Source organism: Trachurus trachurus (genome assembly GCF_905171665.1).
Source record: "Trachurus trachurus genome assembly, chromosome: 9".
In the NCBI taxonomy this organism is placed as follows: domain Eukaryota; kingdom Metazoa; phylum Chordata; class Actinopteri; order Carangiformes; family Carangidae; genus Trachurus; species Trachurus trachurus.
The window spans coordinates 13,927,724-14,042,303 of NC_139895.1; the positions used below are offsets into that span (position 1 = coordinate 13,927,724).

At 40.0% G+C, this 114,580-nt stretch overlaps 3 protein-coding genes across 3 annotated transcripts; all 3 read right to left on the reverse strand.

Moving 5' to 3' along the window:
* Positions 1 to 35,741: 35,741 nt before the first annotated feature.
* Positions 35,742 to 69,663, reverse strand: tmem8b (transmembrane protein 8B; the record flags this gene model as incomplete). Its single annotated transcript, XM_083979879.1, has 10 exons — positions 35,742 to 36,077; positions 40,553 to 40,669; positions 47,301 to 47,447; positions 48,868 to 49,046; positions 50,431 to 50,573; positions 56,055 to 56,178; positions 56,616 to 56,712; positions 66,296 to 66,681; positions 69,213 to 69,453; positions 69,646 to 69,663. The coding sequence occupies 10 exons, from the start codon at positions 69,661 to 69,663 to the stop codon at positions 35,742 to 35,744; spliced, it is 1,788 nt and encodes a 595-aa protein (XP_083836005.1).
* Positions 69,664 to 70,662: 999 nt separating this feature from the next.
* Positions 70,663 to 80,902, reverse strand: LOC310991949 (post-GPI attachment to proteins factor 6-like; the record flags this gene model as incomplete). The annotated part of the gene is made up of 4 exons (XM_083979880.1): positions 70,663 to 70,800; positions 75,139 to 75,346; positions 75,899 to 76,088; positions 80,818 to 80,902. 4 exons carry the CDS (start codon positions 80,900 to 80,902, stop codon positions 70,663 to 70,665), a joined length of 621 nt encoding a protein of 206 aa, XP_083836006.1.
* A 3,872-nt stretch (positions 80,903 to 84,774) lies between these two features.
* mccc2 (methylcrotonyl-CoA carboxylase subunit 2) lies at positions 84,775 to 102,095 on the reverse strand. The gene is made up of 17 exons (XM_083979327.1): positions 101,874 to 102,095; positions 99,783 to 99,849; positions 99,280 to 99,364; positions 98,871 to 98,972; positions 98,353 to 98,480; positions 96,830 to 96,942; positions 95,742 to 95,855; positions 95,517 to 95,581; positions 94,987 to 95,086; positions 94,789 to 94,884; positions 93,161 to 93,233; positions 92,982 to 93,058; positions 91,116 to 91,182; positions 90,573 to 90,729; positions 89,000 to 89,114; positions 87,223 to 87,308; positions 84,775 to 85,530 (listed from the first exon to the last, which is right to left on the reverse strand). Exons 1-17 carry the CDS (start codon positions 102,003 to 102,005, stop codon positions 85,413 to 85,415), a joined length of 1,695 nt encoding a protein of 564 aa, XP_083835453.1. The 5' UTR covers positions 102,006 to 102,095; the 3' UTR covers positions 84,775 to 85,412.
* Between the last annotated feature and the right edge of the window lie 12,485 nt (positions 102,096 to 114,580).

Genomic DNA, 114,580 nt, shown 5'->3' on the forward strand with positions numbered 1-114,580 from the left:
GGGTTATGCTTTAATTTGAGCCATGTGTGCTCACCGCTCAAGCTGGGTATTTTATTTTACTGTTTAACACACTTTCAACCAGAGATGTGGTTTAAATTAGTGAAATCGCCTGCTGCTGCTGCGAACCAAACCTGCATACACTCAGTGCTCAGTGGCACGTTTTAGGAGAGTTTGATTAGTTTCTGAAGAAGAATAAAATGGGCACTGTGATTTCCTTTTCATCTTAATTCTGTTTAAAAAGTACAAAACAACAAAGAACAAAACTAAAAGTCATCTAATGTGAGTCAAAACAGTATTGTATTTATTGAAAACGAAATGACCGAGTTGCTCGATCTTCTCATTTAGGCTATTTAGGCTGTCTGATGTGTGTTTTTCCATACGCCACCGCCCACCCATCTTCCCTTGAGGCCAACAGCTACAGTGTTGTCAGTCAAGTCTTTTTTTTGTGGCAATTGTGGCAGAGCTACTTTTGAATACAGGGTTTGTTTGTGATTTGTGGAAGAAGTGGCTCGCAATGAGTCTAAAAATACTGCGAGTAAACGGAGGAGGTCTCGATGCCCACTGTTCTGCCACCAGCAGTTTTCAGTCGAACATTCTGTTGCTAGTGGCAACCACTATTGGCAAAGTTCCATGGCAGTTACAGACAACAGTTTTAAATGGACCAATGGCGGTGGTGGCAGTGTTCCAGAGTTAACTCTGCCTAATTAGTATGCAAAAGAATCACTGTGATTCATTGTAGCTAATCAAATCTACTAATCATTTGTGATTAGTAGATTTGTTTTTTGATGCGATTAGTTGAATGCTAACAAGGCCCATGAACTAGGTGTTTAAAGAGGAACTGTGCAGTATTTTTAGCTTACAGTATCTATGCTACATTTTTACCTTAAAGCAGAAGTAAGTGATATATTTGTGTTAATATAAGTCTTAAATAGTTATATCTTCCGACAGCAATCACGTACATAGAGTGTTTGGTCTGAAACACGGGTCTGTCAGTCACTCTGCTCTGCTCTGAGCCGAGGAGAAAACATTTCTCGTATCCTACAGTTTTTATCCAATGAGGAGAGAGAACGGCATGCAGGGCTGTGTGTGCAGCCAAGGGACGCCGTGAATGTGGTGACGTAGGGACGAGGACTGTTATGGTGCGTTCAAGGCAGCCCGTAACTCGTGTTTTTCCGACCTGTGAAGTCATACCAGTTCGATCTGGTACGAGTTCACGGGTCGGAAGTTACGAGTGGCCGTTATAGTGACTTTCACAGGTAAAACAGGTCGGAAAAACACGAGTGGGTTGCCTGGAACGCTACAAAGTCGTAAGTTGTGACTTGAAGCTGTAATTTACGGTTTCAAAAGCCTGCCTGGAACGCAGCATTAGCCAAAACGACCGGATCACTTACTTCTGCTTTAATTAAACAACTTGTTACAGGTATAATGGAGGCTCTCTCCCTTCCATGTAACGTCTCTTGGTCGAAAACCAACCTTGCAAGATAAGCGCCGCGGCCCTGGTGTCCCAGCACTCGTCTCTGTGCACTGCAACACAAACGTGCCCCCATAACCTGTCATCTCTTGTTTATGACACATAAGACTACACAAATAGGCTATACACCTCGTAACATATACAGTAACGTCATGTAGGCTACTGCTCTTTTGATTGCCTTATTGCCAGCTTCGTTGTAAACAAATGCACATGGCCAGGAGGAGGGTTAGCAAAACAGTGGAAAAAGCAACCAGACTTGCATACAGTAGTTCCTCCTTAAGTTTCAGGTGTTGCGATATGAACTGTAATTATGAGCAATTATATTTATTTATTTTTAGATATTGTGGATATAAGCTAATATCTATGATAATATCTCACTCTTGTCTACAGTTTAGTCGATTAACTGCTATAAATAAGCAATAAAAGCAGACATGTTAGCAACAAAGCCAACCACTTTGGAATAGGCCTAATGTGTGACCCCTCTCAACAGTGTTTTTGTACCTTGCTGTGTAACATCAATTTGTTGAAATCATTTTCCTGTAGGCCATCTAGTTTTGACAAATAGGTTTTGGAAATGATCATGAAGGCATGATAAAAGAGGACTTTATACACAAATCTAAAACTTGTGTGGGGGCGATCGGGTTATGTCACCAGTTTTTTTTTTTTTATTGCTCACATTTTCTTTTGTTATGCAAGTCTCACAAGAGTTTCACCTCCTTGTTGCTTTTAATTGATTTTTAAAGCCTCATTATGAACAACATATTCATCATGAAGTGCTGGTATGTTCAGAATCAGATGAGCAACTAATCTACACACATAATTTACACACACAATGAATGCATAATCAAAATAACAAAGAACAGTTTAGGCTTGCCGCTGATTAGGATCGCATTGCTGATTGCTCCTCTTACCGAGGGGGCACCTGAGGTTAGCCTTGTGGTATGTCTGAGGTTATGTTTGTTATTTTCCCTGTGTGTGTTGGTTGAAGGCGCCAGACCTCAGACAACGTGTGCATTTCAATTATACTTCAACAGCGGCTTTAAACTTCTGACACTCTCCAAGGGAATAAAGAAGAAGCTGCAGCTCACCAGGCTATCCTGCTGTTTCTAGGCCTGCTGTGAAGAGAAGGAAGTCTTGAATAATTAACCTCCAAGCAATTGAAAAGTGAGGCACTATGTTCTACTTCCTGGCTCTGCATCGGACCTTCAACAAACACTTTCAGGTTTGATAATAAGCATATATATCTTGCATGAGAATCAATAATAATCACATTTTTTGAATGGAATTTTCCATTTAATTTCACATATATTCAGATTCATAGGGTTGTAATACAGCTCCTGCTAACAATTCATTATGAGATCATGTGATTGGTAAAATACAACTGCTGCCTTCTCCCATGAATAAAGCAGCACATAAAAGCAGACACAGGTGTGGGAGAAAAAGTGAAAAGGGTATGCTTATTATTTATAGTGAGAAACTGAGAAAAGAACATGAGGCAAAGACGCTGTTAAAGTGGATTTATGCAGGGAGTCCCCAACAGTAGTAGGGATAAGATTTATGTGCCATGTCGACAGTCATTTTCTAATTATTTGGAGATATTTTGAATATTTTATATCACTTAGCCATTAGGTGTCAGTAGAGAAACCCTCCAAAAGACAGCGCTACATGCCTGAATCCAATAGCAGCTCAAACACTCTGTTTTCTGCCAGCAGTCTGCACTCCCCCACAGTTCAGCAGCTGACACTGTCACCTCCCGCACTGAAGTTTTGATATAGCCAGCATTTGTCTACAGGCATCTCTGGAGAGAGCAGCACAGAGCTCCAGCCTCTTTCACTCTGCTCCACATTCAAAGGAAATAGCAGAGGCGAATACACAGGATGGGATTGACTCCAAATGCATCATAAATATTTTATTCCTCCATGGTAAATTCTTTTTTGTCAATACAGTCTATGTGAGACCATCATTAGCTGTCATATATGACATATTTCCCAATTTCCTAGGGAATACCGCTTGATAAAAGGATTTATAAATAGAATGGCTTAGGGAAGGCCAATTAAAACAATCTCACTAATTCTCACCTAAATCCAACAATGCTGTGAATCTGTGATGCAACACAGAGGTAAAAACTTGGACTTGTATAGGATGAATGGAGACAGAGGTGATACGTCTGGCCATATAGGAGCCGGAAGATGCATTTCAAGTTCAGAGCTGATAATGCCTCCTAAGAGCACCTCTTGAGGGTCGTAAGCACCTCACACACCAATCCCCCATTTAATAATATGGGTCTGTAAGTGAAAGCATTCTTACAAGGCATGGTCCAAATACGCCCACTGTGTTCCTGCTCCAAGGGCAAGCTCCGGTATGAAAAATCACCAGCCTTCAGCCGCCCTCCACACTGGAGAAGGATGACACCAGGTCAGAGACAAGGGCAGGGAGGATCACCATTCACCCCGACCAGGCAGACAACCATCTGCTGCAAAATCCTTTATGAAATGGTCCAATCCTCCCCAGGCTCTTCCTGAAAGCTGTCACACTACTCCCACCACCAGCAGCCCTAACACACACACGCCCAGTTTGCGCACACACACAGAGGCACACACACACACAAACAAATAATTTCTTGGGCGCTTTGTAACTCACTATGTCTGAGTGTGAAGCCTGCTACTATTTCTATTTATTGCCAATCTGTTTATTATTGCCCAAAGCGTTTTCTCACAATATTATCATAAAATTTAAACCTTTCCAATTATGATTTCTTTGGCTGCACATTATGTCGAATTTATTTATAATTCATTTATTTTGTCTCATTCAGCTTTTGTACTAATTGGATTGCGTGTAGTATGTCCCTCATTAAGGGCTTTAGAGTGTGTTATGCTGTATGTCACAGCAGAAGCACCATCTAGGGAGACTATTGTGTGATTATTCCCTCTTGAGAGCCAACAAATATGTAAATATGGTGTTTAACAAGGATTTTAAAAAAGCCAGTAAAGAGAGAAAGTGAGAAAAATGTGCATTGCTAACCAGACAAAACACATATTCTTTATATTATTGGTAATGTTTTACAGGTCATAAAGTTGCTTTTTTGAGGGCAGTTCTACCATGATTGCTATATGATAGATACAGTATACGTAGAATTTGCCTTAATGTTATGGTAATCCATTTCCAAATCAAATGTTGTGGTAATACAGTCGAAGGTCTGTTGTTGTTCTCAGCTCAGAAATATGAGATATGAGAGTTGGCAGCAAAATAGCAACCACACGCGCCATTGTCCTAAAATACACAACATTAGCAAACATGGATTTGCTGTGAAAAGCACAATGTGAATTGTATGAAAACGGATGGTGATCGGTGGCCAACTGTGAACGTACTGTTGTTATTCAACAGTATTTCAAAGCATTATTTGTATTTCAGTTTTAATAGAGAGTTATTGAACACTTATTCACATATCAATTACCAAACAATGGAGCATGATTTGGAACAAATGACTAAAAATCAAAATGTGATTTCTCTGACTAACCTCCTTTGCCTATAAATAATCCTTTATTCAAAGCTCTTCACACTGAAAGACTACCAATAACACACTTGGCGACGGCTCCTCTGATCTACATCAGCCCATTGTTACCTGCTGCTCTCCTCCATATCCAGTAACGCACACACACGTGCACACATGTTGAAACACACATAGAGCTCTGTTTTCTTGGTTGTTTTATACCTTCCTGTGCCGAGCTTCTGGTTCAGACAGAAATTCAAATACTTGTGCACATGAAAACATCTGTGACAGCAGTCAAATGAAGCACAATAAACAGGGAGGAGGGGAAAAAAGAGAAAACTTTCAAAGGAAAAACAGAAAAATATGCTTTCAAAAGTGGTTTAGCACTGAGCTTGACTTGTTATTACTCAAGGTAAATCATGCACATTAAATGCTCCGCCAACTTAACAGTAAAGTGGCATGAAGTTATGAGGTATACTGCCATGTTAAATTGAAGCTAATCCTTATGTCGTATCACAGAACTCAGAATCACAGAAATAATGTGTCCAAGAAGACTGCATAGATCTCACAGGCAAATAATCCACTATACCATTAAAATTGTAGTCACATTTCTGTGTGCTCTGTCCCTTCAAAACATGAGCATGGGTCACATTTCAGGCAGATGGTAGGGGGTCCAGATTATTCTGCTTTGACTGCCGTCCCTGCATTGCCATATAATGTCAAGGGAAGGCTTTAGTAAGGATGCCTTTTTCAAACCCTCTGTACTGCCAGGAGAGATGGAAAAGCAGAGGAAGGATGGAGAAAAAAAAAAATCAAGGCACCAGGCTTTTGTTTCTGCCTGCTTGCATCTTAGTAAGAAACAAGAATTAGTTGATGTGGAAGACAATAAAACGTGCATCACATCACATCACATCCGGAGGAACATTTACTGGCTTCTTCTCACAGCCGGAGGTGATGGCAGATCAACTGGTTGTGGTTAGTTTGAGGCAACGAGAGCGAAAGAGACAGAGAGGGAGGGAGATAGAAGGATTAAGGCTCAATCCTGGTCCCTTATCATTTGGTTCAGTCTGCTGGCTCAGCAGCAGTAAGCAAATTGAAACTAACAGGATCTTGCTGTATAGCTACTACCTCTTTGCAGTAATACGTGAGCCAAGGCGGGCCGGGCTGTCATTAAAAGGATTGCACTACAGTATATGTCCTCTGCAACGGCCAAAAGAATCCTGATGTACTTAAAGGAGCGACTATCCCTGAAACAAAAAAAAAAATCACATTAAACATTTGTTAATACGAGGATATCTCCCCTCGGAAAACTGGAAGCCAAGAAGCGTCTAGATTGTGATTTTATTCCAGGGGTCTCTGCAAGGACAATGGTTTGTTTTTAACTTTAGTAATAATTTATTATGGCGCTGCAGTTTGGAAACTGAAAGCCCAGTCAGTGCCCAGAGTATTTTTCCCTGAGTACTACTTATTCTGACATACGCTGCCTTCCTTGCATCATGGCCACAGAGTTATGAGTTTGGATTCATTTAGCAGCCATCATGTGCAATGCGTTAGCCGATGTGGAGCCAGTTAATACGAACACGGTCTGACACCACTGAGGAAGCATGACTGTATAATTTCAGACCAAGAATAGATCCCGCTACATCACACGAGAGTGAAGGGAAGTTAAACTCTTTTTGAACTGCAAATATAGATTTTTTTAACACTCCATCTTTACAAGATAAGTCCCATGAGATAAAAACAACCCATTAGAGGCGTAAAAAAAACAAGAAAAAACTTAATTGACCGAAGCTTCAGGTCATTCCCACATCTTGCTAGTACTAGTATATGGAAGAGCTCCAGTGATCCACACAGGTAATACATTAATCTCACAGGCTCTCGTTTCATTTTGCAAACTGAAAAGCAGCCAAGAAGCTCCAGAAGGCTCATGCGTCTTTATAGGGAGTGTGAAACTGCATATTTTTCTATATATTTTCCACCATACAAGAGAAGCATAATAAAACTAAATGTTGCATTACTTCCCTTTATGAATAGAAAGGTCAGCTCTGCTTGAGAGGATGTAATATGTTTCTATACTATAGGCCTCTATAATCATTCATTTTACAATCAGATGGCTATGGGTTGCTTTGAATGAACCTATAGAGCAGTTTTCAAACCATTCTCTTCGACTTTGCTTTGAGCGTCGGTGCATTGTTCAGACGCCTGGCCCCCGACTTCACTGAGTGTACATACGGTTCACTCTCACCACATTCATAGCATCATTGTTGGCCGCAGCAGGCAGCTGTTGTCAGTGAAAAAGCTCTAAAAGCTTATTGTTTACTTCCTGCACAGTGCCAAATGGAAGACGGCTAAAGATAGCAACTAGCTGGCAGCTCAGGAGGAGTTTGGGACATTTCCTTTACCCATCGACAGAGACCAAACAAGTGAAAACAGCTTGAATATTGAACTTATGTTCATAGGGTTAGTAAATATGTGTTTCATCCATGACTCTTCCACATCCTTAACTGATTGGTTGTTATAATATTACCATGACGACAGAAGTCCAGTACATCTGGATATAGATAATTGGGCAGGCAAGTGGCAGCCTGACACAGCTGCACCGTCTCGCACTCAGAAGTTTATTTTTTTTTTACTTTTTTCTTTTTGTTCTTAGTACTGTTTAATCTAAATTGGCACCATTCTATTTTGCATTATTGTAACTCGACAAATTCTTTTTATATTTTATATTTACATACAGAAGAAATGCCAGCTTACCTTACCTTACCTTACCTTACCTTTCCTTTCCTTTCCTTACCTTACCTTACCTTACCTTACCTTACCTTACCTTACCTTACCTTACCTTACCTTACCTCAACTTACATGTGCTGTATGGGTTGGACCCAGCTGCATAGCCTAAGTGTTGGAGTAAATTAACACATGTTTGTAAACAACACCTTGGTTTTGCTGCCTCATGGCAAAAACCAGTTAACACAGATCTTCCTGTAGCCTATTTGTTTTGATTAATCTTTTACTGCTGTCACAAAATAATCTTGCATGTTAAACTGATTAAAGCGAATGATGTTGATGATGTTAGGAAAAGAGGTTTGTTTAATCAGCAGGCTCCTCTAGTGGATTTATCCAAGGGCGTAACATTTACAATTATCATACCAAAAAGGTTAATCCCTCCACCTGACTGGATTGTTTGAAGGGATATTTTGGTTGTCTGTACATTTCATTAACAAGCTTCAGAACTCAAACCCAAAAAATGTTAACGACATCAGTTTTAGTTTAAGGTATGGACTCAGTATGACAGAGCTTCCATCATTTTAGAGGATCATATAGTTCAAAGTCGTACAGTAGTTACACCCAGTCAGTTTATTTTTGCAGCAGATTGAGGTTAAAAGTTCAGTTTTAATCCTATTAGCTCTGGTTGAACCATTTGACAACACCCAGGATTTTAATGGGTCTTAAATTTGTTGGTCGACATCAGAGACAAAGCACTAAACTGCTGCAGCTCAGAGCAGTACAACATCCCACAACATCCCCACTCTAAATGAAAATCATTTTCTAGCAGATATCACCTTGTGGAGTTCCTCAAGGTTTAATCTTAGGCTCTGTCCTGTTTTTTTTTTTTCTCTTTCTTTCTTTTTTCTTTTTTTGTTTCTTGCTCCCACTTGCTCCTACAACATGAAAGACCTGGAGTAAATTCTCCCTTTGTGGAGCTTATGATTTGAGTTTGCTTGTTGGGTCTGAGTCACAGAGATATGAAATCAACTTGAAGGTAAATTTAGAAACCAGTTTGTGAGGACTGTGCCAGAAAGCTTCCTCTGAGTGTCTGTTTGTGCAGCCTCCTGCAGCACAGTCCATCACTGTCCATCTGCAGATAGTCAATCACAAATGTGACAAAATGTACAGTCTCTGGAAAGCTAAAGTGGAACTGGGAGTTTCTTGGGTCTGTCCAAAGTGTAAGCCTGTTGAGATTTTACTGTGCCAGGTACTAAAAGTTTAGTTTTGGAACAGAGAATTTGTAACAAGGACAGCAGTGTTTATAAGAAGTAATCTAATACCATTGTTTATTCAAAATCCATGTTTTTAGCTGAATTTAACAGATATTGCGCCATATGTCCCACATGTTCTAAGGATATGGATTAAACAATATAATGATGAACTTTAAGCAACAACATGTGAAGCCTAGTTGTCTGCTATATGGGAGAAAGACAAGTCTAATACACTCTGTCTCTCTATAATGGTTTGTCATATTTGACAGTATTACAGTATTTTGTTTATAATCAGTTGTTCCATTAGTATTATCAAGTATATTTGTGTATCAGCACCTGTCGTATTAATAAAGCCACATCGCTGTCCATGGTGCTGAAGTAACAGACAGATTTACACAGACTACTCATTTTATATTTAACTGCCCTCCAAAGCAAATATCAAGTGGTCTTGGGGACAATTTTCATAGACATATTGTAGCAATGTTCAGAGCGACCTTGGTTAAGAAGTAAAGATGTTGCCTTGTTCCTCCACTCAACACATTTTAATGTATGTGGGAGCTTCAAATATCATTGCTTAAGGTCTACTGTATTGTAGTTTTATTTGAGCCATTTTTTTTCCTTCATTCAAAAAGTAACTGTATAAATCATGAAGGTTTCAAAGTCTCATAACAATTGCTGAAGTAGAGATAGATTTGTCTCTGCCCATGGGACAGCTCCCAGCGTGTGGCATACAGTATAACAATTAGTATTGCATCTCACTTTGTTTGATTTTTTATGTGAGCATTTTCAGTTTTCAATAATCTGACTATTACACGCTTTCTGCAGCTAAATGAAAACAAGCACAAAATGGTTTTACTGTAGAAAAAACTTTTTTTTTTTTACTGTGTAACAGTAAACAAGGACCACTGTTCAGCACACAGAAAGCGAAGTGCTGCCTTTCCTCGGAGACCAATTTCTGAAGTTATTATAATTAGTCATTTGGAAAACATAATTGCTGCTTTTCTAATTTCCTACAACCTGGCCTACACTACTGTAACTCTCTGTTTTGGCATCAAGTCACACATCTCTCACATTTAGACTGTGTTTAAATGCAGCACCTCCGATCCTAATTGGTAAAAGTAGACAAAATCATATCATTCCCATTCAGGCATCTCCTCGCAGTTTAACCATTCAGGATTGATTTAAAATCTTACTTTTATAGCACGGCCCAGTGTGTAAACATTTTAACTCTGTTAGCTGCTTTCTGAAACCTCTGTGTATCCTCAGCGGCTGTCTGAGTCTTTGTCTGTTTGTTATGATGATGATGACATTACAATAATGATGAATTCATAATTGAAACATTTCAAACCCATTAAGAGTCAGTGGTATAAAGTAATCAAGTACATTTATTTAAGTATAATATTGCGTGTACTTAAAGCAGATATCAGTGGAATGTTTTTGTTAATATAAGTCCTAAATAGTCCTATTTTCCGTCAGCAATCACTTACATGAAGTATTTCAGCCTAAACACGAGTCTCTCCGTCACTCTGCTCTGCTGTAACCCGAGGAGAAAATTTTCCTTGTGGGATACAAGTGTTATCCAATGAGGAGAGAGAACGGCATGAAGGGCTGTGTGTGCAGCCAAGGGATGCGCGTGAATGTGGTGACGTAGCACGAGGACCAATTGATGCCTGACAAGGGCGGGGGCTGCTAACTCATGGTGCGTTCAAAGAAACTCGTACTTTGTGTTTTTCCTTCCTGTGAAGTCATACCAGTTCGATCTGGTACGAGTTCACGGGTCGGAAGTTACGAGTGGCCGTTATAGGGAACTTTCACAGACAACAGGATGGTAAAAACACGAGCTACGGGTTACCTGGAACGCTACCAAGTCGTAGTTGTGACTTGAAGCTGTAACTTACGGTTTCAAAAGCCTGCCTTGAACGCAGCATTAGCCGAAACGGCCGTGAAGCTGATATCTGCTTTAATGTTTACCTTATTTTATAGCAGTTGCCACAACATATCAGTGGCAGACCTTGTGCTCTTTACATCACTATATTTATATTATAAGTTTATTATTTACTTAAGTTGCAGATAGAAAACATAACCAACAAATAAATTATGTTGCCTTATTGAAGGTTACCGATAAGACATTGTTCTTGCTGGGGTATAAATTCATTAGTGGTGCGAGGTAATTGAATTGAGCCAAACCTTTGCCGTCTGCAGCAATGAAGTTGGTAATCAATCAATAGTTAATAGAATTATATAATAAATAATTATTCTGTAATAAATCCATCTGCACAATTAGACTTTTTCAATTGGTACATGGTATTTTGACTCTTGTACTTCCATCATTTTAGTAAAATGTTTGACGCAAAACTTTTTGCTCATTTCTACACTTCAGTTTTGCTATTTTTAAATAAAAGATTAGTTCTTCTTCCACCAGTAACATTCACTAAAAAGAAAACTTTAAATCAACTAATAAAATGTATAATATTAAAAGGGACACTAGGGCTTATATTAATAAAAACAAGCCCCAGATAGTCAGGTAATTTTACCCTTTATGATGCCCCCTTACCTTTATGTTTTTATTGAATAGCAGTTTATTAAGTTGCAGTGGTGTGGAAACACTTGTAGCCGTGTTGTATCGTTATTGAAAGGATTTCATGAACTGTCACACACACAATAGACTCAATGGTTGATTTTATTCTTCTTATCTGAAGAGGTAGATTTTGTGAAAAGATGGCTGGTGATAATCTTTCCAGGCACAATCATGCACACACAAAAGAGCAGCGAGAGGAAAGTATTGTGGAACATATAATGAGACATGCACAATTCACCAGCACCTGCTGTAGAATTCAAGTAATGGAGAGGGAACACGAAGCAAAACCCAGTGAACCAGATAGCACATGAATAAAGCAGGAGGGAGATGGATGGAGCAGGGGCGCAAGTCCCCCCACCCTCCCCTCTCATTTCCTTCAGAGCAGGTCGGGAGGCATCCTTGACTTTAATCAGGCTCACCTAAGCATACCTCAGCGGTGCCGTGCCACGATGATGGATGGCCTGGAGAAATACCTGTAATGGCAACCTCTCCACTATGCTTTGTGTTTGGCAAGCAGGTGCTTGCTCTCAAAAAGTATGGTAGTGAACCAAACAACTGATGAACACAGCTGAGGCACCTACTTTTACACTTTTTTTTTTTTTTTTTAATCTTTGTCCCCCAGTAATTATTGCATTATTGCATCAACTTTAAAGGGAATGTTCAACATTTTGGCTAATTCGCCTATTGCCATCATCCCTATGGTCATAGGAGTAGGTGCATTACCTTTGATTATTGGTGCATGTTGTATTGAGAGATGCTGGACAGAGACATGAGCTGCTCAGCGAACACAATGGAGGTGAACAGTACAGTTCCCCTGTCCCTCATCAAATACACAATCCAACAACACTAAAACGCTCTCGTGGAGAAGTTATGACCTGCACATTCATAACATTACGAGACAAGAGTTGTTTAAGAGGCAAATGTATAGCTAGAGCTACTTTCCAGACATGGCTGCTGGCCGGAGTGATTTCAAAAGTGCAAGTAGCTCCAAATACTTCCTTAATGTGTCGTCATGTTACATAATTAGGCTATACATGATTATTTCATGGTGAGGTGAATGTGCAGGTCACAACTTGTCCATGAGAGCATTTTAGTGTTGTTGGATTGTATATTTGATGAGTTTTGAGGGACAGGGCACCATGTACCATGTTCGCTGAGCAGCTCGTGTCTCAGTCCCGTGGATCTCAAAACAACACGCACCGACATTTAAAGGTAATGAACCTACTCCTATGACTATAGGTATGATGGCAATAGGCGAATTTGCCAAAATGTTCAACTATCCCTTTAATGCCTTAACCAGATGCCTTGAAGTACGGACACAGCTGAGAAGAGCTCTGAGGGCATTTCTGACATTTTGAGATCCACCACAGAGCGGTAACGTGTGTCATTCCTTTTCGCCTCTGGACTGACATCATGTAGGCCTGATAGAAAGATGTCTTTTCACTCCGTCCTGAACGATACATTTTGTTCTTTGAGAAGTGCCAAAGGCTCAGTTTAATCTATTCACACACTCTTTCTCGTGCTGTTGCCTTCGAGGGCCGAGGCTACTGCTGCACACAGTGTAGCTCTTGTAATTGTAATAAATAATGTATGATTAATATGGCTGATTAAACAGTCTGGGAATCCTCTCCCTGTGGGCATCACTACTTCTAGCAGAATAACAAAGATTACCTCAGAGCGTTCCGCTCATGTCACACCATTGTTTGATGAGAAGTTAGACAGCCGCTACAGATCAAAGAACACCTTTATGCAGCATCGCTTCACAAGATCAGTTTTTAGTTGGGAAGTCCTGCCGTTTATGGCTGGGTTGTATTATCAGGCATTTATCTCTGTGATTCTTGACAAGTTTTCTGTTCCACTGTGTGCTGTAAAATGGAAATCAAGTATACATGGCCTTTATTTTGTCCAAACTTATTCCACACATACCGGTCCTGCTGGACTCTGGGTTAAGGCCACTGAAAATGAGTATTAACATTAACACCACACATGAATCTAGTGAATGCCGTATTGAAACTGTGAATTTAGAAATTATCACATTAAATCAAGTGTAACTTTTCTGTCAACACCGACGATTTCAGACCCCTCTGTGAATTACTCTGAAAGCTTTCAAATCTTTTGCAACCAAAATTTGTATAATACTGTGAAAGTGAAGGCCACGTTGATTTGGGCTTTTACACATATACACTGCTCACAAAAAGTTAGGGATATTTGGCTTTTTACGGTGGCCTGGAGGTGCAAATCAACATTACAAAACATAAAACACTTTTACAAATTCTGAAACAAATTTACATTTCAGAAAACAAAACTACAAGTCTTAAAACAAAGTTACATTTCAGAAAACAAATTTACATTTCAGAAAACAAAATTACATTTTAGAAAACACATTTACAAGTTGCAAAACAAAATTACAATTCAGAAAACAAATTTACAAGATGCAAAACAAAATTACATTTCAGAAAAAAAATGACAAGTTGTAAAACAAAATTACATTTCAGAAAAAAAATGACAAGTTGTAAAACAAAATTACATTTCAGAAAACAAATTTACAAATTGCAAAACAAATTTACATTTCAGAAAACAAAATGACAAATAACATAACACTTTTACAAAGACCAAAACACTTTTACAATATCTGAAACAAATTTACATTTCAGAAAACAAATTTACAAGACACCAAACACTTTTACAAACACCAAGACACATTTACAAGTGGCAAAACACTTTGACAAACTGCAGAAACAAATTTACAAAAAGGCCAACATCAACCGGAAAGGGAATGTACCAACCCCGGGGTTGACCCGGAAGTGAACGAGGAGCGGTCATGACGAGTTCTCGTCGTCAATGGAGAAGCTAACGGAGACCTGAGATGAGCGAAAGAGTAATGTTTTGCCCCTATTGTGGCAAGCACATGAGCCATTGACGACGAGAACTCGTCATGACCGCTCCTCGTTCACTTCCGGGTCAACCCCGGGGTTGGTACATTCCCTTTCCGGTTGATGTTGGCCTTTTTGTAAATTTGTTTCTGCAGTTTGTCAAAGTGTTTTGCCACTTGTAAATGTGTCTTGGTGTTTGTAAAAGTGTTTGGTGTCTTGTAAATTTGTTTTCTGAAATGTAAATTTGTTTCAGATATTGTAAAAGTGTTTTGGTCTTTGTAAAAGTGTTATGTTATTTGTCATTTTGTTTTCTGAAATGTAAATTTGTTTTCTGAAATGTAATTTTGTTTTACAACTTGTCATTTTTTTTCTGAAATGTAATTTTGTTTTACAACTTGTCATTTTTTTTTCTGAAATGTAATTTTGTTTTGCATCTTGTAAATTTGTTTTCTGAATTGTAATTTTGTTTTGCAACTTGTAAATGTGTTTTCTGAGATGTAATTTTGTTTTCTAAAATGTAATTTTGTTTTCTGAAATGTAAATTTGTTTTCTGAAATGTAACTTTGTTTTAAGACTTGTAGTTTTGTTTTCTGAAATGTAAATTTGTTTCAGAATTTGTAAAAGTGTTTTATGTTTTGTAATGTTGATTTGCACCTCCAGGCCACCGTAGGCTTTTGGATGAAATTTCAGAATGCACCTAAAATGCACTATTAACTAACTACAATAACCTTTACAGGTGAACTTGATTTGACCTTCTCCAAACTTTTGAATGTGTATAACATAACATGTTAAAGTGTTACTGTACCTCAACCACAGCACATGTAATGATTGTTAACCATTTGTAATATATTGTTTATTTTAATTCATCTTGACGTACGCTGCTGACCCCTTGGCCAGGTCGCCCTTGCAAATGAGATCTCAATCTCAGTGGGTCTTAACTGGTTAAATAAAGGTTTAAAAAAAAAAAAAAAACATTGCATCATTATATTTGTAAATGTTTTTGGGGGAAATGCAAGAAATGATGGTTATTATTGTAAGAGATCAGGGCAGGGTTAGGGCAATAAGTAACTGTATCATCTGCATAAGTATCACAGTGATACAGTATGTCTATGTATTTATGTATATACGGTGTATAAAACATGAAAACAGTGACCCTACTCCCCAGCTGAATCATTTGATACATGGAGGAATCTAATGTCCAATGCATCTCACATGATCTAAAATACAGGGAATGGATTTTGGAACCTAATGTTGAAACAAAATGTCCAGGGTCCTCAATGTTTGATGCTTTTCATCCACTCACCAAGTACTCAGTGCCATTTGTGCTTCAGTAACAGTACTAGAAATCCTTTTTATTCACTCAATGTAAAAATCACCTGTTGGAAAATTGCATTAAGCCACTGCACACTACAGGCCCGTACCTTCAGTCCACCCTCAAGTCTCACCTTCTCTTCTGCCCTCTACTTCAGCCTCCTCCTGCAGCCTGTAACGCATCATCATTACTTTCCCAGATAGTGAATTCTGGCCTCCATTTCTCATTTTGAGGTTGTTTTTTTTCTTTGCGGGACTTGTAGTGAAGTGCCCTGCTCTCTGGACTCTTCAATATCAGACACAAAGTATGACAAATTACACTTCCTGTCTCTTCTTCCTGATGGAGACAACACTAAAAGTTTCTAGCAATAAATTCTCTTTAAATGTCAAGTTTCCACAGACTCTAGACAAGGTCAGAGTCTCTGTCCATGAATACGCCTTTGATGTATGAAGAAAAAATACATTACAAACGCAACTGCTTTTGAGGAACAAGCTCTGTCCCTGCACTTTTAGCTAATATACCTGATGGGACCACTACCACAAGCGGTCAAGCGAGAGAGAGGGAATGGCGTATTTCTAATTTAACTGCCAGACACTTTGACAGACACTGACCTTTGGAGGACAGAGGTCCTTAAGCATTATTACAGGGTTTGGGTGGGAAATAGAAGTCATTTAGCCTAATGTCTGGCACCGACACTCACAGCATCCAATAAAGCAGAAGGTTACAGGCTGTCCATTTAAGTCTAAAACAGAGCCCTTGACGGACACCCTAAGTGCAGTGTGTTACCTTGTTGGGACTCCAGAAAACTCCTGATGTGACAGCCCGAAGTGCCAAGGAATTTAATGTAGGAGCTCAGGAAAAAAAAAAAGCCAACTTCTTGTACATTTTTTGAAGTAATCAGGTAAATAAAGTACATATTGAGCAAATGCACTTCTGATCTACAGTGAACAGTAACTAACCAAACAAGGTTACATAGCAGCCAGTTGGCTAAACAAGCTATATCTCCTAAAAGGCTCTGACTCAGACTGTACTTTTGCTTCTTGAAATATCATTGTGCTTTGTGAAATGTTGTGTTTTGTCCTCCAGGTCCATCATACTTGTTAACACATATTATACGTACTATCTATTGTATGTTGCTGAGATCTGCAATTACAAAAACATGCTTTGATGTAATTGCAATATCTTGTCCTTGACTAATTTACCAGGCGTTAGCTGGTCTCAAAAGAAAAATCACTTTAGTGGAATATCTGCATGCTGTCTAACCCACAAAAGAGGGTGTAGGAGGCATTATGGGATTCATCAGAATTTTTAAGAGTAAGGGAGAGAGTGAATAAATAAATGCAAAAAAATCCTGCAGACATTTTGGCATTTCGTAACAATGGAAAACGACAAGTGAATCAGACAGTTAAAATGAAGAATGGCTGTGATGGTATTTAGCTAATAGCGCGACCGTGGTAAACGTTTTTTCAGACGATAAATTATTCATTGTCTTGTTGGTTTACAGGGGCCAAAAGTATATTCCAACACGACTCCAGTTAATAACACACTGACAGTCACTCACACTCTCATTTATAGACACACAAAAATGTCCCCAGTCCAAATGACCTGCATGTGTTTGGGCATCATCCAATAGATACCCGCGCAAATGTGGTGAAAATATGCAAATGCACCAACAACTGAGCCACCATGTCACCCAGTTCCATACGCAGCCGGTTGAAATTTTGATGAAACTGTGACTTTTCCAACCACACACACACATCCAGCAGTCAAAATTATATGAAAATCCCCCCCAAAAAACTGAACTGTGAGCTGTTTCCAAAGAAGGACAGCAACAAGGTTAATGGTCTGCCTTGCTTTATGACTTTGGATGATTACTTTTCGTGGTAATTTGCTGTTTATAGGAACAGAAAAGCCTATAAATACTGCAGCCTTGCAGAGTGACAATGTGATTATGGCTTTGGCAAGTCAAGATAATAAAATCGTGTTGCTCTAAGTAAAAGCTTTCCCGGGATTCACTTTCCTTGACCTAGAAAGTCCCGTCACTCCCACTCATCCACACACACCCCCGCCCCAACGATATGGTTTAAAGTCAGTTACGCTCTGATGCAGCAGGTCCTATACCGTCCACAATTAACCTGACACTTTCCCTCACAGAACAAGACTTGCAGAAATGTATCACTGGGACAGCTCATTCAAACTGTGAGGTGATTAGTTGTGTGTTTAAGGCTGAATTCACAGTCTAAAAGAGGAGAAAGTGTGCGCACACTCGCACAGTCATGCCTTGCTCAGGATAAATTGTAATAACTTTGGTGATCCTCTCATTAGAAGTCTTCACGGAGTTATGCTTCACATTATTGCCACGGGACTCTGATGACTCTGCATGAATATGTCCAATATCCAAGTGCGTCACAATCACCACAGAAGATTGTGTGTTTTTCGAGGCAAGAGGGGGAATAATGAGATCTGTGAGGTTCATCAGAGCCCATCAGACCCGTGAAGACCTCTGCCCCTCATTTTCACGCAGCACTAAGCTACAGCGGCCCTGGGAGCTCAGCACAGTGCAACTTAAAAAAAAAAAAAAACACATGAAAGACACAAATGTGCTACGGATTCGGAAAACAACTTCATGAATTTGACAACACATGCACTGCAAAAAATCACACAACACAACAGAAGTGTTTCCAGAGACACAATATTATTGCATATTATGCACCGTAGTTTAGCCTCAGTCTTCAGCCAGGTCTGTCACTATTTTCTGTCCCCAGAAACACTTCTGTTATGTTTTGGCCTTTCTTTTGTAAATGTTGCAGTGTGTTGAGCTCTCTGGGCCACCATACCACACTGTCTAAACTTCCTCCAGTCCATCACCCCATTTGTTGTTTGTTCTTCGTGGTAACAAGCAAGTGCTAGCATGCTATCATGCTAAAATAAGATATCTTAGCATTTAGGCATGTTTTTTTCAATACTGCATCTAATGACCGACAGAACAGTTGTGCTAACCCTATTTTAACTAATCCAGCTGTCTGCACCGACCACATCACAGCTTGCGTTGCAGCACTCTGTTTTCCTGCATCTTACACCTGTAACTACATGTGTGTTTGAGCAATTGCAAAACCTAGGTTGACCTAGGAACTCAATTTTGTGTCGGACGCACCAGAGTCGCCACCTCTGCTGACACGCTGCTCACGCCACGCCGTCTGGACACGGCGCCAAACTTTTTCAGCCAAGAGAAGCTTGTCCACTGACAAGTCATTTACCATCACAGTTACTTTGAAGCTCTTTAATTAAGGTGAAAATCTTGCATAGTTCCTCTTTAAAGCCACTATTATATCATAGTCTGACATAAATATAAATATTTGCAGCTAATATTTCTCTTCAGACACTACTTGACCTGCCAAATGTCCAGCAAAAAAAGCTGATTTAATTTTATGCTTCAAAATGGTCAGTGAATTTTTAAGGGGTTGGATAATCTGTCATATTGATCGGCCAATATGAAAAAAGCCACATGTTTTCTTTTCCCTGGCTGCCTTTTAAGTTGTCAAGCTTAGAGTTAAATGCATGTGAAAAATGTGATGAGTTTTGGAGTTTCCATTTAAAAAGGCTGGTTCCTGTGAAGAAGATGATTAGCTTTTGCCAATTTGTTTATGACAGGCTGTGGAGCCACAATAGGCTGATTTGACTCAGTCACCCTTATGTAATGCCGTTCCCCATGCAGTGCAGCTTGTATTGTCTCTCTTTTCATAACAGCAGCAGAGTATATGCATGCCTTTAAAGTGAAAATCCGCTGTGACTCAGAAAGAAATTTGGGTCTGATGTGGTTATCTAACAAGAGAGAGATAAAAAAGAAAAAGACTGCAGCAGAAATTTCACGGTGAAACTGATATTCTGTGAGTGGTAGCATTAATGATCAGTGTAATGCCTGGCACAAGCACAGGCTTTGACATTATTGATCATCTTATCTAATTGTAGATATCTAGTGCTGAGAACTGGTTCTCATTTTGGGATTTGTCCATTATCTGCCTCTGCTCGCTATGTGCCGGGTTGCAGGGGCAGTGGAGTCTATCTGAGCTCGGTATAAGAGCTGACAACACTGAGTATTACATGAAAGAGGCTGACCATGGCCGAGGTTTTACAATCAACTCGGTGCCTTAGGCGAGAAACACATTAAAAATCTGCTCCAACAGCGAAGTGGATCCATTCACTCAGCAAAAGTGATCCCTAATGAGTCGAACGATGACTTCCACCCCCTTTTTTTATGGAAATTGAGTTGAATGTTTTCTTTTATTTTGCCAAGCTAATCTGGTCATCAAATTAATTACGAACAAATTTGCATTGCATTACGCATGATATGTGTTCTATCATTTCACTGACAAGTTATAAGTACATATTAAAAAGAAAAGAAAAATTGACCTATGTGCCTTTAGAGAACTTAACTGCTGAATAATCAGCCTATAATAAGAACATAATATAACCCAAGTGGTATCCTCCTGTACACGTGCAATACCACCATAAACTTGTGCAGTATTATCTGTGTAATGTCTCCCAGAACATGCACTTATTCTGCTTTTATGCCTCAGTTGTCATATTTCTTTGTTTTATGTCTATAAAATGTCAACTTGTCTGTAGTTTTGTTCACTCTGTAACACTGGAGACACTTAATTTCATTGTACACTGACTGTGCAATGACAAAAAGGCACTGAACTGAATGAATGAATGTGTCCTATTGTATATTATTGGACAATGCATCAGTTGATATATCTGTTTTAGTGACATGCTATTACTACTCGAAATATAGATACAATGTATCTGTGTGCATGATATATTTATACATCATGGAAATTAGGTTATTTTCCATTTGGATAAAAGCCTAGTATCGATTACCGATGAATATCTGAGTGTCCAACATCATGTCTTCAAATGTCTTGTTTTGTTTGCTTCAGTTACATGAAAACAAGGAAATAAGACAAGAGACGAACAACGTGAGGGGAAAAGAAACACGAAACACATAACAGGATTAAAAATGTTTGATAAAGCACAAGTACGAAAACAGCTTAAACTGGCGACAAAGTTCAACAGCTCGTTTTTTAAGTGAAGTGGTACAACAAACTCGAGAGCGAGGCAGCGCGAGAGCAGAAGTTGCTTTTGAAAAGGGTCGCCCCAAAAATACAATGTTTCTGTCAGAGTGGCACTTGCAGCGATTCCAGCTTCAGCCTGATGAGAGCGGAGTGATTGGTCTGTCGCCCTGTTGGTTTTGCATCTGTGACTATCTCCCCACCACTGCACCTAAATGACGCCCACAGATGGCAACTGTGCTCCAGAGCTGTTTAATGTGCTGTTTTTATGACCTTGTCTATAAGCCTCCAGTCCTCATCAGTACAGTTTTCTTATGAGACTATAATATGGAAATCTCGCCTGTTACACCCGCTGCAGCTGTGACTGGGCCTTTTTTTTCCGCCAGTGGCTGTACAGTGAAGACACAGTGGATATTTGAAGTCCTAATAATGTGTGGGGGAAATACTTTCTTCACACCAGCACCATTGACAATCACAGGAGAGAGTGCTTTCTGCTGTTTGCCTTTAAGTCAGGAATTATTTCCTTCATCTCGGTGGCATTTAAATCAACTTTATTTTCACTCCACCACTCTGTGAGTCACACAAACTCCTCTCTGTGAAAGGGACTCATCATTATTCTGAATTCCCTCTATCAGTTTTGCTGCTCGCAAATTTAATGATGCGGCCCCTATCATATTTTGCAATGCAGTCATGAGTGAAATGTGAATATAGAAGTGAACTAAGGATGCACCTCTGGGGTGCACCTGTGTTCATTACCACTGCAGATGAAGTGAAATTATCTATTCTCCCTGCAAGCTCTCTCCCAGTAACAAAAGGCTGAAATCCAGGTTAACTAAATGTCTGCATGCTGCTATGGCACTGGTTGCTTTTCTAGATACACACACCGGCTGGTGATGGTGGTTAATTAGAAGGGTGTCGTGTTGTTTTGTTTTGTGTATGCCATTTTATATATGCTCACTCTGTGATCCTCTGCTGTGTGAATCTGCATAAAGTAAATCAAACAGTGAGTGAACTATTCTTTACCTGCCCGTGTCTCTCTGTCTGTTCATCTCAGACAAGTAGTATATATCTTTGGTCTAAGCACTCCACACTGGAAAACACATTTTTCTAACACATCCACATTCGAAACAGATCTTGTTTTTCAACCCTGGAGTAAAATGTATTTATCAGCGTAGCATCTCTTTCATAGCTGAGGCAGTGGCTGAGCAAAGTGCAGAGCTGCATTAAAAAAAAAATAATAATAAAAAAATTGGATCAGACATAACTTTCATCAGCTTGACAACATAGATAAGATTGGTCTACATGTTTAATAACACTGACAGAATGACTTTTAAATCATACCAACCCTGTGACTTGGATGCACCATTTTTCTGTCTTACACTGTGGAGATTGCTTCGGCTGCCAAGTCATCAAAAAATACATTTTTAATGTCCATTCCTATTCTACATATTCATTTAAACTGACTCTATATCCTCACCCGCCGTAGGAAGGAAAATCTATAATGTGATCTCCCCGTGGGCCGAAATATGGCTAAAAATACTCACTTGTTGGCGGTATTTCATCTTGGATGATCTGTTAAGATTTCAGAGCAGTCTGTTGGAAACGTCATGGAGTGTCTTTTTGAAAGGCAACAGTAATGCTGCAGCTACATTTGTTAGTTTCTAAAGCAAGAATTGGGACAGAGACTCTCCTTTAGTGGTATTTCTTATTGTTTTTGAGCTGTATCCTATGTTTTCTGAACCTATTCTATGTTAATACAATAGAACTGATTCAGGACCTGTTTAGAATTAAATAAAAGTCTTATTTTGAAGTCTTGGGCATATTCATGTATAGCACATACACTGTGTATTGATCCAAAATGCATCAGTCAAATCACTACTTGTTATTATTTCTATCGATGATTTTCATTATTGCTTGTATTGGTTGTTATTCTCTCGTTCTCTTTGTTATATATTTTAAATGTTAATACTGTCTTGGTAGGGCCATTGGCGATCCAAATAAATAGATTAAGTTTTCTTACACACTGACAGCCAAATTTTCTTTCAACTATGCTGATAGGTCAGAGAAATGCACATAAATGTTTAATGTGGACAACTTGTATATGTCAGAGCTCTTCATTCAAATGAGTCACTTTGGCAATGAGATCACCCCTGAACTGCTTATGATTCACATGTATGTCCATATCCCTGTGTCTGTTTTTAAGGGGGTGCAAGCCAAAAAGTTTTGTAAACCACTGGTTTGTAGTGAGAGTCCTCCAAAATAAAATACAGGAGGACACTGTTCACTTTGACAAAATGATGGGTTTATAACAATAAAGAGTGTCCAGGCTGCCAAATCAAAAAAAAAAAAAAAATCCACACAGCTTGTGTCAGTTTATCTCCGCCGTCATGGGAGAGAAGGCGTCACCATCTCAGTGAGCTGTTAATGAACATGTGTGGTCTTCATTTTTTATCTTCGCCATCCACTTAACTTTATTTCCATCTTATTTTTTGTTTGTGCCTGGCAGCTTTCCAACTTCATTTCCACCTGCTCATCCAAACCAGATGTCACATCCTCTGCAAATGTCTTTGACACAAAACATCCAGAATATCACTGAGAGCCAATTTCAGGTGAACAAGGAGATCAAGGCCTGCTATGGGCTGATAATGTGGACCAGACCCAATTTTTTCTTTTTCAAATATTGCTGTTTTAATGCCAAAAGCTTCATATTGCAGCTTAAGCAAATGTTGCTACTGGCTCAGCATTGGCATGTTTCCACTTCTAAAAAACTGATTTCCTCAACAACTGGCAGTCTCGGCTCCCTGATTTCCAGGATAGCAGCAGCAGAATAACTGAGTAACAAAATAATAAGGAATTTGCTTCACAAAACACTGCACATTTCCAGTGTCCAGCGTACAAACAGCACAACATCCTCTTCTCCATCGAAGAACCCTGCAAGAAACAGCAACAAGCTGCTCAGACCTGACCAGACTGGAGCCGGTGATTGACCCAACTTTTCCGATCTCCCCATCCCTCACCTCCTGAAGCAATATGCCGAGGCCCTAATTGGAAAGACTGTGGGCTTATAGCAAAGAATGAGCCAATCAGGATGCCTTCCTCTCCACAGGAGTGGAACTGCACGCTGGCTGTGGAGCTTGTTAAGGCATGGTTACTTGTAGCATCATGGGATCAGCAGCACACAAACGTACACACACACACACACACACACACACACACACACACACACACACACACATGCACACATACACACATACATTATTTACAGTTACTCAAAGCAGTGAGGAAGATGTCTGGCAAAGAGTGTCTGGAGAGAAGGAGAGAAAGAGAAAGCACCAAATATAAATTATATGTGGTACATTTGAGGAAAGTACATAACATCATAGTCGAACAGTTTCTGGTTAATCACCTACAAATCTGCCACAATAACGACATTATAGGCCAAGTCAAACCAACGTATACCAGGCTGAACGGAAGGACAAAGAGAAAGAATAAGGCAAAGAAAGTGAAATAGCTGAATAGCATCTAATGGCTGCTATTAATCAAAACTGTGCCATTGGAGGCTGTCGTTATTGTTTCACTATGACTATCAGTTCATAGTGAGGGATAGGACTTATAGTGCATTCAAAAGACCTACAGTACTGCAAAAGAACAACACTATCAGACTGTGGCCATAAGAATACCATTCTCCTGGTTGTTGGTGATAAAGCAAAGAGAAATGAAAGTTTTGAGGTAACGATGATGATGATGGTGGAAGATTTAAGTCTTCATCCTGAAGGAGGTATTTAGATTTGTGGATGTCAATAGAAAATGCTGAACCACTACTTCCTGTTGTGGATTTTTTTACTTGTTGGTTGTTGGCGCAGGAGAAAACAAGGTCAGATAATCAAAGTACAAAGGATTCATCTTCTGGGAAAGAGGAATCATCCAAGAGTTATTGGGATATTTCAGGTTGGATGAAAGTGTGGGAACAACCAGTGGACCAAGCAAGACTGAAGATTTCATCCAAAATTTGAAAAAAAAAAAAAAAAAAAATCCTATCTCCCCCCAAATTCATCCAAAGAAAAAAAAAAAACACAATAAAAATTGGATGTGGAGCAGTTTGAATGCCTGCGGTGTGACAGCAGCCTCAACAGCAGCAGCAAACATGAGATACGAGCCTGACACGAGTGACGGACGCCCAGTGAAAAGATCACACCACAGGTCACATCAAATCTCTGTGTCCAAAAGTGGGCGGTGAATGATGAGTGCCAGAAAAAAACCTGTCGGTCGTATGAGCTCTCATCTCCAGGGGGTGCTTGTATTTATGACGTCTGTTACGAGCTCTGCATCCACATCCAGGGAAAAAAAGAATAAAAACAAGGATGGCTACACAATAATTTCACAGGCTCTGGACACATGGTGCATTTAGAGGAAGCGACAGGCAGATAGGGAAAACAAAATGTCCCAAAAGATGAATAAAATAATAATAACACGATACGATCACAGATTTTCCACATTGATAGTAAGTGAAGGGGTTAATTACACCTGCAAAACTTTATATGAGAAAGGCAGTGATGGCTAATGACAACCTCAGCAGGTACAAAGTTTGTTAAAAGTAAATGCAGTTTATTTAATCATATCATTTACAGTGATTTACATAATTTCATAACACTCAGCAGCTGGCGCAGGCCCTACATGTGGTGGTGCTGATAGGTTTGTGTATTTAGCATAATGCATCACGCCCCTGGAGCCAAAAGGGAGGCCAGATGTGTCTCATGATATGAAATTACTACCACAAACTAAAGGGAGATGGTTTTTTGGCTTTTCTGCAGTTATAAAGTAGAAGAAGTTTTGGAGTAAAGCTAAAATCTGGACAAACAACAACAACACGCTTTTAGATCAGTGAAATGAAAGCAAGATGGATATTTAATCACATTGATTAGCTACATGAAACCAGTGAGAGCTGGCTGAAGTTTTTCTTTCTTGCAACCAATGGGCCAATATAAAGTTTTAGTGATTTTATCTCTTTTGGTTTAGAATATATTTCAAAAAGTTTACATTTAACCAATCAAAAAAAAAAAAGAAGAAAAAAACTGAGCTGATGATGATTCATGATGATTTTCATGAGTTCCCGCCCTCTTGCCCAGAGGTGAACCCGCAATCCTTCACATAATGGAAGATTTAATGAAGTCGCATGGGAAGAATTTATAAAGATTGGGAGATTTGAAAACTTATTTAATCACCACATGAAGAGCAAAGAAAGTAAGAACAGAGAATTCGGAACATTTTCACTGGTGTGTTCACTCTGTTTGTTACCAGTTATATGCGAGTTTGAGATATCTAATTACATGAGCTTTTTGCAATATTTCGTCTGACAGCTCTAGTTACAAGTTACATTTCACATCAAAATGTTTCACACATCATAGTGATGGATCAGTCGTTATGATCCATGAAAACAGTACAACACGCTGACATGGATCATTCTGCTGCCTTCAGTAGCTTGGGAACTTCAAATACATGTTGTTGCTAACATATCTGTGGCATATTTAGAATTACAAAAACAGGACTATTTACATTATGTTTTTTTTTACAAATGAGCTAAGGAAGCATCAGTTTTATTTTAGACGTTTAATGTACTGTAATTAGAGCTGCACTGTAAAACATCATAACAAGAATTGATTTCAAAATCCTGCTCCTGGTTTACAAAGCTCTACATGGCCTTGCACCTCACATCACAGATATGCTCATCAACTTAACAGCGTTCAGTTTAGCTGTGTGTGTGGGTGCATGTGCGTGTTTAAGTGTGTTTGTTGAAATATATGTGATTGACCTTGTTTACTTGTGCGTGTGCTATCCTCTACACTTGCACTTTACGACTCATTATTTATTCTAACTGTATTGTAATTATCTGTTGTGAAGCACATTGAGTCTGCCTTGTGCATGAAATGTGCTTCATAAATAAAGTTTGAATTGAATTGAACTGGATAATATGATTATATGCACAGATAGAGCATCTGCAGTGCCACTGTGATGAGGTGGAATGGTCATTTTTGCTTTTCGTTTATTTATTTGTATACATGTAGGCCTATGTACCAAACAAATATGTCCCTTTATGTCTCTTATGATTAGTTGGTCATGGTGTTGCTATAGAAACAATGCATAACAAAAAAAAGGCTGCAGTTTGGCTATTGCACCTGTCCCTATTGTGATTTAGATTACATTGCAATAATGTAATATAATGAAATTCTGTAGTTTTCAATGTGATGCATTGCATTTTCTGCTAAAAAACAAACACATATCCATATCTGGTAAAAAATCTGCATTTTAGTTGTTGACTTGCATGAGACGGTTGCAAACTTTAAAACCCACAGAGAGATTTGGCATCTTAACACTCACAATGGAGTGTTGACATTGAGGCGTGATAATTAAAGCCCCCGTCCTTCTGACCAGCAGCAGCAAGGACAAGGGATCTTAATTGTGAAGTTGCAACATTATTGCGTCTTGAACTGCGAACATCATTAGCACTCGCATGAACCCGGGGGCTTTTCACGGTTTCAGAAGCCAGACATGAGTTGGTCCTGTATGACAGATGTCTGTGTGAGGGCTACACAGTGTATATACAGACCCACGACAGACTTTATTAAATCTCCCAGCTCCAACGCTCAGCCGATCCCCCTCTACACAACATCTGAAATGTAGCATGACCTTTCTCGTCCCATCAGACAGCCGGGCTGTCTGCTTGATGTGTTTAGGTCCAGTATGTGCTGACAGGAATCCGGAGGAGGAGCAGGACGCAGCCAAATCAAAGATGTGAAGCTACTTATTTAGATCTGCCTCGTTCTGACAGCCCCCCACCCCCACCCCCACCCCACCTCCTCCTACACCTCTGTATTTATGATTCACTTTAAAATCATCCTGGGCATAAATTTCTTGTGACATCAAATGATTAGTATGTAAAATATTCAGACTACTCAGAGTGTTTTATAAAGAACTCATGTTACCAATTCAAATGTGGTGATCTTTAAGTAGCCAGCAATCTAATTCTGAAATAACATTTTTATTTTTATCTCAGGACTAAAGAGCCCATGGGACACAGAAGTTGGATGTTTAATATTCAGTATGTTAAAGGCTATGTAATTAGACCACTGCTTTATTTTTTTGTGTGTGTGATGAAGCAGTGGCTGAACACACACACTCTGATGGTTGTTTGATTTATCTAATTTCACTTTTTGGTATTTGAGGATGATATTTTGCAGCCTATTTTCCAAATCCCATGTGCCAACCTAATCATGGATTATGTGGAGAGAAAAAAAGAACCTCTGCAAATGAAGGTCTTAGAAATAATTTCTGTTTGCTGCTAAACTATCTGAAAATATCTGAATTATTAATATCAGCTGAATAAGAGTGGCAATACATAAAAATATTGTTCCTCCAATTTAATTAAAAAAATACCTGTTCTATATGCTTGAGAGGTCTTTGATCTTTTCTCAAGACTCACATGTTTTGTTTTTCTTTGAATATTAGATATGTTTTTGCTCATAATTACTAATGGTCTGGGGCCATGCTAGCAGCTGTGTGCTCAATGGTGCTTTTGCTAAATGCTGATAGTGTCATGACCCACATTGTCCCATTGTCATAATATTATCATGCTACTCTTGTGATGCTAACATTTTAGCATGAATTATGTCCTACCACACTAACATGATGCTGTAAGCAAGGGCTTAACCTTGGGTTAAACATTGGGGGGGTTAAGATCTCACTTTGCCATTCCCATATTCGTCATAGTAGTAAAAGGTGTTTCAGTCATTTACTACCATATAATGCATTTTATTTTGTTGTTAATCTACTGTATGTGGTGATTATCACGTTTATTCTGACAGGAATAATGGTTATTAAATTATATCAACACCACATTACAAAACCAAATATTGTTTGTTGGCCTTGTGGCTCTTTTTATTAGGCTATTCTGTGCAGACTATGGGCTTGACCAGTTGGATGGACTAGTTTGTTATAACCCCCTTAATTAACCCTCCCATACATACAACAATACATAAAATATCTGCTAATTAATTAGCAGCACTAAATACAATAGGCTACATAGCTGAGGCTGATGGGACTGTAGGAACATAATAGGCTACTAGTAGTCTTGGTATAGTCTGTGAATTAGAATATTGACCTGACGTTAAAAACTTTGTATATCATCAGAGTGAGTTTACCTCATTTTGAGGGGTTGTGACTGTTTGTACTAAATTTCATGGTGATCCATCTAATCATTTTCCTGAAAAATCACAAATGTCAATCTCACAGTGCTTTGCCAAAAGTCAGGGATTTACCAAAATCAATAGGATTTATTCTCTGGACACAATGTAGCTGCAGCGTGTCTGTATGACATTTCACAACAAACCATCCAGCAGCTGTCGGACCAAAGCTGTGTCCAATTGGCCGTGCTTCGAGTGTGACTACAAGCTCGTCAGCCTAAATGAGAAAAGGCAACGACGCAATGTTCATACAAGTCAGGAAAAAAACAAAACAGAAGGTCATTGTTGCAGAACGAACAAGGAGTCCAGGGAGACCACAAGAACAACAGGCCTGGAAATCTGTATACATGATATTGATTGGCAACACAAGCGTGTGATCAAAACCGGTGAACCGACTGCTATCAGGGATAACTAGACACAATGGTTTGAACATAGCGTTCTGTTGAGACGCAGTGTGTGCAATGCATTGACATTACACCCCCATCCACTCCTCAAACCACAAGCACAGCACTGTAATAATGTACATCAGCCCACAGACAAAATTATATTTGAGCTTTGAAACTCTCTAGACTTCTGCCGTCTCCTTCTGCCATTAGCTGTTATGTTCAGTGCTGGGCTCGTTCCCCAGAACAGTATTTAACCTGCAGCCCTGAGTTCAGTCGCTGAGATAAAACTCGCGAGTCTCTCCTCTCTCCCTTCAGTCTCTCCATATTATTTGCTGCTGCTGCAGTTAGAGAAGAGCTTCTTTGCCGACGCCTCCTCCTCCTCTTCCTCCTCCTCGGTGACAGAGCCACAGCAGCAGGCAGCTGTAACAACTTCATCACTGCTTTTTTGCTCTCTTTCCTAACTTTTAATCTCCCTCATGGACCACTCACTAATCTCTCATTTATATTTAAATCACAACTTTATGCAGAATGTCTGGCTAATGAGGCAAATGAGGCTTGTTACTGCTTCAAGCTCAATTTAAGTGAGAGATAACATGACGAAGAAGCAGGAAAAGCTAATGTTTTGCACCCTGTTGGAGCACAGTTGGACACACTTTGACCTCTCCCTGCAAAATCCAATGACAAATTAGAAACTAAATGAGTCTTTGTTTATTTCCTGTAATAACTGGCCCATCCAAGATGTAACTGATTCTTTATTAACTTAATCCAAACTAACCTAGGATCATTATGGGACATTGTTTGCACCCTAGAGTGTATCTGGTCCCATAAAATGGCCCTAATATTATCTGGTTGCCATGCAATCGTGCAGAACAAACATTAGACTCTCACCAGATGGATGCCCAAACCATTACAGATCGGCCAACACCGTTTAATGGCGGGCAACAGACATTGCAGGTTAAATTGCACTCTCTGCCGTTCTTTAAATTTAAACCCTTCTGGTTGAAAAGAGGCTGAAAGAATGACTCATCACTGAGCATCAATCAAGGCTTCAGGGTTTCTAGCCTCTTAGATCAGAACATGCATCTTGGTGAGCTGACCTTGGACGCAAATGCTGCTCAAATTGCATTTCTGCCATAATTCCCAGCTTTGGGAAGCTTACAGTATGATGTGCAGCCTTTTTGTTGCTGGTGAGGTGGAAGCTAAAGTCTAACGCAGTAGAGTAGATTTGAAGGTTTAGTTGGCGAAGGCAGTTTGTCTGTGTGTTTGGAATAAGTTGTCACATATTCAAGTGTGTTCCCTCTGCAGCGTTCAGTCGTTTTCTGTTTTTCTGACAGATGTTCCTGCAACTTGAGGTGCATCTATTGTTCCCCTTTGAGAGGCTGCTCGCTGTCTCGTGCTGATTTTTTTTTTTTTAAACTCGCATTCTCTGAACTCTTGCGATGCAACACATCCCACTAATTAGCATTCAAATGAATATGACTTGTCTGTGTGGCGGCTTTGTAATTCTGCTTTGGTTCATTTATATTCAGACTCCTTTTTTTCACATGGCATTTGCAGCATTTTGTCTATACCTGCTGTAGTTTAGAGCACTACAAGGATTTATTGTGGGGAGGTTTGTGTGTCTGTTTCTGATTTGATGTTTTTAAATTCTTATTAAACTTTTGAGATAAAAGTGGAACAGCATACATGTATGATTCATTTTAGATTGCACACAAATAATGGTTATCTGTTTAAGATAGCTCGTATATTGAACACTAAAAGCCAACATACCTGCAAGGGGAGAATTTATATTCATGAATATGCGACATGTTGTAGCTGTTGCACAGGTGTGACATCTAGTTAATGTGTTAAAGATCACACTTTGTGCCAAGTGTTCAGTGTCTGATGTAGATCACTGCAGATGTACTGCTCCGATACAGGAAAAATAATCTTTGCAAAGGGAATATTCAACATTTCTGTATTTAATGCACATGCTGTTGCTTTTAGAGGTGGCAACTTGGCTCTGACAGTTTTTTTTTTTTAACAGAGGCTGGAGCTAATCCTTGCTGACAGTGGGCGAGGGCGGGTCACACCCTGGACAGGTCACAGGTCTATCACATGCAGGGCTGACACATGAAGACAAACAACCACTAATTTTCACACCTATGGTCAATTCAGAATCACCAATTCTTCTAAATTAGCTAGGAGTGAAGTCAGGCCACACATAGTTAACACAATCTCAAGGAACTGATTTGATCAGTTCACTTCATGTGGGAGCACCAAATGGAGCACCAACAGCAGGCGCACATCTGGATTCATGACTGAAATATCTTAATAACTATGGGACAGATTGCCATCACATTTGGCACTCATGCCTTCATCTTTGGATGATATCTCTCTGGTCCTCTCCCTACCATACAGGCCGGTGCCCAGTCTTATTGAAGCTTCTCAATGGTTTCTGAGGTACAACTTGCATTTACTCTGTTAGAGTCTCTAGAATTCAAATAATCATTTATATTGTGTTAATAATTAACAAATTCGAGCAGCATGGCATCATTGGTGTCAAAACCTGCAGGTCCAGAACTCAAAAACCACAAGATTTTCATGAAAGTAGAGTTACGAGTTGTGAGTTGAAGCACATTTCTAATAAAGAGGTTGATGAAGTATTATAAAAGCATAAACTATAAGGTCTAGAAGGAGTTTTTGACAACATGTGAAAGTATTTTGGAGATTTTTTCTGCCTATTGATCATCAAATGTGATATTTTTACAGGCGGCAATTACAAAAAGAAAAACAACAAAAATGATCTGAAAGTAGGAGATTTTACTATTCATACTACTTCTCATGAATGCATTTTGGCCTTGCTAAGCTCATTACATATTTACATATGGAAATGTGTGTAAATTGGTCTTGAAACAGGCTGGCTTTAAGAGGTTTTAAATTGTTCATTTCAAGATCAAATACCTGCAGGTTGGAGGTCTCGTTTACATTTGGCGCTGATTAGCCAGTGTTAGCACATGAACATGCTAACATTTGCTTTGACATGGTGTGTTACTTTCACCATGGTGACATGAGCATCTGATAAGGCTGCTGGCTCCAAACTCCTCTAAAGTCTCATCTAAACAAGAACAAAGAAAACCTGCAACAAGTGGGCGGCAAGAGTCAAATAAAATAACAAGTCGCAAAAGCACAGAGCAGCTCATAATTGTTCAGCAGCTCTATGCTCAGCCTGCAGGATTTACCCAAGGAAAAAGAAAAACAGCCATGCAAAATAGGCAGAGCTGAAATTGCTCTAGTGCTGTAGGGTTATGGTGTGTCAGAGTAATAATTTTGTTAGATATGTTAGCCAAGAATCCATGAATACAAAGGAGGTACTTGCTTTTGATTTCATGTGTGGTGGAAGTACAGGGATATCCACTGTTTGAAATTTCAATATCTAAGACCTTGTCATTTTGGTCTAATTTGTCTCATTAACAACAGTCGCAGGCCTTTTATTCCCACCAAGGGCTGCACTGTGCACGAGGAATACTGAGTCTCTTATTACATGAATTTCCATTACTTGGCTTTTCATTGAAGTGGCAGGGGGGGAGTGACCGAGAAATGGCCTGAGATACGTAAAGTTTTGTGTTGGTTTTACCGAGCGCTTCTGTGCTACTTTATTTGACCCTTTCAAAAATAATGGGATCCTTTTAGAGCAGTGTTTCTTGGAATTAGCTGCTCGGAATAGGGAAACCAATTTCTATTTCCTTCTGAGGAGATTGTGTTTAATATAGGTTGTGCGCTCTGTTTATTGTCCCTCACTGTAATAAAGTTGAGTGAAACATCTCCGCTGGGTATTAGTCATATTGTTCCTGCATCTCTCTTATTCAATCAGACTATATACGTTTTTTTTCTTGTCCTTTCTTTCCCCTTTTTTGGACGGAGCGCTCAGACTATAAAGGTTAGTGTAGGGACTTTAATACCTCCAATGGCCTCATTCCATCACATTTTCACAACTCAAGAGAAACTCTCCAAGAAAAGAATTGATGCATAATTAATTGCACCAGTGGCAGCGCTGATAAAAAAATTAGGAATTAGGTGTTTTGGGTTTTTTTTTTTTACTCCTCTATCACACTCTGTAAATACACACATTGCTTGTAAAGCCTGGAAGGAAAAAAAAGATAGGGTGTTTGAGTGTTTGAATCACTGATAATGATCTGGTCTCTGGTGGTTTTATTACAAGATTTTGAGCTTAATCCATCATTAAATTTTCATGAACATCAATATCCTGATGCTGTAATGACAGATTTATTTTTTTAATTCACTGATACACCGTTGTTATCATATTTTAAATTGATAGGGTGAACACATCCAGCTGTGACAGAGATCATTATCATGTATGTTGAGGTTGTTTCTGGCCTCCAGGCAAATGTACAAGTCTAATTTAGCATTTAGCTCTGTGTTTGGTCTCTAGCAGCTCCTGAGGGGACATACAGTATTTGGCTCTTTAGCAGCTCGTTGCTCCACCAGCTAATCTCTACCTGTTGCTCTAATGATCAAGTCTTATTGTACACTGGATTTTTTTCAGGGCTTCTTCACTAAACCAGCTGCCTGCTCTGGCCGTGAATGAACTAAAACCCCAGATTCAGATCCACTCTTGATTTTGCATAATGAACTTATAGTCTACAGTACAACCACTTCATTATTATGGGAAACACACTTATTTCTACCAGAGAGTTAGATGAAAAGATTGATACCAGTCTAGTGTCTGTTTGGTAAACATGAGGCTTTTCTCCCATCTGCAGCGAAAAGACTGGAAACAGCTTGTCTGACTGCGACCACAGATAACGTCTGGCTACCAGCGTCTCTAAAGATCACTCATCTGTCATCACTACAAAGTGTAAAAACCACAAGTTTGTGGCCAGCTGTTTCCCTAAAAAGAAAGTGAATTAACATATTTCCCCCCAAAGTGTCACCTAGTTCTTTTAAGGTCTGCGTTGATTTTTTTTTTTTTACTTTGTTTTTTTTTGTCATTTGTCTGATGTCAAGGCTCCAATCTGCAGCTCCCGGTACGGTACAGTGTGTGTACATTTGCAAAAAAAAAAAAGAATGAATTCTTTCATCTTTTCTGAAGCGATCTGATAAAAAGACCCGGTGTATGTGCAGACTGATGAATACCGAGCAGCTTCTGATGGATCACACCTAATAAAGAATAAAGCAGAGTCATAAAACTCTCACAGCTCTGGCTCTCCTTACATAAGAGGAGAGGGAGAGAGAGGAGATATCGACAGTGTGCTCTGACGCTTGCCTTCATGCTGCTGCTCTGTTGGAGAATTATTTATCTCCTGCTCTATTCCTGGGAGGCTGCTGTTGACAGTGTCTCATCTCACTGTCTGAGTACCACTGGCTTCCATTAGGACCAGGAATTGCAATGTGATGTCTTTGTGGGGAGGCTTCACCAGTTGCACTATATTTAAGAGCTCGGAAAGCAGAGGTGATACTGAGGCAAAGAAAAGAAAACATTTATTGTTTATGAATGTGGTGTCACACAGGTCCTGTCAGAAAAAAAAGGAACAGGGAGGAGGTGAGGTCTTGGTTTGAGGTCTCTGAAGTAATCCTGCCTCCCCTTTCTTCTTCTTCTTCTTCATCTTCGTCTTACTCTCTTTTAGACAGGCAGCTGGACTTTGGAGTAGTTCCCGTCAAGAACCGTCAGCACATTCGTGTAAAAGCGATACATTGCGATTGCAAAAAGACAGTCTAACATTCCACATGACAACTAGGATTTGTTTTTTTTCTCGTTTTTTTGTTTTGTTTTGTTTTTTACATTTGTGATGATGTCCACTGTAGTTCATATTGTTATAAAAATTTACAGAATAACATTTTTGTGTCTCAGTGCAAAAGATATATTTCAAAAGAATTTCAGAAAAGCCGTGCCCCTGATAAATGCCCACCCACCCATCCACCCATCTACCCACCCGCCCCCGCCCCCGCCCGCAGCCAACCTGTGCCCCTACAGTAAAATAACTGGCCTGTTTACAAGACCACCAATAAATAACCAACAGAAGCAGTTTTACAGTCACCGTCAGATAGCAGCAGTGTTTCAGCTTTGACTTTAAATACATATTCACAAACAACAGTGTGTCACTGTACACCCACAATTCATCAGAACAACTTTAACTATAGATAAGAATAATTACAGTTGTATTGATAGTAATTACCATGACAATAACAACAGGGGAAAAAAAAAGATAACTCCAATGTGTCACATCTGCATTTAAGTATATTTACATTGCTTGTTCAAGTTCTGTGGCTTAATTTCCCGTGTGTGGATTTTCCCAAGTAAAAGAAGGCAATGAAGTGTCTCTAAGGTAAAAGGCTGGGAGTTCATCAGCTGGTGCAGATGCTGTTGATGGAGATGATGGCGGGGTCCACCAGGCCCAGCTCCTCGTGCTCGTTCACGCACAGCTGATAGCCGCAGCCCCGTCGGCGCTTCAGCGGGGTGACCTTGGCGTCGGGCTTGGCGCGCGGCGGCAGGAGGAAGCCCACGCTCCCCGCGATCAGCATGTGCCAGATGCTGTGGATGTAGAAGTAGTTCTCCTCCGTCTCCACGAAGGCGTAGAGCGCCACGGCCGAGGTGGCGATCATGGTGCCGGGGAAGAGGAAAAACACCCAGCGCTTCCAGGTGGGCGGGTAGCAACGCCGCCGACGGATGGTGCGCACCGTCTGACAGGCCAAAGACACACACAACACAGCGGTTTTCAGCCTCAACAGCACCAAAGTTAAAATAGCAAACTGTTGTCAAAAATATAATTTCATGCTTCATGTGGATATCCATCTGTTGTTGCTGCCAGCCTGTGTAATTATGGGTAAGATAACATGTTCTATGGGGACACTTGATGACGATGTGTTAATTTATTTGAGCCAGGAAATGACAGTGGCATGGAAAATATGAAAAAGCAGAGCTGGGTTGAGTTTACAGATAAATGTCAAGGACAGAACTGCACAATACCAACAGCTTGAAAACCAAGTAAATATACCTATTTAATTCATTCCCATATTTGTTAATTTACTGATAATCTACATCCAAACAGAACCACAGTAACATTTATTCACGTTCATTTGACCTGATCGCCACCGGGGTGAAAGGTGGAATTATGTTTCTGCAGGGCCGAACGTAAACAAACATACACAGGTGTTTGTCTGTGCAAATTGAGGTTATAATGTACACGACCACTGGGGTTTAGTGAAACAGAATCTAAAGCAAAGCCACAGGAAGTGAGGAAATTGAAATCTGAAGACGCATGACATTATCAGGATTTATCAACATTAACAATGGACGAGACCTTGAAAAGAAGGACAAAGATGTGAAAAGACTCGAGGAGGAATTCAGTTTCCAAAGATCACTTGTGGCAGATCTACAGCTGAACTACTGACCCACAGTTTTAATCCTTGAAAAAACACTTGAGCTACTCTTTCTTTCTACAATGAAAATGAAGTTGTTAGTAGTGTGTCGCTGTGTTATTTCACTTTACTTCAACTTTCTGCCCAAACCAGCTCATTGTGGTTGAAGTCCAGTCGGTCTACTTCTATTTTTCTAATGTTTTGGCTCTAATTGTCTTTTCTCATCGTTTGGATACCGGTGCACAGTTCTACTTCCGCCAGCACATTGTTGTCCTAATAATACACAAGTGTGTGTAGTAACAGTTTGTTTCAATACTGTCTTTGTATGAAACAAACACAACTTGTGTGACACATGTATGTAAGAATTATTTGCATTAACTTTTAAAGATTTATTTACTTTCTTTGCATTTTTAATGATATTTTTGGTGTTTTGTTTGTATTTTGTAAACTTTTTAGGGTGCAGTTTACATTTGTACCATTTCATTTCATATACTGTATTGCTGTGTACTCCACTAGTCTGCAGTTCACATTTGTACATTTGTACCACTGAAGGTTAATCACAGCTGCTAATATTTCATTAATAATTGTAAAATGGAACTATTGTGTAAAGAGAGAGACAAAGAGACAAAACCTCTTGACATGATGTTGAACTTTCAGGTCAGAATTACTCCTTGTTGAGATATGGGAGTTGTGCTGATTGACTCTGAGTTTCTGCATGCAGGAGCCTGATTCCCTCTTAAAACACTGTCTTGACGCTGGAAATTGAAAATAAATCCAGACAGTCGTACTATTTCCATATCGTTTAATATTCAACCGTCATCTTCAAGACCTGCACTAAGAAATAATTGTTAAATATCAAACTCCTTTCTATAAAATTATCCAGAAACTGAGGGACCCAGTAAAATAAAGCCATTTTTTATGATTTCTTTTCTTTCAAACAAGATATTAGAGCCGGAGATCACACAGGGAGCAGTCATTCAAAAACGGAAACCAATGGGATTTCACAGAGGGAGCAGCAGGCACTTCACTTTGACTGGAGGCACAAAAGGGATGGAGCCCTTAATAAATCTCAATTGGCTTTAAAGCCTGAAATTTGTATTCGTGCCTGCTGCTGCAGCAGAAACCCCATCCCTACGATCATAATCAGCTGCTAGATGTTTTAAATTGGTCATCAGCGCCCGGCCAGTCACCCCTTTAGCCATTCTGTTATTTATGCTCTTGTTCCGCCTGCTGCTAACTGGACGTGATGTCTTTATTCCTTTAATCCATACAACAAGCTCATTCTTTCTCTAAGTGGCCGCAATTGCTGACAGTGTGGCAGCCACAGAGAGACTTGTGGACGGACGTGCCGTTTTTTTTTTCTAAAAACGCTGTTTGGAGAATGCTTCCTAATTGTATTCAGTCTCCATTGTCATCGCTTCATAAACACTGATTGCTTGCGTTAATTTTTTCCCGAAAACGCAACAATAAAGAGTCGGTCCTTTGTCAAGGGAAATTTGAGTCGGTCATGAATGACAAAAATAATTACAATAGTAATCTAATAATTAGTATTCTAGATTAAAAATAGCCCTGACTGAATTATTGTGCTCTATGCGATTTAAGTTAAAGACTAATGATCTATGTGAAGCGAAGTGAAGAACAAACATGACGTGTGTGTCTGTGTATTCCTCTCCACAAGTTTGGAGCTGCATGTTTTTCTAGTTAAGACAAACAGTTTCAGACCAGGATTATCTTTCCATGCATAACTCAGGGACCTCATTTAGTTTTGGAGAATTAAGGATATTTGGCATAGACAAATTTGAGTTTCTCCCCTCCTTCTCACTGCTCATGACACCCCTGCAAAGCAGCAGACGCTCTGTGCCCTCCGCTTGACTGATCTAATTCGGTTGTGTCTGGGAACATTCAGAATGCCAGGCTTTGCAGAAACATGACAAGTTGAAATGAAAGGGCTCTTGTAGAAAATGTGCGGCACTCAAACTCCGAGGTGCAGAGCCGAGGAGAGAATACAGAGACGCCGGCATAGGCTGTTGAACAGCTGATAAATTATGAAGTGTCAGGTAATCAAAGTGTTGAGTCCAGGTTTATCTAGAAAAACTGCAACATTAGCATGAGATCCAAGCCACTTTCATGGTAAAAAAAAGCTGCTGTGTGGCGCTTACTACAGCAACCTGTAGTGCGGTGTGTGCTTTATCACCACGGGAGGATCAGAAATTGTCGTCTCTCTGTTTGAGAAATTTTGACAATTTTGCACAAAATCTCCCTAGACCATGCATTTAATATATTTGTCAAATAAAATATAGCAACAAACCACCCATAACTGAATTATAAATGCGCCGAGGAGCCTGAAGAAAGCCAGTCAAACAGTGCAGGAGGCCAGTGGCTTTAGTGAAATACTTCAGATTTTAAATGCGAGTCGTGCATGATTTCTAAAGGCGCTGTTGCTAATTTCAGAGAGAAAAAGAATCTCATCTATGGTAAAAAAAAAAATATATACTGCCTCCATCCTCCGGTGCTAAAGCTGGAGGGTTTAAACCGTACTTCATCTACCATAGTTTCTGTAGGATCCTCCGGCTCACGGAAAGATAACTCTCAGAGCTACAACTCCCACACTATGCTCGATGCAAAGCTCTCTCCAAGGAAGACACAAACCTTGTTTTCAAACTCATGTCAGAGGTTTGGTGTTAAAGGCGTTTTTTTTTTTTTTTCTTTCCTTTCCCAAGAACCTTGCCTGAAAGACTATTATTTTTTATCTTCTCAGTTCAGGGAGCACATTATGACTTGAAGAAGAGTCAGTGAAAGTACAAGCTGACTTATAATGGAACTACAACCCATGACTAATACCCACAGGCTGCAAAACTTTTTAAGCCCCCTTCGACACTCATGTAAAATAGCTTCATTGGTCAAAAAAACACTCAGATTTTAGCACATGCACATGTGTTCGCTTAAATGACGGATTAAGTCCCTTTACTACTTGCTGGCGTGAGGAACAATAGAAGGGACAGTGCAGTGACATGTTTCATCTGCATGTTTGAACAAGCAACAATTATATTAAATCTATTAGAAAAAAGAAATCCCATGTACAGTAGAGCCGCTGTAGAAATGTGTGGAACAAACTTGGATTAAGAGTCAAAAATGTTATAGTTTTGTTACACAGTACAAGAACCATAGGGAATCTATCTATCTATCTATCTATCTATCTATCTATCTATCTATCTATCTATCTATCTATCTATCTATCTATCTATCTATCTATCTATCTATCTATCTATCTATCTATCTATCTATCGTTTCAACTGTATCTATCTATCTATCTATCTATCTATCTATCTATCTATCTATCTATCTATCTATCTATCTATCTATCGTTCTATCTATCTATCTATCGTTTCTACTCTATCTATCTATCTATCTATCTATCTATCTATCTATCTATCTATCTATCTATCTATCTATCTATCTATCTATCTATCTATCGTTCTATCTATCTATCTATCGTTTCTACTCTATCTATCTATCTATCTATCTATCTATCTATCTATCTATCTATCTATCTATCTATCTATCTATCTATCTATCTATCTATCTATCTATCTATCTATCTATCTATCTATCATTTCTACTGTATTTAATAGTTTTGCCACAATAAGCTCTTACCAAACAAGTGAGTTCCCCCCTAAAAGAAAAATGAACTTCTCTTTCTTTCTCTTCTTTTTTTCTTAATTTTTTTAAACAAACCAGTCTGCAGCTGTAAGACTGCTGCTCGACTGTGCAGCAACTAGTATACGAGTCGCCCTTACCCACGCCACGGCCATGATGCCCAGAGCGAACAGGCTGGGTCCCAGCAGGTTCCACAGACCATGGCGGTCCAGCTGCAGAGCCATGGACAATGACATCGCCCCCAGCAGATACAGCACCTTGGGAAGAAGAAGAAGAAGAAGAAGAGGAAACACCACATGGATCAATACTACGGCCGCTCCACAAACACTGTCAACATCTCAACTTCCACAGTAAACAAGAGGATGCGAGTGTGACGATCAATTGTAATCTCGTCCCCCCTCACATGTGAGAAAAACAGTGACAAAAGGCTTCGCAGCTACATCACAAATCTTTTGCAGTGACTGGTGGTTACTGAACCACTGGGAGAGGGAGAGGGTTTGCAGAGTTCCCCTACGTGCTCCGTACTTTTTACTTTTTTTGTTTTGCACCTGGTGTCCTGTTTTTCAGCTTTGAGAGCTCTACTTTCCCTCACACAGCTGGCTCCACCGTGCCGTTGCAGGGCTGGAGGAGAGGAGAACTGTGTCACAGCAAAAAAAATAAAACAGAATAATAATAATGAATGTGTGAATGTACCATTTAAGTGTGACATAATAGGTCTTACTAAAAAGTGTTGTGTCAGTATGACAGTTAGGAAAAATTTCACAGCTCCACAGATTTTTGCAGTAAAAAGAAGTTTGGTAAATTAAATAATGTACAGTAATTATAGTTATCATGGTTTACAGTAAATATGCCTGTAACTCATTACTGTGGGTTAAAATAGCCAACCCTGCTCACCTGATTTCATGGGTGTAGTCACAACACTACCAGCCCACACAATGGTGGATGGTTCAGAGCTATAGTTCACTTTACTGTCATGGAAAAAACTGACGTTATTTTTTTTACCTCCTCAAGACGAAGGACAAGAATACTGTGATGGTCTGTCGTCTAAAAGTGTGTCCTCAACAAAGATCAGTGACTCTAATCTTCTCAAGCACCGAACCAGGCTGCTACAGATCCAGCTGCTGAAGCCTTTGGAGGCTCCAATAAATACACATAATAATACACCTTTCAAGACCTTTCTATCATGTTTTACTGTTCCACTGATTATAGGCACAGTTGTCTCATCCTGCACTGTGCCATAGGGAAACCCAAACAACAGCCTGTGTGAACATTAATAACAGAAATTAAGGAAAAAAGTTACTTTCCTAAGTTACTAAATACTTAACAAGAATTTTGAAAGAAGAAACTAGAAACTAGTAACTAACTTTCAGTAACACCGGGCACCACTGTCACTGATAAAATCTAGTTAGAAAAGAGTTTAAAACAGTTTGAACTGTTTCAAAGACCAACACCACAGGCCCAGGCGCCGGAGGGGTCGGAGGGACTCACAACAACCAGACACACACCGACAACAAAGAGACACAAAGTGACCTGATAAAGAAGCATGAAACAACTACAGAAAGATGCAAACTGTCTGAAACAGAAATTCAGGACAAGCACAAAGAAGACACAAAACAAACTGACTACAAACAATGTTTTTTTTTGTGTGTGTCTTAGCCTACAGTGTGAGGCTCTTGGCTGTGTGTGCGGGGGAGGACTGGGGGGACGCTGGGGGGCTTCTTTTTCTTTTTTTTTTCACTTACATGTCTGTGCTCAGGGGCCCATTGTCTCATAATCCATTCATGACACCGGCGTCGCATCGATCGTGCTAACAAGTATTGTCTGTTCATCCAACGCCTGATATAAGTCATTCCTCTGCATGTGCCATTAAAAATACATCAGTGAGCCACACTGTTGCTCTGCATGACGTTATCATGAACACACACACACACACACACACACACACACACACACACACACACACACACACACACACACACACACACACACACACTGGTGTATTCGGATGCAGCTTGGTAACTGGCTGTAACTACACACTAGATGTGTATTTATCCACAGCTGAAAATAGATCAGCATACATACACACTGTTTACTCCTAATTTATTAATATAAACCTACTGTTCCCATTTATTCCAGGAGATTGGCCTTTTTTTTTCTCTTTAAAATCAAATAACACACGATTTGAATTTTGATGTTTATCTTCTGTAAGATTTAATGGTCTTGGGGACGGGGAAGTTATGTAAGAGAGGACTGGGAGACGCTGTTTGGTCTCTTAATAAATATAAAATCACACAGCCTGTGATGTTAACCAGGCACTATGAGAGCTAGCTTTCACAGATAACATTAAAAAAAAAAAAAAAAGCCAGTCATAATGTGGATGTGTCATCCGTTTAATGGATCAGAGGGGGAAATGGTCAGTGCAGACATAAAACTGCGTGTGTTTACCAAGTTCAATTGACATCAAAATTGGTATTTGAGAGTGCTCTCAGAGTAATACGCCATCTGAGCTCCCCACAATATAACAATGATAACAAAATGCTAACAATAGAGACCCCTGCTATAAATACAACCAGTTTAACAATTTTATTTTATTTTTTTTACCCCCAAGCTCACAATTTGACACAAAGCCATGGGATATAAAAGAGATAAAGTGAGAGGGAAGAAAATCAATAAGCTGTGCTACACATGCTCTGGGAGAAGTTAAGCCTGGCCTGGATGCCTGCGGTCTCTGTTTCTCTGTCTGCTCGCGAACGTGAGGGGGGGAAATTGGGGATTTTCGAGCAAAAGGGGGGAGAAAGGGATGACCCGCCTGCAGAAGAAGGGGACTAATTGGCACACACCAAGTAGGAGAGGAGTAGCGCGGTGCAGCCTCGAGGACTCTGTGCAGCAGCAGTCATCAGTCATCCTGCGGCGCTGAATCATACAGTAGCACCCGAGCACGTATATGTATGTATGTATGTATGTATGTGTATATGTATTCGATGCAGGCATGAATGCATGTACGCATACAGGCTGTAATGAATCATTATCTGTCACTATGACGGACGAGCGTGTAGGAATTAAGGTGGGAAGTCTATTTTTATCTGATACATGGATTTTCATGTTTAACAACATACAGTAATAGAGAGTTATAGGGTCTCTGTGCATGTGTGGATGACATCATCATCCCCAGCGCCAGTGGCACAATGCGCTGGATGAGGGGCCACGCTGAACATGGACATTTGACCGATTCTTTGGGAGCAGCACATGATGAGGAGCAGCTAAGCACAAGGATGTACTGTAACTTTCAAAAGCTTTCAAACAAATATCACGGCCGTTCGTTAAACAGAGGACCTTGGCACGTTATTGTCGAAACCTTGTGTGTTTTCTGCATAATCACATGTGCTTTCACAGCTCTTTGCTCAGGGCGTGTAGGTCTGCACACTCTGCTGATCTGGCTGCTCCAAACTGTCTGTTTACATAGTTTCATGCAACATCAAGGTTTGCTGCTCTGATTTTTTTCAACTTTTTTTTATCTACATAACTACATGCTACATTATGTGTCCAACCCGATTTTGAAGATATTATTTCATCCTATGGTAACATTGGAAGAGATGGCTTAACACAAAAGATAAAGATAACTACCTTTTAACGGGGAACTATAGGCCTACACTTTATGTGTATATTTGTGTCGTCTTATCTGTTATAAACAAGATATTATGGATTACGGGGCGCGTTTGTATCGTGGTGCCTCTGAGATGAGATCTGGGACACCGGGACATCGGAGGCTCTGATCTTGCAAGGTTGTTTTTTTGGCCAAGAGATGCAAGGTGGAACACAGAGAGCCTCCATTCTCCCCATACCAAGTCATTTAACCATCACAATTACTCTGAAGCTGTTTAATTAAGATAATCTAATTAAGGTAAAGAAGGTAAAAAAAAAAATCTTGCATAGTTGTTTAAATGATAATTCTGGCTTTTGGAGTTTTTCTCATCATTCCTGTTACTAATTGTAACATTGTGCTCATTAAGTTATTTGCTAAAATCTGTGGTATACAGTGGCCTTGAGTGCTCACCACATTGTAACTCGTACAAAGACACACATTTCAAACAATTTCATCTATTTGAAAACACATGCGCTGCAAAAGTGTTTCTGGGCACACTGAAAAATGACAGACGGTGGACTGTGGAGCACACTCATGCTTCTTCACTTTAGAGGTTATGAGGACGGCTTTTTGTTAGTGGTGTTTGAAAATGAGGTGAGTTTGTTTGGTTTATAACATCAATATTGCACGATATTATTTCAAATATGTACTTTAGTAAAGTTTAACCTTAGTAACCTTTAAAGCACTTTGTGTTACATTCTTTGTATGAAAGGTGCTATATAGATGAATAAAGTTTGAGTTTGAGTTTAGTCTTTGGCCAAGTGTGTCACTTACTTTTGTTCCCAGAAACACTGTTATTGTGCGGATTTTGCAGCGCATGCATTGTCTAATTGATTAAGTTGTTTTCTGATATTTTGTAGCACATTTGTTGCAGTCCAATTGACCTCTCAGAGCCACCGTAGCTAGTGGCACCATTGCTAAAAAGGCATTTCATGGTTGACCTTTTACCTACACTGTACTGTAGACAATCGATGTTTCCGGTCTGCCCACTTTGACTTTTAACTCAAGTGTTGATTAACTGGGTAAATATCCCTGATGTTCACATTTCAAATCCTGTTGTCCCCAGATCTCAAAGGTGAGACCAATGTTATCAACACCTTTTGGTAAAAGTGGGGTCTCAACTATAACGACGGTAATAAAACGTAACAATCCTGTAAATTGATTCGTATGATGCGGTGCTCTCTGTCCTTGCAAGATATTCTGCTGACGACTCCACGAGGACTTCTAGACCTCTGAAGGTTTAAAAGTCACAGACACACACCACAGTATCAGGTGCTCACAGGTCTTTCACCCTCTGCTGCTGCTGCTGCTGCTGCTGCTGCTGTGGTGGTCACGGACATAAACAAACAAACACACCCTGTCTCTCCTAAGTACACACACAAACACACACACAGTCCCACTTGCCAGTCCTGACATGTGCGATTTGATTAGTGACTGCGTACTGCAGCGCTCAGCAAAAATGAAAACTCTAGAGGACAGCAGATGTTCGTATACTCTCCCTCCCACCCACTACTCCACCTCCTCTTCCTCTGCTCCCCCCTCCTCCACTCTGTCTCATTTATGGACACACACTCACACACATATACACACATATACACACACACACACACACACACACACATTTATACACTGTTGAGGCTGCTCCATCTTGGTGTGCAGCCAGGGAATGACCCAGGGAGAAGGTGCACCTGTTAGTGTTTTCTGCTATCCACCACCGCAATATGTCAACAACCCCGAGATTTTAGCACCACACATCACTGATTCCAACGCACTGATCTTTTAATTTATTACTAAAAATTGAGGCATATGCGCTGCTGCTCATTTATAGCCCTCTCTCTCTCTCTTTCTCTCTCTCAGACAGCCCTACAGCTCTCCTTCTCAGTCCGCTAATCCCTCTTTGCCTCAGGGGCTTATGTCAAGTTGTCGACCACTAACACGGAGCGCTCAGCTTAAGTGCTGCCAGGCTGCAACACATGACAGTGGACATGCCTTATGGTCCGGAGATGTCTGGTTCCAATCACTGCCTACATCTAACATTACGTCAAGCAAATCAAACAGGTCTAGACGTTGATCTTGCGAGCGGCTGCTTCCGCGTTTATATGTTTATATGAATGTGTGTGCCGGGTCTAATAGCAGTGACAGCGGCTTGTTACAGTAAGTCAGCTGCAAAGGCGGGAGGGAAGGTGACGTACGAGGTGACAGCGGGGATTGAGGCTGAATCACTGTCAGCTATTAATAAAAAATGTTTTAAAAAGTTAGTGAAGATATGAAACTTTTGTCTTTTTACGGTTGTTAAAGTTTTGACAGTTCGTCGTGACCTTTTCCTTTTGGATTGATTCCCATCAAGACATGCAAAAAATTGTGTTTATTAGCCTGTGCGGTTCATAATGCTGGTAATAAACATGTTTTCTTCAAATGTCACACACTGCTATCGATTCAGGTCAACACAAGTGGCATGCTGTTCTGTATAGATAATTAATGGGGAGGAAAAAGGGGCACAGTGACGGGTCTATTTTGAGCATCTGTTATTTGTCAAGCTGTGTCAGATTTTACATTCATGTTAGTTTGTGTGCAGTGCAACACTGTTCCTGTAAGTTTTGATTTTAACAACCCACCAACATAATAATAAATAATATAGGCTCAACTTTCTAAAAAATAAATTATCACATAATTCATAACGTCAACACTGATTTTAGATAACTTGAATTAAAGGATATTCCGAATTTGCCAAATGAAAAGTGGGCAGTGATTATCAGCCATGACATCACGTTTGGCATAATGCTACAGTGCTTAGTGGCCAGGAAAATTCAATACAGGACTGTTTAAGCTGTAAAAATGTCCTAAATGACGTTATTTCAAGTAAACTCTGGACTATATCCCTTCAGGACACTTGCATTGCAGCGGACGAGCAGTGTGGAGGAATATTAAATGGTTTTTGTGTAGTTTTATGGACCTTTTTGTGTCTGGCCCTATTACTCTCATATAAAGATTTCGTTGGATTACGAACCACCCTCCTGGGTCTCCAGATGCACTTTGAGGAATAAAAAACTCCGGAGAATTCATCAGCATCAGGGTGAATTTCATTTTTTGCTGAACTATTCCTTTAAAATAGAAACAAAATGGCCGACACTCAAACTGCAGCGGTACCAAACATGTTCCATTTGGACCGTCTTACTTGTTTTCTAAGGACAAATGAGTGAGGAAAAAGAAAAGCTACTAGACGTAGTTGGACAGCAGGAGCTCACCTGTTTGATGATGGACTTTAGCCTCGCCATGGCGATGACAGTGACCCACACTGACATGAGCGACCCGAGGAAGTCGCAGAACTGCAGGACGTCGTACTCCATGATGCAAAAGACCACGATGCCCGGCTGGTCACACGCATGGTAGAACTGACAGGCGAAAAAAAACATGGGTGTGTGTTAGCAAACAAACAGATGGCTCAGATAAAAACAACATACTGCATAGATGTCCTTTTTTTGTCAGAGTAAAAATGTGCTATTAGAGAAGTTTGTGGTTGAGTTTTGCCGTCAGCCAGTATCCACATTCCACACTATGTTTGACCTGCTGAGTGTGGTCCGTCTGTGTCTTCTGGTTGTTGAGCCTAGAGATCCTCTCAAACTGAATTAAGTCTTTCTGGTTTAGTCTAAATGTAGTCTACATGGATAATTCAGTCTCGCCAGTCCAGTCTCAATTTACTGTTTATTTTCTAAAAGAACATTTGCTTGTATGTTTGTCTGGGCCTAGAAGATGATAACTTATATTACTTTAATAAAAAAATTACTTTCAACCAAAAACAAACAATTATTAGATGTCTGGCCTCTGAGTCATCCTTTCAGAACAGACTTTCCTGAGGATACTGCCCCAAAATACAAGTGAATTCCTGTTTTATCAAAAACTTTTTAGACTTTTAACTCTTTAACACATCAACGTTGCAGAGAGTTCCGGTAAACCAACAAAAAAGCTACGTCTACATTAGAGTTCCTCAACTAAATGCAATTATGTTTATGCTTTGAAACGGCACAATGGGGTGTTTACGTGTTGTTGTAAAACAATGATTCTCAAACCTTTTCAAATCACTGACACTGAAATTAAACCATGGACCTCAGATTTTGCCCTGGGGTTTCCCATTTGATAAAAACCTTGCTTGTAGATGTTTATTTACAGAAAGAGTTCAAAACAAATGACCATAATAGTCATATATTCTGTCATAGTGTTACTAAGACGTTAAATTATAGTGAAAATAAATGAATAATGATCACTTGTAACTTCACAAAGGATTGAGGCATTAAATGTGATCAAGGAAGTCGGGTTAATGCTTGTCAGACACTGACCACTGCAAAATGATTTATAACATTCACTAATGAGAGTCAGCTACTCCAGAGATTATTATTAATATTATTATGAAGAATTGTGCAGTTAAAGAACAGAAATAGTCAAGATACACTTCTTAGCCTGGCTGTCTAATGTTGTGTTACATTCCCAGGCAATCCTGTGCTGTTTTGCCAAATCCTCCCTCCCTGAAATGGTTGTCATGGAGCCTTTAACTTCATAACTTGCTGGGATCATGAGCAGCATATTTCTCTCTATCACAGAGATCGACTTTGTTTTTCTCGTGTGCCATGAGAAAAAAAAAGAAAAGGAAAAAGAAAAAAGAAAAACAGCAGCTGCAGATGAAGCAGTCACGCGGCTGTTCGGTTGTTTGTGCTGTTTTCACACCCAAAAATATTTTATAGGTCAACTCCAGGGTAGCTAATATAGCGCATGCATGCACCACTCTGACAGTGACGGTGTTGGCATGAAGTCACTCACGGTGGAGAAGAACATGGTGAAGATGTAGACGGACGCCTCCAGGAGGTAGTGGCTCCGGATGGCGATGGCCACAGGTGGGACGAACATCAGGTTACTGAGGCAGAGCAGCAGGGTGGAGAGGAGCTGGAAACTGTAGGAGTACGCCTCCGAGTTGTCCGTGCATCCCCATCCGTCCCAGCCTAACACACACACACACACACACACACACACACTGAGTACTGTATGTTGATCTAACAAAGTTAAAATCTAAGAGAGGAGATATCTTTTGCATTTGCAGGCTTTATAGGTTGAGGCCGTTTCAGTCTTTCTTAAACTTTATATAAACTTTAGGAAAGTCTTCTTAAATCTTTTGGCTGCAGGGAGGAGAAGAAACTCTACAGTAGATGAATCAGTTTGTTTCAACAGCTCATCCCTTCAGAATTTACAGTATCTCTTCAAATGGATAAAATGTCTCTTTCTCAACAACACGAAGGCTTCATCAGCCCTTTGTTGTGAACAGACATTTCTCTGTAAAAAAAAACAAACAAAAAACACTAGAAAAATAGACACATGTGAAGTGGTTTATCCTGCACAAAAGCTGCATCCTGGCGTGAACCTGTGTTACCCCCGCCCTCACCCCGTCTCCCACCTCCCCTCTCTGCTTTACCACTTGAATTGGATCCTTATCAAGTGGTGGATTGGATAAGACAGTGTGAATTAAATATTCGTGAGCACTGTTGAACAGAGGCTTTGCAGTGTGAGACGGGCCAAGGGCAAGTGCTGAATGCAAAGTGCCTGCCAGGAAGCAGTCACACATATGAAGTATGACAATGAATTCGACTGCAGAGAAGCCAGCTCTGATAAAAGAAGATCAAAGGCGGGATTTTAAAAAAAAGCCTCAGAGGACATGCTTTGTTTAGTTTCATAAGCTCATCTTCTATTAAAAAGCTGTTCGTAATTAAGAGCGTGTTTTATTGTCTTATCAAAACGGCTTATATTAGAAGATTAATACCAGTCTGCTGTATGACTCATTGGACAGAAGCACCTACAATTTAATTGCCGTATTGTCAGTTCAGCTCTGGAAAATGACCTGTGCCACCCCATCATGCTCTGTCCCATTTCCTTGTCACTCTGCATGATGTATTTTCCAACAAATTAGACATTCTTCTCTGCAGTGATAACCCATTTTCCTTACAAAAAAGAAACTTTTATCTTATCTTGTATGCAAAAAAAAAAGAGCTCTTGACTGCTGGAAAACCACTTCCAATTATTAATTCATGGTCAGGATTTTTGCTAATTATTAATTACTGATTAATAATTAAAAGGCACTATTGAGTATCTATCATATCTATACAATTATTTTGCAACTTCTATTAAACAACTTGCTTTGTTTGGTCGGTAATTGTCTTCCGCAGCGAAGTGAACGAGAATGCAATTTCAAAATGAAGTGCACATTAAAATAGACATTAATAGGTCACCTAATGTTGATTTATTTAACCTTTGCAATGTCGCACAGATTACATTCACACATTAATTACCGATAAGTAAAAGAGGATTTAATAGATATTTAAAGTCAGTCATTACCTGCTTTGCATTCACATGCAGCATAAAGGTAGTTGTTGGTGCGCAGGAGCTTGCACTGTCCGTACGTCCCGCAGTCATTGATGCATGGAGTCAGGTATGAGCGCATATAAACCTCGGCTGTGACATTGGTGCACGCCTCAAATCTGGAAAAGAAATCCACAGACAGAGGCAGAACATTGGATGGGGAACATAAACGGCAGTCAAAGCGGTGAATTTAGGCGCTTTGATAGCAGTGTGAAGGCAGAAATTTGTTTCGCTTTTAAATGGATCTCAACCGACACATTCAGCTCTCAAGCTATAGACCTTTGTGTTTGTGGGTAGATTTAGTTCTCATAGCCACGACAGGGAGTCATTTCTCTGGTGATGATAATATCGGTCTGTTTGTTTGGTTCACTGCTTTAGTCCAGAATAAATCTCAACAGCTAAAGGATGGATTTTTTTTAGAAATCTTCATCTTCTCCAGCTGATGACCGACTTTTCCTCTCCTGCCATTATGAAGCTGAGGTTTGTCATTATTGGTAAAAAAAAATGTCTCAATACGTATAGGATAGATTGTTGTGGAATTTCCTACCAACATTCATGCGAACCTTATGTAGATTATTTGATTTCGTTTCATTGAGCACCATGCCAAATTTTTAATTTGTCTCATATTTCTTTTGCTTTGCCTGCAAACATAACACAACACAACATAACATAAAATAACATAACAAAAGACTTGTTTGTGTGGGAGAATCGTCCAGAACCATGTGTAGAACTCAGATAATTGTGAGCTGATTCATGTGGTCACATCGTCCTGATTTCAGCCTTCAAGAGCTGCAACTCGCTGTCTGTTCTGCTGTATGGAGCTGTCAACAATGACTTACACTTAATGTTAGTTTGTTTACTGGGCTGGGTTTATTTAAGGGGCTACCGGTTAGACGAGAGGTTGACAAACTCCCATCTATCCAGCAGCTTCAATGAGGTATTATTGAAGTGGACAATCACACCAGCGAGTAGAGTGGACTGAAGTTTACTGCCCCACGCTCGAACCAGTGTTGTCAACTCCTCAGTAAGGAAAGTCGCTATTGGCTGTCCTAGAAGTCGATAAATGACATCATCGCCTAATTTGCATAATCAACAGAGATAATGAAATAAATTAATTCCTCATCACGTGGAAACGGTCCTTGTTATATTGAGATAACAAAATAAGTGGATATCACGAGAAATCGGACTTTACTTTGTTATATCGAGATAATGAAATAATAAGTAGTTATCACAAGAAAACGGTAATTGGCTTCTGTACTGTATGTTACACCAGGTTACACCAAGATCTAATTAAGCTATAGTGAACATGTCAAACATAATACCTATTAAACAACAGCACGTTCGCTCGTGTGTTACCAAACTGATCTTAGCGTGTAGCTGAAAACACATAGCACGGCTGCAGACTTTATCTGCAGCACTTTGGAGATCAAATGATTGTGTTCAGCCGATCAGATGTCAGACGATTTTACAATCTCTAAATTCAAAGCAGTTGGCAAAAGTAATTTTCAACAAATGATGTCTGCGCTTCAGAGACGGAGACAAGGACTCCAGAGCTCTGCTGCGATTGTGTAACCTTCATTTGTTATTCACTTTTTCTATGTCTGAATTTTTTTTCAAAACTCCGTTCTTGACTTCTCGTGTCAACATCTCCTATTTTCTCTCTAGAAAACGATTAAAACCAAAAATGTTTTTCTTTGAAATGTGAAACTTGAATAGAGGCCGTTCATTATACAGCTAATTGTCGCCTACAAACTAATAATCGTGCATAGATCTCTGACACTACATGAGATAAAAGAAAAACCTTGTACATTTGTGCTCCACTGTAGCTTTTTTTTTATTATTATTGCAAGACTCTACGATCAATCCTAGAAAATTAAATTCCTGCAGGTAACAAATGTGTTTCATTCCCTTTTCCCAGCAGATGATTTTTTTAATTGATACAACTACACACTTCTTTTGTTTTCTAAGTTGTATCAGTCGACTTAATTGTAGCGTTAAAGAGTGCCTGTCATCCACACCCTCCTCAGCCCTTCTTCTCCTCGACAAAACCCAACTTGTGAACGCCTAGAAATCGAACACATACAGCAGAGATGCTCTCATGTGAGGATGAGGCGTTATCCCACACCATCTGTTATTATCTGTTATTCAAATTCAATTGAAACTCCCAAGTGGCCTGAGAAAAATCAGCTTAATTTCATTCTGCACACATTTTAGTGCCATTAAGGGTTCGGCAAAAACAGCTCAATCTGCTGAATAACTAATACTTATGAACTTGTGAAAAATATTGTGTTAGACAAGTTAATGGAAGCATTTTCTCCACCTTCTCCTTTCAACATTTTCCACACTGCCGTTACACAACGAGTGTGCACTTAACCGCCTTCATGTGCGGATTAAACTGTACATGAAGGCGGGGAGAATTACAGAGATAAGGCATTTTCTACTGAAGAAAAGATAACAGCGGTGCCCTTTACAAAATAAAATAACAACAACAGCAACAACTTTGTTTTGTTCGGATGAGGCATCACAGTCTGTTTCATATACTAAAGATGGAAAAACTAATGTCTCTGATTCTCCAGCAACAAATTCCGAATGATGATGAAGATTATGAACAAAAAGACGAAGAAAGAAGTACTTGCTCTTTGATTTGAGAGACCAACGGAAAAATCAGATTCTCTGTTCACGTTTTAGAGAGATGTTAAAATTGCCAGCAGTCAGATTCAGTCACCAAATGAAACACAAGCAGGAATTCAAGACGTCCTGATTGAAAAAGAAAAAAAATATATATCTGAAAGTGAATTTCAAATATGGTCCATCATGTGCCCTTTTAGAAGAGACACATCTGAGTCATTTTGTTCACATTTCCTATTATGCAAATGTGTAAAAATCTGCTTTTAAGCCTCAAAATCAACCCCTCTTCCATGTCATATGCTAGGTGTGCAGCAGCGACACGTTCATGAAGCCGGGCCCAAATTAATTTGCCGGGTAACAGATGGGAGAAGGATGTGGCTGATTGAGGGAGGCTGCACGATTTAAACAGGGAGCTTGGTGTCTTCATTAGAGCCCTGAATTATTAATTTTGGTAAACAAACTAGTGATTGTTGTACCAAGATGAGTTTTTAAGAAATATTGAATGTCCCCATTTTGCAATTGTCTCCCTGTAATCAACAGCAAATATTGTCTCAGAGAGGTTGCTGTGGGGCACGGGGATTAAGCCAAAGAACTGATAATGAGAATGTCAAAAATTTATGAGCAACAGTCATTCAACCGCTGTCGGTTAATTTCTGCTTGTAAATTACGTTTTGGAGACTTTTTCGGAGTTGACTTCTCTAGAGCAGGCAATTTACACACCAGTCTGACATTTTAGGGAAATAACGTTTATTTGCTTTGCTACTCCACAGTTAGATGAGTGAATCGACCCCCCCCCTTTCACTCTGTCTCATACAGTACATGTGTGTGAGTGTGTGTGTTTACACTACGTCTGCGATTTTGTTCCCTGTGGTGGAGCGAAAACTAAAAAATAAACTAGAAAAAAAAAAACAGTAGACATCTGGTTATGCATGTGGTAAAATGGATCAATTTTTAGTACAAACAGTGGGGGAGGAGACGGGTCTGGCGCAAACAAAAAAACAGAGTGAGTGCAATCCATGTTTTATTCCTGTCTACAGTGAATCACCACATGTGTGCAGACACACAAGGCTCTACATTGCACCTTACACCTCTTTCTAATTAAGATCTTTCCCATCCAGCTCCCCCTAGAGGTGGAGGAGGGATAAAATGATAGAATTGTAAGAATCAATCATTTATTTTGTGGATTGCAAATACGAACTGAAGTTTTTCGGGGGACGAGTAGAGTACTTTTTTATCTATGTGTTGGTCATTCTGTTTGTTTGACTGATTGTATCGCAATAGTTGATTGTATTGATTCTTGGACTCCAAGCATCTATCATTTATTTTGTGAATTGCAAATACGAACTGAATGTTTTTAGTACTAGAATAGTAGAATACTAGTGCACTTTTCTTTTTTTTTTCTTTTTTTTAATCTCTGTGTTGGTCAGGCTGTTTACTTGACAGTCCCATTTTGCAAGTGTAAGAAAGATTTCCACATCCAACCGTGAGCGTGTTCATGTAAAGGGATTTGCAGCATCTAGTCAATCCTACTCCATGAAAACCATAATATTAGAAAAAAGTTAAATCTATTCTCCAGGTTAAAAACATCAAAAGCATAAAGACAACTGTCAAAACATTGTTAATTATATTCACTGCAGGTTGATTTGAATGATTACATTTATGTATTCCATTAAAATAATGTGTGGTTGACATGTCTTCTTATGGCGGTGTCAAACAGACTCTAAATAAAGAATAAAAGTGAAAACGTAATTTAAAGCAGTAAGTAGGCTCACTTTCCTATCTTGTAAGTACAACAAGTACAAGGCTTTAGTGCTTCAATCTGTCTTATAGGGTATTAGTGTACAGCAACACAATGAAATGGCTTTGACATTGCTTACAGGCAACAGGAGATAAAAAATGAAATGAAGGGGCCCTCCTACATGGGAGTTACTCCGGCTGAGGAACTGGCCCCTCTGCAATAATGTGGGCCGACCCTTAATGGACGGGTTGGAGGGGGGCGTCTCATCAGGCCCTGGTAGATGAGAGATAGATCCCGACAGGCCGCATTTTGTACAGGGTATGTGTCAGAGAGTCAGCTAAACTACCAGGTTGGTAATAAAACACAATTATGTTATATACTAATTATTGTGGGGGTGAGCAACATGTATTTACTTTGTCTGACATGTCACTCTGGCAATGTGCAGCTCAGGGAAGCTGACACGGAGGAGTCGTCGGGCAGAGCCAAAGGTTTTACTCTTCTCTGAACACTTTTACCCAGAGGTGACTTTTATTTGTGCCCATTTCTGATTTCTAATCTTTTTATAAGTCTGACCTGATCATTTCTAATTTGTTTGATTCCTAAGAACTATAATTGACAGCTAAACATTGACAGTTAACTATTAAATAGCTGATGACAGGCTTTTTCAGTTTGAACAAGGGGAAAATAAATGACTGCTTTCTGGGTATAATTCTTCACTCTTATCACTTAAGGATGGTTATAATTATTGATTGCAATTGGGGGAAGTGTGGGTACACAATATGCATGTGAGCCTCAGCAGCAGTAGAGTAGGGAAGTCACCAAGCAGAATCATCCTTTTCCACCCAATCGATCACCAACTGATCGATTGGTGCTACTGGTGTTCTTCTCCTCCTATGATCTGTGCACCGAGCTCCACAGGAAGTTAAACAGTAATTCCATTTTCCAAGACAATTGATTATATGCACTGGTCCGTTATCTCAAGCATTAATTACTCTGCGGCAGCAGGTTAAGTGAGCAGCATAAATTTTCATAGGGATGTCGCCAGGACAGAAGTGAAACCACCACCAAAAACCCTCTAGCCAGCCTGGCTATGCTCCCCGTCTTCACAGTTTTTATGCTAAGCTAAGTTAGCTGTGGGCAGTAGCTTCATAAAGTATAGACAGATACTTATCCTAAATAAAGTGTAAGCATTAAGGATGAAAAATGTCAAAATACAGTTTCAGGATCATCTTACCCATGTTCAGTGCCACATAAAGAGCGCAGACTGAGGTACCAGGTGCCCGTTTGTGGATAGGGAATCCTCAGTTTGGTGATATTAGCAGAGGTGTTCAAAGACAGGAAAAACCCGGCCTCCGATTCTGCAACAGAAGAAAACAACAAGCAGTGAAATAAACAGTGTACAAGAGGATAAGCATTAACATATTTCTTTCTGAAGAAAATTGACATTTGCTTGCCAGTGAAGATTTGAGAAACATATTAAATTGTTGAAAGACTGAAATAGTTGTGGTTGTAAAAAGAACTGGAGTAAATAAGTGATTTAAATGTTCCCTTTGTGTAGGCGATGAATTGAGCTATGATTCAAGTGAAGCTTGAGCAGAACAGTTGTAAATTTTTGCTTGACAAGTCAAAGTATTAGGAGTAGAAATAAGTGGAAAAGCGTTTTTGCAGCCGCCGTTAACATATGGGAAAAAAACATGAATTACTTGTAATATTCCTGTGGGGCAATGAGCAGTTTATTGATTTAAAGGGGGGTTACAAAACACACAAGGCCTCAGATGGGTTAAATTATACATACCTGATTCACATTTCAGTGACGAGTTTTCCCTCAAGAAAAGAGGCATCCCATGATTCAGGCAGCCAAACACTGTGACATTAGCTCCCTTCAGCACAGACTGCGAGGAGGAAACACAAGCAAACGTCATTCATGCGTCTAACCGTCAACCATCTGCTGCCATCATGCTTGTGAGCTAACACTGTTCACGATAACCTCAGGTCTCATTTCCCCTCAGCTGTTAGATAGTAAACTTTAGAACCAACAAATCAAGTGAAACTGCTCCCCCTCTGTCTGCCTGAGGCGCCTAAATGAAGATGTTGGCAGTTTATCTCCGCAGAGCATCAATTATACATTAACACACTCATGCAATAAAAAATAAATCCTGGAGGAGGAATTTTTCATGCGTTGGGGAGTTGTGACTATACCTACACGGGGCGGGCTCGTTCTGCAGGGAGGTGCACTGCTTGCACAGTTGCCACTACGGTCCAATTTGGTATAATTGAGAGAACAACAGGAGCACAAATAGCAGCAGGAATTACTGGATGTGTTCATAAAGCATCGGCATCCACTCAAGCACTTAATTCGACACTTCACAAGTTTCAAAAATTCCTTCTAATTCATTCACAGCGTCACTGGGGATGAAGAGTATCAGCAGCAGCAGAGCACTGATGAGTTTTACAACCACGGTGGAAAGCGTCCAACTAAGTTACTAAACCTGATTCTGCAGATTCGGTATTTACCTAGGGCAGCTTGGATTACTTTCGACTCCTTGAATAAATAAACTTCCTTTTTCACCTCTTGAGTGCATTACGACATGAGCGTAATGTATATGCAGCGAGTTGGCAAAGTTGTTGTTGATTAATGCAATAACTCAACAAACACTTTGCCAGGTGCTGAGATTTCAAGCTTCCTAAACTCACCATCTGGCCTCTTACTCTCCTGGTGGTAAGACTCAATCACACCCACTGGCATTTGAAGACAGTCGTCTCTTCCCCTCTCTTTTGTCCCAGCTCCTCCTCACAGCTTAAAGATGTAGGATTAAGTGAGAAACACAGGTGGGCAAAATACCGAACTTGCCCATCCCATCCTCGCCCCAAAAAAAAAGGCACAGGGGACAGAAATCGGTCAGCAGGCGCCCAAAGCCAGACTCTCTATCTGAAGTGACTGTTATCCACATTTCTGGTTGGTGAGTTAATGAGCTCAGGCGAAAGTAGAGACGCCTTCAGCCATGTGTTCGTCTGTCAGTCCACCAATCTGGTCCAGACTAAAAAAAAAATCTCCATTATTAGACAAACTGCTATGAAGGATGAGGATGAAATCTGACCTCACTGGTCTGACACGACCATGAGGTTGACATTTGGGTGTCAAGAGTGAAATATTGACCACTATTAATTGGACTGCACTGTGGCATTCCCAACAGATATCGAAGATCTTCAGATGATGTATCCTGAGGTTGAAGTTTGACCCACATGTTCATGATCATCTTGTCCAATACCTTTAATTAGCAACGTGTGTATGCGCTACCACACTGAACCAACCAAGGGGGTGGATCGGACTACACGTAGACATAACTCACAGGCGGCCATCTTGCGTCGGTCCACCTGCTCTGACTCTGGCCGCAGAAAGGTGGGTGATTCAGTCATCGGCACTAAAAAACTACTTGGTGAACATTTGATCGTATATACTGTAGCTATTACTTTAACTATTTCCATAATGTTACTTTCATAGAAAGGTACATAATTACAATTATTTGTAATTTTAAGTATGCAATATCATGACTGCATTTCTGATGTTCATAAAAAACCAAACCGTTTGAAAATCGGACAAAAACTGAGCAAGTTCTGGTTATTTTAGTAGAACATGCAACATACAGTAGGTATATTGCTTTGAGGGAGCAAGTGGACCGATGCAAGATGGCGGCCGTGTGGTGACACCATGTCATTGGACATACAGTATATCAATGGAACCAACACTGTAAACATACAGTACCTGCAAAACAGCCTCACAGAGCCAAACATAAAACATGTCTACCCAAAATAAATCAGGTATTTTATTCCTTATGTTCATTTGGTTTGTTTGTTTCCACAACGTGGAATAAACTGAAGCTCAGGTGCAGTTTATGGCCAATGACAGTAGTTTGTGAACTGTTAAAGCAGAGTTATGGTCAACCTGCAAAATGTTGCTCAAGAGACACAAACACGTCTACTGCTGTGTATAAACAAGGAGGGCGTTGTACACTTTCTGTGCTGAGGGGCCCCATCACCCAGTGATCTGTCCGTACGAACAATAAACCCCATGCAGAGGGTGACAGCCAAAGTATTGTTATAGATGTTTATCATTAAGTCTTCGTGACTCAGAAGATACATTATGTGATGAGACAGGAGGAAATAAATTCCCTCATAATCGTTACCCCCCCCCCCTCCAAAAGCTGGCCCACGTTAAAGCTCTGGGAGGTTGTAAATGACTCAGCAACCCCCTTTAGGACCTCACTGCGTTTCTTTTTTTTTTTATCTCTATAGTGCAATTAACCAAACAATACCTATTGGAAACTGGAAAATATAAACGAGAAAAATAAGATTCTCAAAAAATACCATCACAGGTTTTTGGAGATTCATCTGGATTTTCATATGTTAAAAAATAAGTAATTACTCGATTGACATCACTAACATCGATATATCCCAAAAGCATTTATATTTCAATGAGTCAAAATGAGATTAACCAATATACAACCATTCAAATTCTTATGTCTTTCGCTCCTTTGCGTCACAGCCATAATCTGACTTTCCTCTGGAGTGTAAGATATTTTCAGCTGCCAACCTTTACCTGTTGTTGTATTACACAGGTAGTGACCTCCCTGATGAAATGTGTAAAAACCGATGACGAATGGGTTACTGTTTTCATTAACATTAATGCTAATGCACCATTATGGAAATTGGTTATTAGAAATTTGTTAAGGCACTTCAGATTACAAGTCAATGTAATTCTAGACCCAGAGTATCCAGCGGTAAATACAAATGATCCAGTCTCTACTCTGCTGTACAGTACGTGTCTATAAACAACCGAGTTCCTCAGGAAACACACGCAACATTAAGGAAACGAGCCGTTCTCAAGATGCAGGTGATTATTTTGTGATGTCTGATCCTCGTCAGATCTCTCGTCTGAACCACTCACGGTGGCGTCGTCAACATCAGGAAATGTCTTTGTTTTCTCCGTCCCCTTCTCTCTGTCAGAGCTGATATTAAGATTTCGCTGATAACTTTCTCGAATCAATCTACCTTTTCCTCCCAGATCTGTATCGTTTCCTCCTTGTAGCTGGAGGCGGACCATGTATACCTCGGCACCACAGCGGCTTTTGCTGTCCAGTAATCAGTGCTTTGAAATGGATTTCAATCACTTCTAAAAATACCTTACTGTTGTCAGGGTACTGTTGTTAATGTATGTTCAGCGCTTGTTGTGCATGCCCTCTTTTTTTTAATTTTTTTCTTAAGCCTCATTTAAAATTCATGTCTGGACTGCTAATGTTAATTTTGTTTGGGCTTTTATTTATTGCTGTTACTTGTAAAGCACTTTGTAACATCGTTGTGAACATCGCTACATTAATCACGTTTAATACCGTGATTTGTATGCCTGATCCATTATGCAGCTGTTAGTTATGATTGTGGTATGTGAGTGGCAGAGGTACAATTCAATCAGAGGGACAGTCTCCCAACAATGCTCAAGCTCAAGGTGACTGAGGCAAAGTAGCTACTGTAAAACAAAACAAAAATAAAAGAAGTAAACAACTCTTCAGAAGCAGCTACTCCAGCTCTTGCTTCAATTAGAAACAACTTCTGATGAGTGTCACTTCATCGTGTCCTAATGTGGCTTTCGATTCGCTGGATTTCCCAGTAGTTACGCCGGTGACATTTGCCGAGCAGGACACAAAGCCAACTGATGCAGAAGCACTGATGAAGTTGGCATATGTACTCTATTTATACATGTGTCCAGTTTCCAAACTAATTAAATAAAACTCCACAATGAATACATAACCTCTCTCTTGTTTTGACGGATATTTATTATTTCAACTTAAAAGGAACGATTTTTCATGGATCTCACTCCCTGAACGTCACTAAACAGACTAATGCTGCCTGGCAACAGCAAACACGAACATTTCTTTGTCTCTTTGTTTGCTCTTGGCTTCAGTTAAGCTTTTTCTAATAAAATACAAAATCAAATTAATAAATGAGCATGATATATTATTAAAGCAGATATCAGCTTCACGGCCGTTTCGGCTAATGCTGCGTTCAAGGCAGGCTTTTGAAACCGTAAGTTACAGCTTCAAGTCACAACTACGACTTGGTAGCGTTCCAGGTAACCCGTAGCTCGTGTTTTTACCATCCTGTTGTCTGTGAAAGTTCCCTATAACGGCCACTCGTAACTTCCGACCCGTGAACTCGTACCAGATCGAACTGGTATGACTTCACAGGAAGGAAAAACACAAAGTACGAGTTTCTTTGAACACACCATGAGTTAGCAGCCCCCGCCCTTGTCAGGCATCAATTGGTCCTCGTGCTACGTCACCACATTCACGCGCATCCCTTGGCTGCACACACAGCCCTTCATGCCGTTCTCTCTCCTCATTGGATAACACTTGTATCCCACAAGGAAAATTTTCTCCTCGGGTTACAGCAGAGCAGAGTGACGGAGAGACTCGTGTTTAGGCTGAAATACTTCATGTAAGTGATTGCTGACGGAAAATAGGACTATTTAGGACTTATATTAACAAAAACATTCCACTGATATCTGCTTTAAATATGATATATTACTATAATAATATCATTATTTTATCATATAGTGTAAATAGTAAAGTACAGTACTACTATTACTAATACTACTAGATACAGACAGACAAGTAGATAGATACGATAGATAGATAGATAGATAGATAGATAGATAGATAGATAGATAGATAGATAGATAGATAGATAGATAGATAGATAGATATACATACATACATACAGTAGATAGATAGATAGACAGACAGAAAGATAGACAGACAGATAGATAGATAGATAGATAGATAGATAGATAGATAGATAGATAGATAGATAGATAGATAGATAGAACGATATAACAATAGATAGACATACATACATACAGTAGATAGATAGATAGATAGATAGATAGATAGATAGATAGATAGATAGATAGATAGATAGATAGATAGATAGATAGATAGATAGATAGATAGATAGATAGATAGATAGATGGATAGACTCTTTTGTGCCCCTGTACTCAGAACATAGTGGTGGATTATGTATAAAAACAAGTGTACAGTAACAACATATAACAGCTAACAAGGCCCCACATTCATAGTGTGTCAAGGACTAACGCTCATTACAGTACTTACAATTTCCTTCTCTGCATAAGCCCTAAAAGGAAGCCCTAAAGAAAACTGATCCGGTGCCAGTGGAGCTATCAGTGGAAATAAAAGCCATATGCATTCAATTCACACTCTTTCACTGAGAGTGATGCAAGGCAGACAAGCAGCTCCAGCTATTGTCTCCTTAAGCTCTGCAAATCTGCCAGAGTCCCCCACTGGCAGTGGCTGACTGGAATCTGCGCCTGTGACAAGCAAGTGACAGATCATCGCCGAGGGGGGAGAAATCTGTCCATAGAATAATATAGCATGACAGTCTCTCTGAAGAATACGTTCTGGTCGTGGCAACAATCATAGCGACCAGGTTTTCGCCGCAGCGGTATACGGTTCCTGACATCTGCAGAATCCATCAACTAAAAATCAATCAACTCCGCCCAGTTGTGACTTGTATTGGAGTGGAGGGGGTGGGAGGGGTCAGGGTGTATCCCAGCGATGCACGAGGACGAGTGAAAACAGAGGTTCGCTTGAGGAACACGTGAGAACAAGACAGAGAAAGAACCAGCGCTGCCATTTAAGCCCCCTGAGGATGATCTTGATCTTTTTTTCCCCCCACGAGGTGAATTCACTGTCGCCACCTCAACGCAGGCAAGCAATCACCCAATAAACCATCAAATTAATTCCCCAGTCAATAATAGTAATTTCCTTAAAAGTCAACTATTTGTGTTTCTCTCCGCTGACATTTTGGGGAAATACATCTGTTTGCTTTCTCACCGGGGGATTAGAGGAGACGATCGATCATTAATTTCATCTCTGTGTGTTGAGGAGAGATAAAAGATGGTGTTTAGCCGCGCTGCTTATCGCAGGAAGAGGAATCAGCATAGATGTTGCATTTTATCAACGTCTATCAATGAATCTGACCTAATTTTTCTGATCGATAAATCATTTTGTGTGTAAAGCCTAATATTCAAATGTCCTGTTTTGTACATCATTCAGAAATATTCACATTTGAGACAGTGAAACGAATAAATGTTGTATATTTTGCTTAAAATATATCTGTAAATGAACAAAATATAGCTGCAGATCTATCAATCAATCAACTAATTGAGCTTTATTAGCAGTAAAAGAGTACTGATAGGATTTCAGAGCAATTAATGGCTGCCATGTGGAGTTACACTGGCTGCATACATCCCACAAAACTCTGAACAAAACCTGTGACATGTGACCTGAGGATTTATCTGTGACTAGTTTGATTCAGAAACAGTAGTTGACAAAACAATCTCGTTACCAAGGTGTAAAGCAGTGGCTGGTTCAATCATATCACACAACATTTCCTCAGGTGAAGACTGAACTTTCAAAGTTTTCGAGTGAAAATCAATGATCAAAAACGTTCTTACGTTTGTGGATTAATGGGAATTCAAACTGGGCAACTCTGCTGATCAGGAGCTCTAAAACCCAACTTTACGGTAAGATTCTTTCGTTAACTTTTCAATGCTTTAAGGGCATTATTTCCTTGGTTTTTGAGTTGTTTCCTCCTGTTTCCAGCGCCTGTGCTAAGCTACAGGTACTGTACCGTAGGCAAAATGTGCCCTTGACCAAATATCTCCTCTGAATGCAGAGAGATGAAACTGATATCAATCTATCTCCCCGGAAGACAAAAACAAAAAAAAAGCATATTTCTCAAAATGTCAGGATATTCCTTTGAACTGAGTAATCAAAGATGTCTGTAAGGCTTTTATGCCTCATTCTCTAGTTATTTCAACACTGGCTGGCTTGCTTTCTATTAGGAGTAAAATGTTTAAAAGTCCATCTGCCAGCTTGTAGCTCTCCAGTTTCTGGCTCCCTGCAGACATCCAGAGCGACTGCAGGTGCATTCCTAATAACATTACTATCTAAAGCACAGCTTAACAAAGACATACCAAATCCTGCCTGGCTGATTTCTGCATTTTGTTCGCTCTCAATTCGAGACATATGTCACTATCCCAAACATTGGCGTCTGTTTGACTGCAAACTTTTTCAGCTCCCACAGCAAAGTCTGCAACCACACAAGCATCCATATTTAGCAGGCCCGCTCAGCCACACAGTCTGTGAGCCCAATTATTCACCCTGGCTTGCTGGGGCTTTTCCCTCGACTAGCTGGTATTCATATTTGCATTCTTGATTACAGTCTGATCTGTATGGTAAAGCAGGGTGAAGGGGGGAGCAGGTACAGTATAGCTCTCCTTTTCTGGAATGAATAGTATAGCAAATCACTCAATCAAAGCTATTTTGACGCATCCTTCATTTTTTTAAATGCAAACTGAAGCTGTTTTGGTCGCTTTTTTTCATGCATATTTTCACGTCGTAAAAACTCACAGCTAACCCTCCCCCCAGCCATGTGCATTTGTCTTCAATGAAGCCGGCCAGAAGGCAATCCGTCTGTCTACAGAGGTGGGTAACGTTAATAAGATGTTATGGATTACGGGGCGTGTTTGTGTCGTAGTGCCGTAAAACAGTCCATGTTCCTCGCAAGACGAGATCTGGGACACCGGGTCAAAGGCGCTGATCTTGCAGGGTTGGTTTTCAGCCAAGAGACGCTAGGTGGAAGGCAGAGAGCCTCCATTCCTCCCGTAAATAGTAATTTAAAGCTGGGGTAGGCAGGATTTGTTTTAAAAACAAAATATTAACTACTTTTAAAAGAAAAATTGTGTTTTCACATTCAGCTATCAGTAAGGAAAGGTCTGTGTGTTTGGGGCGATCACAGTGTTTCTCTATGTCTCTTTATGCAGCAGCCTGAAAAGCCTACAGCTCCCGGTATCTTTGACCAACCAATTCCTGATTAGTTGAGGGGTAGGGCTGCCACAAACGATTATTTTGATAGTCGACTAGTCACCGACTATTTTTTTCGATTAGTCGACTAATCGGATCATACGTAAATTGAATGTAAAACATACAGTTTATCGCACCAGCATGCAGCTGCTCTCATATAACCATAGCTTTCAGCTTGAAGTGTTTAAGGTATATGCTAACTAAAAATAAAGACAATTAAGATGATAGTTCATTAAACTTTTAATGAAATATGCAGCTTTAACTGTAGCATAAAGTGCAAACAGCTGAGTAAAATAAGGATAAGGCACTGGCCTAAACAACACCAAAATAAATACTTAAAGGTTTTTTTTTTAGGTTTTTCTTTCCTTCATTTGTCTCTGGCATTAAACATAGCTACATTTAAATAAAATGAGGTAGACACCTGAAACTAAGGAATTATTCACAATAATAAAGTTTTGGTAGGCCTATCATTCAAATATAACTTGTGCTCAGTGTAAATAATAGTCGTTCTGTTAAAAAAAAATCGAGTAGTTTATAAGACAATCGTCTTGTCTGAAGAAATGTAGGATTTGTTCCCTTTTTACTGTCACAGAAGGAGAAACATGGAAAGACTCAACAGAAAGTTCTGTGTGAAACTCTGTCAAATGAAAACAAGTGAAACTGAGGTGCAGCTCAAACTCTGCAAGGTGCGGACTGTGATGAGAAGCTACCGGAAAATATTGACGTAGTTTTACGCCGGGAGAGAAGACTTCCTCGTTAAGATGAGCGCTCATTACGTGACGAGGACCGCTGTGACCAGAAGCTGTAACGTTCCAATATAAGTCCGCGGTTTTATTTTTAAATGACGAACGGCTGTTTTTCAGTCCGTGATTTAAAACGATGGAGCGGCGGTACCGCTCCTAGTATCACTTCTCATTTAAAATGACAGACTATAGAGAGAGAGAGAGAGAGAGAGAGAGAGAGAGAGAGGAGCAGCGGTGGTGGTGGTGGCGGCGGCGGCGGCGGGTGGGGGGCTACACCGGTGCCGCTTGATGACGGACAAGACAGGTAGAGAGAGAAAAGAGAGAACACCTGTACTAACTCACCTTGAGTGAGTGAGTGCACGTGTGTGTGTGTGGTGGGCGGCTGCAGCGGCGGGTGCGTGTGTGGAAGGTGCCGCAGCAGTTTTGAGAGAAAAACAAAGTTAAAAAAAAAAAAAAAAACGACGCATCGACTATTAAATTAGTTGTCGACGATTTTAATAGTCGACGTAGTCGTGACTAGTCGACTAATCGTGGCAGCCCTATTGAGGGGCTGGCCCTATACTCTGTCCTCCTGATTTGTTAAGACCAATCAGGAATTCCCAGACCAGAATAGATTTGATTGGTCAAAGATACCGGGAGCTGTAGGCTCGTTTTCAAAACAAACCCTGCCTACCCCAGCTCTGAGCATCACAATCACTCAGTAGCTGTTTAATTGAGGTGCAAATCTTGCATAGTTTCTCTTGAATGTACAAATACTGAACTAAAGTTCTACCAGTATAATCTGAGGGACTCACCATGTTGAGTTTGAGCTCCATGTTGAGGACTCCTCCACTGTCCAAAACCGGCATCAGGTTGATGGCGAACACGGCGGCCCTGTCCGGCGGGATCGATATGTTCGGACCAAAGAAGACATAGAAGTGCACGGAGAAGGTGTCCAGCTCGTTGCGCAGGGTCGGACGGATGGGCCAGCACTTGTTAGTGTCGGCGGTGGGGGCGAGGTAAATGATGCTGTCCTCCGCGGTGCGCAGGCTGTGGCTGGCGTTCTGTGTCAGGCTGGGCAGGGTCGCCATGGACAGCGTCTCAGACAGGGAGAAACCCATCGCCGTTCCAAACGACTGAGGCATGTTCATGGAGGAGCCGGGCTGAGCTTGGTCCTTCGACAGACTGGGCTTGGAGCAATCTGTTCGGAGGAAGATAGATGTCAAACTCCCACAGGAAATCAATCAAACTGGGGCCTGTGTGTGCTGAACATTATGTTGTTCAAGAAGATACAGTGCACCTCCTGAAATCTTGTGTATCATTAAATCAACAACTGATCCCAAGCAAATCTCGAACAAACAGGCAATAAGCAAGTCGGTTTCTTGCATTATTATTATGCATGCTAATGATCCCCTTTCGGCTGGTTTCCATAATGTAAACAGCAAGGTTCTGCACTGTACCGCTGCTTCCTTTTCCTTTTCTTTCTCTTTTAACGAGACAAAGATTCAGAGTAATTGCAAACTGTATGCTTTCACTCAACACAAAAGAAACTCTCTGCAAAATGGTCATTGATGGCAACTGGCAGAGTACCATCAAATACCACCAATCCCCAAGGGTAAAGGATTTCAAAGGCTTTTCTGCCTCTGCCTCGTTTGCATAGTGTTGTCTCTGAAAAGGGTTTGAAGTATTTTGATGTACGTTCAGGCAGCTGAAGCTTTCCTAAAAATACCAAAATACTAAATACTTCAGGGCTCCAGGCAAAATGTAACTTCGGTAGAAACTAGAAGTGAAATCTGTGTGAAAATAAGTGACGACAGACCTAAATATATAACACTGGTTTATGTATGTATGTGTATGTGTGTGTGTGTGTGTGTGGGTGACAGAGCAGGGCGCTGTGTTTCATACCCAACAAAGAACTTGATTCTTTATGGTTTCTCTTCAATGTTCAATCAGCTACTAAAAGGGAAGACACCGGCGATGAAAATATTGTATAAACAACAGCGATAAATAATCAAGCGCAACCTAGTTTCTCCACTCTCTGCTGCGTCTAGCCAGCAACCCTGGTACCTGCAAATTGGACTGAATGTCGAACGAGGGGCTCGTATTTTCTGAGAGCGTTCATAACAACAATGAGAAATAATAGCGAGAAAGCACAAAGAGGTGAGGACTCTGGGTGATCTTCTCCCTGAACCTGAGGTGTTCTTCAATTTAAATCCACAAAAGGTCAAGTAAGATCTGCCTGGCAGGCAGGAGGAGAGACAGAGTGTGAATAATTAGTGTCTGCGTTGCCATGGTGACAAAGTGCACCGTACAGTGTCAAACAGAGGGAGGGATCGCTACAAGGGAGTGGACTTCCCACAGATTTGTGAGCCATCCCTGCGGAGTGGGCATAAAGAATATCTCTGCACTCCGCAACCCAAAAACAGCATGTAGCACTTAAGCGTGGTATCACTGGCCTCTTAGCGATCCCTCATGAATCGCCTCAGTTTGAGCTCCGGTCTTTTTCCTCAACAAGCCTCTTGACGGTCCAGCTGTGTTTGGCCTCGTCCCTTTTCCCCCATCACAACGTCACATGTCCGAAATCTAATTCCTGCCTGAGCATCTTGGACGCTTTTTGGTTTTGTTTTGTTTTTGCCTTCCCCTTTACAAATGGGAAGCCACGATTCTTCATCCTTTTTTGTCTGCATAATTTTGGATATTGGATATGATATGCCGGCAAAATCGACTCAGAGCTTTTGTGTAGTCTGATTTATGAGTTTCCAGGTTCACAGACATCACCACCCCGGTATCGTCTAAATTACACTTCGAAAGCAGCAGGGAAGGAAAATAATGAACAACAATAGAATCAACTAAAACGGCTAAAAGACAGCGGAAAATAAACCATTATCATAATCTAGTTGCAAATAATGAGGGAAATCAAACACATTACCTTTAATAATTAATTAAACGGCTTTGTTTAATTGACAAAATTGGTAAAGTGCTCTCATTAACGCAGCAACCTATTCTTCGTTGTGTGAAAAACCCTGATGAGACCTGCCAGTAGAAACGGTGCAAGTCACGTTTAAGACAAGAAGCAAAGCCAGTGTGTTGCAATATTATACAGTACTTGTCTTTAAATACAGTAAGATGTTGTAATAATCAGCTTATTCAATGTATCACACAGTGAAACATCAGCAAGGCACTTTTGATGCCACAATAATACTGTATGTAGCATATTATTATTCATACATGTATGCTATACTATACTATAGATAATAGCCTCCACTGTTCTGCATCAATAATGGTGTAAATGGTGGAATGACATCATGAATAATCTGAAATACATACTGAACAGTCAGGACCTGGCTGGAATAAAACCAATATAACCAGTAGAATGGTTTTTACTGGTTGTAAACCTTAAATATGTGTCATTCAGGTTATGTATGTTTTTTTTGTGCTCATATCATTGTTATTATGTTTAAACAAAGTGTGGCCATTTCTGGCTAGAAAAGCTGCTATTTCAGCCAGTACACTGGCCTACTTAAAATTATTTAATTTTCTAATTTACCTCTTTAAGCTGATTTAAATGAATAAATTAGGTCCTCTGTACTGATGATGTCCAATTAGTGTTATTTGATTATTGTCTTTTAATGTGTTTAGTCTTTCTTTTTCCAGGTATAAATCCAAAACGAGAACAGCTGCTTCATTTCATGGGAGGTAAAAAAAAAAAAAAAAGGAAATTAACACGCTCACCTGTGACCTGCACCCCGATGCGGAAGTAGACGTCGGAGTTGCTTAGATATCTCTCCACCAGGATGTAGTACCATTGTTCCCAGGCGGGAACGAGGGTGTCTAATTCACACGGGTTCCACTCCCTGCAGTCGAGGGCACTTGAGTTATGCACCGGCGGCGCCCGCGCTCTTATCTTCAGCACCACGGGACAACTGTCACTACTCTTGTTCTTGGTGCTGCAGTTTACCAGCTGAACTTTCACCTTTGATATATAATTGGGGATGAACACTCTGCACACACACACACACACACACACACACACACACACACACACACACACACACACACACACACAGATACATGTTTTAGGCAGAAGTAATACCACTGTGCTACAGTCTTTACATTATTCAGGATGTTAAAGAACAGTTTTTGCTCTGGTTTAAATTACTTTTACAGGAGCAGGTAAACTCATATCTTTTTTATATCCGTTTCATCTGAATGAAAAGTTCTGCAAAGATTAAAAAAAACACCAAACATCTAACATTTCAATACTCTTAACATTATTTCAGTTTTATGCACCGGATAAAAGAAACTTGCACCCAGGTGAAAACAATCATAAAGCAGCTATTCAGCGTTTACTCGTGTATGGGATGCTTGATTGCTCCCTTAGTTGTTTGTGTTTTTTTTATGCAGGTATAAAAAGGAATACAGGACAGTGCAAATTGCTGCATAGCACCGTTTCATATACACAATACACCAGGTAGCATTGTAAACATCTGCTGCCATCGGGCACAGATTTATTTTTAGACATAGTTGGTTGGTTTATTATTTTTCTTTTATTATCATTTTCTTCAGTTCAGTTTCCGAGCCACAGTTTGCTTATAGACTGAGGCAACACAACTACATGGTAAGATTTAAGGGGAAAGAATCTGGTCAAACCGCTTGTTAGAGAGTTTTTCTACCAGATCTTTCCATTGAAGTCGTCCAGGAGAGTCTAAGCTCTGGGTGGTAACACAATTGGCTACAGAGTGCACACAGCACAGCTGCCGCCTATAGACACATAAGGCTTGCCATCTTATATACACACACCTAGGTGCAAAACCAACACTGCTATTCACTCTGGGTACATATACAGTAGCATTTTTGGCTATGAACACCTGGGTCTAACTGGCAACTGGGGAAAAAAAAGTAATATTTCTCTTCTCACAAGATTAATGGAACTTTTTGTGGAGGTGAAGTTAATAAAGTTGTTCAAACTACATGCATACATTTGGAAATTGCATCTTTTTAAAAATAAAACTTCAATATAAGGCTACGGCTCCAGGAAAAGAATAACTTAAGAGATAGATGAAGGAGCTGAGCTGAGGAGAAAGAAAAGTAGTTTACTCTCTCTTGGATTAGATGTGGGTATGTAATGTCAAAGCCAATCCATTCTGACTATATCTGGCTTTTGAAAAGTGAGGAAGAAGACTTACTTATAAAGTGCAGATCTGTTGTGGATGGGGATCATCTGGTCGATGAAGTATCCAGGATACAGCACTGAAATCCCAATTAGCCTCTGGACAATGAGCTGAGGTTGGAACAAATACTGGCATTCTTCGGACAGACCCTACAGAGATATCACAGCAGTGGCTTAGATTGGCATTTCAGTGGTTAACTCACCAATATGTCTTAAAGGCTGGTAAGGAGGAGATTAGATATCATTCAGAGTGGCTGAAAATTCCTAATGGACTGTGTGCATAAAGCCTGTCAACTTCCTGGATTAATATCACTCTGTCCTCCCTCTGCCTGCCACACAGTGTAACATGCACCCGCTATTTCACTTGTGTTGTTCTGAACCATTAATTCTTGATGTGCATTACTCTGTGAGATGAGCCAAGCAGACAGAATGACTTAGAGCCAGCAGGGCGTGCATTGTTCCTGCACATGATCTGCTGTAAAAATTTGTTTTAGAAAAGGGAACAGGGGGAGGGGGAGAGGGGGGGAGGGGAAGGGGGCTTCTCACTGCACCGGATTCAAAAGGACAGGTGTGAATGCCAAATGAGACCCTTCACTCCTGTCAGCTGATCACTAACCCCCGTCCTGCTACAGCCACAATTACTGTGGCATGTCATTAGTCCGGGAGCCGCCGAGGTGACCCTTTGATTTATTATGGCCTGTCAGTTGGACCTGCACATGCGTCTTGTGGGGCAAGTTGTGTTTTAATTAAGGTTCAACCGATATGACGGCCAATGGTTTTTTTACACTGTAAATGCAGACAGCTTTAGATGGTGTTCAATACCTTTACATTTTTGACCATTTTCATGCCAAAGGAGATATAAGCATCAATTTTTTTTCCCCTTGAATTTCAGTCTTGGCAGGGTGCTAAAGCCTCTAAAACTCCTCACTAAAGCCCCTAAAGCCCCAGCTCCTCACCACCCCACCGAGAACCTGACTAATTGCGTTATTTTACCTCCTTCAGTCAGTGACCCATGGAGACTATGTCTTTCAGGAAAAAAAAAACACTCTGGTTTATTAGGTACACCTGAACAACTTAGTGCAATCCACTGCAATAGTGTTGCAATAAATGCAACCACTGAGAGTTTATGTTCACCATTGAACTCTTTGATATCTGAGTCTGCATTATATACTAAGAGCTCCTCTAGTATTTTTAATTCTCCCATTTACACAAAAACTTCTCACAGCTCAAACAGGGAGGATGTATTGCAGGAACAATATATTAGATGACACTTCATTTTAATGATATACAGACATAAGAGTTAAGATAATTTACAATATTTGTTCTCAGGGATGAAAAATGACGCCATTACACAAAACAAACACATTTTAACAGTTGAATTCACAGATTGTTGCTCTGTATTTACAATCTCACACTGAGATCCATTGTAGTGACAGTAGACGAATGCTGCCTGGCCAATATCCAGCATTTAATAAAAGGCTAATATATACTGGCAAACTATTATGTCACAGCCTGATTTTAATGTTCATCATAAACCAGTAACATCTTTTTTAATAATGGATAAGTGAGATAAAAACGAATGAAGAACATTTCGTTTTCATTTCTTCCACTGTGAATGAAATGAAAGCTGTAAATTAGAGGAATTGCCCTTCCAGACTTGTGACCGATTATATTGAGATTTAATGGCTCTATTTTCGTACCAGGCGCAGGTGTGGCACAAGGTGGCGCAGTGCTATTTTTGTCCGGCGCAAAACCACCCGCAGCCAATTTGGCAGTTTGGCAGAGGTGTGCCGAGATGGCGCAGTAGGGAGGGAGTCGACAAATTCAGCTTGGCGCAGTGACAATTTCGTACCAAAGGGCTGCACCGAGGGTTCGCCGAAAGCTCGCCAGCTCCAACCTGGTCTACACTCCGTGCAAGGTGGAGCGCAGCCGGTGGATTGGTAATTTGACTGACCGGCGCACAGTGCGCACACGTCACCAAAACCTCACAGGCAGGTTTCCAGAATGTCACATTTCTATGCAATGAATAATCACAACAACCACTATTTAATGTAACTATCTGAATCAGCACAATAAAAATATAAATATATATACAGTATATATCGATTTTCCCGTCACATCTGATGTCAGATCAAAGGCGTTTGTCAAGCCGATGGACAGTCTACGTAATTAGAGCCTCTAGTCTCTTTCTGTGAATTCCCACAATCCTTGCTCTTATCAGCATGTCATTATTGCCAAAAAAAAAAAGCAAGCATCACTGACACATTACTCAGACACGAGATGAAGTGGTGGCCCTACGCTTTGATGAAGTCATGTAGATGCACGATGACGGTTGGATGGACCAGTAAACATTGAATATTTAATACTTATATCATTTTCCAATCAGTTTCCTCATTCACATTTAGCTTTGTATGATGTGTAATGACTGGTTACGATGCACCTGCTTCTGTTTTGTTACAAACAATATACAGAGGCACACAGGTCAAATTCAAAAACTGTTAAGCCTGATTGAAATACATGTGCTTGCATACAGGTTGCTGAGACTCCTCTCCAGTCTTGTTGTGAAGGGGACAAAAACATAGTGTATCCTAATTGCAATTTCAGCAAATCAAAGTGCATGTGGAGGTAATGAGTTTGACAGACGACACAGTTTACAGTATCGCTGCTTCTTTGTTTTGTTTCGGGTTTCTTTCCTCACTAAAGCCTCATAAACTGAGCGCCGTTATAAATGCAGTGTGCATTCCCCAGTTCTGCTTGCAGTGCTTCCATCCGTGTCTCCTCTCCGAACAGAAAACACCTTGGTTTGCTAGAAAATTGCTTCAGAAAGCAGAATTTGGAAAAAGGTATGTTATTTCCATCTATACAGTGTGTCATTGGAAGCAGATCACATTTTAGCCACAGCAGCCAGCCTCTATTCCCACTGCCCCAAGAGCAAACCCATTCTTTTGTACACGCAATGTTGATGGCAACTTTTGATGATATTTTTTGATTGTTGTGTATTCCAGGTGCACTTTTGCCAGCCGGTGGAAAACCACAAAGGAGGCACAACCAAACACCATGCCAGCGACAAATAAATTGCCTGAAATGGAAATCAGCAGGTGTTTATGCAGCCAAATAGGAGAACATGATGAGATGAAGAAAAACTCTCTGACACTGTTCTGGCTCTTTAGACTCTGCAGCACGAACTGGAATATTAATCCCAACGAATTCTTACATCTTACTCTGTTTTTCTTTTTTTTTCTTTTTTTTATCATGATGGGGAGTTAAGTAACCATGCAGAGAATATTTTAGATGCATATCTCATTGAATTTGCATTACATAACACATTAGCATAAATAAGTCTCAGTTATACCCGTTTCCATTCCTGTGAGATGTAGCGATTCAACTGTGTTTGTGTTGTGTTTGTCCGCTGCTTTGGTCCTGACTGAAATATCTCAACAACAAATGGACGGACTGTCATGACATTTTGTAGACACAGTCATGGTCTTATTGATATGAAATCTACTGGATTCCTGTATCTATTTATGTGTTTATCTACAGTAACAAGGACCACACAGATAAACACTGTGACACACATATGTGATAAGTAGTGCAACCGATTTATGTAATAACTTTTTTCATGTAGTTTGGAAACCAGGTCATTTTTCAGTTTCATGTTGATGTGCTGTCACGGATGAGTCTGGCGCACCTTCTGTTTAGATAGATTTCCATTCACCCTGAGACGGGTTGGGCCAATCACAATCATGTATCTAGAAAGGGGCAGCTCAGATCCAATGACTGACACAAGATCATCACTAAAGTATTTTTGTTAACAACTAAGATGGCTGCCACTGATCTGGAGACTATATTGTCTCCATTTTACCCCATGAGACAGTGGAGAAAAAAGGGAGTGACATGTAGCAAAGGATCACAGGTTGGATTTAAACCCTTCCCCACTGCAACGTCAACAAATCCTTATACAAAGTGGACACTATATCTTCTATAAAACACACATCTGCACCCACCTGCAGCAGTGTATCATTACAAAGATGTGTTTTCAGTGCTAGAAAGAAGATGACAGTTTAATTCACCAGCTCTGTTATGTCTGGTTTTGTTGCTCTGATTGGTTGTATAGTCATCTCAGACTGTGACTGTTAATAACTTCCCCCTCCTTGGATATTGAGCCTCCACAAAAGCAAACTGGTCTATTGAAGCCAGGCTACAGTCTGATCTCAACCACATGAGATTGTCTCTGTGTCCTGGCTTTGTTCATGCTGCCTCACTGGGACTTCGTTGGAACCGAGCCATCGCTATGAAACTTTGTTTCACCAGTGATTTTTCCTGCTATGACAGGTAAAAATGTCTGCTCGCTAGTGCAGTGCAAAAAACAGCACACTAACCAATGTTAGAACCAACTACATCAACAAAATAACACCCCCCACACCTCCACAATTCAATTTCTTTTATATAAAACTGTAAGGTCCATTCGTGATAAATGGCCTGGCTCACCTTGACTGAGATCTTGCCTTCATCCTTGGGTAAATGTGCTGCTAGGAACCAGTCTCCAGGGAGCGGGCTGGTCACATTGAACGCTCCTGTTGTACGGTTTGGAAGAGTCCAGGTCAGGGTCACAGCAAAGGACCCTGGGACGACTGTGTCCCGAGGGAAGCTGGTGTACAGGGGGTTGATTACTGGTGGAGCCCCGGACCTGAAGTACCTATTAATCACAAAACCGAAATCCAATCCCTGTTACAGCCCAATATTTTCATAAACAACTGATGCATCTGCCAAATATGAGATTCATCCATAGGACCAGCTGACAACATGGGGACAGATGGCGTCTAATGTTTCAAATTTCAAGGATTCAAATCCACGACGACATTAATAATCATATCCAGTGCCTCGCATTTGAATGTGATAACCACATCATTCGCAACATCACAGGAACGCAGAGAAGTCACCTGAGATTTCATGACAAATGCTGATCACCAATGTAATAAAAAAAGACAGGGGAAAAAAGCCTAAAAGCTAAATGCAGCTAATTTATTTTACAGTAGTTCCTCCCTATGTCAAGGCTGACACTGCTCAGGGTTAACCAGCTGTTGTAACTTTTTTTTCCCCAAATGTAATGCACATAAGATTCATATTAGGGTATTATCTATTTACGTAATACCACACTGAAGGAGCAGTGTATGTAACTTCAGCAGAATAAAAACAAAGGCAGGTTCAGGAAAAAAGAAAGTCGTTGTGACAAAGTCGTCTTTCTTACACAGTCACATTGCGGTTTGGGCAGCTGTCTCCGAATGTGCCCCCTTGCTCCTTGAAGGTGATGAGGTTCCATACGGCCATCATGGTGTCGTCAGGCACATTGAAGTGGAACAGTTCCACACTGGCGAAGGAGTTGAAAGCATTCAGTTTACGAGGCGTGCGGGTGAAGTATTCAGTCACAAAAAGGCAATCTGTTGGGAGCAGAAGAGAAGAGGAGAGAGGCCCTGAGCATTTTCAAAGAAGAAGACACAATATATCATCATTTGGAAGTTTAAAAGGAGAACATACATTTAGTTTTCAGCTTAATACCAATGTCAACGTCATGTTCACCATGTCGGCTTAGCAAGGTGGCCTGATGAAATGTTCTCAATGTCGATGCAAATATGCAATCGATGAACTCGTAAAACGTGCGTTTGTTAGAGTGCTGTGTTTAGCACGTCATAGAAACAACAGCTGAGGTTGGAGGTCTTTAGTCATTAGTCAAGTATTGGACAATTTGAACTTTTGACCTGATGATGCCACTGTGTGAAAAGTCAAGGGATCATCAACATAATTAGGGTTCATCCCCAGGGGATCATGAATGTCAGTAGCAGTAGATCTTGAGATATTTCACAACGTATAGGCCTCTACATACTCCACAAGAACAGAGAAACAAGAACAAAGTCAGTTCTGGCCAGGTGCAGAACTCCTGGGAAGTCCGCATTAACCACACCCACTTCAAATTTCTGATCAATCAATCACACAATAGTTGTCGGACAGGCAGCATACAAGAAAAAAGTTCTGCCCAGATGATGCGTCAAGAACAAGCTGCAAAAACTCCCAAAACCAAGGCTGAAAGAAGCGAATGACGTCACTCTTTTCTTGCAGCCTTGGGAGAGGGAACAAATTTCTCTGTTGTTGCAGAGCATGTACAGGCCTTTAGCGGAATATTTGACCTAATGGTGGTGCTAGAAAAAGGGGGAAAAGGGAGCAACAAAGTCTTTAGGATTCAAAAAAAAATTCATGGCAAAGCACCCAATAGATGTTGAGAGATTTGAGTGTGAACATGATGACACATTGTCATCCACAGCTATGGCATTAGTGTGACTCACACCGAGTTATGATGAGGACTCTTGGTCATAATAACAGAATCCAGAGTAAAAAAAAAAAAAAAACATTCAGATTTTTCAACACCATGGGTCTTGAGGGCATAAGTGATCTCTCTGTCTTAACTCCACTCACACTTGCCTGTTGAGAGCCACATCATCTGAATATGTAATCTCAGACTTGAACTCCTTTTAAAGCAGCTGAGGCGGATGCAGACGTATGCAGGCTCACTCATGCCTCACATAATATCAAATCCTTGGATTACATCCACCTAAGGCTCCGCGAATAAAAGCTGCAGAACAAGTGACAGGTGTAATCTGCCATATTACCTACATGAGCTGGGACTGGGGCGAGTGAGCACACCCAGCAGGTGGGCCGAAAACTAGGTGGGGGGGGGGGGGGGGGGGGGGGGGGGGGGAGTGTGTGTGAGTCAGTTAATTGCTGTACTAGAAAGCGCTGTGGCTCCTCGATAAATGTTAACGTAGATACAAAGAATGCAGCTGTTTTACATGGGAACAATGTGCAGGCACCTTGATGTTTCACTGGAGGAGGATGTTTTTTCCATTTGTAGCACACACTCCCTTTGTGTTTGTGCCTGGTGTACCATTTCTACCATCTGCACTTGGAATACCTATGGTGATGTCTTTCGTTTTCTTTCTTTCGTTCATTTTCTTTTCTTTCAGGGTATAATTTATCTCCCCCTGGAATTTGTGCACTTCAAAATTTCCCAGCACTGTTTTGAGTATGCAATGAAAAGCCTGCGCCCTCAAAAACCAGCAAGAGCCCAATTCATTTAAGAGTTGTAGCGAGAGACAGTGTAAGGCAAGCTCACTGTACTAATGCTGTCATTTGCAACTGCATGTTTTGCTGCTGCTGCTGCTGCTGCTGCTGCTTCTTCGCCCTTGATGATGATAGGGAGTAAAGAAAAACCAAGTGACCCTCTACAGTGACAAGGCGCAGAGGCGTGGACGCGTGAAGGAAAAGGTTTTCTTGAATGTGCAGCGTGTTCTAATGTGTGTCGTAAAAAAAAGAGAGAGAGAGAGAAACGGCTCAGCTCGTCTCCTCTCTCTCACTCTATTACCCGTCCTCAAAGCTCTCACTGGCTCTCACCTATGGAGGCAATCTTGAATACTAAAAGCTATACAGAATAAGGAGGGAGGAAACTCAGAAGAATGAAGAGGTCTTACTGTCAAGAGCTAAAGCCTAAACCTATAGCTCCCAGCCTTCCTCTGGTCTGTTATCTGCATTATGAAGTTCTCCTTTGCCCCTTTTGATTACATGGACACTGGTCATTTGCCCCAGACTGAGGTGCTACTGTATCTATCTATCTATCTATCTATCTATCTATCTATCTATCTATCTATCTATCTATCTATCTATCTATCTATCTATCTATCTATCTATCTATCTATCTTGATTACATTATTCAACAAAGTCCTTAAATCATCATAAATAGTCCAGAAATGTCACTGTTAATTCACAAAGGGAGGTGTGAGCTGATTACTGCAGGTGGAAAGAGCAAGAATTTCAAATTCCTCCTACATGAAATTATGTTTATTTGTTGTTTTTTTGGGAAGTGGGTGGGGGGTTCACCTCTTCAGCAAACAAAAATTATTCAAATAGTATTCGAATTATTCATCTCCTCACCAACTCAAAGACCTGCGCCCTGTAGGATTTGCAAGTAAACGCTGGTTTGTCTTAAAGGGTCACAAACAGAAAAAAAGAGAGAGAGAGAGTTGGCGTTTATGTGAAGAAGAAGAGGTCGATATTGTGTAACTGGGTACATTTCATTTGTGACACAATCTTACGGTTGCTGTCGCTGCTGCAGGTCATTGAGACAAATTATTATAGCCATGATTGACATCGACAGACCGGGGTCCTTGTTTGAAAATCAGAGGCACGAACTTTCAAACCTCACATGTTTGTGAAAAATAAGGCTTTGTAAATGTAATGTCTGTGCATCCAAAAGAAAAACAGCCCAAGTCCAACAATCCCACTCATAACAGCACTGCACTTAATGTGAAGGTGTGTGAACATGCAAAGACATCTTAATATGCTTGTTTGTTTGCCAGCTACATAAAGACGTTTCATTTGCAGATAAAGGCAGCAGAGTGCTTATAGGATTTCTTACAGCACGGTTCAGTATTCGGTAATCTCTTCAATGAGCGCCTCCCAACCACTGTTTTACTCTGTTAGGGGCTTAATATAGACATAATCCTGCTTTTTGTCATCTCAACTACAGATGTATCCTTGAACGCTGAGCTGGATCATCTTTAAACTTTATTTTCTTTTATTTATTTTTGGGGGGGGATCAGCAAAGGTAAAGCCAGCTTTGAAATTACTCATCATCTCGTAGGATTTTTAAGAAAAAGAAATCTTGAGGAAAAGCAAAAAGAAGAAACTGTAGAGTCATTTGTAACAACATTTTTTTTTTTTTCCCTTACACCATCAACAGACAATCAATTCCCCCATCCCTGATCCAACACACTCTGTTCTCCGCTTGTTCACACCCACCAACCAGAACAAACGCCTCAGAAATCAAACACTGCCGTAAAGATTTACTGGAGCGTCCACCTTCCACCACAGATGTCACATTTCATCCAAGACAAGAGTAGACAAAGTGACTGAGCAATCAAGACAACAACCAGTCGAATAATACTAATTCTACAATCGTAAACCCAATATATCAAAAATATATCACACAAAAAAAGCAGTGCAAAGTGATGAACTGAGCCTTCATCTTCAACCAAGTCAAAATATTTAAGCAAAAAAACTGATGGAGCCTAACAGCAACAAGTCTGTCAGGGGACTGCAACATCCTCACGCAGACCTTTCAGATCTTCTCTGTGACCACAGTCAGTAGCTACAGTGCGTGCTGCATGTAGGCATATGGATTCATCGCTGTCAGACAATTCAGCACTGAGGTTTTCTGCTTCACGGCTTTGTCTTGAAGCAGCAAAAAGACATATTGGTGGGGAAACCACTCTGCATGTCAGGATAGTACAAGACTTTTGGCTCACATTTGATGACAACTAAAAGGGATTTAAGAGGTTTACATGCACAATATCAAATTAAAATCTGCTCATTCCAATCCAATATTCAATATAACACATTCAATATAAGGGAATACCATGGTTTGACTAAAAAAAAATCGCCTCATTGAGAGGTGGATCTGGTCATATTTCTGCACTATGCCAACTTGTTTTTTGCTGTCTCTAACAAAGCAAAATACAACGGCACAAACACATGTAGAAGCAACCAGAGGCAACAATAACAACAACACCAACCACCAACAACCACAACCACCACCAACGACAATAAGCGTCCAGCCACCGGTGTGATCTCTTCTCTTGTTGTGGCCATACATTCAGGATCGCAGCCTACAACCTATAGGAGCATCTGTCAAGTCGTGCCATAATTAGCAGCAACCTTGCCCATGCGTCACGTTGAACTGAAGCCAGTCCTGTGCTCAATGAAAACACATTTGTCCGAGGCTGAAAGCAGCTGATTTTCTTTTTTAGTTTGGTGAGAAGGGGCAAAGCGAGGAAAAAGGTGTAGGGGGGGTTAGGAGTGGAGTAAGGAGGTGGGGGGACTGGATTCAAACCGGGAGCGGGATGCGATTGCTACCGCTGCCGCTGCCTCTGCTGCTGCTGCTGCTGCTGCTGCTGCTGCTGTGGTTGGTCGGTCGGTCGGTCGGTGGAGGATTTCACATTTCAGCACCCCCGACAAAAGGAACAGCTCCCCGTGAATCAAAGCAGCAGCACAGCGCGCGCACACACACACACACACACACACACACACACACACACACAATGAACAGAAAGCAGCACTCACCTCCGAGAGCGCAGAGATAGGTGTAAACAAGCAAGAGGAGCCTCGGAGGGCTACATCCTGAGCCCCGGCGCTCCAGCTGCCACATCGTTAAAAGCCAAATATTTAGTGGAGGGGCTACAGCCCGGGTGCAGTTCCTCAGTCGCTTGTGCTGGTCTACATTTTTTCAGATTTTTTTTTTTTTTTTTCTCTGCCAACGACCAGCTGTTTGTGCATGACGTAATGCAGACGACGCCGGGACAGCGCCTCCTCTTTGGCTTTGATTTGACAACCTCAATATGTCGACTTATTTCATTGGACCTTCGGCCCTGTCAGTCCCGGGGACGGTGCACACGTCGGATGCACCACAAAGCTCGTCACTTCGGCGTCCGGACCACCACACACCGCACACACACACACATCACACACACATCACGCTCACACACACACACACACACACACACATACAGACAGACATAGGGGCCAAGTGAGGAGCAGAGAGGCTGCTGCTGCCCCCGGAGGATGCAGCGCCTCTCCTCCTATAGGACCCGGGACAGAAAGTTAAGGGGAAACAGAACATCTGACCTGATCTGGTTTTCTGCTCTCAGACACATTTGTTTCCGGTAAAAAAAAAATAAATGAATAAAAATAAATAATAAATAAAAATAGAAGAGTTAATCCTTTTGATTTAGCAGCTTATTCTGCACTGCAGTGTCTCAGTATATGCTACAACAGATATAGCCTAATATTCTGGCTATTAATAAACTGGAGCCCTTTCTTTATGTTTTTTGTGACGCTAACCTTTTGTTGACTGTTTTTACTACCTTGTTACAGAGTGTTAGTTTTCCCAATGATTTTGAACGGCAAGAATATTTCAATCACATAGGCACCTAACTGCCTCGAAATGTAAAGTTACTATCCAGATGACTGTACTGTAGCCTACATTTTCATGTGTTCTATCTATCTATCTATCTATCTATCTATCTATCTATCTATCTATCTTCAATAATTATGCAGTGTGAAGGTGTAGCCTATCTGACAATTCCATCTCTCCATTTTATCAGAGTAGACCTCAGATTGACCTCACATTTCCTCATATGTGTCATGTTTGTGTCAAAACAATTGGGCTGCATTTGGATTTACTGGGGTTGCAAGAAAACAAAAATAAAACTGTGAAATTAAAACAAAGAGGTGTCAGAATTGTTCAGATTTTTGTCCTCCAATTGTATTAAAACTGAAAAGCAATGGCTCCAAGAAGAGTAGCTACAGTTAAACAGTCCAATGGGCTACTGGTGATTGAAATTCAACTAAATTCATCCACTTTACAGTCCTAAATGAATGCACAGCTTGAATTATGGCTGTGTGGATATAGGCTGCACCTCCACCAACCAGTCATGTTGCAGGAAATATGGTCACAGTCTCACTTAGCGTTGAATTATGGCCAGGAGTGTTTCTGCAGGACATTATGATGTCACAGTGAGGCTGACCGTTGACCTTTTGAGTATAAAATGTCATCACTTATCATCATTTCATTCCATTAGACATTTGCATTAAATTGTGTCATAATTAGCACATGAATTCTTCAGCTGTGGTCAAAAATGTGGTTTGTGAGGTCAGAGTGACCGTTGACCTTTTCAGCCACCACATCCTAATCAGTTCACCATTGGGTCCAAGTCAGCGTTTGCACCAAATTTGAGGAAGATGGCTCATAATGTCCCTGAGATGTCGCATTCACAAAAATGGGATGTCTATATGGATGTACAGTGTATACGGACAGACAACCCATAACGCCTTCAGTCCTGGCTGTTGCCGGCGGCGAGGCAATAACGATCCAGCGGATTTGGGCATGTGAAGTATCTCTCTCATGTTGTACAGCGGGGGATGGCAGACTTATTTAATGGTAGAAAAAAAATAGATTTTTTTTTCACCATTGTCTGCATCAGACAATAATCCATTTCCCTCCAGGAAGTGGACATTAAGACTGACTCAAACTCTCAGTCATGATTATTTTTAGGCTGTGGGGTGACTCCAACATGAGTCACAAGTGTCCAAGCGCATCCGTCAGACAGTGAATGAGCTCCAGGATCATGTTGGTTATAATCTATCTGACAGGAATTAATCATTAAACTTAACTGTTGGCACCAAATTAATAACAAACAACAGCTTCACACCGAGGCTAAAATGAATTTGCTGCTGACATTCAATGAACCCGAAGAACCACAATGCACTTATTTTTCAAGCAAATTAATTCACATTTGAGTCGCCTAATCTTTAACCTCATCTCTGCATTTCAATGAATTATTGTGACAGTCAACGGTCAGAATAAGCTTCCACATAAAAGTCACATAACTAAGTTCTTTGTCTGCTTACCTACGGCCACAGACTCAGATACAGAACACAGTGTGACGAACCCAAAGACTAAAGAATCCTATGCAAGACAAGATTTCTTCTTTTATAGTTAGTCTCAATAATGTAGTCAAAGATCAGAGATCAAAGATCTATGTACATCATTCCTGTCACTCGTAAAGGACACCAGACAATGCAATGAGAAAATACTTTTGTATTTCATGCAACACAGCGATAACTGGCACATTGTTGGCAACAGTCAAAGTTTATTCTGCAGTCCTATTCAAAGTTGTAAAGCCCGAACCCCTGGATACCACGACCCACGCATAGCAACCCATCGCATCCTCTGGCTGGACTCGCCATTGAACACTGCAACACAAAGCATTAACTAGAGTGCAGCTTCATTGTGTCCGACTGAAAAACACTGTTTACCTATATAATGCAGAGATACTTAAAGGATGCACAGCCCTGAATAGAGAGAAAAAAAACACCTTACAAGTAAGTTTGGACGCTCAGTCTGCACATTGCTGCTAATGTTCCTGTCGGTGTGTCTGGCCCACATTGTCCTGATGGACTTTTAATGCATGCATCCTCTGGGCTGTGAAGTGTTGTACAACCTCAAAGCCAAATTAGTCAAAAGCAGATCCGAAACCCTGCCAGATATTCTGTTCAGACAAAAGGACAAGCTCACCCTCCCTTTAAAAGCAGACCTGGAAGCCACCCAGCGAGCGATTATGACTGTAATTAAGAGCAGAGGTGGTCAGAGGGAAAAGTTCGATCATTCTCCTGACAGCAAAAAGACACATAAATCATTGTGGACAGTCGTCAACACGCTGCCTTCCCTTCCGTCTGTTTCCTCTCTCTTTTTTATACACCTTGAAAACTTGAAAAAGTTTCATGAATCGTTAGGTCTCAATGTCACTGGCAAAGTTTTGCTTATTTCAAATACTGGAAACTTTTTTAAAAACTGGTTCACGCTGTTTGGTAATGCCTCCTACAGTGACGTTTGGTGGGAGAAGATAAAGGCATAAACTAGGGAAACGTTTTTTTAAAAATGGTGGTAGGATGTGGTGGAGGAGGATGTGTATGTGTGTGTGTGTGTGTGGGTGGCACATACACACACACAGACACACACACATACATCATGGCCTGAGTTATTTCTGCTCTCCCTAAGGTGAGGCTCTCCACCACAGACCACACAGCCACACACACACAGAAGCATGATGATGGGGCTTCCAGTTAAGCAGCATTGAAACCAGCTGCCTTTATACAACCCGACATCCAAACATTCAAATCCACAGCTAAACCATCATCCACGGCCGCAGAGACCTGTTGCCAGAGCAAAGTCAGATGTCATTTCCCAATATGTGAGCGTACCAACTGTGCACAACATGTTCACTTAGAGAGATAAATCGACATAAGAGAGAAAAGGGAGGGAGAGAGAAACAAAACCGTGGCCATGCAGCTGGTGAAGTCTGCAGCTCAGTGCTACAGTATAAGACACTGTTCCTATTCCTGCTTGTTATAACACAGTATTTGCACAAAATAACAAGTGGAAAGGAAGCAGAGGTTTGGTGTAGAAGACGCCATAAACCCACATGTGTGTGCAGAGAAGAGATAAGTGTGCATTGCAGATAACCACATCAAATTTCAGCCATGTTCAAAAACCTTTATTTTGCCATGATTTTCATCAAAACAGCTGCTCAGTCACTATGAGAACACCACTGTGTGTTATCTGGAAAGCACTTGGCCCGGAAAATGTCAAGTGTGTATGTGCCATCTCTCTGGATGTTAGAGAGTGAGGTATTTATGGCTGAACACTGCCCCCTTATGATTTTTGTATTTTTTTTTTAATACTGGGATGTTTCTTTCTTATCAGGTTCTGTCAACACTCAGATGCAGTTTAATCTGAATAAACAGACACATTTAAATTCACATTTTTACATTTTTTTAATTCACCATTTACAGTATTTGATCAAAATAAAAATAAAAAATCCAATCCAAATAATAATAATAAAGAAATAGTTTTATAACTACTGTGCTGCATTTACACGGGGGTTAGTAACAGTTAAGGCACAAACGTGACGGAGAAAAAGTCCCACAACAGAAAGTAAACGAGACTCTGTGATTCCGATTTCTGTGATTTCAACTTTCTGTAGTGTGTGTTTTTCAGTTTGTTACACATTAGAAATAAAACAAACAAAACCTAGAATATCTACAGTACATCTCTGGAGAGTCGTGAGGTTTACACCTGTACAGGATGAACAAACATTTTACATCCTGAATACTCCAAAACGCGTCTTCTTTGTTGGTGCGTTCAGAGACGCGCTGAGACTCAGTCCCAAAACCAGACGAGTATCAGCAGGATCAATAATGCCGTCATCCCAGAGTCTGTAAAACAAAACAAAACAAAACAAAACAGGTGAGCACTTCATTAGATGACACATTTCACCTCATTCATTCATTCACAGTGCTTCTCGTGTCACTTGTGCAGACCGATTATCAGTGACTTTTATCGAGTGTTAAGATTTTGAGCTCATCTGCCTGAATAATTTGTTCCTTCATCTCAGTTTTAATACACTTGTTGAGTTTTTAAAAATCTTTTTCAGATCTTTTTGCCTTTTTTTCTGAGCTTGATCTCATTTTCCACCATCATCCAAGATCAAAGCAGCCTCTTTCTATTATAAGTTACCATGGTTCTGATCCTTGTATACCATACTAATGGCTATAACGCTGATTTTAATTATATGAACATCTTGCAATTAATTATTCATTTTCATCATTTTTGCATTTTTAATGTAAGAAAGAGCAGCATCATCCAAATTAGTGTATTGCATAACAACGATGTGCCCTGAAAACATAATCATACACAAACAAATTGATTTTGATTGAACTCATTATTATACAACTTCCTGGGAGTATTAAAAGTCAAAAGGTGACAATTATGACCTATATGAATTAATCTGATTATTTTCTCAATAACAAAAGAATAGAATAGAAAAGAATGCAGTAGATACACAACACAGTTACAACAAGCACACAACATGACTTCAATACATCAAATACGTTATGTAAGGTATAAAAACAAGCACAATGTAATGAGTGAATATGTGAGTCTATAAATATGATGCATAATAGAATAGAACAGATACAAAAATGGTGAAATAAGCTCTAGATTTCAGAAATCCCAGCGTGATGTCTGATCAAAAGAGACCCCAAAAATCTAAAAATATTTTAAAATCGATTATAACAAAGGAAAGCAGCAGATTCTCACATCTGGGAAGCTCGAACCATCAAGTATCATCAAGTGATTGATTCATTGACTTTTATTGCAGCTCTAATGGCCGGCGAGCAATTTTGCTATAAATGGGTTCATGCATTATTGATTTAAATTAATTGGTTAAAGGCTCACGGGTACTCTATCATTATTATTATTAGTCAGGGTCTTTATTGGGGCCGCGATTACTGGGCAACAACTATTTTCATCTTTCATTATTGCAAAACACATTTCCTGGCACTATTATCCCTACAACAGATGTGTTAATAGCTTTTATTTATAGAGTCAACCACAGGATTGGGGGCTGAGGCTTCTCCAGTTAAATTAATATGTTACCTGGATCATTTTTAGTGGCTGAATTGTCTCTCAGCATTTGCAACATGTACACACAATTTTCCACCACGATTGCTTTTAAGAACTCCGTCGTCTGATACTTGCTCTGCTCACATATGTATACAGCATGAAAAAAGTCCTCGGGGTTTAATGAAAAGCAAAGATGTGCTCATTAAGAGAACAACATGACATCTAATGGAGAAATACACTTGAAACACGTCACAACATTAGCCCTCGCACTTGAAGGGGGTGGTTTTTTTTGTGGCCTACATGATGAACATGAGGTATTGACATGGTTTAAACAAAAAATTAATTAGAAACAAATGTTGGTGGTTTTGTTTGTGCTCCAACTTTGTCAAATGTTATCAGTCCACATCTCCAGGTGTCAGTGCGCTGTTATGACAGACACACTGTCTGACGGCATATCTGTAGCTTTTCAAAGCCTCACCGAAGGATGATGTGTCATGTCTTACCTGGCGCTGGAGTAGTACGGGCTGCCTTCCGCTTCAAACCGCCGCACTATCGGTTCCTTCATGGCAGCTTCCTGCTCTGCTGTGAACTGGGGATGAATCATGAAAACAACAGAATGCAAAAGGTGAACTAAGGTAAAAAATAAAAAAAATAAAAAAAAGTTCACAATCATATCCATTTAAACACAGCACAATGAGGACTTGTGCCAATAGGATTTGTTTTTCTAAAGGTTGCTGAAGTGTACGAGGCAAATTCATTTGTCATGGAGGCTGGCTTCCTGGGCTCGAGAATAATGAGTCAATCCTTGTGAAAATACTGAGCGTAATGAAAAATGTTGAGTGAATGCTGTTTTTTTTTCTCTCCTCTGCCCCCATTGCTACAAATGAGGGGAAGAAAATATTGAAAAACACCTCTCAGTATAAAGCAATACAGCTCTTCATTATTAAAACTAAACTTGAATCAACAAATCTCTGAAAGCGTTTCAACAAAAACTTAAGGGTGCAATTAAGGATTATTTTATTATCAGTGGGCGTGCTGATTACATCAATTAATCATTCTGTCAAAAAATAACAAAAAAAAGCTGCAGGTAATCTGTTTTAATAGATGTCGTGTGACAAAGAAAAAGTATCAAATCCTGAGAATCTGAGAAGCTCGAACCAGCAAACGTGTGGTATTGTTGTTGAATGACAAATCAATCAACCAAATAATAATTGCAGCTCTAAACTCGTTATTATAAGCCTCATAAAGATATGATTTATTGCAAGGTTCCCTACGAAGATCAAATTAACTGGCACCTGACTGTGAGTGCCTCTGTGTGAATTATTCTCATTATATGGTGAAAAAAAAAAAGATATCAAAATTATCATCATAATTGACATCATAATTTATCCAATCAAATGTGGTTTGAAGAGACAACCTCTAACCCTGCTACATCACGTAAAGACACATTTCAGCATTAGATTGTGGTTGAGTCATAACATGTGTGCGCATGTGTGTGTGCATGTGTTCAAAAACAGCTTTACAATTTCAAAGGGAGTCTCTTTCATTCATTACATCCTAATCCACCTCCTCCTCTGGGTGAAGGAGGTGTGGGTGGCAGGCAACAGTCCCCTGAAGCTCCACATAGGATTGATGCCGTTTTCATTAAGCAGCACCTTTTTTTTTTTTTTTTAGCGATCCAATCAAACGAGCAGGATTATATTTTAAATCCCTCTCGTGTCAATGTCTTGCCTGGATACATCACAACAGTGCGAGAGATACTGTAATGATGACGCACTGGGTGAAAGACTCAAGGGATGGGGACTTTCATAAATTTTGTTCTGGATGGCACTGGTGGTGACAACATCTCCAAAAGTTCAAGAGGAACAAAAACAGTTCAAAACGAGTGTATTTGAAACGTGTAAAAGGCATTAATCCATAATTAGTTTTCACCACCTTTTTCCTCATTATAACGCTTTATACCGTCGAACCATCTTTAAACTCTGATTGAAACGCCTGCCATCAGCGAACTGATATGAGGTGTCATTCTGAAGCTATTAATGCACTCTTAATACACCCATAAAAGCAAACCTGACACAGTTTAATTACATCTATTTGATGACTGCGCTATTCATCACTTCACACTGTTATAATTTTAACCTTGTAGTAAGTGCCATGTCAAACCATTACGGAAAGAAAAGTGTCTTTCATAATGTTTATGCGTTTGGCAGCAAATCCACCAAAGCCAATTTGAGCCTTTCAAGTGAAGCGTTAGATGGGATGAATAATGTGAATCATTACCTCCTTTCCCTCTCGCGCCCTCTGATCCTTGGTGATGGTGGCCAGGACGGTGGCCGCCTGCTCGCCGCCCATCACAGAGATTCGTGAATTTGGCCACATGTAGAGGAATCGTGGGCTGCAAGAGAGAGAGAGAGAGGAGAAGAAACAGAGAGTGTGGATGTGTTTATGATTGGAAAGCAACGCCACAGATGAACAACTAACAAGACCACGAGAATCAATCTGCAGTAATGAAGATCTAGCACCACATAAGGCCGAGTACAGCGAAAACATGACTTATTAGCACACAGGTTGGGAAACTATTACTCCGAAACTAATTAAAAAAGTCCAACCACAGGTGAGTGCCAGCATAAATTTTCAAAAGTGTTAATTCATTTGTGTTTTCGCAAATTAATTTCACCAGCGAGTGCTTGCCACTAAGTTTTCTAAATTTATTCAAATTAATGGAAAACAAAAAGGAGCAGGAGCCGTGTGAGCCCGAGGATCAAGATTTAATTCAATTCAATCCTTCAATTTAACAACAGCTTCAACTATTCACACTATGTACAGTGTGTAATTTTAAGTTGAGTGTCTTTTACAATGACAGTTACAAGTCATTTATTTAAAGGGATAATTCAAAATTTTGGCAAATTGCCCCATTGCCATAATCCCTATAGTCATAGCAGTAGGTTCGTTACCTTTAATTGTCAGTGCAAGCTATTTTTAGTACGGCAGAGCAGAGCTGCTAGCTGCTCAGAGCTACGCTACGGAGGCTAATGGGATTTCTTGGTTTCCCTCATCAAACTCATCAAATACACAATCCAACAACTCCAAAACGCGATATTGATATATGATATCATATATATGATATATGAGATAATAATGGAACATTACAAGACAGAGTTGTTTTCGAGGCAAATGCAGAGACTGCTTGATGAAAAACTGCCCCTGACGGGAACACGGTTTTGCATGAATTTACCTTGAAAACAACTCTGTCTCGTAACGTTCTGTTATTATCTCATAGCGTGGTGAATGTGCAGGTCACAACTTGAAGAAATCCCATTAGCCTCCGTAGCGTAGTTCTGAGCAGCAGAGCGGCTCTGCTCTGCCGGTCTAAAAATAGCTTGCACTGACAATTAAAGGTAACGAACCTACTGCTATGACTATAGCGATTATGGCAATGAGCCAATTTTCCAAAATGTTGAACTATCCCTTTAACCATCACAATTACTCCGAGGCTGTTTAATTAAGGTAAAAATCTTGTATAGTTCCTTTAACTAAAGCAGAGAGAGGTGGTCGGAGTGAGAATATTCAGACTGAAATGCTTGTTTTAACATAAAACATTTTAAAATTATTCTAATCTAAAATGCTCTCTGCTGCTGAAACAAAAGGTCACCTCCACCTGGATGTGAAAATCCAAGGGCAAAACTCAACAGCGCGAAAAGAGCATTTACTCTTCAGCTTCACACAAACAATTTGGACACGGCTAATGAGCTTTACTTTTGGGAAAAAGGTCACGGCCAGGTATCCTTTTTTTTTTTTGTTCTTTTTTTTTTTTGTTCATGCTGTCACAGACCACTCGTTAACCTTTTCATACCTGTAGGCTCTGCCGCACATGCCGTAGTTTCCCGCGCCGTACGAACCTCCGATGATAACTGTAATCTTGGGGACATTGGCACAAGCGACTGCAGTTACCATCTTGGCTCCATCTTTGGCAATTCCTCCAGCTTCATACTCTCTACCCACCATGAAGCCTGCGATGAAGATGGAGAAGAGAGATTACAACAACAAAAAAATAGTGGACTTTGTGAGTGAGATTGTGCGCGTGTGTGTGTGTGTGTGTGTGTGTGTGTGTGTGTGTGTGTGTGTGTGTGTGTGTGTGTGTGTGTGTGTGTGTGTTGTTATATCAGGGATGAAGTCTGAGTGTGCTAGAAATGAATTTTCATGCATGTCATATGATCTGATGATAATGTAAAAAGCAAATTATCCAGTTAAATGCTTAGATTATATACCGTAGAGGGTGGCTTAAATCCTATTTAAAAGGCCACAATGGTGAAACAATCTCTCTTGTGCTTTTTGATTTTAATTAACAACCATGTTCAGGTTTCAGATAAAAGCAGAACAACAAATTCCCACTCACCTGTTATATTTTGTAGAAAAATAAGAGGAATGTTTCTCTGGCAACACAACTCGATAAAATGCGTACCCTGGAACAGAAATGTAATATTCAGTGAACCCAAGGGGGGAAAAAAAACACAGACTTGTGTTACGAGTACCTTAAAATGAAATGATAGAATAGCAGATTAACACAAATATAAACTTTGACTGAACTGCCAAAAGAAACATCAGGGTAAATACAGTAGAGAACATATTGAAAGAAGAGAAGTGCACACGCTGAGCTGTTCGACATTTAGAGGTGTATGGGCAGGAGACAAACTGCATCTCTCGTTGAGATTGTAATTTCACAAATAGCAGGGAACTACTTTTTTTTTTACCCTCCACCAAAAGCAATACCCTTAAATTCCCCAAGTGATCAATTTGCCTGATATCCGGTGAACAAAAATCGACAACTTCTTCGTGTTTCTCCTAAAACCCACTCTGTGTGTCCCTCAATCAGTTTGCCTCACCTTAATCATCATCTTCATCTGAGACGAGCCCAGTCGGGAGGGAAAACTTATCAGCTTGAGAGGGAGGTCATCTGGCTTCACACTGGCTTTTGTATTTGTTAGATTTTACTTTAAAATGAAGGAGCTGAATAGCCTTCAGTCTTGCCAGGAAAAAAAAAAAATCACAGAGCACAACACAGGGGCTGCCGGGAGCGATCGCACAAGCAAACAAGCACAAAAGACTTGCACTGCATGGAGACGCCTCATTTCCATACACTTTGTATTTGCTGAATTACTCAGGTGTTTTTTCCTCATTTTTGGCATTTACCTCTACTGGCTTTCTTTCAGCGAGGCAGAGCCTGCCTTGCATCGCAAAGTGTAAACAGAAGTTGGAGACAATGTAGAAAGATGGCTGCCTATGAGAAACTGTCACTCTGTAAAAAATAAATGATCCATCAGCTTGCTCCCCGATGTGTGCGAGTGCCAACGACAGAAATTTAATATTGTTCCTGTTACCTTTCCCTTTCACAAACACGGATACCTGGGGAAAATCTTTTAACAACAGTTAGTATAATGGAACGAGGCGCACGTCCTCGGCGATGACAGCGTGTCACAGAATCACATCTCCAGATGCAGGTGCTGTATTGATTTTTCTTGGATGCACTCTCTGAGCATGTCTGTGTCTCTCTGAAGCCGTGCCAGTCTCTTTCAACTGTAATTACACTGATGAGATAACCAATGTTCATACTGTCACATTGAGACCTCATGAAAAAAAAAAGAAGAAGAAACGAATCAAGGAAAACCTTTTTTTTTTTTTCATTCAAGTCAAGCTTGTAATCCAATTCAAAATGTGTTTTTAGAAAAACTTATTAGTCTATAATCACAAATTTAGCTCCTCGTCTTTCCTTCAGCTGTGTAAAGTGCAGCGGCTCTGTTCACGGCAGGATTGGCTTGCAAATTAAGTGAATTATATTAAATGAAAATCATGATTGTCCCTTGTCCATGGTCTCTAAATGCTATGTTATTACAATGCCATCCATCAGCGTACTCATGAGATGCCCCTGACAAGTGCAATTTGAGAGCTTATTGTCAGAGAGAAACTCGGCGCCTCGACAGTGAGGGGGTCAGCACAAACCATCTACGAATGCTAAATGCCCTAACCCCCCTCCAGAGAGAAACACGGGCGTTCAGCAAATCTCTGGGACAAAACCACCAGTACAAAGCTTCCTCTTAATCCCATGTGACCATAAGATTTCCATCTGTGTTTTATCTGTTCTCCAAATTTGTTTGCTAGATTGTGAGGTTACACACCAACAACACTGTGCAGAAACTGTGAAGACATCTATATTTTTTCCTTTAGGGAATAAACTCATGTTCTGATACAAAATCAGGATGTTTACCTTTTTAGCCGATTCAGAAAACAAGACGCCGTTGTTGCCGATGATTCCCACAGGGTAACCAAATATTCTGGAAAATCCTGAAGAGGCACATATTGAAAGTTAAGAGATGATATAGTAGATTCCAGTTGTACTTTGATGTTATGATATCTTACTCATTACAGAAATGTTATTTCATTTACCTGTGACAAGTGTGTCTCCATAGAAAGCCTTGAACTCATCGAATTTGCTGCCATCTACAATTCTGGCAATGACCTGCAATCAAATTATTAAAGAAAGCTATTAAAAGATTTATCAAACAAGAATACAATTTTTAGTTTTAGAGTAGCCTATATTCTGACACCTCTATGTGTTTAAGGGTGTAAGGAGCCATATTCAATTGTTTGTTTCAAGTTCATTGAAACAGATGTACAGTAATCAGCGACATTTGTTGGGGACTTTACTTAAGTGAGAGGCTTAGTGACACAAAGTAATTAAAGCCACGGGACAGAGCAACTACAACAGTGTAGTTAATGAGGAATGCAGTGTAGCAGTGTAGCAGTATCAGGCATTGGCGAATCAGACAAGACTTGTTAGGAGAATAAGTTAATCACTGTTTTCCTTTTTTATAAACTGCTTAAATTAAGAAATTATTGAACATCTCAAGACTGTTTCTTTAAACAATCTGCACATATGTGACATAACTCCAGTGATTTCAGGCCAGTCTGTGCTGTGTGTAAAGGCTGTTACAGTAGAAAAAACTCCTGTAAAGGGTGAGCAGTCAGTTGATAGTGCGTCCTAAATGGACTGCCAATACTGTCACACTACACTACAAACACTTGGACCTCTCTGGAGGCAGCAGTAATTCTTGTTCCCTGGGTCTGCACCAGGAATCAAAGACACAGGCTTTAAACCAAATGAGAACATCTGGCAGGTGTCACCACACAGCAAAGACACAGTGACTGATGCCAGTCGTCCATTATTGACTCAGCCGCTGATAGAGGGACCGAACAGCTAAATATTGTTCAAAGCGCCTTCAGTAGCTGTAAAAGAGACAGGTTACTTTGTAAGTATAAAACACTGTGTGTCATTCTATAACAACTCTGTTTAATTAATGATAACGTTTTGCCAGACACACATTTAACAAAAGGGTAGCAAAGATAGGTACATTGTCACATGAGTAACTGTGAAGTCATGTTTTATCTATTTTGTTTATTTAACTTATTCACTGCTCCCTGTGTGTTTTACAGTTATGTTACTGGTATTTTTATGGAACATGTATTGTCCACAATCAGGGAGCTCGATTTCTGTCCATGTCTCTGTCCTGTGTTGTTTAAGTGTTCCGTTTTGGGTTTCGTTCTTTTAAAGAGGAACTATGTAAGTCCGGTCGCTTTTCCGTTGTTTTGCTAACCCTCTTTCTGGCCATGTGCATTTGTTTACAACGAAGCCGGTGAGAAATCAATCAATAGAGCAGTATAACATTACATATCATATACGATGTTACGACGTATATATTTGTGTAGTTTAATCTGTCATAAACAACAGATTATGGGGTTGCGGGGCGCGTTTCTGTCGCGTTGACATGCACATGGAAGACAGAGAGCCTCCATTCTGCCTCGTAACAAGTTAAACCATTTATTAAACCATCACAATTACTCCAAAGCTGTTGAATTAAGGTAAAAATGTAGCACAGTTAAGCTACAAATCCTGCACAGTTCCTCTTTAAATTGAGGTTAACCTCCTGCTGCAAAACACATCCACCCACGAGTATTAATTAAGTGACTTGACTTGACTTGACTTAACAGTACAATACATGAATCTGGACATTTACCTCTCTGACATCAAAGTTGCGTTTCAGGTTATCTCCGACGATGCCGTAGAGTTCATCTGCAGGGAAGAGAGGAGCTTCAGTCGGTTCAGTGGTGACCTGAAATATTTAAGAACAGGCTCAGTGTCGACTGCAGGTACAAACATGATGACTTGATGAGTGATGAAGTGTGACTCTTGGTGATTATAATCACCGGCTGACCTCAATATTTTTCCTGTAGTTGAGGCTTCGCACCGCCTTCCTCGCCAGATGAAGCGCATGATTATCGTCCAAAGCGTAGTGGTCTGTCACACCAGATTTCCTGTAAAAAAAAGAAAAGAAAAAAGAGCAACAAATCAATCAGTGTGAAATTATTACAGCAAATAGTAACACTGATAGAAGCATGCGTTTCATCAATGGTGCTGCTGCACAAGATATGAGTTTATTTTTAACTGTTTAAATTTATTAATGTGAATCAGTGACCATTGTTTTGTGCTATAAAATGTATAAAGTGAATATTTGTGACTTTATACGATAAAACGTACACTGGAAAACCTAAACCCAGTTTGTAAATGACACCAATGGACAAAATTGGAAAATATGAGGAAAATAAAGGGCTTTTATTTAAATTAAAGGAATTTTAAGGATTAAGAGTGGAGTATTTTTCCTATGGATCACAACAGTATAATTACTGCTGCACCACATAAACAAACACACATATCATGTCATGGAAGATGCTTTTAATTTCATACTTGCAGTGAAGATCAGCTCCACCGAGGTCCTCTGCAGAAACCTCCTCTCCAGTGGCAGCTTTGACCTGTCAAGACCGAGGCACAGAGATTAAACAAAACTGAAACAACATTGGACGTTTCCCTGCAGCGAAGCCTGGTGCGTGAACCAGCGATCAGTGACCTTTATACTGTCCTAACGTCGCCTTATCCCCACACAGTTTATCAGAAATAGAAGAATGAACAAACCAGTGGAGGTCCTCCGAGGAAAATGGTCCCTTGCTTCCGCACGATGATGCTTTCATCTGCCATCGCCGGTACGTACGCTCCTCCGGCGGTGCAGGAGCCCATCACAACGGCTATCTGAAAGAACAAAAATAATATGATTATAAAATATGTACAACATTAAAAATGGACATTACACATTGGCGAGACCTGAAAGCTCTGACACTACATGAATTCAATACCGGTGCAATAAAAAAAATTATGAAAACTGTTTATTCACAGGACACAGGAGTTTGCAGCTTCACATTTGATTAAACCAGGAAGAACTAGGATTCAGTGTTGATTCTGCACTGTTTCATGTTCCTTTTCCTACATTTGTATTGATTTAAATTGTCAATGTTATTAACAAGAACATTTTGGGCAATAGCATAAAAGCATAAAAGTCGAATTTAGTTGAGTTTAGTTGAGTTAGTTTAGTAACTTTTATTATCTCCCTAGGGAGAAATATGTCTTGCACACAAGAGAAAATGTCTGAAGACAGAAGACATATATCCATATATCAACAGCATAGAAACATAGCACCAGATAATTTCATTTTCAATACAGCAATTTACTCTAAATACATAAGGCCAGTGGAAAACTAAACCTCTTAATAAAAATGAACAGATGCCACAGAAGGAAAATCCTTGAACAACATGAAAATATTCATCACCTGGAGAGATGTATTAGCATAAATTATTGAGCTTTGGTGAAGATGTATGAATATATTCTGCTGTGTTTATCGCTCCTGGGTCGACTGGAGCGATGTGAGAGCGAGACCTGTGTGAGACCCGACCTCTCGTCAGCACCCACTGCATTCATCAGCTCTCAGTCCTGACAGCCTCTTTTTGTTTCTAAAAACCCAAGGATGTCTCTTATTCAATAGTCAGTTTTTCCAAGGGATGAATAACCTACAACAGTGCAGGTCATTGAATTAAATTTGCCATCTCTGCTCTCTCTGATATAATTTTTCAAACGACCCTTTCAGCGTTGAAGCGAGGCAAGATTTTGTGGCTGTTAAGTGCATACAGGGATAAATACATGAGCTGCACAGAGAACATATAAACCCTCACCTGTGAGATTCCCTCTGAAGACAGCCTGGCCTGGTTGTAGAAGATGCGTCCGAAATGATCCCTATCTGGAAAGACATCGGCCTGTCTGGGCAGATTGGCTCCTCCAGAATCCACTAAAGTAGACAAGAGCGAGAGGATATTCAAACAACTCACTGATTAATATTAACACTACTGGCCCCTGGCTTTATTACAGATACTTTATCTTCCCTTATACGAACTACAGCCTGCACCAAAAAATAAAATATCATTATTTCTCCACAGGCTCATTTGACTTTGAAACAACTGGAGAGAAGTTGCTGATATTTATAGATAAGCAAATCAAACTTCTCGTAATAGCTGTAACATGTCATAAGTAAAAGAATGTTATATCAAAATGTAAAAAAGCAAAAAACAAAAGAAAAAGACTATGATATGATCTGATTATAAAAAGATTTTATTCTGTGGGTAATGGGGGCGGGACTAGATAAGCTTTTGCTTCTCCCGCTTTCCCTTTCGGCCATGTGTATTGTATTATTTGAACTAAGATGAAGTGTGATGATGATTATTTAAATTGACATGCCCGATATAAACAAATTGATTGATTGATTGATTGACTGATTGATTGATTGATTGAATAGAAGATATACAATGTAAGTCTCCACATCAAACTTTGGAGTTACATTTTCAAGCAACATACACTAAAAGAATGTTGTCTCTTGCAAGTAATATCTCATCTGACCCCTCTCATGTGTTATTCGAGGAATATCAGCTTCTGCCATCAAACAGAAGGTTTAGAGTTCCACAAGCTCGACTGAACAGGCTGAGGAACTCTTTTGTCCCTCAGTCTGTCAAACTGTTAAATCAGAGTTTGGGCTCTTAAGTAGACCCTAGGGTTCATGTACAGACTGAGCACTGGGTGTTGCACCAAAGACACATTGTAATGTTGGATTTATGTTGTGAATGGAGTTAGGAGGTAGTTTGTGTTTTTCTTTAAATGTGACCTTTGAGGGTAACATTTATGCTTTTTTGTAAATGTATGTTTTTGGTATTTTGTTATTATTTGTGTGAAACTTTGGACGTCATGGGTGGCAAGACAAATTTCAGAGTGATCTGACAATAAAGTGTAATCTTATCTTATCTTATCTTACATACAGCTCGATTTTTGTATTTATTGTTTAATTGTTAAAAAGGCACAGATGGACCAGCGCCACCGAAATGTTTGTGACGGCTCGAGTCGACACTCTCCAATCTGTCAGAAACATCATGTTTAAGTTCATCTGTTGTCTGAATAACTCAGAAAATCAGATTGTTTTTCACACGTTAGGCTACATGTCACTGCTCTTACACTGGTATAAGTGTCTTTTAATAAGGGGTTGCTAGACGACACCATACAGTTTTTTTTTTATGTTATTGTTGTTCATTCGTTTTGTTTTTTCCTTCTCTGTCTTTTTGTATTTGTTCTTAACTGGACCTAAAGTCTGTAATAAATGTATCTAATTGCAGTGGTTAAAGTGAGAAACTGTGTTAAAAACTAATATACTCACCTAAGTAAATGCATGGCATGTGGTTCTGCTGAGCTATTTCTTGAGCACGCAGGTGTTTCTTCACTGTAATTGGGTAGTATGTTCCTCCTTTGACCGTGGCATCATTTGCAACAACAACACATTCCACCCTGGGGAAAAATACAAATACACTGAAGTTCGACCGGTGCACCTTGAGTGGAAATTCACAGCAAATTACACAAAAAAGACTAATTCAAGTCACAAAGATTAAAAGAACATCCATGTAATTATAAAAAACTCATAAATTTGAGTATTTTCCTGCCAGTTCAGGGTGGATTTCTCTGCAGAGTACTGTAGCTGTTTAAGCAGAAATATATCTGCTTTAATCAAATTTTAATCACACTTTATTAGTGGAAAAAGTAAAAGTGAAAAGTTTGATCCCAATCAGTTTAAAAATTCAACTTAGATCAAATTGTAGCCTTTTTAATACATTCATGGCTTTTTTTATTCTTTTAAACATCCTTACAGATACAACACAACAGGGTGATCACAGTGCTTACCCTGAAACCCGCCCAATCCCTGTAATAATACCGCCTGCTGGGACTTCCTCTTTTCCATACAGCTCATATGCAGCAAACTGAGAGAACTCCATAAAAGGGGTCCTGCAAACAAAAAAACAACAAAGTAAATGAAATGTGGTGAAGAACTAGACAGGCTTGTAATTTAAAATAACATTTTTGCACTTCAGAGTTCGGAGTTTGAAGCATGAAAGCACTGGCAGTAAATCTGTACAGTATAGCAAACAGTAAGCCGCCAGCAATGCTGTCCTCCTTTACCTGTTCTCAGTTAAAAGGTAAATATCAGATCTTTGAACTACCAGCTACAGATCGGCACATTACATACAGTATCTGGTTTCTCAGGATGATTCAACCATGGATTTTGAGTTTGAGATAGAAGTGGATGTCCTACCCTGGATCCAGCAGTCTGTCTATACGCTCCCTGGGCAGGAGTTTCCCACGAGAGGTATGAAGTCTTCTGGCTTTTTCTCCCCCACCTGAATTCAAAAAGAAAATTATAATAAAAACAAAGGTTGGTGAAAGGTTGAAAAGTATTTTCAACTAATTAGTATGAGTTTTGACATCAAACAACAATTCTGCATTCTTAGATTAAGATACACATTTATTATAATCACTTATTTGTTTACACTATTGTATAATCTGTGGTGAAACCCTATCGTAAACTACTCCCCGCTATATGTGTTAACGGCACTGAAATATCCACAGTGAATAAAAATATCACTGGCAACGTGTGAACACACAATAATAGCATAATAAATAGCTTTTTCTGGAACAAACAAGTGTACCTAAATGTGTTTTTCATCAACCATATTGCTTGAACTCTGTCAATAATTTGTGTTGTTGGAATTAAAATGAAGTGATGTAGTACATAGTCCATCATGCGCTCACACCTACCCAATTTAATCTTCTCTGTGCGACCTTTCAGTTCATCGACGAGAGCCTGCATTCGCTCATAATTCTCCTGAAAAACAAGACGAATACATACATGCACACATTTGTTTTGTTTGTCATGTTACAGGATTTATACTGATAACTAAGAGTTCAAGGTTAATGAGGCTGTCAATGCACAAAACAACAAGTGTCATGTAAAGCAGAGCCGGATTTCATAAACACTTATGTACTAGCCTAATGTGTTGAGACAGAAATAATCTAATCAATACAGCACTCTGCCCTATGTAACAGTGAATAATGACACTGTACGTAAGGCAGCCACCTACTCACCAACCACAGTAAGGAAAATTATATATAAGGCCTGTGCTTTTCACTGCAGACAACCCCGTCATCATCTGAGATATGATTATGGAACAAACTGAATTGTTAAGGTCAGCTATTAGATCATTCGCCTTAGAGAAGTTTATTACCCTCTCAACAGTCTTGTCACCTAATTACATTTGTTAAAGGGGAAATTAAAAAAAGGTCATGAAAAACCGCTGCAATAACACTGATTTAATGTGGGAAACAATCACGTAATAGACAAGTTGTTTATCCTGGTATATATTCAAACATGTCTTTTTCCAGGGTCTAAACATTCAAAAATGAGTCTGTGGTGCCATCAAGTGATATTTTGTGGTGTTGCATCAATGTGGATGAACTGGTTGTTGGCGACTGAATAGAGGACACAATGTACCATGATTACAAAGATCATGTTTTAAATGATATGAGGATCATGTTTTACATCATATTAAATTATAGCTAAATCCAAGGACCATTATGTATTAAAACGTGCAATATAACTTGGTTTTTTCTCCTGCTTTTGTATTTTAAAGTGATTTTAGCGATATGCAACGCTGATATCTACCTGCTTTTTTTTTTTTTAATCTGAGATGTCATTTAAGCTACCTGTACTATGTCTATGAAACATCTACAAAATGTATAATTTTCCTGCAACCAACCTTTACAACTATAGCCTATACAGTATGTACATTTACTGTGATTATATGTGTTAAATGTTGCAGTAAATACCACCTGTATCTTAATGTGTCTTAAGTAGACAGAAAAAATAGACTGGGAGACAGGTTCAAGCAGTTTAGGTGATTAGAAAATAATACTGCAAAGTTCAAATGACATTGAGCTTTTACTCATTACGCTTGACTGTGAGAGCAGTCCTCTGGAAACAGCATCAATTCATTGGAGTAAGTCATAATAAAACTGAAGTGCCTTCAGTGTAGTTGTAGTTGTGTGGTTATGAAAAGTCTAAGCTGTGAAACAAATGGTGATTACTTGAGACACAAGTGCACTCTCATGGGAAACTCCAATAGAAATAACCTTGGTCTTATCTTTAAATGTCACTACTCCTTCAAAATCTCACAGACAAAACACCTGTAATTCGTAAAGAGTAGTTGCTTTTATTGAGTGAGTAATGACTGTTATGGCAGGTGGAGCAAAGCTGAAAGAAAGCAGTGGTGTGTGTTGTAACTGTTAGTCAAGAGACCAAGACTTTGAGGGGTCGAGACCATTTTTAAGACTATTTCAGTGCTGATACGGAGGAAATTACATTTTTGGAGCCCACATCATTGTTCAGGAGAGAGAGCTTTACAATGATAGTTACCTGACATGACACGGGTCAGGTGACAGGCATGGCACGGGTCAGGTGACAGGCATGGCACAGTTAGTTTGCCACAGTCGCATGTTAACTTTTGGTGAATTTAAGGAAAAAATGAAGTAAAATAAATAAATAAAAACACCTTAATGTGGATTTTCTACCATTTCTTCCCACTATTCTGAAAGAAAATAGCCCAAAAATCTCAAAATTAATCAGTGCATGAAACAACAATGTTTTTTCCTGTAGTGTCTCGCCTTAAAAACAAACCTTGTCGATATCAGCTGACCCTAACCGTGATGTCACACTTACCTGTCTGCAGGTGAGTGTAGTGTGACATCACCACCACCACCGCCCCCTCCTCCTCGCCTTGTTGACTTTGGGCAGAGTGAGGTTGACATTAGGTCGTCGGGCTAGCTGACGTTAGCTGCATCGTGCTAACCTACCTGGAAGTCTGAAGACTGTTTATCCGGCTGGGAGCCGAGTCGAGCGACTCTATCGGCGTAGTACGGCCTCGAGCAGGCCCGAGGTAAAGTCCTGCAGCGAAGCAGCCACGGCCGGACGGTCTGGAGAAGCATTTTGACGCCCACGCCTGGACCAAACGTGAAACTTGCAACTGCAAACCTGCTAGCAAACCTAGCAGTGTGTTGTTGCTGCTGCTGCTGTTGCTGCTTCTTCTGTGGTTGAAAGGAGAGAGACGTGAAACTCGATGCTGCCACCTGCTGTTCATATAAACTAATCACAGATAGGCAAAATATTCTTTGCACTGAAACACAATGACATTAAATCACAATAGTTCAACCTGCTGAAATAATATTTTTTTTTAAAAGTACAAGATTTACATCACTGAGAAACACCTCATGAATGTGTTTTCTATGCACTGCTGTTGTTGTGTGTTTTATTTTATTTTATTTTTTTTATTTATCTATTTATTTCCCCTGTAAATCGTCCATAATAATGTTACCCTCCGGACAAGGGTGCAGGCAAGGAGTCTGGATGAATGAAAATGTAATAAAATAAAATAAAATAAAAAATGTATCACAAAAAAAATATTTACACTGCTTAGGTTAAAAAGTGCCAGGTACTGTATGGGTTTTTAAGCTTTCCACTGCTGCCCATTTAAGAAGACCATGACCTTTAGAAAAGCAAATTACCCTTTTACTTTAGTTTAAGTTATTATTTCATCTATCTATATTCCCAAGATCAAGAATGTGAATAGGCCTAAATATTGTTCATTTTCAGAGAAAAATATAAATCAGCAATAGGACAGTTGTTTGCAAATGCTGGCATATATAATCCATAGTAAATGAACTGATCCTTAATATTGTAAATGGTTAGGTATGAAAGCAAAAATGCCTCTTATGGGATCAGTATGTACAGTATAGCCAAGCTGCCACCATGTGGATTTGAAAAGCATTGCACCTTTAAATTTCTATGTGCATGTGTGAATGTGCTCATTTTGTCTCTGTGATTCTCCTTTGATGGTTTCATTCTCACTAGATAAAGGTTTTCAGCAACCCCCTTTCAAGTTATTGATACTGCACTGAGACCCTTTTTGTCAGATGCTGCAAAAATTCACAGTGAAACTGAAAAATGACACTGAAAATCGTATTTGACCAAATTCAGTGGCATTTTGATTAAATATATTGGCACGTAGACATTTCTTGTTGGTGGCAAAGTGATCCTCAGATAAATACATTTCATATAATACAAATGTCTCACAACTTGCAGACAGAAACATGCTTGTTTGAAACCGATGCAGAGAAAAGGCCCAGTCTCGCTTAGAAATGGGAACTAAAGTTGGTTTTAAGTGGAAATCAGAGTTAGCCTAAAAGCTTCAAAAAACATCCCTTCTGACCCGAGTGCTTTATTCGAGGTAGAGTACATTTGGCAGAGTATATGCTGAAGAGCATTCAAACCAAGAGCTTTTAGTTCATTTAGATTTAAGAGGCCTTTCTCCTCCAACGCTTCCACCTATTCTATCAGCATGCATAGAAATGTCCATGACCTCCACTCAAATGGCTGCTCCTGTTTTCTTAGGAAATATACAATCCTCCACTCTCTGTGTGAACTTAAACCCTCTCACTCATCCAGCTCTCTCTACTTTGCCGTGACCCTTGAACCCTTCTCACTGCCGCAGCGGTGAAGTGACAGAATGGATGTAGAGGCATGAAAAGCCTCTTAAAAGTAGAAAAAAAAGAAGAGAAAGAAAAAATAATAAATAAAATATTTTGATGACTGGGTGTTGAGTGCAGGGAAGTGGTTGAATAGCCCACAGAGGCTGGATGAAAGAGAAAGAAAGAAAGAAAGAAAGAAAGAAAGAAAGAAAGAAAGAACAAGGTATCTTTTGGTCGTGAAATTTATGGAAAACCGTATAGAGTCAGCCAAGGGTCTCTAGTCATTCAGTATATTCAATACTTTTCTCTTAGCATATATTCATATTTTTAAACTTCCACAAAAGTAATGTTTCAGTATCAGCTCCCAAACTCTGGTATTATATATCATAACATGTGAAACAATACCTAGCCCTAATTTAAAGATGAAGTGGAGTTAAAGGTCTATTCCTTCAAATCTGCACCCGATGGTGCGTTTGAGTACAAATGGGGAGTTCAAATAAAAGAATAAAACAAACCCTGAGTCTTTCACATGCAGGTTATCTCAGCCTGGGTTTGAAGACTATTCGTTTTTAAAGGTTATACGCCTGTGTTTAATTTTAGACAATAATAATAGTAGCAATCAACTATTCAGTATTGTGGGAGCCAACGTGTGTTTTGTGTGCTTTTACATGCTTTGTTTGTTTATATTGTAAAGTTCATATGAGTGTAAATAAATAATTGATTTGATTGGATAAATAGTTGATTCAAATAGGCAAAAGATTTAAATTAATTTGATTTAATTCATGATTAGTTAAAAAGGATTTTTGTAACCTTTTGTTAGGAGCCATTTTTATGTTACCGTCGCTTTAAGAACACAGAGGTAGTTGAGGCTTAATTAGGACTGAGCCACACAGTTTAGATACCTCGATTTTGGATTACTACTGTACATAAAAGACAAGGAATAAATACATTCTGTCTAATCTTTTTCACTGGAGTCCGACGTTTTTTCCATGCAGTAAAGGTGCACGAGTCAAGTTGACCTGGTCTAAAGCTTCAACTCCCACAAGTATCGTAGCCTACTGGTACAGTGAAATGGAATTATCATATCATTATATCACAATTAATTTTCGGTTTAGCATTTCTGTCCAAACTTTTCAAGATGTTTGAAAACTGACACAGCAATTTTTTGACATCTTTAGACAAAATCAACATGTAAGAAAGGTAGCTACCGTATTGTCTGTACCTATGTGTCACAGTAAACTGTCCTCCTGGAGTTCAGTCTCTACGTGTGCGCTGTGGGGTCAGCTGCACACATACTGTAGCCTACTCCCTGTTAACAAGATGACAGAGTGTAGTAGTAGTAGTACACAGCATTCAGGTGAAAGCAGCCTCCCAGAGTTTCCTCCACTGAAGAAATCACATCCTTCGGTTATAAGATAAGAGCAAGAGTCAATACTGGTCTAGCTTTTTTTCTGAGCTGTATAGAGCCCTTCAGCTATCAGCCTCCTCTCCTGTGGTACCAGCTCCCGATTTGGCTTTGGGAGCCAGATGCCCTCTCTCTACATTTAAGATTAGGTTTAAAATGTCCCTCTTTGATATAGCTTACAGGTGAACCCCGAACTATCCCTTACACTTTATGCTGCTTCCTCTCTCCATGCATTTATAGCAACAACTTCTATCTCCTCTCCGTTTCTCTCTGTGTCCTCATTCTTCAGGTCTGGTTGTGTTGAAGGTCTCTTCCTGTCATCGTCTCCACCGTCATCAAGTGCTTGTTCATTATGGGAACTGCTCACTGTCCCTCTATAATATTATATAAGGTGTTGACCTTACTGTACCTATTACTATGCATGGCTTGAAATAATGTATGTACACATAACAATTACAGACAATACTTTCAGGTTTCATTGTCAGTGCCTATTTAGAAACTTGTAATTGCTGTTTTTGTTCGACTGTAGGAAACAAAAAAAGCAGCTTCTTCTATTCTTTCCATCAGATACAAGTTGCAGTGCAAGGCAATGCTCAAGTGTCGCTTACACACACACACACACACACACACACACACACACACACACACACTGACTGATTCCTCCCCTGTCTTTATACAAGCTGAGCTGAAATCTCTCATCCTACCCTTTTTGGAAAGAGATAATGATGCTCGTTCCACAGCTCAAAGAAGTCATTAATGGGTGACACAGCCTTGAATGTAAGATATCAAAGCGTCTGCGGAGTGTGTGCCCCCCTCCCGCCCACCGACGGCCACAACCTCGTTAAGACGGCAGAGACATGAATTAATCATCTGTCCTCCCTCTAACAGGGCAGGAAATTGTTAGCAGCATCAGTTGTTGCGAGAAATGTCCCCCTTTGAATCGTCCAAATGTATGAAGCTCCTTACAAATCTTTCATCTCATTACAGGATCGCTGTCAAAGTTACTTCAGGAGATAAGCTGATGGACACACTCCCTGATGGACACACTCCCGACTCTGTATCCTCATCCAATCTCTTTCACAGCTGTGATGAGGCTGGCAAGGTGAAAAATGGGAGGAGGTGGAAATTAGTAAGTCAGATGTGACAAGGACAGATGTGAGTGAGTTCAAATCTATTACAAGGCCATAATCGAGAACATCGTGAGCCTTAACGCTGTGATACCATCCCATTAAAAAATACACTAAAGTAAAAAATCTCAATACATGCATAACCTGCTCCTTCTAAATACCAAAAGAAATCTCTATTCACACGAATCATCTTTCATGACTCGCTGCACCCGGCTGGTGTAGTAAGACACATTGTTGCTGCACCAGGATAATCTTTTTTCTATATTTCTTTTGTATTTTTTCGGACAGGAACTGCCAGAAATGAACTTTCATCCTTGAGTCCCATTAATGTGAACAAGTGGGCAGAGATGCTCGCACTCTGATAATGCCATGCTGTGTAAAATGCCACACTGGCTTATTGTCTTGCTGCTCGTTAGCCATTTATTTATTTGCTGTTAGCCTGAAAAAAAGAAAAGAAAAAAAAAAGTTTGGTAAAAGCTTGTTCTTTCATCTGTTCGATAGGGGGTAGGCTACTATTACTTTATTGCCACAGTGTCTCCAATCCATGGCTCACGTAGTACAGTAATGTCTTGTGCCTGCCACTGCCGGGAATAATGAATAGCTGACAGCTAAGAGTACAAAGGTCTTATACTGGTGGTCAGATGTTATAGAAATTCATCAGAGTTCATTATAAAGCCTGACATTTCCAGGGGTAATTGTCCTCTTTGTGCAGCATGTGTCTTCTAGGAAAAAAATAAAAGGCCCAGAGATCCACCGCCGCCACCGCCGTCTCCTGGGATCCTCTGTGCGTCCCATCAAAAGCACGACCTATGATTTTTAAGTTCAGTTGAGGTTTTATGATCAAAGCCGCAATTCAGCCACTGGAAAGGAATGATGTTGTTCACTAACCTCCCAATTCCTCTCATCAGGTGTTGAGGTTTTGTAAAAAAAAAAAAAAAAAAAAAAAAAAAAAAATCTCCTAGCAACAAGGACTGGTGCTGTGCCAGGAGGTACAGCACTTTCATGGAGCGGTTTAATCTGTCCTCAGAGGGCAAGAAAGCTCTGCTGATGTAGTGATTGGAGCAAAAATAAATTTGACTGAACATTAACTGGTGATGAATTACAATCTGATTTGGTTTATAGTAGCTAAATGATAGGAGACTACTGTATGTGTTTCGTTTTTCTGATGAGCTCTCTGTTAGGTTGTAGCCTACTCTTTGGATTATGTGAAATTATTGCATGATATGATACCACCAAGTAATTACCAGCCCAGGAGCACTGTTATAACCAACCGGTTAGGTTTAGGGTTAGTCCTGGACTTAGGCTACTTGGTGATATCAGATCGTGCGACATTATTCTCTGGCAAATTTGTAAATTGTGGTTTAGAGATTTGTGTTCTCTGTTTTTAAGCCAATGCTTGTCTAAATATCTCAACAAATGGGTGGATTGTAACAACATTTTGTACAGATATGTTTGTCTTCCAAGGAGGAACAGTGGTGACCTTTTGGTGACCTCATGGCCATGAAAGGATGAATTGTAATAAACGTTGTCATCTCTTAATTTTGTGATTATCTATCTTTTCTTTCTGGACAATGGTTCTGGGCAAAGCTTTCAGCCTTACCCAGTGCCAACATTAGCATTGCTAACTTGCTGCTGATGGTAGCTAAAGTTGCACGTTTGCAATGGGGTCATCTCAGCATGCTAATGTTAGCATTTGGCTCAAAGAACTGAACGTGATGCTTGAGCACATCACAGACACTTGTTCAGTGCTTTTGTTTTCGAGCCATGCTCTAAAGGAGGACTTCACATACTTTTGTTTTGACCTGCAGTAAATATTCACTCTGTTGCATTTATAATCCTCTCCCAGAGTGTGCTGCTGTCACAGCTCTAAAACAGTGAATTAATTAAGAGCGAGTCTGACAGTGCTCTGAAGTTAGCGGAGTATTGTATTGGCTCTGTGGAGAGGCACTTGGCAAACATTATGCCGGCAGACTGTGAGGTCGCTAACATGGTCATGGAGGGGTTTTTGGAAGGACGATAAATATGACTGTGGTGGCCATGGACATCCAAACGTGTCATCTGGTCATGAAGAAAGCCCATGTTATCTTTTTCAGTCAAATCTACCAGCGACGTGACTCAACACATGGAAGCTACTGTAACGCCATCTTGCTATTGTGTGGCCTGTTTGTTTAATCCAACTTCTATGTCTGTCAGGAAAGTGGGCAATTTGCAAACTGCAAGTGCTCTTAATATAAAATGTTGAAGTAGGGTGGCTCATTCCCACATTGCATCCCCACCTTTCCTCCTTCTCTCCCACTTTTGGCTGTTTGAAGTGCCGGTTGGAGAGCTGTAACAGGAGTATCATTCACTGTAATGGTGGAGCGTCCTCCTCCACAGCCCTCACTTAGATCACTTAATCCACTTCAACAGTCCAGCGCTGTGCTCTGCGTGAACACAGCACGTTCACAATGGGAGGTTAGACAGAGACCAGCGCTGACCTGTCAGCTTGCACTAAAATGTCACACTAAACCACTTGAAACCCTTGTTTCTCACAGCTCATTAAATATGGATGTAGAGTATGCCTGCCTGCCACTACGAGTCAAAATCTAAAGCTTTTTTGGCAAACAAGAAGAAAGTTTGTTTGTCGATTTAACAATTGTTACATGTCTAAAAAAAAGTTTTAGTGTTTACTTTAGTACAATGTGATAATGACTATAATGCCTGGCAACTTACTATAATGATCCCAACTCGGACAAGATGAGTGAGGCATACTGCAAACAGGCTGACCAATCAGCTGCAATATAGTAGCAACAAGTTTTATGAAAAAAGAATATGTTGAATCTTTTGAAAGAAATTAAATGTGAAAAAACCCTCTCATGGTTCCTTCTTTTTCTCATAAGATCTATGACAAGCCAATGCAATGAATGAAAGAACAAACAAACCAACCAATGGCCAACACATTTGTGATAGAGTGCACATAAAAGCAACATAACATCATTAGAGTAAGATTTAATGACAGAAAAACAAGAAAGAGTCTCTAAACAGTGTGATGTCTACAACTTCACTGTTGATACAGTACATGGATCAGCCATCTTGGATTGCGAGCTCAGGGTTAAGTTCCCAAGGAAGGATGAAGGAAAGAAGGAAGGACATCTCTCAATTCGAATACCTCCATGAGTACACTGTCATGTAGTATACTATAGGCTACTCACTTCTGTAGTGCGTGAATTTCCACAGTGTCTCAAATCGAATAGCCTATTATTGTGCACTGACTGGAATTAATGATCGGGCCAACGTCTTCTACTTTTACTTCTTGTACTACTACTACTACTACTTACATATTTATAGGCTGTATCAAGAGATCATTGAGAGTGGAAAAGCGTCCATCGTTCCACACTCAACTTTTTGACCGTTATGAGTGCACCTCGTAGTAGGTCAGAGTAGAAAAACAAAGAGCTCAAAGGACAAACTAGAAGCTGTTGTTCTGGTTGTTTTGTCACTAAACAGTGCTATTGTGTTGGTTTCTTTCAAGGGCAGAGCGTCTTGAACAGATATAAAGAGTTACAAAGAACCAGAGTTCAGTAGAATTAATGTGTGGCTGTGGCTGTGATTTTTGCCAAGGTACAGGTACTGTATAGCAATATTAACTTGTCAAGGAAACCATTAGAATATTAATGCCCGGGGCACGCACAGACAAGAGGCTGGTTGACAATGAGTCCATTAACAGGTTGCCATACACGAATATACGAATTGAGGAATGAAATACGTGAGCACAAGTCAAGTGTTCTGTTATGAACGTTTAATATCTCTTTTTATTCTTTTTCTCTTTTTTGCATGAGGGAATGAATCTGCTTGTCACTGACTGTAGGTTAACCTGTGCCCCATCACAGTCATACTCCATTATTTTTTTTTATTTCTGCTATATATGATCAAATGTCATGGATACTCTTCAAAAAAGATACAGAAAAGCCCTCTTTGTTGCACACTGTAACACACAAGGTCGTTTTCCTTGGCCGTGCAAGTAGGAATCAGTCGAAAGATACTTCAAAAAAATAATGTTTTCTTGAAGTCGTCTGTCCCACATAGAATCAGTGCTGCAGAGACAAACTTGTTTTTCTAACATCTGCACTCTTACAGATTTTTAGCTGGAACAGTGAATGAGGCTGAGACAAAACACTCCACACAATAATTTAATAAAATCAACCACAGACTAGAAAAAAGAGAGCAAAGGCATTTTGTATTGAAGAAAAAAAGAAAGAAAAAAAAGCTCCACTAGCAACAGGAAGTTTCACTGTAAGCTTGAATTATTACATGTTTACAGTAATTGTATAATACCTTCATGAGTCCAGTCGAGCTAAATGCTCAACACACCATTACTGTACTGTACATAACATTGTTTCTGTAACAGGTCATGTTAGCCAGCTAACTTGTAGCAATCACACGAGACGAGTAACATTAAGGTTTGACTCGCGAGTGCAACCGAAATGCATTTCCTACAGTATGTTTCCATTATCAGTGGGGACAAAAGTTGCAGTAGTATTAGATTCAGTACAAGAAGGTGCCACCAGATTTTATGAGTCATTCAAGAGCAGAAAGCACAGCGGAGCAGTCCTTGACAGCAAAGTGGATGAGTTGTCATTTTAATTTGAAAGCGTAGCTGACTGCGGCAAACAGTTGAGCTGTTTCAGATTTAGAGAGAAAGTGTACAACATAAGGCAAACACTGTGGAAAACAAACAACTAACATGAGCAGTCCTTTGAATGTACAATGTCGCTGAAATCACAAAAATATCAGTTATAACACTGGGACATCTCTCATAAGGTTGTGACTACACTCCAAAATGTCCCTTTGCTTTCACACCAGTAGTTTCTTCCAATGTCACATGAACATATTTGTGTACTATGCATCATGGCTCCATAAAACTGAGTTAATGTACAGTACAAAAGCATCTCTAGCCTATAATCTCAAAACTCAGTACAAATCTGTCTGTGTCACAGCCACAACAAACAATACTGTATTGTAATTTTAACAAAAGACCTGACCAACTGCAGGTGTGTTTCTCCTTGGCGTTTAACTAAAAAACTTATTTCCAGTGCAAATACAGTATATAGCCTTTCAAAAACTGATTTGATGTATATTGATTTTCTGCAAAGAGCTTTCATACACACGTATGAATCTCACTGACACAAATGAACTTTTACAGATCTCAATATCTATATTTAAGTGCAATAACACAGATCAATAGATCTCAGGCAGATTAGTTCTGAGCATGAGGACTGAATGTCTTCATCAGTTCGGAAATGTTAACCAGGGATAAACCATTAAAGATGTTTTAGTCATGGTTTTCATTACTAAAGATGATTACTGGTTTTAATGATCTTTTCTACAACTCTTTGTGTCAGGAAACAGAAAAGAAGAAACTGAGGAAACCAAATATGTTATGGGCTATAGCACATCTACTTTGAATGGTGACACTGTTAATGTTTCATGGACTTTGAGTTACACAGGTGACATGTATTATATTAAATTTAACCCTTCCTATAAACACAAGAAAAACTAGAAGCCTTCTCTTGTTTCGTGCAAGGTACATTTCTTTCTCAATTAGCCATATACACCTGTTTTGCACTGGAAATGGAAGCCGAAGCTAAAATATGCAGGTTGTGGTATTAAAATATCTGTTAAGTGGGGTAAAATTATGGATCATACGTATGGTGTATGGTTGGTTCCGGTTTAGGCACATGTTTAAAAAAAAAAAGTTTCAGACTGAGCCTGTAAATGGTTACGGTGTCTGTTTACAGGGGCCAATTGTTTCTCTGCAAAGTTTCTTGCCAGGAGCAGGTTGAGATGACAGCAGCAAGACAACAGCTTTGTGTTTACAAAATAAGACGTTGTAATACATCCTCTGGGCAGTGCCATGTCTTCATTGTCGCACTGACTCGCTATTGGAAAGTGATGAGAGTTTTAAGTGGTAAAAACAGCTGAACACTAATGCTAGCTATGTAGCAACAGCAGAACTTCAGGATTGAGGATAGGGGACATTACTGTAGGTTTGGTAGAGGAAAGTAGATCCGAACACAGACATGTGTGTTTATATGTTTAGATGAGAGTCGTATCGTATAGTGTTGTAGCTACGTAACAGAACTTCAAAAAGTAGAGCAGTCTAGAAGCAAGAAAAAAAGTTGAGCAAAGAATAACATAGCTCTAAAAACTAGAGCACCATGCTTCAAACTGTCAGACTGAAGCAGCAGTATAGCCATGAATAATGTATCTCACGTGCATGTGCTCAGCAAAGCTGGTGAAACAATGAGAAGTTTGATTCTGATACACTTCGAACTGGAAAATCTGGAGTGCAACTTATGTTACTTTGCTGATAACTGATCTTTTTTTTTTCTTTTCTTTTTTATAAAGTCAATCCTAAAATGCTGCAAGATGTACAGTCAAAAAAACAAACACAAAATTGTTAAAAACCATTCCAACAGAGTCCATCACGTTTCAGCTCTTCATGTAGTCGAACACTCAGCAGGACGAAATGCAGTCAGAAGCGTTAGCAGACAGTATAAAGGCACTGTGTTATTTCTACAAGCCAACAGAAGGAAATCACGACCATATCGCTGACCACTTGTTTTTCAAATAAATGCCCCAGAAGTCTGAAAAGGAAAATCCAGGTGGGAAAAGCTGGGGTTCAGTTGACCTCTCGACACAGACAGCTTCACTGAAATCTGTCAGACAGGATCCAACCAGAAAGTGTCCAGAGGAAGCTGAAGTTAGGGGGCAGAACCAAGTGCGAAGGTCGGACTGTAGTGAGGGCAGTGAGGGCAATCTCGTTAGGTTGTTTCTTCAATGCCCACGGGGTCAAAACACACACAGACAGACACACGCACACACATCAGACACAACAGACCAGACACATAAACAGAGACAAAGTGAGCTCACTCATTCACTCTGAGGTTGAAGCATGAGAAAAAATAAAAATAAAAGGGCGACAGACAAAAAACGCATTTGAAAGAAAACTCTAAGATACTGAGACATTATTTTAAATAAGAACAACTCAGTGTTTGTCCATTACAACAGCTGGTTAGCTTAGCTTAGCATACAGACTGGAATCAGGGGTAAACAGCTTTGGACTGTCCTATTATGGCAAAATGCCCAAAACATACCTTGAAGAGATTATTTAACTAATCGGTACAGATAATTATCGGTCAAAATACACTTAAAGGGACAACGAGGAGTTTTGGAAAAGCGAAGCGTTTTCACACTACATTTATGAGCCTCCGCGCGCACCGTACATTTCTTTGACCGGGCGCAAGACGGACTCATGTTTTCAATCATCAATAATTAAAGTCAGAGGTTCAAAGAGGTTCACATACCACCGTAGTTCCAACCATAAACGGCGATTCGGCGGCGTTATTCTCATGACTCGCCACGAAGGAAACGCTGGTCGGCTCGACCAGCACTTCCGCCACCACTAATAATAACAAAATAACGATAGAGACGGAACGATATATTTATCGAAAATGGGCCCATTAACAAGTGTGGGTAGCGTAGATTCATCCACATTAACGTGAGACTTTTTTATAACCGAATAGAAACTCCTCGTTGTCCCTTTAAGTCTGATAATGATTTTTTTTTTTACAGATTACTAGAGCCAATTACAATTAGCCAACATTGGCTTGATTTTGCTTATTTTTCAGTCTGTTTGCCCCTAAGTTGATTTGAAACAATTATTATGTTGATTTTTGAAGAGTCATAACTGGTGTTGTTTTTGTTGTGATTACAGTAGTGATGTCAGTTACTGTATATTACTGTCAGAGGCAGAGCCATTATGTTAAATTCATCTTTACTCACTACATCTTAGCCTTTCTTAACCTCAGGTGTGTATATAAACTATTAAAAATGTTTCATCGGTATCGGCATTGCTTATGACAAGCAGATAGTTATCGGTTATCGATATCGGTGGAAAAAAAAGACTTATCGTGCATCCCTAAAATTATTTATTGGACCAGAGCAGTAACTACTTTAACTTTAACTGCAACCTCACAGGGACGACGAGCTGCTAACAGGCAGGTTTCTCTCCCTGATTGCACTCCTAATGCTAAGCTAAGCTAACTAGCTTCATATGTAATTTGCAGACATGACATACAGGTAAATTCTCTGCAAGAAACAAACAAGTCACTGAGATAAATGTTGTGAGTCTACCATCTAGGCATATTTGGCATGAGGTAATAATATACCAAGCATGAAGGCAAGACATAATCAACATAAAAAGATGGATATAATGCCTTTAGATCTTGCGTTACTAAAGGCATGCCATCAAAATGCAGAAATGACCAGTTTGAAGTTGTTTTTAAATGAAGCCTCTTGTAAATTTGTTTTCAGCAACACTACAACTGATGTGTCCTTTGGATCTTTGTGCCATTCTCACATGTGAGCTCTACACATCTGCCAAAGGGGAAACGTGTGTCATCATCTCAACAGTTACAGCAATCCACTCGTTTCTAGTCATGGTTACACTGCGCAAAATGGCA

Bases quoted from the DNA above. Each gene is read 5' to 3' on its own strand.
- mccc2 (XM_083979327.1), bottom strand. From the start codon at position 102,005: ATGCTTCTCCAGACCGTCCGGCCGTGGCTGCTTCGCTGCAGGACTTTA. The intron at 98,481-98,870 runs GTAAGCACTGTG...ATTTTTCCCCAG, and splicing joins GGGATTGGGCGGGTTTCAGG to GGTGGAATGTGTTGTTGTTG. The intron at 89,115-90,572 runs GTATGAAAAGGT...TCTCTCTTGCAG, and splicing joins ATGTGCGGCAGAGCCTACAG to CCCACGATTCCTCTACATGT.